This window comes from Populus trichocarpa, chromosome 18 (genome assembly GCF_000002775.5).
Source record: "Populus trichocarpa isolate Nisqually-1 chromosome 18, P.trichocarpa_v4.1, whole genome shotgun sequence".
Classification (NCBI taxonomy): domain Eukaryota; kingdom Viridiplantae; phylum Streptophyta; class Magnoliopsida; order Malpighiales; family Salicaceae; genus Populus; species Populus trichocarpa.
The window spans coordinates 2578193-2709808 of NC_037302.2; the positions used below are offsets into that span (position 1 = coordinate 2578193).

Below are 131616 nucleotides of genomic sequence, written 5' to 3' on the forward strand. Positions count from 1 at the left end.
ACAAGACGCCGCTGCAATAAATTCTGCTTCAGTAGTGGAAAGGGTAACGATGGGTTGCTTCTTCGATGACCAAGATACAGCCCCTGAACTTAGCATAAACAAGAATCCCGACGTGCTCTTTCTATCTTCCAAATCTCCTGCATAATCGCTATCAGTATAGGCAAGAAGTTCTTTATGGCCATTTTGTTTATAAAAAATACCATACGAAATAGTCCCTTTGATGTAGCGAAGGACCCTCTTCACGGCTCCAAGGTGTAACTCTGTGGGATGAGCCAAATGCCTACTGAGTAAACTAACCACAAACATAATGTCAGGCCTGGTTGATGTTAAATACATCAAACAACCTACCATTTGCATGTAGTGAGTATTATTTACTGCCATGCCCGTCGGGTCTGTAATCAACTTAACACCTGGAACAATAGGATTGTGGACAGCATTGCATTCAGCCATGTTAAAACGTTCCAATACCTTTTGAGCATACTTCTTCTGACAAACAAAAATACCATCAGCTCTTTGCACCACTTCCAAGCCCAGAAAATATCTCATCCTTCCCAAATCTGTCATGTCGAACTCCTTCATCATGGAGAGTTTAAATGAACTGAATAATGCTTCATCATTTCCAGTGAAAATGAGATCATCGACATATAGACATACGAGCAACAATGAAGTGCCCTGAGATTTCTTGATGAACAAGGTGTGTTCATACGGACATTTCTCAAATCCTTCTTTGAGAAAATAAGCTTCAATTCGACTGTACCATGCCCGTGGGGCCTGTTTTAATCCATACAAGGCTCTTCGTAACCGATATACCTTGTGTTCTGCACCCTTCATAACATACCCAGGGGGTTGCTCAACATATACTTCTTCATTTAATTCACCATGAAGAAACGCGGATTTTACATCTAGCTGAAATAGGCTCCACCCCTTCTGCGCAGCTAGAGCAAGAACAATCCGAATGGTATCCATACGAGCCACAGGAGCAAAAACCTCCGTATAATCCACCCCATGTTTTTGCGTGTATCCTTTAACTACAAGACGAGCCTTGAATTTATCCACTTCTCCGTGTTCATTCAATTTTGTCTTGTATATCCATTTTACCCCAACTACCGTTGCACCATTAGGAAGATCAGTGAGGTCCCACGTTTTGTTTTTCTTAATTGCTTCAATTTCGGAATCCATAGCACTCCTCCATTTGCTAATGCCAATTGCATCTTTAAAGGACAGAGGATCTGCATCAACAAGCAATGCAAGATTGCCTTGATAATCTTCATCCGAAAAACCTTCACCACTGTCAAAATCACGCAGCCAAACTGATGGGTGTCGAGCACGTTTTATGGCAGCACTGGACCCCTAAGCTCCATGGGAATGGTCAATATTCCCATTAATTTCATCAGCTCCTGTATGGATCAAATTTCCATCACCATCAATCTCGGCAGTAGCTGCTGCATGTGTAGAATTACCATTTGAATTTTCCAATTGATCCAATCCTCCAGTTGCATCAGTTCTATCAATCTCAGAATTGCTTGTGTGCTCGGCAATTTCAACATCTTGATCATTATTTGGCAGCTATTCATCCAAATCTCCCCATTCAATGGATGCTTGAATTGCATCCATATACTCTGCACTCCATGGCCAGCTTTCTTCTTCTTTAAAAACAACATCCCGACTTACAATGATCCTTTGAGTTTCTGGATCATATAGGCGATATGCCTTGGCCCCTTCACTTACTCCCAACAACACACACTTCAAGCTTTTATCATCCAATTTGGTCCTCTTGTTGTCTGGAATATGGGCATACGAGACACACCCAAATACCCTAAAGTGAGCAACTGATGGTTTTGTGCCACTCCATGCCTCCTCTGGTGTCTTATTTCGGACTGCAAATGTGGGGCTCCTGTTAAGAACATGCACTGCCCAATTCACTGCCTCGGGCCAAAAAATTTTGGGGACTTTTCTGCTGTTGAGAAGGCTTCGAACCATGTTCATAATTGTCCGATTTTTTCTCTCTGCCACCCCATTTTGTTGGGGTGTGTAGGCTGCAGTGAGTTGACGTTTAATCCCATGCAGTTCACAAAACTCAGCAAATTCCTTTGATGTGAACTCCCCACCTCTGTCAGTTCGCAGCCCTTTGATGTTGATTCCAGTCTCCTTTTCAACTCTTGTTTTGAAGAGCTTGAATTGCTTAAATGCTTCTGACTTGTCTGTCAAAAAGAACACCCAAAGCTTCCTGCTAAAATCATCAATGACAGTGAATAGATACCTTTTGTGGCTGTTGGAGATGGGAGAAATCGGGCCACACAAGTCTGCATGAAGAAGTTCCAGTGGCTGTGATGCTCTCCATGTTGTTGTTCTTGGAAATGAATTTCGATGGTGCTTTCCCAGTATGCAGTCTTCACATATCATGTTTGAGTATTTCGATTGGGGTAGTCCATGAACCATGCCCTTTTGCAGTAGAGTTTGAAGACCACCAAAGCTTAAATGCCCATATCTACAATGCCAAAGGTACTCCAAATTCTGTGCAGGAGTTATGAAGCAGTGATGATCTGGAAACTGAATCTTTGCAATAACAATGAACATTCTGTTCATGGTCATCTCAGTCTCAATAATGAGTCCTCTGTCAGGGTGGAAAACTTTGCATTTGTTGTTTTTAAACAAGATTGCTAGCCCCTTTTCCTGAAGTTGCCCAATGCTGAGCAAATTGTTCTTTAAATCAGGAATATAGAACACTTCTGAGATCACTTGAGAGCTGTTATTGACTTGGAGATGAATCCTCCCCTTTCCCAACACATCAATACTGGAGTTGTCACCAAGCTTGACTGATCTGTGGAAGTTTTCGTCCAATTCTAGGAAGAAATTCTTGTGCCCGGACATGTGGTTGCTACACCCCGAATCCAAGAACCAAGTTGTTTCATCGTGTGCTTTCTCAATATGAGCCATGAGCAACATTTGCATTGTGTTCTTGGTGATTTTGATCTCATCAAAATCCAGTTTAGCCCCCTTAATGTTGTTCTTCCCTTCATTCAATTCTGTGGAAATTTCGACACCCTCCAGTTTGTGAACCGGTCGACCGCTTGGAAGACAACACTGAACCGGTCGACCGTTTGGTTCTGTCTCATCTGGAATTTCCAGAAATTCCTTCTCATCTGCAATTTCCAGATTTGGTGTGTTGCTGTGCAATTTCGATGCATTTTCACACTCCTCTTCATCTGCACAACTCATCTCAACTGCACCATTTCCTTCATCACAACTCATCTCAACTGCACAATTTCCTTCATCTGCACAATTTTCAACAATTTCATAACTCTTCCCATCTGCACATTTTTCTTCAAAACAATGTGCATCTGTGGGCATGTGATCAGTATTTTCCAGTAAAGAGTCAAAAAACTCTATCTCTTTTGCATCATCAACACATGCCATAAGTAACATGAGTTCATTCTCATCCATGAAATGCCTTGATTTCATTATCTCTTCATCTTCAATGCAAGCCATGAGTAACAGTGGTTCATCTGTTTCAGCATAGTAAGCCTGCGATTGTGACTGCGATCCTCTATTTCTGCTCTTTCTTGGGCATTCATATTGGAAATGACCAAGATTGTGGCAATAATAGCATTCCACAACAGACTTGTCAAAGCCTTGCCTTCCACCAAAGCTCTGCCTCCCACTGTTGCGACCTCTTCCTCTCAAGTAGCTGCTGCTACGACCAGTTTTTACTTGATTATAGTCATGAGTGGTTTTCAATGCTTGATCCTCCACAACATGACTGTGCATCCTCTGCTCATGAACTACTAAACTACTTTGTAACTCATCAATGGACATTGTGTACAAATCTTTGGACTCCTCAATCGAGCACACAACGTAATCAAATTTTGAAATCATAGAACGCAGGATTTTTTCAATAACAGTGATTTCTTTCATTTCTTCTCCAAGGAATCGCAGCTTATTAGTAATTGTAAGTGTACGGGAAAAGTAATCAGAGACATTCTCACCATCCTTCATGTGTAGAATCTCAAATTCTTTGCGCAAAGCTTGCAGCTGTGCACGTTTAACCCGTGTGTTACCTTGAAATTTTTTCTTCATAGAATCCCAGATTCCTTTAGACGTTTCTTTGTCCAGTATAGTTTCCAGAATTGAGCGATCAATTACCTGGAATAGGTAAGTTTTAGCTCGCAAATCCTTCAGCCGTTGATCTGCTAAGGTTTTCTGTTGTTCACTCGTGAGATTTCCTTCATCTGCTGCTGCAGCAATTCCAGATTCCACTACCTGCCAGTATTCCTTGGATCGAAGGAAGTTCTCCATCAACATGCTCCAATGATCATAATGTCCCACAAATCTAGGGATTGATGGTTGAACAAAATTGCTTTCACTTGCCATTTAAGCACAGGTTATGCAGAGAAAGAAAATTTGACAAAGAAGCTCTGATACCAAATGTAAACTCTGGTTTGACAGATTTGAAAAAACTCTCCTTAGTTTTATTAATGAAGGTGACTCAGTATATATAGTCACACAGCCTATTATAGAAAACGATCAATGTGATTCTCATGCGAATCACATGTTACTACCTCTAAACAGAAAGATAACGGAATAACAGAAATGCAACAGAAAACTGAAATGAAACTAATTGTAAATGCCACTAACTAATTAACAGACTTATTGTAACAGAAATTATATGTTTTTCCTTTTTTTCTCTTAATTTTCGAGAAAACTGTAATAGTACTTCATTATAGAACGCCTCCGATGATTCTTGTTTCTGAAGACTATAAGGGAGGTATGTTTATTCATGAGATGAGGGTGAATGCTCAGACTGATTAGAGTGGTTTTTTCCCAGTTTTTTCCGTTTTGGGTTCGATTCAGTTTAGTTTTTTCGGTTTCAGGCTTATAAAACCGAACCGGTCAGTTTTTTCAAAATTTGAATCGGTTTAATCGGTTTTTTTTCACGATTCGGTTATTTCGGTTATTTTTTTCCAGTTTTCTCGGTTTAATCAATTTTTTGATTTTTTTATTCACCCCCACCTTTCAGTGTGGTTTAAGTCATTCTCGGTGTCATACATAAATTGAAGAAGGAAAAAATTGTGTAATGTCATCCAGTGGCGAAGCCACAATGAGGATTAAGGAGGCAATTGCCCCCTTAATCTTTTTTTTTAAATATTTTTTATATTAGAAATTTAATATAATAATTTAATAATTTTAATTTTTTTTAATTAATTACTAATTGATCCAAACTTTTTATTTTGAATTATTATTCCTGCCTCTCTTCCTTCTATAAAATTTCTCTTCAAGTTCTAAACTATTAATTAATTAAGTAAGTAACATTTTATGCTTTTATGTTTTAGGTGAGTTTCCTTTATTTTTTTAATTAAGTAAGTAACCTTTTATGCTTTTATGTTTTAGGTGAGTTTCCTTTATTTTTTCTATTTATTTCATTGTTTAATTTTAGTTTTATTCTTTAATAATTAGTTATTAAAAATGTTAGAGTTTATGATAATTTATAGATTTGTTAAATTAATATGTGTATGGATAATATTATATGCATATGAATATAAATTGAAATGAGTTTTGATGAATTAATATGTATTTTGTTATGAATTTCATATGAAAAATGATGGTGATCAACTTACTAGTGATTAAAAATGAAATACTGAACAACTCAAAAAATTAAGGACACAATAAAAAAATTAAAAAATTATATCAATATTTATATTTAACCCACTTGTATAAAATAACAAGTTAATAAATAATTGTTGCCAATAATTTCACTAGTCCCTGGAAGATTTAGAAATTGATGAATGAAAGTTTAATTGTATATATGGAGAAAGAATATCTTTAATGAAATTAAGAATGAAGTCATTATGAAACAGTTTTAAAATATGAAAACTCGAAAAGAATAATTATAATGTAAGTTTTTTTATTTTAAAAATATTCTTAAATTAATTTTGCTTGACATGAGTTAGTACATGCATTTTAAATTGATTTCTCTATACATAACACATGTTTATATAATATATAATATCAAATATTTGTTAATAATTTGCTCCCTCATTATAAATTTTTTAGCTCCGCCACCGGTGTCATCATATTATGTGAGCACAAGATCTAAAACCTTGCTTACAAGTAATAGATGATAATGAGGGGTTTGCAAAATATTAGTTAACACGAGGTTTTTACTAGTCATGCTAGTTTAATTTTTTTTATTTATTATGAAATTTTACCTTGAATTAAGTTTCGAGTTAATCTATCGAGCCTGGTTTAATAACTTGATATAACCAGGTAGTTATCAAGATTGAATATCAACACATTTTGTTTTCATGATGCAACTTCCTATGAAAATGCAAAACAAAAGCACATTACATGCTTTTCACCACGATATGACTATACCCTTGACACCAATTTTCATTTCAAGGCTTTACATTTTTAGGCAACACCTAGGAAAATTAAATATTTTGTCTAAAAATAAATTTCTTTTTGGTTAATCCCTCTGCAACAAAGTAAGACCTTCATGGGCTAGTGGTAGGCTTCCATGCTATGTGTTTAATTTTCTCAATTGCCTGCTCTGGTAGTCTGGAGTTTTTTGGGAGCCCAGGGCTAACATCTGGTCCAGTCTAACGTCCTTGTTTAATTGTGTTTTTTAAAAAAAATTAATTTTTTTTATATTTTTGAATTGTTTTGATGAGCTGATATTAAAAATAAAGTGAAAAAATAAAAAATTATATTATTTTGATGTATTTTTAAATAAAAATCACTTTAAAAAACAACATCTATCACACTTCTGGATAGATCTTAAAACTTGATTTATCGATTGACTAGTCAACTCATATTAATTTTAAAATGAAATGTAGTTGGTTAAAAAAGTAAAAAATAATTTTTAGAACAAAACAATAAAAAAAAATCTTTAAAATTTTAAAATTGATTAAGTCAAATCCAGTACAATGTCGTCCAAATTACTTATTAACTCTCCATATCACATGAATTTAACTAGATAATATTTAAAATAGTTCCAAAAAAAACTCGGTTTATATTAATAAACCAACTTCAATGGCTTAAAATGAAAATCATTAATATTATGGTTTCTCGATCTGATTGTTTTCCCAAGCACGCATCGAATAAATTATCTATAGATCAAAGAAAAAATTAGTTTTGATTTACAGAAACTTAGAAAATAATTTAATCAAAGTTCACTGTATATCCCCTTCTATTTGCAGTTCACAATAATGCAACTGTGGTCTCACGGTTGTACTGCAAGGACTGAACACTTTTACTCCTTCCCCTGATCTGTCAATGATAGCACACGGAAAGTCACGGAGGCCTGGTTTAGCAACCCCACAAACTAGCCTTGGTGTTCCCAAGACCATTTAAAATAAGAAGCAATATTTTTAAAATTAAAGTATTTGGCATCACAGTAATGGTTTTAAAGTATTTTATATTTATAAATATATTAAAATAATATATTTTTTATTTTTTAAAATTTTTCTTTAACATTAACACATCAAAATAATCTAAAAATATTTAAAAAATAAATTTTTGATGAACAATGTTGTTACTGCAATGCAAAACACGTTGATCCATTTAATAGGCAACAAACAACATTTTCCCCGTCAACCCTAAGTGATGTACCTCAACTAATCAGACTTTGATTTGCTTCAATAAACGGTGTTCTTGCTGCAATGCAAAACACGTCGATCCATTCAATAGGCAACAAACAACTTTTTTCCCGTCAACCCTGAGTGGTATAACTCAACTTATCAAACTCTGGTTTGTTTTTTTAGAAGTCACCAATTCGAGTGTTATAAATCTTATAGTCATTGAAGATTTATATAGTCATTAACTTTAAAATCTTAAAAAATTAGTTGAAATACACGTAAACTGGCTAGAATATTCATGGTTGAAAAACAAAAAAAACTTTTCACCGTGGCAGCACTGGCAGCACTGAATCAGGTCACATCTAGCAAGGAAATTTTTGGAGATTGGCTTTTTCCCTCTGAAAAATGAATTTGAACTTTTGGAATCTGAAGATTTGAAAAACCATGTGGCTAGGGCTTGCAAAATGTATGGCCATAAAGAGGGTTGCTTGAAATCACAGGAAAGTAAAAAGGAAATTCCTGATGTTCCCATGTTTTGAAATGGTGACACGCTACTTTTGAACATTTTGGCCTTTCTCCATGCCATGATAGCTATCTTTCCTCTCTGATCTGTCAAAGTGGAGGAGGAGGAGGAGCTGGTGTTCTTTTTCTTCAAGTATCTATCGCAATGGGGAATCTTTGAGAGAGAGAGAGCATGTCATGTCAAAGGTAGGTGACCATACATTTTAGTTAAAATCTCGAAGGGTCTTTGTTTATGTTTGTCTTTCTCAATTGTGATGGCATTTGTTTCTGTGATTGGTTTATGTTGCAGAGCAAAGAAGATTATTCTTTTTAGGGATACTTCTCTTTCTTTAATATGGAAAAGATATATTTTGCTTTAATTACAATAGTATTTAATTAATCAATATATATCATATTATATTAGAGGTGATTATTTTCGGTTCGGTTCGGTTCGGTTTTTATAAAAAAAAAGTAATCAAACCAAGATTTTTTTTTTAAAAAAAACCGAAATAGGTTCAAACTGACCGGTTTCGGTTCGGTTCGTTTTTTAGGACAAAAACTGGTTCAACCCGGTTTGAATCGGTTTGGCTCGGATTTTTCGGTTTGAGTTCGGTTCGGTTTTTTTGGTTTCAGGCTTATAAAATCGAACCGGACGGTTTTTTTAAAATTTTAATCAGGTTTTTTCACGGTTCAGTTTTTTCGGTTATTTTTTCCCGGTTTTCTTGGTTTAATCGATTTTTCGGTTTTTTTACTCACCTATACATGATATGGATTTTATTTAAAATTCTTTCTTTAAATTACAAATATATATATATAGTTTATAGCTTTTTTCTATCTATTTTTTCGTTTTTAAATCACACAATAAGAACAACTAGCATTATAATTTTATATTGAATGTAAGCTCAAAACACACTCTATGGATGAGGAACAAGCATCACAAGGGTTATATAACCAAAGAGACAATGGGTTTGAATCTCATTCTTTAATTGCTCTATTGTCGAGAGTTTGGAATAGGACAATGTGTCTGCTGCCTTGGACTTGAAGATTGACTCTAAAAAACTGGGTTTGATGATCTTGTGAAGATCTTGCTTGTTGGGATTATAAAATGAGATTCAATTAAAACATTGACTTCTTTAAACAATGAATGTGCCTCCAGCATGCTAATTTTTTGCCCCAAATTCATGCTTGTGTGGATCGACCATTTAGAGTATGTTTGGCAGTGTGGTAGCGGTTGCTTTTCAAATAACTTTTCGTACCGAAATGCATGTCAATGATGTTTTTTCGTTTTTAAAAAATAATTTTTTACATCAGCACATCAAAACGATTCAAAACATACAAATCATATTAAATTTTAATAAAAAAAATTAATTTTTTTAAAAACACGGTTTGCACCGCGTTCCCAAATGATTTTTAAAGCACAACAATGTCTAGTACCAGAACCAAACCGAGAGTTCCATTTTGAAAAAACCTCTCCTATCATTTCCCTGTATCAAAACCTCCTTTGTTCTCGTTGTGAATTATCACTTTCTTTCTGCGATTTGTGTTTTGTTCTAACCATGGATTTTAAATTATTTAGTTAATTAAGATTTTATAGTTTTGCATGCATCCCACTAAAAATTCCATCGAAAAATTTTAGTTATAAAAAAGTTACGATTTATAACTTTTTAAAACCGTAATGCAATCGCAATCATAAAAAGCCACCAACATTTTTATTCGAAATTATGGGCTATTTCTTTTTCTGTTTAAGAAATGTTTCTGAAAAAAATTAAATTTTATAATTTTTTTGTTTTAAATTAATATTTTTTTGATATTTTTAAATTATTTTGATGTGCTAATGTTAAAAATAACTTTTTAAAACTAAAAAAAATATTTTAATATATTTCCAAACTAAAAACAATTTAAAAACCAACTGCTATCGAATTTCCCAACATCTCCCACATAAATTATGGTATAGTTGGTACATAAAGTACGGTGTAGTTGGTATTTTTATTTGGGTTTTTCACTTGGAAGCCAGTAAACCAAATCCATCTCTACTCTCCTAAAATATAAAGAATTGCTTCTTGTAGATGTCAATGTCTCAATCATTTCTTCCTCAACATTTCAGAGCTCATCTGCTCATCCCCTTGTAACTTGCATCCTTTTGCCTTTTTCTTCTTTCTTTTTTGAATCAGATTCTAGATGCCGACATATTTTTCTAGTACAGTGAACAAGAGGAGCCACAGAGGAGCCTCTTGGGCCCAATAATCCATTAAAGTACTAGAAAAATGGCTTTGGACCCACCTATATGCTTTTTAGCTGGGGGTCCACTGTGCAGTTGTTGCGCATGAGCCAGGCGTGGACTTGAAGTTTCCGAAATTCGAATGCGCTCTTGGTCAGTGACTCATTCAGTGAAGTGCTCTCCTTGCCTCTTGGTCGGATAAATTGGGCAATTCGCATGTAAAAAGTAAATAAATGGCAAAACGATAAAGAAACAAAAAGTCCCGGTTAAATAGTATATTTTAGAAATCATGGTTGAGAGCCGCGCGTTATTGATGCCGAGATTCACAATTATAATATTTATTTAAATATAAGATTAATAGGTCAACTGATTTATAAAAAAAAATTATAAAATTGTTAAAACTAAGGATCTGAAATGAGATTTTTAAAATCTAAAAACACGATTATCGGAGTAGAGATTACATAACTATTCTGAGGAAAACAACATTCGAAAACTCGTATAAAAATTTGAATGTGATCCAATGATCAGATCAAAAGTCATGGTTTTTTTGAGTTATCATTCTAGTTTGGCGCGACCATACCTCCTCATGGATCTAGACCTATCGACCGGTCATACAATTGTATTAAACTGGTCAACTGGTTGGTATTTGTAGCGCTTTAAAAATACTACATGTTTAAATTTTATTATTCTAAAACACAACAAGATGAAATGAATTTATTAGGTTTTTAAATATTATAACCATTGTTATTTAACTCAACATGGCTTGATTGGTTAATTAGATGACCCGCTGATCCAGGACTTGATCCAGACCACATTTCATATCGAATCTAATTAGAAAGTGACTTGATTGATCAACTTGCAAACCGGTTTACTTCGTTAAAATTCTAAGTAATATCTAGTTTGACTTTTAAAAAAAATCCTAAACAATTGTGTTTCAACTTTTTAAAAAATAAAATAATATTGTTGTAGATTATTTATCTAATTAGTGATTTAAATTGGATTTTATAGCTAAGGTTCTGTCACTCAATTAATAATAAGAAAATAACATCTTATACTAGGGAATTGAGAGGGTTAAAAAAATATAAAATATATGAGTTTTCTAAATTTGAAATTAAAAGGTAGTAACTTCCTTTCTATCATTAAATCTATTGTTGTAATTTAATAATTGATATTTTTAATTCGTATCCTGCCTTCTCATTTTCTTGCATGTGATATACATTACATTTAAATGCTACAATTCGTTTTCATTGAGGAATAATCTCACTAGGGGTGTTCAAAAAAACCAAAAAACCGATTAAACCGAGAAAACCGAAAAAAAAAATAACTGAAAAAACCGAACCGTGAAAAAAACCGATTAAACCGATTAAAATTTTGAAAAAACCGACCGGTTCGGTTCGGTTTTGGTTTTTTAAGCTTGGAACCGGAAGAACCGAATGGAAAAAAACCGAGCCAAACCGAAAAAACCGAGCCAAACTGGTTGAACCGGTTTTTGCTCTAAAAAAACCGAGCCGAAACCAGTCGGTTTGAACCGGTTTCGGTTTTTTTTAAAAAAAAAAATTCAGTTTGGTTATTTTTTTTGATAAAAACCGAACCGAACCGAACCGAACCGAACCGTAAACACCCCTAAATCTCACCATCTCTTCCTCATCTTCCATCCAAACATATTGTTGATATCCAATATTTTGATTCATCCTCCACATATGCATATAAAAGGTTTTATCTACCTGTTGCCTTCCCATTATAAAAAAAATCCCTAGCTTTATCGGGTATATCCGCATCTCATGTTAGTGGAAATTAAATAAATTAAAAAGTGAATTATTCATAAATCATGGAGACATATTGGGAAGTATGATAAAAGTTGTTTTTTAAAGTTTTTTTGTTTAAAAATATATCAAAATAAATTTTTAAATTTTTTTTTAAATATTAGTACATCAAAACAATAAAAAAAAAACAAAAACAAAATTAATTTCAAGCTAAAAAAAATAAAATTAAAAACACAGTTGGACCGCAATACTAAACGGGACCTTAATTTTAATAATAGTATATTTTTGATAAGATTGGAAAAGATATAGTTGGTATCCATATGTAAATACTAGTGCAACATAGAAAAAATGTAAATTATAATAATTTTTTAAGGTATTAAATAATTATCTATTGAGCACACTTAAAAAAAATATTGAGATTTTGATTAAAAAAAATCCTTCCATATTTAGGAGAAAATTACCTAAAATCATCAAAACTTTCAATTTCAACATCATATTCATCTCGATCAAAAAATTATTTTGTCTACTCATGCATTTGAAACTGGTTCTCGAGATTAGTCATAGATCATTAATCACTCTTCTCAAGATTCTCTAGGCTTTTCATACCTACTAACTAACGGGTTAATTTTGCAATTTATCTTCGGATGTCTTTTATCATCAGTTCCTGAACATATCTTTTTAATTTTGCAATATGTCTTTACATGTCTTCAATCGCTAGTTTATGAGCATCTCGTCCTCAAGAGGGAACCTTCTCCTCCCCTTCTACAAACATGTCTTTTTCTGCTATCTTTTTCAATCGTGGTTATTCTAGCATATAATAAACAAATAACCACTAAGATTGATGAGCTTTTGATACCATCTGAAGAGCTTTTGATACCATCTGACACAAATAGAAACAATACAAGAAAGATAGCAAGTACAAGAACACATAACTATTTTGAAAAAAAGATCAAACAGAAACCCTAGTTCAAAACTTTATTGCTGAATATTTTATGTTTAGATAGCATGCTTCTATACGAGATTTGTAACTCTTTACATAAATTTTAAAAAAAATAACCTAAACAAACTAGAGAACCTAAAAATAAAGGAAAAACAACAAAAATTCTGAACAAACTAGGAAAAATAAGATTATTAAACATAGTATTTAATTTTCTAAACTAGATAGGAAAACATACAAATAACTAAGAAAACAAATAATTTTTCCTAAAAACCCTCTCATGTCTTTCTAAGTTGGGAAGAACTCGTCCTCGAGCCTAAATTGTTCATGTCTTGATCTCGTGGATGTCCAACCAAGAATTTTCAACCCTTTACATACTTAGTCTTTCCATTAGAAATATCATACTTATCAACAATATGCTCAATCTCCCTAACAATAAAATCACTCTTGGTGTTAAGATAAGATTTGAAAATCTGTATCACAACTTTTATTTGAAATGAAATAGCATCAACTTTGATCCTATAAATCCTAAGATTCTCTCCAAGCACACATGGGGCACATCTATTATAAAATGCTTCATACAAAATTACCTCTCAAATCACATATAATTTTATTCCTTTTTCATGGACATCTTAAACAAAAAAAGTTACATCTAAATGTTCTTTTTTAGCATCATCCTCATCAAATTCTAGTGGTTGATTCCAATCCACAAAAAAATTAGAATAATGAAAACTTTTAGTTTTTAATATCACATTCATCCTAATCAAGAAACTGTTTTCTCTGCGCTCGCCTCTAAAATGAGTTCTTAAAATTAGTTATGGATCTATGATTACTTTTCTCATGATTCATTGGGCTTCTCACTTGCACCAACTAATGAGTTAATTTTATATAATGTCTTCGCATAACTTTTATCATAAATTCTTGAATATCTCTTTTTAATTCTGTAATTTTTCTTTTAATGTCTTCTATCATAGTTCCCGAATGTCTCTTTCTTGAGAAGGAACCTCCTCATCTTCTTCTACATGAGCGCATCTTATTCTGTTACTTCTTTCAATCATGTTTATTTAAGCACCCAGCAAGTGACTAACCACCATTCTAATACCAACTAACACAGATGAAAACAACATAAAAAATACAACAAGTACAAGTATACATAATTATGCTAAAAAGAGAATCACACAAAAACTCCAATTTAATATTTTATTATCGAATATTTTTTGTTTAAGTAGTCTATATTTCTAAAAAATTTACAACTTTTTAAACAAAATCCAAAAACTAACTTAAACAAAATAGAAAACTTGAAAGCAAAGAAAATAATAAAAATCATAAACAAACTAGGAAAATAAAATTATTAAATATAATATTTAATTTTGTAAACTAGATAATTGATTGCATGGTTCATATGGATCGTGTATTTCAAAGAATCCAAAAGTCTAGAATCTGTTTTATTTTTTTAAATTGACAATAATTTGTTTCATTTTGAAAACCTATGAAAACCACCTTTTCTGGCTTTTTGAAAGTTTTCAAAACTTTTCTCCATTATTTTAAACCAAAAAAAAAAAACTTTTACTTTTTTTTAGACGAACAAGTTTTCACATCTTGCTTTCGAGAATTTGTAAGGAAAAAAAAACCCTACCAAACAACTCCTTAGTATTTTTTAGAAGCATCATTCTCAAATTCTTCTAATTTCCAGCATATCTCTCATCCGAATTTTTTTTATTTTTCTTATAATTTCGGTCATATAGATATATTTATGCAGCTAAATTACAGCCACAAGTTTTATCACATAACCTACCAAGAATGCAATGAATGCGTTCATGAATGCTCATATAAACACATAATTATGTACAAATTATTACACATTTGTAGGTTATGATGGGATTATTAAAAACAATTTAATTAGTTCTCAATTCATTCATTAAATTATCTTTTGTCTTTGGACTTAACTGCGTCCAACAATTATTTTCCCAACCTTAATTTTTTTTTAAGAAAATTAATTTTCTTTGAAATTTATTACTAACTGAAAAAACACATCAAATCAATCTAAAAATACTAAATTTGTTTTTTTTGATAAACTGTAATACAAAACACGCTGGTCCACTCAATAGGCAACAAACAATTTTTTCCCCGTTACCCCTGAGGGGTGTAGCTCAATCAGTCAGACCCTAAGTTTGCTCCTCAAAAATTACCAGTTCGAGTGCCACAAATCTCAAGGCTACTAGAGATTTACATAATCGTAATTTCAGAGTTTCGAGAGATTAGTCGTTGAAATGTGTTAAAATAATATCTTTTTAATATTTTTATATTATTTTGATATCATTGAAATTTATTATTAACTGAAATAACCCATCATTCACAATTCTTTTCTTCTCTCTATTTCCACTTCTTTATCAAATCTTTTTGCTCACATTGAAAATATTTATTCTCTTATCATTTCATCAACAAATCAATTTCAAGATTTGAAGTGTGCTAGTCAAAGGCAAGATCTTGAGGTTTCCGTCATTGCCTGTTCATCAAATCTCGTTTTTCCGCACCACAAATATTTATTCTTTCATCATTTTACCAAGAAACTAATTTTAGGGCTTGAAGTCTACAAGTAATTAGTTTGGGGTAATTAAATAAATAAATAAATAAATAATACGTTTTACCCTTTCTTATTAATGCATGGTTTTAATTAGCCGTGAAAGAAAATTAAGGCGTTCTTTTTAATTCTTATTATTAAGGATAATTTTCCAATCAAAATCTTTATTGAGGACAGCATATATGATACCAAATCATAATTTATTACTGATTCAAAATTTAATATTCACAATGGTCAGCTTCATGATTAAAAATTGACCCTGTGAGTTAATTATGGATCGTAGCTGTGTTATTCACAAGTAAACTTGATTAGCAATGATGATTGCATGCATAATAATTAATAATTAATTTTGTTTTTCATTTTTTTTAGAGTTTATTTAAAAGTGGGGTAGAAGATGTGTTTTAAAGTTTTTTTTATTAAAAATATATTAAAATAATAATTTTAAATTTATTTTTAATATCAGTACATCAAAACAATATAAAATATTAAAAATTAATTTTAAATTAAAAAACTAAATTTTAAACAAACAACGTTTTTATTGCACTGCTGCCAATCACCCTTTTAATTCGTACTTGGAAAATAAATTATTGCAATCTAATACGAGCCCTTTCCCTATTTATTTTATATTTAATTCATTTAATTTTCTAGTGTAACCATTTCTGGGTCAAGTACAGCTTTAATTTAATTTGTATTTTTGCCAAGTTTTTCTTATATTTAGCATTCTAATCTCGAGATTCATTTTCCTTTTATACTAGGATTTGTTAGGAAAGTGATATAATTTTTTTTTAAGTATTTTTTACTTATAAATATATTAAAATAATATTATTTTTATTTTTAAAAATTTATTTTTTACATTAATATATCAAAATGATCAAACAAAACATTAAAAACATTTAATTTGAATAAAAAACATAATCGGACCGCAATATCAAACAAAATCTAAAATTAATAATTATCATAAAAAATGTGATCAGTAATTCTGAAAAAAAGGTAAGCAGTAAACTTGAAGAAATATATTGGTTAAATACCATCAAGAAGCACCTTTTCCAAGCAAGCCATTTAGTAGCATACAATTTTGAGAAAATGCCACCTGGTTTTTTCTTTCCATTTCATCATATTCATACAATTTTTTTTTTTTATGGGAACCCTCATTTATGGAAAAAACATTTATTGAACCAACTCACACAGTCTCTTTTTTAGCATCTCAAATAAGCTAAAATAGTTTTTAAAAGGATATTATGTGAATAGTTTAGTTTTTCTTTTCTTTTTGTTAGTGTTAGGCAGCAAGTACCAATTGATCAATAAAATAAAATAAATACAGGAAATTAATGATATTAATACTCATTTAAATTCAAATAATTATATAATTAGGTAACGCACAATATTATCGTAGGTGAAATCCATAATAGTATAATTGTTAACCTAATTAAAAGGTTAACTCGGTGTAAGACTCCAGTTATGAATCTAGCGAGTTAACTTTAGATAATAATAAAAAAATTAAAAAAATATTATTTTAATTTTTTTAAAAAATTAAAGAGTGAAATTTAATAAAGAGTATAAAGTAAAATGTATAATTACTTCCTTTTCTCTTTACAAATAAAATAATAAATCAAGATTTGATTTCTTTTTCAAACCACACCACACCGCAACACGACCGCTCGCTTGTTACCTACCTGTCATAAAGTAAGACTACAAATCCTCTCTTAGATCCAAAATGTTAGTGACTATCTTCACTTCAAGATCTGGAAGTAGCAAAAAGGGGTGGAAATAACAAATCTTTTGGGAAGTTTAAACTGTGGCACCGTCCCGCTCGCACAGCCATCACCCTCTCCTTATAATATCATCAACTCAACGACGCAAAGCCTCACTGTCTTTTTTTAAAAAAAGAAGCTCTCTCACTCTCTCTCTTTACAGAGAGAGCTCTCTAGAGACCATCACTTCACTAGTAGGTCTTCTTGGAGCTTCCAAGCACACTGTAAGCTCGCTTCTCCTTCTCCTCTCCCTTTGTTTTTCTTTTTCTTTATTATTATTTTTTTGAGCTCTAGACACCATCGGTGATTGATTTTTGCTTGTGACACGTCGCTGTTGGATCGATAAGAGCTATATATTTTGTTTCTCCGAAATGACAAGTCGTTTCGTTTTTGCTTCTATAGATCTGCGAAGCAGACTCTAATTTTCAGCATTTTCGCGTTTTGTTTTTCGATTTTTCTTATTCAGCGTCGTTTCTAATTCTGTTTTTAAACTTTGTGGATTTATAAAGCGCATTGTCTTTTTTTTTGTCTGTGTGTGCTCCGCGTTTGCGATTTTTGAGCCAGGAATTTGTGTTTAGAGGAGAAGATGATTTGAGGTTTGAAGCATTTGATGATGAAATGGATTAGTAATTTAGCAGGATTAGGGTTTTTGTTTCCTATTTTTTAAGTAATTTGGTTTTAATATCTGCCTTTTGTGCTGTTAATGCTCAGATCTTTTAATTAACGTTAGATCTTAGCTCGATATTTTGGAATGTGCCTGTTTAGTTACTGTCAAAATGCATGAATAAGAAAATTTCTTATTTATTCGGTTCTTACAGCTACAAAATAGAGGTTAAAACCGTAGCAAAACTTCTTACTCCTTCCTGTTCATGAGATAGTGAAAGGTAACTTTTAGGAGATGATGTTAATTTGTTTTTTGAATACGCGTTCTCAATAAGCTTTAGAGTAATGCTATTCATGCTGAAATATTCATCTCGTGTGGCTTTTATAAGTAGATATTTCTATACAAGAACTTTTTTCAACTTGAAAAGAAACTATTTACTGGTTGCACAGTGAGGTTTGCAACAGTAATATTTCCTGTGGACAACGCACCTAAGCCTGAATGTACAATCTGTATAATCTCAAATAAGCATGAATCTGTTCCATACTTGGTGTCTCTGGATATTTCAGTTACCCGGTTGAGCTGAAAGTGATTTGCAAGTGGCCCTGTTCTGTGAACATGAGCATTTACAAGTTCCGCAAGTTTTTTGTTAATAGCTCAAATCATAGTAGATCAACCTGTTTATATTTCATTCTCTTGCATTTACTACAGTGTTGTGTACGCTTGTTTTTTTGTGATGTTGAAGCTTAGGTTTTTTTGAGAAAAAGATTTTTATAACTGGCTATTAAATCTGGTTCCCTCTGCAATGATTTCTTATGTTTGACTTAATATATGGCCTTGCAGCATTATGAAAAAATTGGTGTTATGTTGATCACTGTGCTCTCTTTTATTTTTTACCTGCTTCGGAATTGCTTCTTTTTCCTGATATCTAACATAGAACTGGTATTGAGATTTCAGGTTCAATGAATAGCATTTCAGTTTAAATCATGCATTGCCCTTCCTCGAGGCAAGTAAAGATGAATAAAGAAAATGCAACTGCTGCCAAACATGAAGAGCCCACTACTCGAATTACACGGGCACGTGCTAAAGCTTCGGGGACTTCAGTAGGATTATTTCCTGCCTCAAAACCCTCCTTTAAACAGGATCAGAAGCATCCTCTTAGAGAAAAGACCAAAAGAGCAGCATCAGATGAGAACAAATCTTGTTCAACCTCAGTTGCTGGTCTTAAGCATAAGAGAAGGGCAGTGCTTAAAGATGTGACCAACGTCCTTTGTGAGAATTCTCATCTGAACTGCAACATTGCAACAAAACAACATGTATGCAATTTTCTTGCTTGTATCCCAATCTTCAAAATTTGTAATTATAGCATAAATTACTTTATATTGACATTTGTCTTGGGGATTTACTTTTATCTACATTTACCAGTAGTTATTCACTAGTTGCAATTTTTTTTCTCTTCAAAACTCACTAAATGAGAGATTATTGACAGACTAGCAAACAAGCTAGAAAATGTCCTCGAAATAAGAATGCAGAGGTGGCTGCTCATATCTCTATGGAAATTTCACCGGCTCAGGAGGATGTAAAAGAAATGTTAGCTGAAGAGCTGTCAAAAATAAGAATGGGGGAAGCACAAGATTTTACTTCACCAGCAAAGTTAGAAGGAAAAAAACAAAGCGATTGTCATGGCACAAGAGAAGGTGGTGTAGCAGATCCAAGGCTTCTAGTACCTCTTTCCACAAAAACTTCCGGAGTTGAAAGGCCTCTAAAGAAAGGTCCGTGCTATATCATGATTCGGGTGTAAGCATTGTCCTCAATCATGTACCAAATAAAATCTAACCAGTTCTATGGCATTGATGGTTTAATTAACAACTGAGGGACTTAAGCATTTTGATTTCATTAATATGGATCTGAATTTATTTTTCAGATGCAATTATTGATGTTTAAAGGTGACTGAATAGCTTGAATTTGCATAAATAAAACCACCCGTTATTCATGAAGAACTTCTTTGACATTGCCGTACTAATACTTAGTAGACTACCTATGGTTACAGATTTTTTGTTGAATTTGTGCAGAAGAAAGTGAAATTTCTGAGAAACTGGATGCCTCAGTTGGCGTGAGCGTAGTGGATATTGATTCAAACATAAAAGACCTTCAACTCTGCAGCTTGTACGCCCCTGATATATTTAACAATATACGTGCTAAGGAGGTTTGTGCCGCAACCTCTAGAACCTTTTGCAATCATTTATCATTCCCTTTTAAATCCATAACCTGCTATCTCACATCTCAATCATTGTTGTTATTGTCATTTGATCATCCTAAAGTGAGATTAAAGCTGTTCTTTTCATGAATGAAAACTATCATTGCTATTGACTACAATTTGGCATAATTTGATATAGAATGATTCTTGCAAAATTATTATCCAATGCTAGTGTTCTCTATTTTGGTATTAGGCAACATGAAGTTGTTTCTTTCTTTTATTAGAAGTACTTAATAACAAATAACTGTTGCATTACTCAGAGTTTTCAAATGAGAAATTAACTTTAGCTGGGGCTTAACTTAAGAACAGCAAAATTAGTAACTTGCACTTTCCTTGGTATCATTACCATATTTAGTGCTAACTTTTTTGTATCTCTTGTACCTCAGCTTGACCAAAGGCCTTCGATTGATTACATGGAGAAGTTGCAGCATGATATTAGTCCTAGCATGCGAGGAATTCTGATCGACTGGCTTGTGGAGGTTAGTGCAGTCAGTTATATAGATATAATGGCAGGAGCTGCCTCAGGCATATGTCTCAAGCAAGTTCAACATACTTTTTCAAAAGATATTGAAAAGAAATGCCTCATTCTATCTCTTGAAAAGAAATGCCACCATTCCTAGAAAGTGTAACTATATTAAATTCCAATCATTCTCTTCTACCAAAATAGATTGCTTTTTTATTTTTATTTTTATTTTTTTAACTCTGTTAATTTGGATGGTATCTTGTTAATTTTGATGGTGTCACTTTGCCTTAACAATTTTCCCTTCAACCAATAAAGCAGATCTTAATCTTTGCCTAGAAGATCACCAGTTGCCTTTTTCACTCATTGTTTAAGTTTCCATTTAGTTCATCAACTCCTGCAGCAATCATAAATCAAAACAAAATGGTTTGATGATTACTTTTTTTTTCTTTCTCCACGTTTACCATCTCTATTCAGTCGGTTGTTTCCAAACTTGATGTTTTTTTTCCTAAGAAAGTATAGGACCAAAGACTAAAAAGTTGAATAGGGGATACTGGCTTGTTGCGGGAGAACATCTGAAGTTTTCTCATTTAGGATTTGTTTCTCTACGAACACCTAAGTATTTTTCAGCTTCCATATTCATATGCTATGTGTATTCATTTTGCATTTTTTGTTGTTGGACATAGAGCTCCTAAACAATTACGACAACTTGATTTGTTCAGCTTTTAAACATAAACATAATCCTGATCTTGAGAATTGAACCGAAGTTGAAACTTTATATCCCAGTTGCTGGGATTTTTAAGAACACCTCAATGCTTTAGTAATATTTAGGATCTTTTTATTTCAATCAGATGTTGAACGGGTATGAGATTGATAATCTATATGCACTCTTTCAGGTTTCTGAAGAATATACGTTGGTTCCAGATACACTTTACCTCACTGTCAATCTCATTGATCGATTCCTCTCACAGAACTATATTGAAAAACAAAGACTCCAACTGCTTGGTGTTACTTGCATGTTGATTGCCTCGTAAGTTTAATGATTGTTTGGTATTTAGATAAGATATGCTGGTTTTCAACAAGTGTTGGGCTCAAATTATGAGTAGAACAAGTCTTTATGGTTGAAAGAGTAATGATAGATACTAGATAGCGACTTAATCCTTGAAGCTTAAATAATTAAATTCACATATTATGCCACATAATTCATTAGATTTTTATTCTGACAATTGGGCTCGAATTATGAGTAGAACAAGTCTTTATGATTGCAAGAATGATGATGGACAATCCTTGAAGCTTAAATAAGTAAATTCACATATTATGCCACATAATTCATTATGGTTTTGATTTTATTCTTGCTAACATTTGATGAAATACTACTTGGCTGCTATATGATGATGCTATGTTTGATGCATTAGATATGCTCTCCATCTCCCTTTATTCATATGAGCATATTTGCACATTGCAAGGAAGGAATTACAGCGTTTTGTTTTCTTTGCATGCTCGTCACATGTTTCTTAACACAGAATGTAAACCAAGGTTTATGTATTAGAAACACCTTGAATGTATTTGGCAGTGTGGATAGAATTGCATGTCATGTATATTTTTCCACATTAGTCGTTGACATTATGCACTTCTTTTCATTTATGATGGCAGTAAGTATGAAGAAATTTGTGCGCCAAGAGTGGAAGAGTTTTGCTTCATCACTGACAATACTTACACAAGAGGAGAGGTATGCCCTAGGAATCTTGGCAGCTTTATGTATTAGGCTTCATATTTTTTATGCTTCATCATTCACCTGAACTTGCTGACCTCACCCAAAAACTGAGGTAACAGTTATTTTCTTCATTACTGTAAAGTTAGACATTTTCTTAGAAAAAAAATCATATTGGTGGCTAAATATAAACTACAAGATGGGGTCAATTATTTAATTCACCTAAATTTTTTCATATTCATGGGAAATTTTGTTTATACTTGACTTGAATTCTTCGTATCATTATGGAAGTTATTGATAATTTCCTCCAAAAGCACTTGCCACAAAATTAACCACAACGTGTGCGGTGCAAATATTACTGTTTGAGGTCTTTCTATAAGCCAATTTGTGTCTCCATTCTAATTCTGGAGGCTTTACTTAGCATAAGGTGTGTGTTGCATTCTTAAAACTTTGCTGGATTCTCCCTTGAAATAGTATCTCACTTGATGTGCTGATATACAAGGCTTCTAACACGATACTATGGCAGGTTCTGAAAATGGAGAGTCAAGTCCTGAATTTCTTGCACTTTCATTTATCAGTTCCCACCACGAAATCATTTCTGAGGTGTAATGTTGAACATCTTTTACCTATATGTTGCTGGTATGATGCCATCAATACTGAAGTTACTCTTCTTTTCTATTCCAATTTTTGTTTCTCAGGAGATTCATTCAAGCAGCCCAAGCTTCCTGCAAGGTATTTTAGGATGTTGGCAATTGTCGGTTACATATTTTCTTGGAATTTAACTAAGCAGGAACTTATCTGATCAGAGACCTGTAATTGCTTTAATACAGGTCCCTTGTGTCGAGCTGGAGTTCTTGGCAAATTATCTAGCAGAGTTGACTCTTGTTGAGTACAACTTCCTAAAGTTATTACCTTCCCTCATAGCCGCATCTGTTGTTTTTCTTGCCCGATGGACACTCAATCAATCAGACCACCCATGGGTCTGCTCTTTTCTGTCTCCTTTTTGTTTGATTTGTGTATTATTCTATTTTTTTCTTTTCTTTTCATTCATTATAGAAATATCTGAAGAGGATGCTTCTGTGTACTCATTTCAGAACTCAACACTAGAGCACTACACTAGTTACACAGCATCAGAACTGAAAACTACAGTGCTTGCCCTGGAAGATTTGCAGCTGAACACTGATGGTTGTTGCCTAAATGCTATACGGGACAAATATAGACAACAGAAGGTAAAGAACTCGTACTATTTGGAGAGGTTTTCTTCTTTCGATCTGTTTTAGCTGGACAGTGTGTTCATGCTGTCTAATTTGCATGAGAATACCTCGGAGATATTGTTGCTAGTCCTTTGAATTCTCGCCAGCATATGAATCAAATCAAACTATGAGCTTTACTGTTTCAAATTACACAAGGCTCCTGGTTGTTTCTCTGTACAGTGGCAATTTTAATGATTGATAGACTGTATGCAAGCTTCTGGGCTTCACATTTCCCTTTATGTCATTCTCACAAATGGTTGTCGTTGTGGCAGTTCAAATGCGTAGCAACTTTGACCTCCGTACAACGAGTTTCATCGCTTTTCTGAGGACGAAGGAAAACGGGTCCTGCATTAACAAGCAAACCGCTCCCTCTGAGGGTGATATCGACTCTAATCATAGAATTTAATTCAACTAAAAACTTGCATTTTTTGTTGCTTAACTCCTGTCTATCATTGTTGTAACATCTAATCTTGTTCTGGTGCCTCCAGACCAAAGTCAAATGTAATCAGTGATCAGTAGCGTAACACACTCGAGGAGGTAATTTATATGCCTTAGCGGAATAATTTCAGAACTTCCCAGTCTACAGGAAGTTTTAACCGTGGCTAGGTTATTCGGCAGGTTGCTAATTTAGCAGTGAGAATTGTAGTTATCTGGACATTACCTTTGTATTTAAACCTTGTGAATCATAGGGCAAAAAAGAAATGATAAAATTTTCATTCTGGAGTATCTGTTGTAGCATGATTATTCTTGATTTTAAGTCATGGTAAAACCTGAGGAAAACTTTTGGGTTCCGGAAGACAAGACCACTTTGATCTTTGAAAGCGGTCCTGTCTTTTTTGAATACCGATGTCGATATGTTCCAGTAAAGGGCGATGGCACCTTGGTGGGAGGTAACAGAGAAGCCCTAATGCGAGTCATTGGTTTATTTAAAGTGAGCTTGAAAATGGTGCAGCACGAGTGATTTATTCAATGCTGAGAGAGATTTTTCGTGCTGAAATGTATTAAAATAATATTTATTTATATTTTTAAAATTATTTTTAAAATCAACGCATTAAAAATATCTAAAACATAAAAAAAATTAATTTTTAACAAAAAAAAAATCTAAATTTTTAAAAAATACAAGTTGACTTGCACGTTTTTTAACAGATTTTGATGCCTCTAACTCTATTTAGCTCTTTTGCATTGTTATCCCATTCCTCCACGAAAAATAAAATAAAAAGTTATAAAAATCAACTTGGTGGAGGTCAGCCTGGGTGGTAGAATGGACGAGTTAATTTATGGGTCAACTCAAGCTATAATTTTTGATGTTTTGATGAAAACAAAAGACTGGCTGAAGTAAAATTTGATTAGGGCTAAAAAGCATGTCATCCACCAAATAGTTTTCTTCCTTAAAGTTTTTTTTTAATCAATTTTAGGGTTTTTTTTTTTTTATCAATTTTAGGATGAGTTGAATAAGATGTAATTTAACATTATATTTCTTAAGTATTTTTAAAAAAATTAATTTTTTTTTATATTTTCAGATTATTTTGATATATTAATATCAAAAATAATTTTTAAAAATAAAAAAAATTATTTTGATGTATTTTAAAATAAAAACAACTGCTACCCAAACACACCCATGTGAACTGTAAACTAGCTGACAGAAAATTGTATAATCCACTGCATGGTCCTTCCTTCATAACCTTACACCAAGGAAGCAATAATTAATATTCCATACAGTAGCAACAAGAAATACAGGACCAACCCAAGTTACAATAACTGGCTGTCACAGGACCATCCAAAAAAAATCCTACAACCCAGACTACTAGAGCAGCATTTTCTTTTCCTGGCTTTGGAAACCGACTCCGTCGAAGGAGGGGGACAATAACAGAGGATAACACCATGGGAGTTAACAGGCAATTGAGGTCGCCAAAGGAGTTACCAAAACGGCTGTGTTTCCAGTTATTGGCTTGAGACTGGCAGCATACTCCAGCCGCTGCCATGCTTCCTTCCGCTGCTCAGCCAATACGCTTTGCCTTTCTTCATCCTCCCTGAACTGATCAAGGCAGGCCAGGTACAATGCATCGTCCATCTCTGAGAACATCTTCCTGACGTTTAGAGTTAAATTGAGCACCCCTTGGTTCCAATGGTCATGGGCATTCTTTTCTAATGCTGGAAATATGATGGGCAGAATCACAGGCCTATTGTGAGCAATCAAGTTGACAATTTGGTCATTGTTCCATAAGAAGAGGGCTCTTTCAGCCACCTGAAACAAAATACACGGTGAAGATAAAACTAGTAATTTACTGATGATCATAACTCAAAGAGGTTGTGTTCCATAGGCTCAAAGTCAGATACAAGTCTGCAAAGCTGACAGGCCATTATTATAGGACTATCCCATGGCAGCATAAAAGCACTGAAATAAACCAACGCTATCAAGAGTTCAATCGAAGTGGATTGGATGGGAGTCGACATAATGCTTAGCAGTAATCAAAGTTACGTTCTGCTTTAGAGAAAAAAGGGGTCCAACTACAGATTTTGTATTTCATTGCAAATGTTTGGTGGGATCAAAGAGAGGCGGCTAAAAGTACCAGTTCTCTGGCCTCCAGAAAGACAAGCTAAATCCTCAGAACATGATATTTCCACTTCCCAAGCATCCCCAATCAAAATACAGAGCTTAACTTTATACCTGATGCAATGGCTAATGAACAAGGATAGGAAAACACTGGATGTCCTTGGCCTAAATTCAAATTCCATTTGAGATGTCCCAAAATGCCATATGACTACAGCTCTTTCACAAATAAATGCCTATTTATGGATATTTTCATTTCTAATTAGTTTGAACTCAACTAGAAAACATGAAGATATTCACTCTTGTCTATCTAATAAATGAACCTTTGTCCCCTGCCCTGACCTTAGCCAAACAAACTTCCTCCAAAATAGCTGGATTCTCTCGCCCTTTCAATTATCTATTAAACAGCATTAAAAAAATCCTCACAACTGAAGACATAATATCCTCACAACTGAAGACATAATATCATATTGGAAGAGGATGCATGTTTGTACTTTCTCTTCCCAGAAGTCTGGAGCTCTTGATCAAGCCTTGGTGAGAAATTAAAGCATCAAAGAAGCTAGTTACCAGTCTTATAATGTTTATTGGAGAGTTATATGATACCAATCAAAATAACAGGAGGAATGACTGTTGTACCAACATGAAAAGGCATGTTATGGAATATAGAGGAAGGAATGGCTTTGGCCACTTCAAAACAATCATGCTTTGTATTGGGGAGTTCAAAGGAAATGTTGGGAACGAAAGGAGAGAAAATGAGTGTCCTTCCTTGTCTTTGGGGTGAAAAATGGGAGGAATGAAAAGAGCAAAAATGATTTTTCTTGGTTGAAATGAGGATAAAGGATGTATGGAAAATGTTGGAGGTAAAATTACTATAATGTCCTTCATTTTTCAACACATCAAAGTCTTGGTTCAAATCAAGAGTAAATTTGTCAACTAATTCCCTGAACAAAATTTTCCACTCATCCTAAAGAAATTTTAGAATGCTTAACTACCACCAATATTTACTTCATATATGAGAGATAGACACGGTGAGGAGAAAAACAAGAGAGATAGAAATATAAAAAAAATACTAATTTTGAACCTAGGTGTGAATGTTCTTATTACTTTTGATAGGTCAAATATGATTTTCTCTCTCTTCCTTGTGTTTGTTTCTCTCGTCAAAGTGAGCACATGGGGTAACTATTTGGAGGTTACTCCTTGAGTACTCTAAAATTTCTCCTCATTCTCTCCCTAAATTGGAGGAGCACAGGTTTTATGAGCCTAAAGTGAAAATTTTCTTCTCATTTACATTCTCTCCATTTTCTTCAATCTCCCAAACAAAGGAACAAGACTTTCTCCCCACCCCATTTCTTCGCTCTCAAAACCCAAAAAAAAAGACAATGCGGAGAAGAAAACTACATAAGGAAGGTATTTTCCCTTGTTTCGGGATGAGAGAGACAGTATGGGCGAGTGATTATGAGAAAATTTTCCCTCGCGACGCACAAAACATGTTCTTTCCAGAAGAGAGAAGGTTAATGGAAATTTTGAATTGAAAAGTAAATTAATTACTTCAATCCTGAATACAAATTGCTAGTAGCATTTAACACGATGGACATAATTGTAAATTTACCATCCACAATACGTTGTATTTCTTTGGTTTCCAAAACAAGGGAAAGTTACTTTCCTTCCATTTTACATTCCCTTTTATTTTCACATCATGCAAACAAGAGAGAGAAAACACAATTTTCTTCCTTTTGCTTTCCATCCCCTCACTTTCTTTTCTCCCCTATTCTGCGCCCATACATGGCAAGTCCAAAGTTTGCATTTCTAGAAACTTTTCAATGACAAGGCATTCAAGGAAGACGCAGAATATGTAATTTCTTATAAAGTGAATGACATTGAGGCCCTAAAGGAGATAAAATATTAGCACCCCATCTCTTTACAATAGCACTCCATTGTTTTAGAGAAAGATAGCAATGGATGGAGAGAGAAAATGAGTGCTATTGTAGATAGGAGTGCTAATATCATACCTGAAGTACTGCCTCATCTCACAAAAGAGCCCCAAGGTGTTGAAGCTTATGGTCATTTCAGTGCCATGCTTAGCACATAACCAATTCTAAAGATTCCAAGACTAAGATTTAATCAAATAAATATAAGTTCCATACCAAACACAAAACCATTTAGTAACAGAACTTCAAGGAAATGTTTCACCAAGTAGGGCACCATCTCCTGCTAACATAGAGTCTAACATGAAATGGCATAGTCTATCATAATATGTAAACAATATACGTCGGTTGTTTATAAATAAATGAAATGGAATGGTTAAAAACACCAAACCACCATTCAGACCAGCGAATTCCAAGTGATATATCCATAGGGCTCCAAGCACTCATAAAAACATGATAAATTGCAAATTACATCCAGCATCCTATGAGCAAAACTCCTAATGTAGCATAACAACCATGCACATACATGCTATGACATGAACCAAGGCAATGGTTCCAACTGAATTTAACATAAACAAACGTAATAATTAGTAATCAATGCCAACTCAGAAGACATCTTGTGAAGCTTAGCATTAGTCAACACTTCATGAGTTCTAGTTCAGTTCTAACATATTATGAAAATTCAAAGCCATTCTATCACAGGAAAAAGAACCAATAAACCAAACTAAAACTTAAGACAGTGGTAGGTACCTGGAAGTGGAGACTATTAATGCAGCATCCAATCCGCCAGAACAATGGAACCATGACCTTTTGAAACTCCACCATGCTAATTGCTTCCAAAATCTCTTCCAACTCACCCAGGAACATTACCTCCTTCTGGCTATTAGTTATTGGCCAGTATTTCAGTATCCCCTTTATCACCATGCTCGCCAACCTGGGCTCCTTCTCAATAAATTGTACCACACAATATGACAACTGCTGAAAGTAAACTCCCACAGACTTCGGCTTATGCAGAGGAATCAAAACCCTCCACAAGAAAATCTTGTGCTCCTCTTTCAAAGGCATGGCAAACCCACTGATTATACTCCCAAAAATCTCCAACAACTCTGCAATCCCATTATGCTTCTCAGTCTCAAACACAAATCTATAGAATATATTGCTCAGAGACTTTCGAATAAATGGCCTGTGCACCATAAACTTCCCATAAACCCTGTGCAATATAGCCTTTAAGCACTCCCTTTCTCTTGGATCCTCCGTGTCAAACAAATCAAGCAGCCGCAATATAAACGAATGGTCTATGTACTTCTTAGCAACTTTCGCATCTAAGCACGTAGAATTGATGAATCTAAGCAACAAATCATACACAATTTGCAGATGAGGCCACGCAGGATCGAACATTGGGTCATCATTATCATCATTCTCGCCAATGCTACTCGAATTAGACCTATAATTCGGAGGAAACACCCTAAACAAATTAACAGCGCACATTCTACACATAGCTAAAATGGCAGGTTCACTAAATTTCATAGACCCAGCAGCCACAAAATCAACAAGTTCAAGCAAAGTCTGTCTCTTTACATCCTTTTCAAGTGTATTCTTACTTGAGTCACTGAAATCAAAAGTTACGCAACACAGGCTTACTTTGCTCACAAAGAGATTCATCTTCTCTGCACTAGGCACGTCTTTGAATGGCACAAGTGGCTCAATCCCAGCAACCACACTAGCTGGAAATACAACAGAAGACGTTCTTTTTGGACCATTGGATGACTTCCCCGAACCTGCACTTGAGCCATTGGATATCTGCTGAGTAACTGGAGACTCAAGCCGAGCTGACTCAGCTGAGTCAGTTTTTGAAGATTTTCTTGGAAGCTTACTCAAGATTTGCCTCAACATTATGAGAAAGACTCAAACTTTAAGCCACACAACACAAGAATCTAACAAATTGGCTACCAGAGCATGGCCATTGGAGGGTATGTTTTGTAAATAAGTAGGTTTACAAACAAGGGCTAATATTTCTGCTAGATTTTGGTCACGGATCAAAAGGGTTTTGAGAGAATGTGAGTAGATCCAATTCTAAGGCTTTGAGGGTTGATAATAGGAGGTGAAAAGTTTGAAACTTTAAGGTACATTTTTGGTGAAAGGTCAGATCTTGGCAAATAAAACTAAAAGAAGAAAACTGGGTTTTTTAGTAAATCAAACAATGATAACATCCATTGATAGTCTACCTCAATTTGAGAAAGATTCATGTAATGATGATGACAGAAGACATCAAATGTGAGGTTTAGTGGACGGACAGGGAGAGAGAGAGAGAGAGAGAGAGAGAGAGAGATCTAAAGAAGGAAGGAAGGAAGGAAGGAAGAGCAACCTTGTGTTGGTTGATGATGTTAATGTCTGATCTTTTTTCTCTTTCTGCAAGTGAAAGCAAAACAAAAGCAAGAGGCAATACAATATTGCAATTGTTTTCAATTATTTTGGTGGAAAAAAAGAAATTCTCGGTTGATGAGACAATTACGGCATTTTCTCCGAAAATGCAAGTACTTCGTAGAAATTTAATAATTGGATTTTGATGGATTTTCGGACAAGATGGAGGCTTCATGTGATATTTGGACCGTTTGATTAACTGAAGTTATCAGGACATAGATTTGATTTGATTTTTGTTTCTGTTTCTGTTTCTGTTTTTTGTTTTCCAACTGGAAACCACTAGCTTATAAGTTTTGGTTCAAAAAGCACAAGAATTTGTAGACTTCAGATATGGTTTAAACGATGACGTCTTGGGGTGATTTAGGAAATTCATAAGATTCAATGGCAGCTTGGGAGATTCATTTGAGATCTGAAGAAGTTGAACCGATCTCAACATCAACAAATTTAAGATTCCATAATTCGACATGTTCACCTCATTAAAAAAAAAAACAAAAACCAAGAGGTAAATTCTGTTATTTATTTTGCACCAAGATACACTTTATTATACATTGAAGCATTAAAAATACCATTTTATCCTTATTTAAAGAACTCAAATAATATGGTCTTAGGGGTATATAGTTATTTTCAATGATTTATTTATTATTATTATATTAATTAGGATTAAATAAACATTTTTACATTTCAAATGAATAATGTAATAATAACTCACAAATACTTAAAAGTTTTAAAAAACAAATTATTATATATTTTTTTTCAACCTACATTTAAATGACCATATTGCCCTTGCCTTTTAAAAAATAAAACCGACAGTTAGGGTCAATTGGGTCTTTTCCATACATGCTTCTCGTGCCTAAGCTTAATGGATTGATTACTCCCCCAACAGGGTTCAAGATCAAACCTCCAGCACAATAACAACCATAACTGATTCGAAACAGCAACAATGGCAGAAAAAGAAGCATGACATGCTTCGGCAAGCACAAACATGAAATGGAAAGGAGAAAAAAGAAGAAGAAGAAATCCATGAAAACCAAGATGGTTACAGGGGTAGTGTTCTATAGCAAAAGAGATGCAGCAGACTACAATCTGCAACCGGAGAACGAAAAGAGCCTCCTGAGGTTTGGAAAAGACTATAGACTAAGCGCAAACTTTAAGAAACCCACTGTGTGACTGAAGCCAAAAAACACGCACACTCCATTGCTCCATTCTCGTCTCCCGCTAGCTCTCTATCTGCATCTCAGAGAACATGTTACTTGCATCTAAGTTTAAAAGTGAGTTATATCTCCCTCATACTCGCACTATGGGCAAAGCCAACCTCTACTGGGCATGCAAAGTTTTAACCACAGGCTCGTATTATATCCATCTTTCTAAAAACATGACCTGACAACTCAACAACTGATATATATATATCCCAAGGAGTTGATATATACCAAGATAAATGAAGTAAGCCTGTACAAATGCATGCGAATTTAGCTTGTGAGATAAAGATGCTAGAACTAATATCTTGGTGTGAATTATCAACCAAAATACACTACTTAATCAAGCTGCTGAAGTAATGACGATTGACAGAGACATGCCAATGGCTTGTTTAACTCAGCGGTGCTTCCTTCCAGCAGGCAAAATAAGGTGCCAGGTTTAAAGTCTTTCATCCAAAATAATAAGAGGACGTTGATGTAATAACATTAAAGTATTTTTCTGGCTAAAAACTCAAAGGCAGGCAGTATAAAAGCCATGCTAGCCATGTTTAAGCCTCATGTAACGATCACTCCACACCAGGGTTGAAGATCAAACCTCTAGCACAATAACAAGCACAACTTATCTAACACCAGTACCCAACTATTATCAGACCTTCATACAATTTCTCATTTCCAGTCCTTAAGAATCAGTGCTCGAGATGAATGATTTGACTTCCAATACAAGAGTATCTCACTATTTCTCAAAATCGAGAATAACCCACCTTACTCTGTAATATAAGAATTGTTCCATGAACCATCTAGGTGGTGGCCCAGTGATAAAAGCTTGGGATCAAGAGGTTTGCTTCCTTTGTGGTCTCAGGTTCGAGCCCTGTGGTTGCTTACATGATGGCCACTGGAGGCTTACATGGTCGTTAACTTCAGGGCCCGTGGGATTAGTCGAGGTGCGCGCAAGCTGACCCGGACACCCACATTAAACTAAAAAAAAAAGAATTGTTCCATGGAAGAAACTTACACCCTTTTGTTTTGATCTCGGGAGAGGAAAAGAAAGAATTTACTTTAAGAAGCCAAAAATCTCATCAAATTTCAATTGGAGAAACTCATTGGTTCTTTAATCACTCCTAAAATTATCAAGGAGAATCAAGAACAAGAAGAAAAACTAAAGAATAATTGAATAATTTGATATTTTAAATCGCTCATCACAAATGATGATAATAATGATGATTGTTATTGTTGTAATCAAATCTTTACTTCATTTTATTAACAATTTTTTTAAAAATAAAAAAATAGTGAAAGAACAATAAAAAGTTAAAACATATATTTTTGATGTATTTGTGTCATTTTCAGTATTTTCAATGTTTTTTTTTAAAAATAAAAAATAAAAAATTGTTTTTAACATGTCCAACTATATATTAACATATCTATTTCAAAATTATTATTTATTTTTCTCATTAAGTTGATGTTGATATTGTTTTTTTAAAGAAATTATCAAAATAAAAATAAGGGGACCAAAAATACAAAGGAAAAATAATGAGTAATCAAAATATTTTTTTAGTTTTTTGAGAACCAAATAATTAAAAGAAAAATAACGAATTTGTTTTGTTTATAAATAAATGAATAAAAAAAAAATAAAGCCAACAAGGCGGAATAACCATAAAAGAAAAAAAAAACAGAAAAAGACCCACACAAAACACATTTTTTTATCCTCTCCCACACACACACTAACATCTACCATACACTAAAACATTCTCTGGAAAAGAAAAAAGAAAAGAAAAGAAAAAACACCCCTCCCTCTCTTTTAAAAGACCAAAACAAAGAACCACCATTTTTTATTCCTCCACTGTCCATGGCAGACTAGCACCTCAAGCTTCATTAGACTTCACCAGCGTCTCTCTCACAGCTCATCAGCAAGGCCAGCAGTTGCTGATTCCACCGAGAGTAGCGGCAACAATTCTTCCACAGTCATGCCATTTCACAGTAGCAGCATTGATTTCTGCACCGTGAGCAGTAGTGGAAGATCTTTATCGCCAGCAGCTTCCTCCTTCTCAAGCAGCTCCAACAGTGCACTCCTGAGCACCATCGTGGACCTCTCCATCTAAACTGTGGCTTCCTTTTCTCCATTAAAGCAGTAGTGAAGGATTTTCTAACAGCAGCACAGCCTTCATCCCTTCAGTCCTTGGATACAACCCGTGAGCAGACTTTACCAGTGGCAACAGTGAAGCCTGTGTTGTTTCTCTGTCAAGCAGACCACCAACTGTCAGCCCAGCACGTGAGCAGCGAACCTCTTTGTGTAAAATTAGAGACTCCAAAATTGATTATTCAATGTACAGATACACATACATATATATATCTACAACAAAGTGCTATTCTAGAAAGTAAGTTACTGTTATGCTAGAATTAAGGTTGTACCGTATATGATGGGATTGCAGCAATTACGTTATATATAATTTTTTAAATTATGAAGATTTTATTCTTTAACATTCCTCCTCAAGTTGGAGAGTGAATATTTTGAAGTCCCAACTTGCCACTTAAGAATTTTAGCCGATCTAGTCCCAATGCCTCTGTGAACATGTCGGCAAGTTGTTCATGTGAGCGAACATGAGAAGTAGAGATGATTCCTGCTTGTAGCTTCTCCCCTTACAATGTGGCAGTCTATCTCTATATGTTTAGTACGCTCATGGGACACAGGATTGGCTGCAATGTGCAAAGCAGCTTCATTATCACAATTTAATATTGTGGGTTTTTCCTGAATGACTTTTAAATCATCCAAAATGTAGCGTAGCCATGTTATCTCCAGGCACGCGGTTGCCATGACGCGATATTCTGCTTCTGCTGTTGATTTTGCAACATTTGATTGTTTCTTAGATTTCCAAGAAACAAGAGAACCACCAAGAAATACACAATACCCTGTAGTTGACTTTCGTGTTGTAGGGCATCCTGCGTGGTCAGAATCACAGTAAGCTATCAAGGCAAGGTTATTATTTGATGGAAAGAGCAAACCTTGACCAAGTGTGCCTTTGATAAACCTCAAGACCCGAAGTGCTGCATCTAAGTGTGGTTTTCTAGGTTGTTGCATAAACTAGCTCAATATCTGAACAAAATACACGATGTCAGGGCGAGTAACTGTGAGGTAGATTAATCTCCCTACTAATCGTCGATAACAGGTTGGATCATCGAGGAGAACACCATCCATATGAGTAAGTTTAAGATGTTGTTCCATGGGAAAAAAGTATAGTCGTCCACCCAGTAAGCCTGCATCTTGTAAAATATCTAGGGCATACTTCCGCTGACACATAAAAATCCCTTGTTTTGATTGAGAAAATTCAAGCCCCAAAAAGTATCTTAGATCACCAAGGTCTTTGATGCGGAAGTGTTGAAGCAAGAATGATTTGAGACTGTTGATTTCATCCAAACTATTGTCAGTAACAAGTATATCATCAACATATATAAGAACGGCAGTGAGAGAATTACCATTAACTCTGGTAAAAAGTGAATAATCTGCCTTGGACTGTTGGAAACCAGCTGCTTGAATGGATGTGGAGAACTTAGAAAACCAATTACGGGAGGCTTGTTTTAGACCATATAAAGACTTGTTGAGACGACATACAAGATGCTCCCCCTGTCGATGAAGACTAGGAGGAAGGTCCATATACACGACTTCAGATAAGTCACCATGAAGAAACGTGTTTTGGACATCAAGTTGGTGAATGAACCAACCACGAGCAGAAGCCATAGTGAGGAGGCAACGAAGAGTGGTGAGCTTGGCAGTTGGAGAAAAGGTTTTTTGATAGTCGATGCCTTTAATCTGAGTGTAGCCCTTAGCAACAAGACGGGCTTTATAGCGGTCAAGCATGCCGTCAGATTTATATTTAAGCTTGTAGACCCATTTACAACCAATGGGTTTGTGGCCAGAAGGTAACAACATGAGAGTCCAAGTATTTTATTGTTCCAAAGCATCAAGTTCAGCTTGCATAGCAGCCTGCTAGTGAGGATCTTAGACAGCTTGGGTATAGAAAGTGGGCTTAGTTGTGCCTGAAATGTTAGCTAGGTTTAACTCTATGGGAAGGAGAAAAATGAGAAAGGGATAAAAAATGAGATAAGGGGTGATGAGTACCTGAAGGAAATGACGTCGGATGAGATGAGGAGCATGGGGAAACAACAGCATTGGAGAGGTGATAATATTGATGCCAAGATGGAGGATGTTTTGATCGGGTGGACTGTCGTGTAGGAATAGGGGCAGGTGCTAGGGAGGATGGTGATGAAGGTGTAAGGTCAAATGAGGAGGACCCATGTGGATAAGGTGTGTCAGCTAGGGTATTGGGTTCAGATAAGGATAATGGATTGGAGTGGGAGCTAATGGGAAATGGATCTGGGTGAGGTGGGTCCAATGGTAAGGGGGGGACTGGATGTGTTAAAGGCAGGGAGTGTTTTGCAGCATATGGAAAAATGGTTTCATGAAAGGTGACATCCCTACTAACAAGAAAGTGATGAGAATCAAGGTCGTATAATTTGTAACCTTTTTGAACGGTAGGGTAACCAAGAAAGGCGCAACGACGTACGCGGGAATCAAATTTATGGTGAGGGTGAACTATAGTAGCATAATAGAGGCAACCAAAAACTCAAAGATGAGAGTAAATAGGCGGTTTATTATAGAGCAGTTCAAAAGGGGATTTTTGGTTAAGTAATGGGGTAGGTAATATATTGATAAGGTAAACTGCAGTCAAAACACACTCCCCCAAAAAAATAAGGGTAAATTAGATTGGAAACGCAAAGCACGTGCGATATTGAGAATGTAGCGATGCTTGCGTTCAACAACACCATTTTGTTGTGGTGTGTACACACATGAACGTTGAAACTCAACCCCATTGTTAAGAAAAAAATCTTTCATGGAAAGAAACTCAGATCCATTGTCAGTGCGTATGATTTTAATGTTAACATTGAATTGAGTGCGAACAAAAAGAAAGAAGGATTTAAGCAGAGGTTGGGTGTCAGATTTGCTACTCATGAGAAAAACCCAAGTGCACCTAGTAAAATCATCTACAATGGTGAGAAAATAACGGGCACCAAAATGTGATGAAATTCGGTGTGGTCCCCAAATATCACAATGAAGTAAGGAAAAATGTGCACTAGTAGAAATATTACTTGATGGAAAAGAACTTCAAGTTTGTTTGGCCATTGGACAAACATGACATTTATTATCAAAGGAAACATACATGGAAGGGATAAAGGAAGAAAGCAATTTGAGACGAGCAAGTAAAGGATGCCCAAGTCTTTGATGCCAAAGAGCGGACGAAGGGGTAATATGGCAGGAAATTGGTGCTTGAGAGGCAGATGACATGTAGTAGAGACCTCCATCTTGTTTACCCCACCCAATCATCTTCCCCGTAGCCAAGCCCTGTATGACACAAAAATCAGGGAAGAGAATTATACAACAACGTAGAGATTTTATGAGTTTACTAGCAGACATTAAATTGAGATGAAAAGAAGGCACATGAAGAACATTGTCCAGGGTAATGTTTTTATTAAAGAGAATAGTGCCAGTGGAATCAATGGGCACTGATGAACCTGTAGGCAGATTAACACATGACATGCGAGAGGTATTAGAGTGGACAAGAAGGGACGAATCAGATGAAATATGGTCTGTGGCACCACTATCAAGTATCCAAGAGTGAGGCAAAATTGAATTAGCAGGTGAGGAATTGGGCAGACCTGCAGCGTTGGCAAAAACAACAATATTTTTGGATGTGGGGTTAGATAAGTGTACCAGTGCTGCTGCTAATTGTTTGCATTGATCTTCAGAAAGACCATCCAAAATGTTTTTCAAATTTTGAGTGGATGGATCCACATGAGAACTGGACTGTTCAGTTTGAGCTGCAGTTGTTGCTGGGGTTGTTTGGACCTAATGGGCATATGGAGATGAAGTGCGCCACTTGCTGCGGCTTCTATTGTGTTATGTACTCCTTGTGTTAGCATGTCCAGGAGGATAACCATGCAGCTTGTAACAATGGTCGACTATGTGATGATCTTGATTGCAATAGGTACAGTGTAGTGTGGATTCATTTGAGGTTGGTGTGCCTTTAAAACTGGTTTGATTTCTTCCAAAACAATGGTGAGAAGATCCGGCTCCTTTATGGGTTTTCACAGCAGCAGCGATGGAAACTCCTTCAATGACAGGTGATCCAATTTCCCGTTGTTTTTCCTCCTGAATGATGAGTGATATACCTCCCGAACACTTAGGAGTTCCTTCATGAGTAGGATTTGGCCACGTACAACATTGTATGAATCATTTAACCCCATCAAGAACTGCATAATTTGGTCTTGTTCTTTAAACTTGTTGTATTCTTTCATTCCATTACAAGAGCAAGATGGTGTTCCCCTATAAAAGGTTAGTTTATCCCAATAACCTTTAAGTTTTGTATAATAATTGGATACAGGCATCGAACCTTGGGTGTGGAAGGCAATAGCCTTTTGGATTTGGTAGATTCGTGGGGCATTGCCCTGAGAAAATCGATCTTCAAAATCTTTCCAGATATCACGTGCTGTGTCTGCATAAACAGCCCCTTTTGCCAAATCAGGTTCGACTGCATTGAGTAGCCAAGAAAGCACCATTTTGTCACATCTTTCCCAGAGGGCAAAGTCAGCTGGTTTTGTTGCTTGTGAAGGTGTTTCGATGGAGCCGTTGACAAAGCCAATCTTATTCTTGGCTGTAAGGGCGATGATCATGGAGCGTTTCCATATGGGATAGTTATCACCATTCAGGCGCTTGGTAACAAGCAAGAGCCCTGAGTGATCCAAAGAGTGTATAAAAAGAAAATTAGATGTCTCAGTAATGAGGCTTTGAGAAGACTCATCGTCATTGCCCATGATGAAATAAGTGAAAGAAGAAATATGTTTCAATCAGAGAGAAAGAAAACAAAAGTTACAGCGGAAAAGAAGAGCCACCACGAGGTGCTCTGATACCATGTAAAATTAGAGACTCCAAAATTGATTATTCAATGTACAGATTCACATACATATATAGCTACAACAAAGTGCTATTCTAGGAAATAAGTTGTTGTTATGCTAGAATTAAGGTTGTCCCGTATATGGTGGGATTGCAACAATTACGCTATATACAATTTCCTAAATTATGGAGATTTTATTCTCTAACACTTTGCACCAGCGTTTCAGCCAGCTCCTCCTCTACACCAGCGATAGTACAACAATGCAGCATCGTGAGCCTCCATCAGCAGTCCAGCAATTGCAGAGTCCTCAGCCTCCATCAGCACTTCATCGCTTCTCTTGTTCCAGCTGAACACAGCACTAGCAGCACCAGCCTAGGCAACACCTCCTCTTCACCAGCGACAATCCAATAGTGCAACACCGTGAGCCTCCAGCTTTCAGTCCGGCAACAACCATTTTAACAACCCAGTTACAGGAAAGTTTCTCTTACGGTCTTCATGTTGAAGAATTATATCCAGCAAACGTTTCATTCTTGCCATGGTAATGGATTGGTGTAGATAGGTTTAACCTTGGGCCCTAGCTTGATAAATTTCATGGGTTATTTTTGCTGAAGCCTACTCACTCATTTCTATGGGATTAAATATGTGTGTTATGGGTTTATAAATGTTGTGTGGACTTATATCTTAGTAATTTTTTGGACCACACCTAGGTGCAGCCTAGAAGCCTAGCATTTATGGCCGGGTTAAACCTGAGCTCAGCCAGCGTGCTTGGGTTGTACCTGTCAAATCTAAAGCAATGTTTGGCTTATGCAAATCTTACAAGGAAAAAATAATATTTTTTTTAGTATTTAGAGTGTGTTTGGCAAACACGCCCTAATGATTTTTTAACAGTTTTCTTTGTAAATTTTTATTGTTTTGCCTAATAAACTTTAAATGATTTTCAAAAATTTTGAAAAAAAAATTAGGAACTATTTTAAATTTATTTATTGGTCCCTCACATACTTTTCCAACCATTTAACCTAATATCGGGGGTTGTAGACTTACAATGTAAGTTACTGACCCGATGTTAAATATACTTGCTTTTCTTTGAAATTTCAGAAAAAAATATGTTTTTATTTATGTGCATTTTTCAAATTCTTAAAATTTTCATGCATGTTTATATATATATATATAAAGAATTACATCTTTATTATACTTTGAAAAATGCAAAAATAAAATAAAATTAGTTAATAGGTATCACAACAAGTTTATAATTATCCATTAAGATTTGACTAAAATTTCAAAAATACCACAAAAATCAACCTGTTTATTTTTTATATATGTATTTTACATAATTTTTGGACTTTATAATTGTTAGGTTTTAAGTAGATAAGCACCTCTTTACCAATTTTTCTTGAATCTCAGACAGACCAACAAATATAAACATAAATTAGAACAATCAATCAACAAAGTAACTTACCTTAAGTAGGGTATACTAGGAGTGATGAGTCTTCTCCATGCACAACTAGTTCCCTTAGGTTTTCTAGTGATGAGTCTTTAGTCTTTACCTAGACTCTCATGAAATATTAAGTTTTCTAGTGATCGTAATACTAATTGGCAACTCTTGAACCCTATTAATTATATTTTTATGATTATTTCCAAACACTTTTAAAAACCCCTTTAACCTAGGAGCCATACTTATCGTCTGACCTCGTGCATGACACAAAAATGATAAAGGTATTGAAAAGGACATTGCTTCAATCACAAAGCATTTTCAAAGTTTCATAAGCAATAATCATGGCAAGAAAATATTCTCAAACTACAAGAAAGATTGGAACAATGAACTTTCAAGATGTTATAAATGCAATAAAATGGGTCACACCAAAGTAGGTTATCCACTTCTTCAAAATAAAAATAAAAATCATCACTATAAGAGGACAATGAAAGCTACATGGAGTTATGATATGGACTCAAGTTAAAGCGATGAAGAAGAGTATGTGGTAAACATGTGATTCATGACAATTAAAAATGAAAATGAGGTACAATCTTTGGATGATGAATTCAACCTTACCTATGATGAGTTGTATCATACTCTAGAATCTTTATACGATGAATTTAAAAAGTTAGGTTAAAGATATAGCACATTGAAAAAGAACTATGCATGCTTACTTGTAGAAAAAAAAAGTTTTGGAAAAGAAAACTTGTATTGTAATTGATGATAATCATAAGTTGATTCAACTTGAAAGTGAAAACAAATCCTTAAAAGAAAAGGTAGAAAAGTTGACCACAACATTAACTAAATTCACATAAGGCTCTAAAATCCTAGAAACTATGCTTTCGAGCCAAACATATATGTTTAACAAAATAAGGTTTAGGTTACCAACCTAAAAGGAATTAAAAGTATTTAAAAAATTATTTTGTTAAAGTTAAATAATCTTATAACCCTAATCATAAATGCAATTATCATAGAGCTATAGATCTTTTGATTTATGCATGTCCTGTTAAAAATGATAAAGGTTTATAATATGATTTGGATTCCAAAAGAAACCACCCCTGACAACAAAGAACTCATGAAGGTATAGGTGCAAAAAACCTCATCTTGATCTTTGTGTGTAAGGATCAAGAAAGTATGAAGAAGAGTTTTATAATAGTGATTGCTCTACAAGTAATAGATGGTATCTTCATCAACTAAAGTAAGTGCATCAAAAATCTTCTAAAGATTTGGGATGGAACACAACAAAGTAGCCGATACACCTATAAGAACATCAACGAAAGTTAATATGAACAAAAATGGTAAGAATGTAAATATCAATGTATGATTGGTTCACTCATATACTTAAACTTCAGTAGACACGATATCATGTTTTGTATACGTCTATGTGTATGTTTTCCAACCTTGCAATATAGAATCACATGTTAGTGCCATAAAATGTTTATATATATATATATATATATATATATATATATATATATATATGCGAGTTGAGTTGAATGATCTATTTAGACGCAAACATTGATAAACGAGTTAAGTATGCAAAGCTTTGAAGTAAGAATCACTTTTGTGAAATAAAAAGTATTTTAGGCTTTAATGATACTAAAGATGTTTGGGATGTTCTTTTTACGTGTATACACTAATGAATATAAGTTGGATATATTTTAATGATCTAATGTATACCCCCAAGCATGAAAACCTTGAAATATTTGTTCAACTATAATTTTTATTGACTATCCAGGTCTGAGATGAACTGGTTGACCAATTAAGCTAGAAAAACAAAGAACAATTATTAGATGAACAATAATGTTTTGAGATTTTAGTTGAAGATAGTTTATAAGTTTTACAAAGATGTATATTTTGATTCACAAAACACATTTGGAAGAAAAAAATTAGAAAATTATGGTTTTTATGTGAATTGATCAATTGATTTATACATTTAGATCAATCGGCCAACCGGTTGTGCCAGAGAACTGGTAATGAGACTACTGCCTATATTTTAAGATTTTAACCCCTTGATTTCTTTGCTTTCTAGATAAAATTTTTACTTGTAAAGATTATATTTTGATTGCAATGGATTAAAAAAGAATTTTTGAAATTCTCAACTTGGGTTTCAATTGGCTGACCGGTAGAATTTAACCTATAATAGCCAATCGACTGGTTTCTCGACATTATATATATATATATATATATAACTGTAAGTTTTCAACAGGGACAAAAAAAACTTCCATTGTAAAATCCTAAAACCTAACCCGATTCTCTCTAAAAGAATCAATAAACCCCACCAAATTAATCATATTTTTAGGTAATTTTTTAAGATTAAAGAGACATGACACTTAGAAAACAATAAAGAGAGGTCAAATTAAGGAGCAAAAGACCAACCATCCAACCTCATATCAAAGAGAAAACATTTAAAGGTTTTTAAGCTCTTTCTTTAATAGGTCTTTTGCTATAGAAAGTGGACTAAGAAATGATCTATGTGCTTTTGAGATAGATTCTATTTTTGAGGATATGGAAAGAAACACTTTGTTTTATTTGAAGAAAGCTACCTATCCTAAATTGATTAAAATGTTATTTGCTAATATGGGGATAAATGTTGAACCTAAAACTGTTAGTAGCTTGCAAGATAAACACATTGAATTTGGTTGTCAAACTTTAACTGATATATTAGGTATTTCAAATGAAAGACCTAGAGTTATTGAGATGAAATCAATACCCATTATTGATGGTTTTGTGTATGATAAGACAATAAGCTTACATACTAATAGGCATGACTTTGCTCATGGAGCAAAGATTAGGATCCAAAACTTGCTTATATGACCTAGAATACTTTATAAGATCATTGTACATAATATTTTACCGAAGAAAGGACATTATGATGAGGTCATATTCATGGATAAGTGTATGATTGATTGCATGATTAGAGGTCATCTAATTAATCTTCTCTATATTATGATAAAAAACATGATCCTGACACATGATCAAAAGCAGAAGTCTTTACCCTATGATCAAAGCTTTAACCTCTGTTTTTAGCACTTTAAGATATTTCTAATGTGTACGAAAAGGACACCGCATTCCAAGTTAATGGAGATTATCACACGTACAAGTGCAACATGACTGCCTGCCATGCCTTGTGTGCACGTGAGACAGAGACAGAGACAAATAATAGGACTCTCACAAAGATGAAGTATGTGTTATATAAGGATGGTGCTTAGGTTCTTAAGAACCAAATGGGTGCATATGCTTAGGAAGAACATGATGAGAAAGAAGAACAAAATATGAACAATGACAATGGATTTGAAGCTATGTTTGAGACACCACGGCTTGTTTCCTCGCTTGAAAAGGCTTTAACTAGTACTTGGTTGACTAGGATTGAGAGCCGTCTAGCATGGTTAGAGATGAATGTACATCATATTAGAGAAATACAATCATATATTGTCGACACATTTTTAAGCTTTGCAATTTAATCTATGTTATTATTGTGCTAGGCTAGATCCTCAAGAGAGATGCTTATAGTAGAAAACTTTGGCACCTTTAAAGTTTCTTAAACCTTTTTATTAGTAAGATGGAGTTACAATAAATTAATTAAAAGGATAAGATATAAGAAAGAAATAAAAAATGATGATATATATATATATATATATGTTGCATTTGTTATTCTTGTGAAAAAGATGTTAAGTTGTTTTTCACGTAAGTCATGGTTATGGCTGCATAATCAAACATCTTTAAATTGCCATAGATTTTATTTTTTTGGCAATGCAACAATCTTGAAGGTTATTAAGATTTGAAAGAATTGGTTATAATTTAATTAAAGATGTTGCAATTTGAATTTTGACTAGGTGGATAAGGATTTGAAAGAAATTTACCCCCCTATAATAATAATAAATTGGGCAATTTTAATTGGTTTTTTTAATTAATAAAAATCCCAATAATTATACATAGGTTTTGCCAATTTGATATGAAAACAAACTGAACCACAATTGATCGATTTAAACCGGTTTTGATTTGGTTTGATTCTGAATTAATTTTTTTTCTAGTTTAGTTATCTTTTTTAGTTCAAAATCAATTAAACCGAAAATGATCACCCTTACCCAACCTTTTAAATTTTCAAAGCAGCTCTTCAATTTGTTTCCCTTCAAATTTAGTTTATTTTTTTATTACTATTTGTTTTATTTGAAATAATTTATAAAATTAGATTTTTTCTTAATTTCATTCTCCTTTGATTTTTTCACCTATTAGATTTGGTTCTCATTCTTTTGATTGCTATATGTTTTTTTAATCCTTTTCTTAATTAGATTTATTTTTCAATTTAATCCCTCAACCTTAGATTTCATTTTGTTTATATTCAAATTTTGTTCTTATTTTCTTGATTGCTATTTTTTTTTTGTTTTAGATCCTTTTTTTATTGAGACTTTCCTATTCAATTTCATCCTCAACATTTTATTGATCAAGATTTTAACTTCATGATTTCTTAAGGTTTTTCTTTTATGCAGTAATCTTGACCTTAAGATCTAAGTCACATGTTTGAAAGATTAGTTATGGTTAACTTGAGTTTTTTTTTAGATCTTTTTTTGCAATTGATTCTTATTTGATTTTATCCTTTTGTTGGGGGATTAGGCTTCGTGATTTTTTTTATGGGCTATCCCAATCTTGTGTGCTAGTTCGCGGATATAAAGGTAAAATCTATGATCAATTCCATGAATGCGGTAAGCGCACGAGGGAAATGAAAGAAAGGAACACGAGTGTATCAAAATCCAAAACAAGTGGGTCTAAAAAGCAACAAAATGAAAAGAATAGGGATAAAAGTGTAAAGTAGTATTATACTCCAAATATTATTCGTCAAGAAGGAATAAAACCGTAAAGGATCATGACACGACGCAAAGTTGGACGCTTGGATTTTAAATTGATGTTTGATCAACCATATTTTTAATTTTTTTTTAAAACCTCAAATTAATATATATATTTTTAGTTTTTTTTATCATTTTGTTTTGATGTGCTGATGTTAAAAATAAAAAATATTATTTTAATGTATTTTCAAGTAAAAAAACACTTTAAAAAAACAACACGTATAAAAGGCCAAAAATAACTTTACACCTCATAGCTTGACAAATGTTTCACTTTGAATATTATAATTTAAAAATATCTGAATACCAACCTCATCAATTATTTAAATAAATATTGATGAACATAGAACTTTACTGAATAACAATAAATATCCCTTTATCACATATTTGAATAGTAAAAAAGACCGTGAGTTTTTTTTAATAAATATGCTAGTTTGAATATAGATAATTTACTTAAAAACTAATTAAATAGATTTAATCTTTGAACTTGAAAGGTAGCTAAAAATTATCTTTACTAATAAATTCCTAGAAGATATTTTGTATTTAAGTTTCTTGCTTTTCTTAGAAACCCCATATTATACTTTCATGACACAACATCAATTATTTTAATCTCTCTAAAAAGCTTTTTCTTAATTCATATCCATATTCTTAATAATTAAGAAAAATAACAAAACAAATTTAAACCACAACCATTCAACTATATACACATTATTAGAGGTGATTATTTTCGGTTCGGTTTGGTTTTTATCAAAAAAAGTAACCAGACCGAATTTTTTTAAAAAAAAACCGAAACCGAACTGAAACCGGTTCAAACCGACCGGGTTTGGTTCGGTTTTTTAGGACAAAAACCGGTTTGGCTCGATTTTTTTCGGTTTGGGTTCGGTTCGGTTTGTTTTTTTGGTTTCAGGCTTATAAAACCGAAACTGAATCAAACCGGTCAGTTTTTTCAAAATTTTAATCGGTTTAATCAGTTTTTTTTCACGGTTCGTTTTTTTCGGTTATTTTTTTTCCGGTTTTCTCGATTTAATTGGTTTTTTCCTCACCCCTACACCCCATGACCCAAAAGCATATGATTTATTAATGTAGAAATTAACCATACTAAAATATACAAGATCTCTAATAAACACAAGTACCTTGTAAAATATAGAAAATTAATTATAAAAATGAAGATTTTGCTACCATGTACGTGATATTCCAAGCATATAGACACGCTAATATCCGTCTTCACCGGCTAGAGGACCATTTAGCAATCATTTTTAAAACATAGGGGCCTAAATGAAACACTTGGTAAACTATAAGGGCAAAAGGAATACTTTACTCAATTCGAAGTTTCCCATTTCTTACATCATTGACTAGACAAAATATCCTTTTAAAAAAAGAAAGGAACAAAAGTGAAGAAATTCCTTTGCTCGTAACAAATAATATAAATAAAAATATAAATATTCCCTGACCAGGTAGGGAAGCAATGGAGGTCCAAAGCTGACTCTTCCTTTCTGTTTTTCTCTCCTTTTAAAACAAAAAATAAAATTATCAAAGCGACCAGCTTTCTTGCACTCTCCGCGCCAAAGCGACACCGTTTTCATCTTTCTTCTCCTCTTTAGCTCCAATTCAATCTGGTAAGTTTCGTTCTTCTCTCTCTTCCTCCAAAAAGCGACGCCGTTTCAAATTCACCTGATCACTCCTCGTAGATTAGGGTTCTTCTTGTCTTATTTGGGGAACTCGAGTCATTTGTTTGGGAACGGTGAAATTTGTCTTGTTTTGGAGTAATTAGTGGTTAATGATATTGATTAATTTGTTTGGTTACCGAGAAAATTGTGTGATTACTTGAAAAAACTGAATTGATGGAGTCTTTACGCTTAAGAAAATGATTAAATCTAGCTGAATCTCTTGTTTTGTTAAATGTGGGGTTGATGTTTGTTTTGTGTCCTTGAGTTGATAAGTGATAGAAAGTTTTGATTTTTCATTTCTTGGAAGAGGAGGATCGGCATTACTTTTTTGGTGGTCTAAAGGACAAGTTTTTGATATTTAATATTTTTGGTTTTGAAGAAAGCCCATGAAAATAAAAGTTTAGAATTTTGGGTATTTTTTGTCATTTGATTTTTCATTATTTAAGTTATTCAGCTGAGCCAAGCGGTTTTATTAGTATATTTGGCGGTGGCTTGGATTTTCAGAATGTTGAATGATGAATTACTACACCTTCTCAGCGACAAATTTGTCCTTGTTTTTTGTGCTTTTCTTGTCGAACAGAATTGGGATTGTTCCGCTGCTTGTGGTGTCTAGTAATTTAAGTTTTTGTGGGACGGACATCTCAGAGAAATCTTGGGACGGAGTGGACATTGAAGCTGTGATCTTGTTCCAGTGATTCTATGCTTTCATCATTTTCGGTTGTCTTGTTGGACTTAAATGGATGTTGCCTCAACGGAACTACATTCTGAAAATCAGACTGACACTTTCCCATTGTTAATGGAGCGGCAAGAGAATCCTAACAGTAGTGAGCATATTATTGACATACGTAACGAGGTCTCTGTATCACCATCTCACAATAGAATTTCAACTGGTTTGGAAGCGTCATTGCATGAGGACAGACCTTTGAGTGGCGTGAGAGCACCCACTTCTCCGCCTCCGACATCTTTGTCTAATGGAACAAACTCTCGGAGCTCCTCATTAATAAGGAGAGGGGAAGCTCGTCGACGCAGGAGTCCTTTGAACTCTGGTTTATGGATTTCTGTTGAATTGGTTCTCACGTTGAGCCAGATTATTGCGTCTATTGTTGTTTTGTCTGTGTCGAGGAAGGAACATCCACGTGCACCATTGTTTGCATGGATTGTTGGTTATGCATCAGGATGTGTGGCAACCCTCCCTCTTCTTTACTGGCGTTATAGTCATCGTAACCAGGCTTTGGAGCAAGACTCAGCTCAAAATCATCAGGGTTCTGCACATATTAACGTTCCTGCAGGACCCTTTTCTCTTTCAGTTAGTAGGAATTCAGAAGGGGAGGATCGCCGATCTGCTACTACATCACCTAGAGGTGGCCAAAATGCAGTACTGAATGCAAGGTACGAGTGCATGACTTCTGGTTGTAATTGTCATTTTTCTCTTCCAAACATATATTGTTTAGATATTCTTTATTGTTTTCATCATATAAATGAACGTGTCCTGTCCAATTGCATGTGTGAAGGTCGTCCAATTCATCTGGTTTAATGATATTTTCTTTACTACTTCAAAGTTGAAGCTTCATGAAAATCCAGTATATAGCTGCATTGCAAGGGCTGGGAGTAGATGCTAGGTTCTTTGTTTCTTTGAAGGGGTAGGGGCATTATTTGGTATCAAAGCTAACTTAATGTTTGGATGAATATCTAATGTGCTGGATATGATGAAGCTAGTTTTGATCTCCCATCCCCACTAGCCCACCCCTAGATGATACTTCTAAGATAATGGGAAGAATCTGGTTATGGTCGCACCAAAGTGGGTCCTGGGAAATAGAATATAGAGACAGTGTCATCCTCTAGCATATACCCTTATAAAATGGACACAAGTACATGAAATATTTCCCAAATCTTTTCTTTTCTTGATCTCACTCCAATCCCCCCCCCCCCCCCCCCCCCCCGCGTTTAATGGTGATATTATGCAGCTCATTGGGGTAGCATCTCCTTTTCATTGTTTTTAGATGGTGCCAGGGTTGACTTTTATTTCAAAACTGTTTACACATAGTTTTGAAGTCAATTTTTCAAAAGCAGCTAGTTTGGGGCTGGCACTGGATTCATATTCAGTGTGTGTGTGTTTGGGCCTTGGGGGGGCTCTACTCACAGAGTGTAGATTGGGAGCTCAACTGTGTTGAAATTTTGACTGGGGAGTGTGCATTTCAGCTTCTTTTCTTTCCTTGTCTGATTATCATGTACTTCTTTGATGGCGATCATTGTTTCATGTTCAAAATGATTACCCTCTTCAGGTTGAACTTTAGTTTGTCTTTTATTTAGTGTCACCAACTATTTAAGAAGTGGGTTTTGAATTGCTTGTGTTATTTTATCACATGATATGCTTTAGTGTCTCTTGACATTGGTATTTTTTTTAGCCATTGAAATCTGTCAAATAAAAAGCAAATTCTTTAATTATTTTGAATATATAAATATCTGGTTCCAAAAGTATTGTTTTCACGTGCAGACTCAAGGTTTTGTTGGAATACTTCAAAATGGCTTTGGATTGCTTTTTCGCAGTTTGGTTTGTGGTTGGCAATGTGTGGATATTTGGAAGCCACTCATCTGCGGAGGAGGCTCCAAACTTGTACAGGTATTGCTATGTCGTATATTCACCACAATGTTCCTTTTGGTACCTGCCATTTGAGAGAGCTCACCCTAATTTTATATCCTCTTACATTTCAGGTTATGCATAGTGTTTCTTACATTTAGCTGTATCGGATATGCTATGCCCTTTATTCTGTGTGCAACAATCTGCTGTTGCTTGCCTTGTATAATTTCTATTCTCGGGTTTAGAGAGGATCTGACACAGACAAGGGGAGCCACACCCGAATCAATTGATGCCTTGCCAACGCACAAGTTTAAGCTGATTAAAAATAGAAATGGTGAGGATAGCAGCTCTGGTGCTGCTGATGGTGGGATCGTGGCTGCAGGGACAGAAAAGGAACGTGTGATTTCAGGAGAAGATGCAGTAAGTACCTCCAGATTCTTGGAGGTTCCTTGTCATGATCATTTGAGATATACTTGTCATATTCACGATGCATGGTCTCGAGTCTTGTTATTGGCATTATTACTGATGATCTAATGTTGTAACCGGTACAGGTTTGCTGCATTTGTTTGGCAAAATATGCAAACAATGATGAGCTGAGGGAGCTACCATGTTCTCATTTCTTCCATAAGGATTGTGTAGACAAGTGGCTGAAGATCAATGCATCATGTCCTCTTTGCAAGAGTGAGGTCGGTGAAAGTATTTTAGGTTCACTCCCCGGGTTAAATTCTAGCCAGAGACGGGTTGAAAATGGGGCCGGCAATGGCATGGCCAGCACCATGTTTTGACCCTCTATATCACACAAATAGTAATATCATACATAAATAATTACGATTTTGACTATGCTGTAAAAAGTACTTCATTCTTCTCTTTCTATGAGTCTCATGGACCAAAAATTTAATTAAGAATTGGTGAAGTACTCTTCCAGCTTTCCCTTTTGCTCACCAAAAGAGTTGAAACAATCGTCATCGGGCATACTTCTGCTATCGTTTCGCCTCTTTCTTTTTTCCATTTTCCCTCAATGTCTCATCTCAGACATCTCTTTAATGGCTCTGTTCAATCTTGCAACAAAAAATCCAAGAGACTTAATAATTAAAATACTGAAATCTGAAAGTAGGGTTAACTTGTGAATTTGGAGAGGCAGCTCTCACTTGATCTGTTACTTTGTATTGTGTTTGTATATTATTGAGGTCGGAGATTTCAAGCTAGCACATCACTCTAGATTTCTCAAAACTCACCTCAAGCTCTGAAGAGTTACAAAAGCTAGAAAGAACACTAATGATAACACGTATTTGAGCTTTGCTAGCTTTAGTAAACAACAGATCGTCATTGGCAAAGAAAAGATGAGAGATGCTAGGACCACCTTTGGAGACATGAATAGGATGCCTGGACTTGCCCGAAACCTTCTTGCTAATCAGGCAAGCTAACTTCTCCATGCAAAAAACAAACAAATAAGAATAAAGAGGGTCACCTTGACGCAATCCATGATTATGAGTGAAGGAGGATGACTGTGCGCAGAATATGCTTTCCAAAATTCTTATTCATTCTTTAACCCAAATAAAAATATCTTCACCAAATAGGTCCTTTGTCAATTAGAATTGGGTTGCCAATTTTATACACTTTAGTCCTTCAACTTTTTCACCTGTCATGGTCTTTTACCACAAACTTGGACAATCTTCTATGCTTGTTCTTGTATATCCTTTTGTTTTTTGGATTTATTTTTCTTCTTGATTTTTTGATCAAAAATTGGTAACAACACTTGTTATTAATAAAGATTTTGGGCAACAATCTATTTCCATTCTCATGCTCGATTCGTATTAACTTGTTTTCTATTAGATTCACTTTAGCTATTGTAAGAGGTGGTGCTCTGATCCCCAGAACCTTATACCTGAAAGAGAGTTTTCCATGCAACGTTGAGGATGATGTCCCAAATCTATTAACAATGATATGAGGTTTTGTTGGGATTGAGTCAGTCCCTGCTGCCGCTAAAGAGAACTAGACATTCATAAAGGATCCTAAATATTCAGGTGATGGATCAATGCACTTTATACTAAAAAGTCTTTCTTCATAAAAACCCATAACCAAAAGGAACCAAGATAAAGGAGAAGTCTGACGAAGGTTAGGGCTTAGGATAAAAAGGTCAGGCAAAGAAATCACCCTTCCTTTTTGGTTACATGGCCAAAACACATGTGGGTTTGATGCCTTGCCAGACCTAACACTCTTGGGCTTGAGTACTCATCAGTCCCAAATGTTTGTGGGTATCGCACCTTGCCAAACCCAACCCCCTCTAAGCTAGGTCTTTTTTCAGGAACAAGTGCTCAAAATGGGAGTCTAGGGTCATCATCTCCCTATTTCCTAGCATGTCAAAAAGTATTCTAAGGCCATCCCTGCATCAAATCAATATTGATGTTGATTATAAAAGATGATCTCATTGACATTAATATTGTGTATAGATTGACATAGAACCATCTTCCATAAAACATATGATATTCTCAATATTAAATGTTGTGTAAGGAGACACTGACCATCAATATTAATGTTGATTGTAAGGGTCTTCCTCCTACTTGAATGAAGAAGAAAAGACTTATAACCCCTCGAAGAGAAAAGGAAAAAGGTTATTAATGCACTTTGAACAACTCAAGCAAGGGGTTAACAATATTCACTCCCTTATAATTTATTCACATTTTTTATTATACATAAAGGAAGAACAAACATTATTTTTCTTAGAATTTAATGCTTATTTACTATAAATCTTCATAATAAAGTCATCGACTTAATCATTAAAAGGTCCCTAAAATCCTAAAAAAGACTGTTGTTACAGAAAATCCAGAATTTATCACTAACTCTTGGAATTCTTAGTTATAAAAAATAGAAGATTGACATAAACTTATGACCATCTGTTATCCAAATTGACAAAAAATAATTTTCCTAACATTCTGAATTTGTGGAGCATTATCATCATCTAAAAATGCTAAGAAATTCACTTTGATTTATCATTGCAATATATTTGGCAAAAATTGGTGAAGGTGATTTTTTTTATCAATAAACCACAACTCAAATAGATAATTAAAGCTATAAAGCTTTTAACCACCGTTTAGAATCAAATTTTAATCTAAAAATTTGTAAATATTTTATAGATCTAAGTAAAAAAAAAATTCCAACTAATTAACTAGATAATTACTCTTGGTTTATAAAATGAAAGCATCATGTATAAATGTGTCGTGGAGAGGTGCTTGTGCTCGAGATTGTTAAGCATGCATTTGGAGTGGGATTAATTCTTAGTGTTCGAACAAAAGACAAGTACGAAATCATACACCGACCCTCGCGTTGATTTTTACACTACACGCATTAAAACTTTATCGGTTCATAACAAAAAAATAATTATTATCTTCTTAAAAAATATATTAAATTTTAGCATCAAAGGCACTTTATAATAAGAATATTGTTAAACTGCATTTTCCATATAAAAAAAATCTATTTAAATTTATATTTATACTTTACAAGCTTCATTGCTGGATTCAATTAACGAGAAGAGACGGACTATCCGAGGATAATATTTTGGTTACAGTTATATTATAAGAAAAGATAAAAATAATAGAGATAAAAAAGATAGAATAAGATATGAGGATAAAATTGTGTTTGATAATAATATATAAAATATAGTGATTATCTTTGTATTATGTTTGATTGATGATGGACAAGATATAATAAATTATAAAAATATTTATTCTATCATTAATATGTATTACTGTTAAATTTATCTATTTAAAAAAATTATTAAACACTATTTTTTTAGTTTATATTAAGTGTTGAAATTAATAATATAATAACTCTAGTTATAAAAGTTAGACCAGCTTAACAGGTTGACTTGGAACCTGATCGACGTAGGGTCTGAACTGGTCCAAGTTTAAGGAAAAATAGAAAAAGAATTGACCCGGACTGACTAGGTTAAAAACTCTGGTAAACCTATAACCTGGTCAACCCGAGAAAAAACCTGATCAAAACTCAAGTAAGAAGCATTGTTGATGTTCTTGAAAAACAATATCGTTTGGTCCTTTAAAACAATTTAGGTTAACCCGAGTTGTCCTTTCCAACCCATGACCCAACCCTTACTCCAAATTGAGTTTTAAAATTATGATAATAATAACTTTTATTCTTACTCATCTTAGTTGGATGATTTTAGAATTATAATTTTTTTACAATGATATTTTAAAAATAAAAGATAATAAATATTATATTGGAAAAATGTTTCTACTATACCTTCTATTTTAAAAATATAAAAATTAATTTTAAAATTATCATATTTATAAATTTATTATTATATTTTTTTAACTGAATATATTTTCTGCTTAATTGTTTCTATTTGATAACGCTACCTGTGTAAAATTATTTTTTGATAGATGAGAAAAGTTTTTATTTGATACAAAGAAAAAATAAAATAAAATTAGTTTATTTTATACAAAGAAAAAATGAAATAAAATTGGTGAGTGTATAAATAAATATTACTTTTTGAGTCTGCTTGAGATTGTAGTAGCAATTACGGTTCAAAGTATTTTTTACTTAGAAATATATTAAAATAATTTTTTTTATTTTTTAAAAATTATTTTTGATATCAGCATATCAAAATAATTTAAAAATATAAAAAAATTAATTTTAAATAAAAATTCAAAATTTAAACAAACAGGCCGTTAAATAATGGCTTGCCTGCACCATTAAAAGAAAAAACAATAATTATTATAATTACTAATACAAACCAGTATGGTAACATAATTTACCGAAAAAGTAAACAAACGTGGGTAATTATCACGTGAGTAATATAGAATCATAGATACTGTGATACTGTTATTTTTTTAAATTTATTTTTAATATTAATGCATAAAAACAATTTAAAACCAAACAAAATTTCGAAATTTTATATAACTCGTTTCTACAGCAAAAACATTCGGTAGTAAGGAGGTCCCACATAAAAAATATCTTCCACGTGTCACCCCCAGCTCTATCTATTAAAAACGAAAAAACTCCCTGCCAAACGCATGCCTTCCATACTTATCTTCTTCAGATTAGCTTTCTAGGTTTTCCATTCATCTCTCTCTCGCCAAAAGCTTTCCCTCTCTATTGTCGCCCTTCTCTCTATCTCCATTTGGCTCAGAGGCTGCTCTATTCTCTTCATCAGGTACAACTCACCGCTATATTACTATTACCGAAACTCGATATCCTGTTTGCGTCGTCTTGGGCTTCTCGAGAGTCGAATCGGTGCCTTTTGATGTGAAATTAGGGTTTTGTTTTTACAGTAGAAGTGTATTGTTAGCTTGATTTGAATTTGATTGCATGCTTTTGTGGATGCGTGAATTTAATCAGGGATTACGAATCGGACTTGTTTATGATTACATTCCTTTTATGTGATTTGAAGTTTTCAGACAGTTGATTTCATTTTTTATTAGTTTTTCTGGTTTTGTGAATTTGAATTTTTCTGTATAAGTGTTTAGCTATAGTTGAAATATAGTGTTTTTGAGGGTATTTAGATATGATTAGGTTTTTTGTTGTAGTTTGTATCTCAGAGGCAGATGCTGTGGAGCGGAGCAGAAGAAACTACCTTTTGTTTTATTGTTAGGGATGATTAATAGGTTGGGTATACGGGGCGTTTCCCAATAAAAAGTATTAGAAAAATTTATTAATATTATTGGGGTGCGAGGGCATTCCCAGTGGTACAATAAAGGGTATTAGAAAAAAATTATTAATAATTCTTGGATGGTTAATATTTTTTGAGCGGTTTATATTTACTATAAATATATACATTCGATGTAATTTTATTTTGACATAGTGAAAAATAAAAGCGCCCCACTCCTATAGATGTAGAGAATTTTGTGTATTTGTGTTTTTTCTGGTTTCTTTCCTATTGCAATATTCATCAGTAATTGCGGCAAGTTTTTCAATATAATTTTTGAACATTTTTTCGTTGTAATTTATTGGCAAATCATCCTCGTAGTCTGATTTTCTGGTGCTATGTTTTTTTTTTTTTTAAATGAGACTACTTTTGTAGTGTAACGGAAAAATATGTATTGCAAGCTGTCTTATAACTTGTGGGTGGCATCTCCTTTTAAAAGAAAGTACCCTAAACATGCCCATTATCTGGGATTTTTTTTAATTGGTGAAATGTTGTTTTGTTCCTGTAATGTTTGCATGATATAGGAATCTTTGTGTGGTGCAGTGGTAAAAGCATTGGGATGCCAATTCTAAGTGTGCGCGTTCATGGGTGAAGTCTTGAGAGCAGCCACTTCATGCAAAAGTGCTGAAGTCTGTGACTGTATCAAGAGCACCCTCTTGGAACCCTGCTTAGATGGGATTTGCACTTGGTGATGGCGTCTCATTTTGTATGCCTCCGTCTGTATTTCAAGAATTTTCTTGGGGTTTTTTTCCAGTTTTACCTCTGAATAGATTATTGATTGTAAAAATTTGGAAGCCAACAAACGGGTTTGCGCGTGTGGCTAGATAAGTTTTGATTGTGTCCAATATACCCTGGAATCATCAAACTAGTAATAGATAAGTTACGACAGATTGTCAACTGCTACTCTTCAGGTGTTTGTCCCCATGGGTGGTGATCAAAAGATGAAATGATTTTTTGCCATCTCTTGTTTAAAATTGAATCATATAGCATTGAGTTGCACTTCAGCATTGTGGATAGATTTCTCAAATAAATTAAAAAAGAAGCAGATTAGAGCTGATAAATTCTGTAAACGGAGACTGCATTTAACTTTGATTTCTGGTGCCTTTTTTACTGGTTACAGTGACTCATTATAAGCATCTTAATGCAGCTGATCTATCTTGATTTTTGAACTATTAATTCCTTCAAGCTAGACGGTGCTTTGTGCCATGACAAGAATATACAGTACAAAAAATGGCATGCGTTAAAAATTCATCAGTTATTGATTGCCAATTACCATGGGGACTTCGAAGAAGGAAATCTTATCGTGCCAGCTGACAGGCTTCCTGTGCAACACCTGTTTCGTTTAAGCGTAGTAAAGTGCGAAGGCAAGATAATTTCATCAGATAAAAAGTTGGATGAAGTCAAATTGGGACAATATTTCTTGGTAAATTATGTAAAATTGTCAGCACTGATGGCAATGCCTTTGAGATTAAAAGTTGTTTTTTAAGTGAATACACACATATTTAAAATACTGAACCTGGAATGCACACATAACTCCCATCTATTCACACCATGGATTTCCATCTGATTCTTGGTGTCTTGTGCTCTTCATTGTCGGAGTAATTATCTGTTAATGGTATTCCACCGGCAAGTAATGAAAACAAATTTGAAGATGCATTACAGCTCTTATGGTTGTCACCATAAACAAACCATATGAGTTTTTGTTACTCGTGCCTGTTAGAGCGACATTTTATTTTATTAGAAGATATGGATGTAACTTGGTCATGTGTGAATAATCTAGACATGCATCCTTGACTTTTCAGTCTTGAGTTGAGGAACTGACAAAGAATGTTTTGTTTTGTAGTGGCTTTTGCATTCCTTTCATGTTGATTGCCCAGCATGTCCAACAATCTTGTATCACAGCAATCATCAGTGCAGAGCATCAAATTGGGTCAGTCGGAAGACATTTCAAACAAACTGGACTCGTTGATGCAAATGGGTTTGATGGAACCTGGAATCCATGATCCTGCATTACAACAGTTGTCCATGTCGAACATGCAAATGGGACAGATGGGACCAATTTCAACTGATGCTTTATCACAGCAGATGTCGATATCAAACATCCAAGTACAGTTGTCAGAACCTTTGCCTAATGATCATGTTTTGCAGAACTTCTCGGGATCAAGTATACAAGCAGGACACATGGAACCACGTGCATACAATATGGTTCCAGAGAAATTCTTATCTAGGAGGCAACTGGGAGACATGGAAACTGTGTTTCATAATACTGGATCACAGCAGTCATCACTATTGAACAAGCGAAAGGCCCCAGAGGAACCTTCTTCCAACAATTCTTTGTCACGGAAATTATCAATGTCTCACAACCAGGTTGCGCAAATGGAACTTAGGCCATGGCTACAGCCAACCCTGACACCAAATAAAGTACCTGTACAGATCCAGTCTATTTTAAATTCGTCAGGATCAAATCGTCCACAAGCACCATATAAGAGGTCAGCTGCTAGTAAAACTGGACTGCAGCAATCGTCAGTTCAGAAAAATCAAACTGGACAGATGCATCCATCTTCGAAGGCCAACAGTGAGTCTGATTCTGTGAGGTCCAAGCTAAGACAATCACTGGCAGATGCGCTGACTCTGGTTTCTCAGCAGCACGATAAAACTTCAAGTTCTGGAAAGTACTCTGTAGGTGAGGATGCAAGTGCTCAGGTGCAGAAACACAAACAGACTCAACCTATGGGACAAACTTCTGGTGCAGCTGGTTTTCACCATTTGTCTGAGGAGCCCAAGGAATCCTTGTCCACCAAGGACAATTCTTTTACCCAAAACCATTCTGACAGCCATAAGACATCTCAGGAAACTTCCAACACTCGTGGAAATGCTTATGCAACAGAGACATCAAACAATGACGGGCAGGAATTACCATCCAGCAATATTTTCCGTGATGAGGATATTTCATTTAGTGACAGTTTTTTGGTAAAAGATGAATTGTTGCAGGGCAATGGATTGTCCTGGATACTGGAACCTGATGCAGAGATAGCAGAGAAAAAGGAGATTGAAGCTGCCCAAACACCGCATGGCCAGGAGCATATCGATGAATATGTTGGAAAAGAAGTAGTCAGGGATCCGCGAGTTTTGGCCTCTGAAATTGAAGCAGAACTCTTCAAATTATTTGGAGGGGTAAACAAGAAGTACAAGGAGAAGGGCAGGTCTCTTTTGTTCAATTTGAAAGATCGTAATAATCCTGAACTAAGAGAAAAAGTTATGTCTGGAGAGATTCCCCCAGGGCGACTCTGCTCTATGACTGCAGAGGAACTTGCATCTAAGGAGCTTTCGGAATGGCGGATGGCAAAAGCCGAGGAACTTGCTCAAATGGTGGTTTTGCCTGATTCGGATGTTGATATCAGACGTTTGGTGAAGAAAACTCACAAGGGTGAGTTTCAAGTTGAAGTTGAACAGGATAGTGTAGCAATGGAGGTTGCTGTTGGGCTGAATTCATTCACTACACAACCAAAATCAGATGAGAAGGAAGGTTCTCTGGGTTCTAAACCTGATCAAATGAAAGACAAAGTGAATGCTACTGATGACAAGAGTGATTTAGAAGACAAGGCAGCTTCTTATACGCTTACGATTCCTTCAAGTGAAGGAAATGATTTGATGCAAGGACTCATGGTGGACGATGAATTGAAAGATGCAGAATTTCTTCCTCCAATTGTCTCTCTGGATGAATTCATGGAATCCCTTGATTCAGAACCACCGTTTGAAAATTTACCAGAGGATGCTGGAAAAACAACACCCGCCCTTGACAATGATGATTCACAGCTTCGGCCAGAAGCCAAGTCTCATGTGGTAGCTACAAAAGATGCTGTTGGTAGCATCCCAGAAAAATCTGAAAACGTTGAGGAAACTAGCACATCATCTGAGGCTGATGGGAGATATGCCAGCATTCGTGTAGAATCCAAAACTACACCCTCTACTGGTGCATCCAAGGGTGAACATGTCTGGGAAGGCTTACTTCAGCTGAGTATTTCCACCATGACCTCAGTTGTTGGCATCTTTAAAAGGTATGTGTTTTTTTCACCTTGCATTAAAAGCATATATGTTGTCAAATAGTTTTTTGCACGGGAAACAGATAGTATTGTACTTGTCTTTCATCTGATGTTTTATGGGGTCTCTTGCTTAGAATTAGAACCTTTAGTTGCCTGCCATCCAAGCATACATTACACTGGATGAGCAGTGTTCTATAGTTTCCTAATTTGTTTATGATGAATTAGGTGGTTGTCACTGTGAAACTTGTTACTTTTTGCTGATCTGTTTTTCTTGCTGCAGTGGTGACAAAACGTCTGCAAAAGAGTGGTCTGGCGTTGTTGAGGTCAAAGGGAGAGTCAGACTTGATGCGTTTGAGAAGTTTCTCCAGGAGCTCTTGATGTCCCGAAGTCGTGCTGTTATGGTATCTCAAGTTTATTTCTCTGTACTAAATTTCAGTTATGCTACTTTTGTCCAGAAAGGGGGGATAATTTGCTATCCCTGCTTATTAATCCCACTCTACTGCTGCTGCAGAATTATGGTCTTTTCATTTTTGGTGAATGACATCCTACTAAGGATTTGTGTGAATGAATGGCCTGATAAAGTTCATATAAAGGAAAAACAATATTTGGCCTCCAATGATTTGATTTTTTAGTTGCTGAGGGAAAGTTAGTTACTGAGAGGAATAAAACGTGCAAGGAATTTGTTGCGGAATCTGTGAATCGCCACATGTTGTTGGCTCTCAAGAGCAAACAGTAACTGGTTTTAGTGTATAGGGCGTCCGAGTAAAGATAGTTGCTTTCATTTCTTGCCTGCTGAATGGGAACGAACAGGGATACATTTTCTTTCCCTTTCCAATGGAAAGAGGTGTACAAAGATATACTAAATCAGCCTGGAATATTTATTTAACGGAAGCCATTGTTTGGTTGGGATATCTTCCCAGAAATCTGAGCAGATTCACATTTCTCGCGTACCCAGAATATATTGATGGAAGATAAAATATCTTAGTTTTATATAGCCACAGCGTGGTTGGATCTTGCCAGTTTCTGGCCCTTTTTTCCCATAAAATCTGATGTCATAGGGAGGATCTATACCCTTTTTTCCTTTCAAGCATAACTTGAAGAGGCCCCATTTGCTTTCCATGTTGCTAAAGAAATTGACTTTTGCTTTTGCAGGTAGTGCACTTTGTTTGCAAGGAGGGGTCCACGGAGAGTGAGAGGGCAAGTCTTAGAGGGGTAAGAAACATGAAAAACACTGCTGCTTTTCATCACTCTTTAGGCTTTGTCAGTTTTCTTTGGCAGCTGTGACTGAAATGCCTGCTGCAGGTTGCCGATTCCTATGTTTTGGATGAGAGAGTGGGTTTTGCTGAGCCTGCTCATGGAGTGGAACTTTATTTATGCCCTTCTCATTCAAAGACACGTGAAATGCTCATCAAGGTCCTTCCAACGGACCAACTTGAGGCCCCTAATGCTATTGATAATGGTCTGATTGGTGTTATTGTATGGAGAAGAGCTCAAGTAACGTCAATAATATCACCCACCGCTGCATCACACCATAAACTCAACTCAAAAAAGCAACACCACCTTACTTCTAGGAGACACCATGATAAGGATACTAATATGAATGTGAGTATTGCATCAAAACATCCGTTGCCACCACCTCGTGGTGGAACTTCTGCCCATCCCAACCCCCAACCTGATGAAGACGATGATGATGTGCCTCCCGGGTTTGGCCCACTGGCTGGCCGGGATGAGGATGACTTACCGGAGTTCAATTTTTCTAGCGGCTCTATTGCATCAAGATCAGAGTTTTCGAACCAAAACCCTACTAGGAGACAGGGAATGGCCCCTCACAATTCATATCCCCAAATCCCATCTCATCCTCTAGATTTGAGAGAACTTGTACACAGATATGGACAACCTAAAACCGATGTTCTACCAGTGCAGCCATGGAATGATGATGATGACGACGACGACATGCCAGAGTGGCACCCAGAAGAAACCCCAAAGCAGCGCACTCATCCTCAGCCAATGCACGTGCATGGTGTACGGCAGCCTATTCTAAGAGCCCACATGGTGCAGCAAAGAGTACACCAGACAAGGGCACCATTAGGAAGATCTCCAGCCATGCCTCAAGTGAATCTGATACATGGTCAGCAAAACGGTGCCTCTTCTTGGCAGCAAGGCGCTTGGGCAGCTCCTCAGCCTGGACCCCATGGTTATCCTGCTTATCAATCTGGTGGAGGGCAAGTCAATGGCTCGCCCGGGCTGCAGGGCTTGGCTTGGCGTAGAGATGCTCCTACAAGTAGAGGCTTTTGATTATGTTAGTTTTCTTTCTGTTTTCCATCTTTATGGTTCTGTAACCATGATTATTTTCAATTCATTGTTACTCTAATTAGATTTTCTAGAGCCAATCAAAAGTTAGAATACTAGTCATGCAAAAAATTGGCCGTGAATTAGATCAAGGGAAGAACGATGTATACCGGCTTGTTTTGCACCCTCTAAATGGTCCTCTTTTGGGTGTAATTAAGCTTTTCCAAGCACTAAACTTGCTCTAAAATGAAAAATTAATAAAGGAGGGATGTTTAATGTGATAAGAGGTATCCAGATGCTTCAAGGAGGAGATGGCGGTGCAGAGGCATCACACATGCTTCTGAAAGATTTGGGAAAATAAACGAAGGGGCAACAGTGAAACTGCTAGTCTTCTTGGAAAGCTTAGGAAGATACCACTAGTTTTCCAACATCAAAAATTAAACCATAAAACCAACATACTATAGTAACCACTCTGTCATTCTCCTTGTTGGAAGAGAATCATCCAGACGACACTGCAAAAGAAAGATACACAATGGAGTCGTCCAGCAAAGGAATGCAAGGACAAAAACAATATGATGTATGCAGCCCTGTTTATCCCTCCTCCTATCCTAAAGAAAAAAAATGAATATCAGTCACATGAACCAGCCAGTAATGGCTGTGAGGGTCTATAATAATTACAGTACTTTTCCTATAGGTGTTGGTTTAAAGGGTCTATAAATACAAGGACAGCAAAAGACAACCTTTGCAAATTGAAAGAATGGAAAACAGCATTGGCTTCAGAATTTAGCTCTTATATATGTGTATATATATAACAATTTGATCAATCTTTAACCCCCTAATGCGCGCTTGAGCCCTGCTCGCTGCTCTGGTGTCAATCTTGTTGGGAACTTCACTTCAAATGTGATCCTCATATTGCCCCTATTACCTGGCTCCTTCGCTATTGGCATACCCTCCATGGCCACAACAAGCTCGTAACCAGGGCTCACTATATCATGAACAGGAATTGATAGATTACGGCAGTCAAGTGTGGTGAGATTTACTGTTGTTCCTCCTAGGGCCTCGGCTAGTGTCACCTTGTGGTTGATGATAAGGTCATTTCCATCTCTCTTGTATGTGGTATGGGGCTTCTCATCAATAATAAACACAAGGTCTGCTGGAAGCTGATTCTGCTGCTCATTTCCTTTATCCGGGAATGTAATCTTTGTTCCCTTCTTCCACCCTGGCTTCACATCAATGGTTAATATTTCTGTTTCTTGTATTTGTCGCCTGCACAGTTTCATATTCAATTACAATTAGAAAAGGAACTGTTGCCCTTCTAGCTCTATGAAGGGGATTGATATGTGAAAAAGTCACCCCTGTAATTTAGACATCAGCAGCACATGCAAAGACAAGGTAGCACGAGCATAAAGCAAACTTGAGTGATCAAGAAGTTAGGAATCGACGGAGACATTTAGAAGAATCTGATGAAGCTTGTTCTCATGTATACGAGGAAAATTATGACAGTGTATTTCATGGCACAAGAACTTGCATATAATTGTATGTAAACGATGTTCAAAGGTTTGGCAAGGCTCCTAGCCTAGTAAATAATCGATCGTAAGACCATCTACTGCCATTTAGCACACAAGGAACATGATCCTCCGGGTCCAAGAAATGGTGGCTTTTCTTGCAGCATTGATTTTGAACAACTATATCAAGACACCAAAAAGGGGGGAAACTGAATAAACTTAGTTAGAGAAATAAATAAACATACCCACGGGCATCAACTACAGTTCTCGATATCTTCATTTTCCTTGTTGATCCAGAGTATAGTTCCTCGAGGCTACAAGGCAATTTGCTCTCTACAGGTGGTGGTTTCCTTAGTGTAGTTCCCTCGCTATAAGTTCGGAAAAGATTATCAGTACAGCCAAATGAACCAAACGACCCTCCATCTGATTGGAACCTCGAGGATCTACCAGCTGCTGTTGATCCAAATCCAAAAGGACTGCTCCCAAAGAATTCTGCAAAGATATCCTCTGCATTCCTAGGATTGAAACCATTTGACCCACTACCGTTGCCAAAAGGGGAGCCGCCACTGCCAGACGGTGGTGCTTCTTTTAATCCTTCTTCACCATACTGATCATAAATTGCTCTTTTTTGTGGATCACTCAAGACCTGGATTCACAAAATTGATCAAAATCCCAGGCAATGTAACCACAACAACAATTCACTGTCCTTGACGCGAAGAAGAAAAGTCCTATTATCAGTAGAGAAGAAATTCACTGCGATAAACAAAAACAACTATTTTACCTCCATCTAAAAGAACTCCTGACTTTTCAATGCTATAATTCTCCAAGTAAATGGAACCATAAAGTTCTTCATATATTTCATTGAGCCTAATTTCTTCACCAGAAATTGTAATAAGCAAATGCATATTATACAAAGCTCAAAATCAATATCCATACACATTTAATTCTTCTTCTACATTTAACACATCTAGTGAGTCTAATTTCTTTCCAATATCGTGAAGAATAACAATCAAATGCATAATTATAAATCTCAAAAGATTAGTTTACACACACCTCCATTTCACATTGCATATATTCCAGATTTGTTTTCTTGGGTACAATTGTATATTCCAGATTTTTAAAAAAAATAGAAAGAAAAAAAGCAAAAAGATACCAGAAATGAAAAGGAAAAAAGAAAAAAACCAGCAGAATTAATAGAACATATTGAAATTTTTTAAGGGAAAGCAAAATCGAACATGCCTCATATGCCTCAGAGATCTCCTTGAATTTGGCTTCAGCTTCTTTCTTGTTAGTGGGGTTCTTATCAGGATGCCATTTCATAGCCAATCTTCTATACGACTTCTTTAGATCACCATCTGTTGCATTCCTGTTCACCTTCAATATGTTATAGTAATCAACCCCCATCTTCTTATTTTAATAACCCACCAATCTTTTCTCAAAAGAATCCAAGAATCTACCTATATCTCCTATTAGATCTAATTACCAATCTTTTTGCTCCAAGCCCAGATCATCAAAACCTTTCCTTTTAATCAACTATATATCCAAGTTTCATTAAAAAAAACAAGAAATCTTTCGTCTTTGAGCTATATTAACAACAACATTGGCAAAAGAACCCTGAAATTATTTGCTTGTGAAAAATTGTGTAGCATAATTTTAGATTTGTGTCTTTGTGGATACGAAGAAGAAGGAGCTGAATCTGTTTGAGAATGGTCTAAAAACCATGTCGTGTCTGATGGTTATCGACGATTTTAATACCGAAAGTAACGGAAATATGTGTAATAAAAGACGGTTGTGTTTGGTCTTAGAATTTTCTCCTTTCCTTTTTTTTGTTTTTTTCTTTCCTTTGGTAGACTATATATTCCGATCCTTGTTATTCCATAATATCCCATTCCTCTTCTTTTAGTTTGGATTTTCTTGTATCAATTTTTATTTTTAAGAATTTAATGTGATCCTTTCTTTATTAAATAGATAAAAGATTAAATATATATTTTTTTGCATGTTAGTTTTGGATTTTCAATGTTATTTTATGATATTATTGTATGTGTCATACATAAATAAGAGAGGAGGTCCGGAGTTAAAACTCATATTAAAGAGCTAGGTATTTATTTGGGAATATAGTTAAGATTATTTTTCACTTGAAAATATTAAAATGATATTTTTTTATTTTTTTTTAAATTTATTTTGAATATCAGCAAGTCAAAATGATTCAAAAATATAAAAAATTAAATTTTAAATTTTAAATTTTTTTAAAATCTGTTAAAACTCCAGTACAAACGCAGCCTCAAATGAACACTAAGTTTTCTCGACAAAAAGCTCATTACAAGCATCCTTGAGGTGGTGAAATAGCTTAATGATATATAAATCTTATATATTCTACTTATTATTCTTCTTTAGTCATGGGCTATACTGATATTGATAAAATCTAGATTTTTAGAATATTTAAAATGAGATTAAATGTATTTAAATATGGATAGAAGAAATGATATGACTTAAATATAGTAGATTAACACCAATAAAGTGTTGGTTTAGTGGTTAAGACACTGTTATAATTTTATAAGGATGAGAACAAAAGTTTCTTCCCCGGGAAACGTACTTATTGGGAGGAGTAGTCACGAATTCCGAACAGAACTAGTCTCATTCTTTAAAAGAGTGTAAGGATACCCGGGTAAGAACTAAAAAAAATATATAATGGATTAACTCTAATTCATTATCTAATGAAAGTCTATCTTTTTTACCAATATAAGAAATTATCATGTTAGTAAGAAGTTTTGGTAGGAAATGATAAGAGAAAATAAGAAAATGTTGGAAAAAGAGAACATTCAATTAGCTATCGTAACTATTGAAAGATAAGGGCCAAATTGAAACTTTTACAATTTATAGGGTAAATATTAATAAATTTAAATCTATAAAGAGCCGAAATTGAATATTATTGAGTATACATGAAGTAAAATATAATTTATGAATTTTCTCTTCTCCTCCTGTTTCGAACGGCTTCCACACGTTTACCATTTCTTGCCATACTTTTATTAGGTAGATATTGAAAGCTCCTTTCACCTCTTTTCTTCCAATGCGGTAGTTTTATTTAGAAAAGTATTAAATAGATGAATATTTTTAGTATTTTTTATGATTTTATGTATCAATATTAAAAATTTTAAAAACAATTCTAAAAAATATTTTTATATATTTTTAAAAATATTTTTAAAAACATCATGTTACTAAACACACTTTTCTAACTCTAAGGACATTTAAATCTAAAAATATCTCTCTATTTTTTTTTAATATGGTGACTTATAATTTTTATTTTATTTTAATCATAAAAGTATTTTTAGAACAAACATATTGAAATCAAATAATTTCTATCACTAGGGTTTTTTTTCTTCAATTTATGCCCTAACTTGCCTGTTGAAAGTAATGGATATATAAAAGGAATCAAGAATTAAAATATAGCATCTTATCCGATTTTTGAGAATCTAAAATATTGCACTTGAAAGTTGACATATAAATAAAGGAAAGGGAAGGCTTGATATAAGAAGTATTTTCACAACAATATGATATTTAGAACGAGGAGGAGCCCACCGTTGAATTAATTTAGTTGTGTTGTGTTTGAGAATATAGTTGAAATCGTGTTTTTTAAAAATTTAATTTTTTTTTTAAGATTATTGTTTTATGTTTTCAGATCGTTTTGATGTGTTGATATCAAAAATAATTTTTAAAAAATATTATTTTAATATATTTTAAACAAAATATACTTTGAATGACAACCGTTAACACACTTCTAAACCCGCTAATAATAATCAATAAGACAGCCTTCCAAAGTTGATTTTTCTTCCATTCAATGATGCCCTTTGACACCTCCATTATTCAAATTCAAGAGTCATCCTCTGAAATGAACGCCACTCAGTTGTAAACGACGAAATGCAGCTGAAAATCTCTCCTTCAACAAGCAAATCCTCTCCTTTGCCTTGGAAAATAATTAAAAAAAATTATTTGATGTGTTTTTAAATAAAAAATAGCTTCTATAGACATCATATATAACAATGTCAAACACACTCTTGATAAATTTATTCTAATATGATGTTTTCATCTAATTTCTATTAATTATTGATATTCTATTTGGCATTGCGTTTCAAAAACGCCTTTGAAAAAATTAAAAAAAAAATTGCTTTAAATTAATATGTTTTTTATGTTTTCAAATCATTTTTTTACCTAAAAACCCTTTTTTGACCCAAAACACATAGAAAAGACCCTAAAAACTTTGATAAACATGTTTATGGCCTTATATATATATATATAACATTCTAAAACCTATCTACTAGAATGCAGTAACTTTTTCTCTCTTTTTTCAAACTAGAAACTACAAAATAAGCAAAATGAAGTTTTGGATCAAAATATTTTTTGTTGAAACTTCAAAAATTAGAGGAACCCATTGTTATAATTAGTAAAGAATGAAGACTAAGTTGAACATTTCACAAAAAATTTCAAAACACCAACCATTGTCTTCGTGTGTTTTATTTTAGTCACCTATCTTTCAATTTTATCATTCTTCAACAATTTTGGCTAAATTAACCTCCAATTAGACCTTTAAAAAGCAAAAAAAAAAAGGATGAAAAAAAAACACTCATGAGCATTATGAATCCTCAGTGATAGTGGTGTTCAGAGAAGTGGAAAACCTCTCAAGATATACCAAGTGCCCATTGGATGGTCCATTCTTGTTCTTCCTTGAGTTTGAGTTCCCACTAGGTGAATGATTTCGCTTGGAAGATCTTTTTAATTGGCTCTCCTTATAAAAATAAAGAAGTCGGTTCCATAGTACACTTATCTTTTCTACCCGTATATGATTCTCCATAACTTGTTTCACCTTAAGCAAGCTTCTATTTGGCAAGGTGTAAAGCTCTCTCAAGAGAGCACTCTTTCTTACCCTAATTATTAAGGCCTTTGAGGCCAATGGCTTAAGAAACTCTTTCATCGTTAGCATCTTCTTGTTAAACATCTTCAACTATGTCCACGTGGACTCATCATCTAGTTGGGTAACCTTAAAAAACTCCGTGGAATTTTGTTTGGCGTACTTGTACTGAAACATAACAATAGTTTGGCATAGAGGTCACTGAAACCTCCAATAAATTTTGAGTCCAAATTATTACATTAGACACGCACAGACCCACAGAAGGTTATCGGGAGGATCTTGCACATCGTATCGTTATCCTAGATGACCAGCTCCAAGCTACTCCACATGTTTTGCATGTGTTCTCTTGGGTCGGCGAGACCATCATAGTAGTTTGAGCTTATTTTTATAGAGATTAGTCCCGGAGAATTCGAGTATCCAAAATTCATATGGACAAAAGAAAGCCCCACACTTGGTCGGGGTTATAGATATTTTTCTAGATATACTAAAAGACCATGTCTCTTGGTCTTTTATATATTAGGATTGGGAAGCTTGAGGAGTTTGATGCAGAACAATGTAATTGGTAACTATCATTCATCCTGTGATAATGAGAAAAGGCGTGCTTTGAGTACCCGCTCTATACATGGGTATCAGACAAAGCGAGCTATCCCTCGAGGTACTTGGTGAACACGAGGCAAAACAATTTCCTAATGTTATTTTGTCTAGACCCCTTAAGGTAGTGTAACTGCCTATAGGCATTAGGAGCTATCAGTGATGATGGCGTTAGGGTACCAAGTGGTGCCAAGGGTGTCAAGACTTGTTGGGATGTCAAGACTTGATTTTTTTTCCTTGGGTTGCTAGTACTGCCTAAGAGAAGAGTTGCACTTAATTGATAAGTTGTTGAAAGTCCAGTTGGGTAAAAGTGTCCATGATGGCGGGAACAACCGTCACGTTTCCTAGCCTTAAGGTGTCTTAATTGTCTTCTATGAAGTGGCTTAGAAATGTCAAGAATAAGTTCTCAAAGTAATGAGCATTTTTTATCAGTTTCTCACAGACAACATCAATAGATGATGTTCCAAAATCCATAATGCTTAGGAATAAAGTTTTTTGGTGGTTGGATTATAGGTTAATGAAGAGTTAATTCAATTAAATTCATTCTTTATAGCAAAGGAATGTGATCTTTTAATGTAAGAATCCTAATACCTCTAAAAAAAAGTCATTTTTTGGTTGATTTTAGGACTTTTAAATGTTTAAGTTAGTATTTTTGTTGAGGAAATGTGTAATATGAATGCAAAAGAGCATTAAATTATAAGAACAAGGTTTTTTTGTTCTTCTTTTGGTATAAAATGAATACCATGTGAAAAAAAGGTATGTGTATGTGTGTGTTGAGAATAGAAGCTATGAACCTCTCTTCTGGGTGATTTATGAAGTATTTATACCTCGTAAACCTCGTCTTATTATTTAAAGAAGAGGGTTGGAAAGTCATTTTATCCCTGTAGTATTAATAAGAAATAAATATTCTTAACATAAATATTAATATGGGACAAACATCTTATATATATATTAATGAGATGAAAATGTGGCAGGCCATGCAAGATTCTTATACATCCAGGGATGTAGATAAAAAAAATCTCAATGAACTAGGTGTTGTGTCCAAGCCACAAAATAAAACCTATGAGACACTAGGATGTGCACTAAACTGAGACGTGTGGCCTGAACTCGAGAGGTGCCAGGTGTGCACCTGATGTTTAGGGCCAGGCCTAGTGCATGGGCCCACACGCGATAGGGACACACTAGCCCTGGGTCTACAGGCGCCAGGTGCATGCTTAGGCCCAATGACATCCAAACCCATGTCAATGGTATGGGCCGAGATAATTTTTGAAGATCCTTCGAGGCCTAGGCATCATTAAAATGGACTTTAGACCAACCAAAAATTATTTAGAAAATACTGATAAATTATGTTCTTTCAGGTTTTTTTTTTCTAGTTGGTGGAGGAATGATTATGCAACATATAGTTGAATGTTGATATAGAGATTGTTATCTACTATGTACATATAAAAGTCGGAGACAAAAATAGTAAATTGTAGGTAATTGATCCATCGTCACCTTCAAATAATGATACATCATCAACTTCAACTAATAAAAATAAAAAAAAACATAGTTAAAAAGTAATATCTCATCTGAATAAATAATTGAATTTTGTCTTTTTTAGTATTTCGAAAATTGAAAAATCACCATATAAACATTAGCTGAATTTAATTCTACATTAATTAAATTTAACTTTTCTAAATAGCATTTTATATTAACTTTCACTTTATGATACAATTTATTCAGTGACAAATGAAGTTAATTTTAGCTTCCAAAAAATTGAGAAATATTATTTTTCTTTCATAATTAGTTTATAAAACCTTTAGATTGTATCTGATTTATTGGCTTAACATTTCTCTTTATTGCCCTTCAAATAAATTATTCTTTACGAGTTTTATTTTCTCACTTTTTTTCAAGAGGAATGATTTAAAAAAAAAATGACAGAAATTAAATAGAACTCAAATAAATAGAACATCCGTTCATGTAACGAGGGATAAGAATAAGAAAAAACACCATGGCAGATCATCAAAACGGGGAAAAACCACAACGGTCTCCACAAAGAAGAAGAAGAAGAAGGGAAATTGGCATTTTAGTGCCCCGGAACAACAGCCGTACGCATGCCATTGATGCAAGTCAGTCGCTTCGAGTCAGCCATCCCAAGAACATATCATTCTCAGGAACGATCAGCAATGCAAGTTTAAGTTTTGCTACATTAAATATTACCTTGACCACTCAAAACAGAGATAAGGCTAATGCATCTGCTGATGAGGCTTTTGGAGATTGTTGTGACGACTGAGGCCAAATGCTCTTGGGCACCAGCATAGCATGTATCTGTCATGAATCTCGATCGTGGCTAAATTTGTTTTCATTGATTTTCTATTAACTGTTTAACATATGAACAAGCTCATTCATTTCTGAGCAAAGAATAACGGCATACTCCTACATCTACTTTAGCATCTACCTTCATTTCAATTTGGTTTTCTTTTCAACTACAATCAGCTATATTCAATATCGACAATCTATATGCTACAACATTCACCAATGACAACCCTGCACTCCAGAGAATCGATTCATCTGCTCCAAAGAAAAACAGCAAGCAAAAAATATGACAGTGAATCAATCCTGTGATGTAGCAGAATATTCAAAAAGGAGCCGTTTGGAGGGAGCAGATTGTAGGAGCACTCGCAAACGGCTTGTGAGCTGGTAGATCAAGGTCCATTGCATAGCCATTTCTGAGTCCTTCATCTGCCTTACAATGGAGGCCTGAAAACAGTAGAACGAAAAAAACAAATGCTTTAGCTGACAAATAGATTTTAGATGACCATTAACAAAGGATCATGACAACAGTCTTCAAAACAAGGACCAAGCTGGAGCATCTTGAAACCACATCTAAATGAACAGCTAACCCTTTTCAGCCTCTTTCATTCTCATCATCACTTACATTATCCAGAAGAGACTTAAAAAAAAAGATTATTAGGGGGGTAAGTGAAGGACTGAGATAACCTGAAGACGTTTCCCAAGCTGGACCTCGACCTCCGTACCACATGAAATATTATTTGCCAGAGATTTTAGAGGATCAACTGTAGGATCAACAGAAAGTAAACTAGGAATCTGTGGAGCGTAGACTAGCCTCCATCTAGCATGCAAAAACTCTCCCTTCCCTTCTAATCTTGGCATCAATTGTTCAAGTGTTGCAGTTGCAAGCTTTTTAAATGCAAGCTGGCCATCACCCTCCAATATGGACTCTGCCAATTGACTCTCAAATACTCTAGCAGCCTGCATGAAAGGAAAATTAACATTAGATTGCCTTGAGAAAATATGTTAATCAAATTTAGCAACAGCAAACAAGACCCTGAATCACAAACATGATAAGTGCAGGCGAATGCATGCATGCATAGATAACATAAAAAATGCTTGATATCCTTGATCTCTTTCTACCTTGCTAGATAAAAATACACGAAAAATACAATGGACAGCATGTGCTGTACTGTATACATATCTATTCACAACTACAGTTTCCAGACCTCTCAACCATGAGACATTCTGATACATTAAAGCTCATCTCTAGTAGTTGACAGGGTGGATGAGAAAATTCTCATGTTACCTCAGTTGGTGAGAGGGCATCTTGTTCCACAGAACTTGAGGTTACCACCAGTTTGTCCTGCCAATTGCTGGCACGGCTTTGAATCTTAAATTGCCACTCCGATCCAACCAAAACTAAGTCTAACATGGGATCTAGTCCATGCTCAGGCTCAAATTTTGCTATATTTAAATGCTCCCGCTTAAGCCTCACCTGAATTTGGAAAAATTAAACTTAAATAAAACAAAGAGAACAAGTGCTGCACGAAAAAATATTTAACAAGAAGATAGTTACTCACTTGAGTTGCAACTAGATTCACATCACCATTTTCAAATGTGAGAACACCTTTTGGTTTTATCCGTTTGGGGTGAGCCAAGCCATTGAGCTCAATCTCGCCACTAACAGCAAAATTGAGAATCAAAGGATAAACTACCCTCAACTCTGGTCCTAAAACAAGCTTCAAATCACTAAGGCGTATATCTATTTTTGGTTTGATGTTTACTTGCTCCAAATCCTTTTCAACTTTATTTGATTTAACTGCATGTGCATAAAATAAACATCAGGAAAAAAGTTCAAAGAATTTGCTAACAAAAGAAACCTAAAAATTTGACAGCTTTAAATGTAAGGCATTTTGTCAGTGAGGATCCTTTCATGTCAGCCTGAAGGTTGACCAGGTCCTTCATTTAAAGTTCTAAACAAATATTTCAAAGAGTTAATATTTAATTTCATTTCATTTCTCAGACATATTTAGTACCCCATTATAAGAAACCAACAATTTAACATGTTACCAGCAGGTTGAGGGAACTTGGTCTTTGAAGCAGCAGGTTCTGAACTGAAAAACCGTGAAACATATCTAGATGCAACTGCGTGGTTGACACCCCCAGCTGGAAGCCTGGACTGATTGGATGACAACCTATTGAAAGGAGAAGCTCCACTACCTCTATCATGTGGTAGATATGCTTCTCCGTGGCTCAATTTAATATTCCCTGATATGTTTGGTTGTAATATCGAACCAGTTATTTGCATCTGGGTGTCAACCTGACCACTGATATGGGCAAGACATTAGTACTCTAGAAACTAAGAATGATCATGCATTCAGCAACATAATTATCAATGTATAAAATTTCAAAAGGCATGTACCACATGGAATCAAATTTTAAATGGAAAATATATTCTCAACAAGCCAAGGCGCATATTTTATAAAAAATGCATCTGTTATAAATTGCATGACATACCTCAGTATATTTTTTGCCCGCACTTCCAGAACTTCACATTTCAAATCAATTTTATCACCAAGAGATGCTTCACTTGTTCTGAGAGGCAGATTGCCTTTTATGAGCAGCTTACCCCTTCTGCTTACCCGGCTCTCCAATGAAGTGATGCATAGCCTATTTGATTTTACATGGACAGTACCACCAAAGTTTGTGAGTGGTTTTCGGAGTACTGGAGATAATATAGAAGCCCTGTGGAATGTCGCAAATCCATCAAGCACAGGTTGATCAACAGTGCCTCTGACCTGTTTGATTAGAAAGAAAATTCCAATAAAAAAAATCCCAAATCACGGATTTGGGGATATCAGAAAAAATTTAGATATATAAGATTGAGAGAACCCACAAGTACTATATCTTGACTAGCCTACCTGAAGCATAATGTCAGCATTGCCATGAAGCCAGTTGACATAAGGAGATAAAGCTGTCAATAGCATCATTCCCCCATCCTTGATATCAGCATCAACCCTAACTTCTCCTACATCTAAAAAGTTCCAGTTCAAAACTTTGAGACTTTCAGCTAGTTGATTATTCCTACCATCTTCAACCCTCTCTCTATAAACCTTCTCCCTGGCTTCGTCAGCATACCCTTTATCCCTTTCCTTCTCCCAGCCAGGCACCCATTTTGCTCTACTTTTATCTGTTTCTTGATCTTCTTCCTCCAATGAAGTATTTTGGACAAAATTAATAGGAACACTTCCTTGTATGTGTACATGGCCATTTTGGATGATTGGTTCAAACTTGGCATTAAATAGAAAACGACTGGTCGAGGTTAGGGAAGCAACAACTTCAGCTCGTCCAAGATCAATGCCCCCGATAGCACCATCCAAGAGCCTTACTTGAACGTCACATTCTGGTTTTGCAAGACTTCCTCTAAGATCTCCTTCCATGTGTAATATACCCCGAATTGGGGCTAACAGTTGCCGTAAAGAATGAACAATGTCAGCAGCTGAAGATTCAATGACCTGAACTACCGTCGGAACTAGACTAACAGGAAAATTCAGAACAGCAAAATGAAGATTGGTTTTGGGCCCTAACAAAGTTCCATCGGCATGTATTGTGGCATTATCCTTTTGAATAAAGATCCTCTCAAGCCGCAAACCATCATTGTTGCTGTACGCACCAACTGCTACAACACGCTGAGTTTTGTAGGTGCCCCACTCCCAATCCTCCCCATGAAAGTCAAACTCAGCCTGGAAAAACAAAAGCACAGGGGAAATAAAAAGAGAAACGAGAAAGAGCCATCTAAAGGAAGAGGGCCAGAATTTTTGAGGAATCATGAAAAGATCAAAACTATACCATTGTGTCTCCATTGCCTCCACCACTTGCATCAAGAGAGCCATGCCAGTGGCCTTTAAGTTCAGCTAAACCTGGAAGACTTATGTCTTCAAGAATAACTTCATTTGATGGTGTATAATGCCCTCGCATTACCTGAAATTTTTTAGAGCTGTTAAATCTACCAGACACATGAAATTGGCTGTTTCTATGAACATGAAGCTTTTTAATAAGATATGAAGACATCAAACATGTTGTAGTTTATCAACAAACTACCTCAAGCAAGTCCTGAGAACATTCTGGATACAATCCTACGGACTGCAAACTTTGCATGAAAAGATCCTGCAAAGAAGTGGCACACCTATCAGGGATCTCTAATTGAAAGATCTAAGTACTGTAAACATCTCAAACTGTAAACTAATAAGAAGTGATATGATTCAATCCACAGTAAGATGATTGTCACGATATACATCCATTTCAATTACTTAAGTGATTACAACCTTTGATCTAGATCGAACAGCAGGATCTGTACTTCGAGAAAGAAGCCTTGCTAGCGGAAGCATCTCAGCAACCTCAGCTCGAGGAACTTCAAGTCTCATTCTCCATCTTCCCATAGAAGATATGACACTACCTAGATGTCCAGTCATTGCCATTTTGAACAGGCCACCATTTTCCTTTCCAGCAAGGTTTCTGTCCCGAGTGCCAGGCAACACATATTCACCTTGAAGCTCATAACAGCTATTGATTTGTTCCAAAACAGTTTTTTCGAGAGTGATCTAAACAATAGCATATCATTCAGTAACAAAATCATTAACCATGCAGTAGCAAAAGGGAAAAAAAGAATATCTATCAATCTATCTATCTCTCCACACATGTGAGCATGCATATCCATATGATAATTTCAGGAGATAGCTATTGGAGCATAAGCTATATAAAGAAGTGATAATTGTTGCAATCATGCTACATTAGAACTTGTACTCTTAATCCAAAACAGTTTTTTCAGAAATGATCGGGTCAGAGAACAGCCAGTTAATATTGTAAACATCTCCTCCTTGCCCAAAAAAATTCAGAAGTACCAATGTGATTATGTCATACGGATATTATTTGAGAGATAATAGAAAACTACTCTCATGACATGAATTCACATCAGATGAGTGTAAATTTAGTTGATTTGTTGTTTTTAACTATAATGAGAAACACTAACAGGAAAACACAAGTTCCAGCAATAGAAAACCACTGAAGACATAATTGAGTACATCTCAGCTTTCAAAAGAGAAGAAAAAAAGATTGGGAATCGCATACATGATCCAAACATGAATTTAAAAACAATCCCATTTGACATGAAAAATTACGCTTTACTTTGAGACATAATTAAAAATATACTTTTCATAAGATAGTTTTGACTTTGATTCTAAGATGTTTGGTAAACACACTCTAATTCAACCTGAATGTCAAATACTAAGTTATAAAAGGGCATCAACAGAAGCATGCAAGACATTGCTTGCTTCACTATCCACCCATGGAACCAATCAATCTTTAACACAAAATCAAAGAGGACATGCCAAAGTTAAGATTATTATTTTATTAAAGTTCAATTAGTAGATATAAAGAATTCCCAAGCTATTAGACTGAGCATTTGTACCAACATGGTCAACTTCATGGTACAAAAACTTTAGATCAATTACTCACAACATCGCCACTCCATCTAGCAGCCACATCTAGGGCTTCACCAAGCACACCACTAAATTTTGGATGAAGAACGGATAACACACCATGACCCCTTCTTTTCTGAAGATTGAGCTGAATTTCTGCCTGCACGTAAACAAGCAGCCAAGGACATAAAATTTTCAAGTCCAAAATGATAACTGATACAATCATCATCAAGAAAAGTCTAGTGAATCACAATTCCAATAGCAGGAAATTATTTGAATTGTTTTCGGAAAAAAATAGTAGGAGCATATAGAGTAGATACTTCTATCAGACTTCACAAAAATATTGATAAACTAAATTTCCAGCGAAAGATACATCAAAAGTGATTAAGATGGTTGTCACATTTTCCTCAACTAACTTCCATCAAGATTTAGGATGCTTCCAAAGAGAGAAGATTTTTGCCCCTATACCCAAACAAAATCCACCTCACTTATTATTTGGGATTTCCTTACAAGTTTTTGTCACATTTTTTAACTTTTCTTCATAAGCTTACTGTCTAGAGAAAAGCAGGATCACGTACCTCATTACTGTCAGAAGTTACAATGTGTCCTGATAGTAAATTCAAGTAGCAGATCTTCTCACACAACAATGCCCACTATAAAGAAATTGCATGCACTTCCTAGATTATCACGGTCATGATACGCTGGCCATGAACATTATTATAGGGAGTTGAAAGCTCAAAACACTTTAATATCTTATTGACAGCTTAGAAAGACAGCATCTAGCAGTCAAATGATCTGGTATTTATGGGTATAATTGAAATAAATGAAGGTCCATATCATTTGTTTGTTTAGGAAGACCTGTGAAGGGATTTCTACAGACCATGATCAAGCTCAACATTTAATTGAGACATGTAAAACCGATTGCGGAACATTCCTGCTAAACTTGAAAGCCTGTAACACTCGGTTATATATGTCTATAGAGTTTGATAATTAAGTTTGGGCTCCATACAAAAGACTTAAGCCTTGTGATGGTTGGTCCATTCAACATCCTTTGTATTAGTTTATGTTTATGTATTTAATCAATGTGAGATATAATCACCAACACTCCCACTCACTTGCAACCCATCTTTTGGGGTCTGTCAAGTGGCTTGGTCTCTAAGATCTTTACCGAATCGTTGGGCCTCTTCGAGGCTCTGAGACTATATAGAATTTGATAGTTGAGTTCCATCCAAAAGACTTAGATCTTGGTGTTGTCGAGTGGCTTGGGCTCCAAGACCTTTGCTAGATCATTGTAACAAAATGGCTCCGCCACCATATTAAATTTAATAGTTGAGTTTAGGTTCAATCCAAAAGACTTCAATCTTGTGGTGACTAGCTCATTCTCAATCTTTTATATTGTTTTGATTTCTTTTATTTATTAGATATTGAATAGTTTCATTTAACAAAATAAAAAATTAAGAATGAGTCAACCACCACAAGGCTTAAGTTTTTTTATCGAATCCAAACTTAACTATCAAGTTTTATATGGTATTGGAGCCTCAAAAAGACCCAACAGTCCAGTAAAAATACTGGAGCCCATGCCACTTGACAGGCCCCAAAAGATGGGCTGCAAATAAAGGGGGTTGTTGGTGGACATATCCCACATTGACTAGATACAAAAATATAAACTAAAATAAAACATGTTGAATGACCAAACGGTCATGAGTTCAAGTCTCAACATTCCATTCTCTTAGATTAAAAATGATCATTCTCTGTAATTGAAATAAAAAAACTAAGTACAAGATAGTGGGGGACCTATGCAAATTCACTTGAGAGAGTGTATTAAAGAATATATAGAATCATTATTAGGACCTCACTTAAGAGCTTACAATAGTTCTTTGACATGATACTAGAGTCTAGATGATCAAACGATCATCACGAGTTTTAGTTTCACCACCCCCGCTCTAATTAAAATTAAAAAAAAATAAACTCAAGATATGATGAACTTGTGCAAGTTTCAAACCTAAAAGACTTTCACTTGAGAGAGGGTTTGAGAGAATTTATAAAACCATCCTTGAAGCTTTACCAAACAGCTTATATGTTTAGATTGAGTGAACTTATGCAAGTTTCAAGCTCAAAAGGCTTTCACTTTAAAGAGTGTGTTTAAGAATATATAAAACCATTCTTAAAGTATCGCCTTGCAACTTATACTTTTGGGTTGAAATGGTTCTTTGACAACGTTTATATCTTAGAAACAACTAAATCACAAGAAAATATCAGGTTCAGCCATAAAGGTCGGCATGTAAAATAAAAGAAGCCCGAGTAAGCAGCTGAAATGTTGAAGAAAAACAAAACAAATTCATTCTTATTGATAACTGCAATCCAACTTAACAGGATATACCAACAAGGCTTACCCTTTGTATTGTTCCACGAAGAGAAGCCAACTCCAACTCATCCAGCGGCAAATTTCGTACCTACAACAACCTCATAAAAGGCAGAAAAAATCAATTATCCATGTTCTGCAAAAGAAAATCATTTTCAATATAACACAGAATGAATAAAATTCCAAGTAAAGATGCAAAAATTTTCCTTTTCTTGTCTCTTTTTTTCCCCAAATCATGGGACCTACAGATACCTCCAAAGTAGCAGAATGCTGAGGTTGGAAAGAAACGTTAGCTTTTAGTTGTCCCTTCTGAAGGTTAAAAGACGAGAACTTTCTGTTTGGTGAGCTCTCATCATAACCAGGTTGTAATGGGCCCAAAACCTCCACAGCAAGACTTTCGTCTGGCCTACCCATGGCATCCACCTGCGCCACCAGAAAGAGCTTCAGTTTTCAGAATAGATTGCCATGTAAAACAAGATGAGGTAAAAGGCAAGTGTAGGAAGAAGATATCCACAACCTCTGTTTTCATGTTCGTTTTAACCATATTAAAATAGCAAGTATTCACATAACTCACAGATCAAAATAGGATATCTCATGCAAAAACATTAACTCTGACTCCTACATTAACAAAGCAATCCAGGTCTTACAACTTCCTCGAGGTGAATATAAGCACAAAGAATGGCATATTTAAAAATAAATGCACAATATTAAAACACACACACACAGATAGACACATACATTGAGGTGAAAAAAAGCCACTACCTTGATTCGATCACGTGAAATGCTCAACTGTCCAGCCAACTGAGGTGCAAGCATCAACTGGTTCAGCCTAAGACCTGTGACCGAAACCTCGCCAACAAGACTTTGTGTACCTTGCGCAGTCCCTTCTACTTTCACATGTTGCATGTCCCTCCCAGAAGCAAGATCTTGCTCATTAACAATACTGGAAGGTTTTAGCACCTTTCCCTGAAATTTGATTTTTCCTGTTGCTTTCAAATGTGTGGGTCTTGGAGAATCAAAAGGATAAAAAGATACCAAGCTGAAAAACTCGAAACCACGCATTCGTAGATCCAACTCAACTCCTTCAACAGTAAATGGCAAAATTTTATTTCCATCAAACTCCTTTCTGTCTGGGAAGTATTCATCAGGATAAGACGTTTGAACTTTTGTGTCTAACTCAAAAGCAACAGATGAAGATTTAATTGTAATATAATCATGTGAGATCATGATATCTCCCCGAGCATCACTAAATGACCCCTCAGCTTTTGGCGCAATCCACTTGATGTCAAACCTCCTATGTCCAGAAGGAATTGCCAATCAACCACAGTACAGTACATGCAAACAAAATCATAGAATGAACAACTAATGCGCAATGACAAGGATAAGCTTATGGAGCTCACGGTCTTAAGAGGGATCCAGAAAGTTTTGTTTCTCCAGTTAGGTCCCCTAATTTTAGAGGCATCGACTGTAGGTACTCTGGAATATATCGATGTATAATCTTATCAGAGGAAAAGTTTCCAGAAAAATTAACGTCTATTGCTGCATCATCCACTTCACCCTGTGACAAAGTGTTCCATATCAGAATGGAAATGGAAAAATAAAATAACCTTAGGGTTAAGCATTGCATGCATCAATGTGCAGACTTCAAGAACACCACCGTTTATATTCCTATTCAAACCACTGATCAGGTAACATGGCAAATGAAAGACATCGAAGATGACAGCCTAAATGGTAGAAACTTAATTACATGCTCGATTCAGATCAGAAGTTCGAAGGAATCCATAAAAAGCATGGCATGGTAGGATCATAAAAGACCAAGAGCAACTTGCTAAAATAGAATTGTACTGGCAACAGATGTGGATTTAGAAAATCAAAGGTCTGTTTTCTTCGCTACGCCCTCTAGTGTTAACAAAAATGTTAGCTCTTACATTCACATGTTAAGTTACGAATATGCTCGAGATCAATTGAAAAAAACAAATCAAAACAAAAGAAACTCATGCATGTCGGCGGAAAACAGAAAATATCAATTGTATCCAATCGTCAGCTATGATTTCAAATCCAAGACAAAGTCTAAAAATTATGCTACCCTGGATTTTCTTGTCTTTACTGATAAAAATATGGTTCCAAAGAAATGCTATTTCGGAGTTTTATCAACACTTGTCTAGGCGAAGATCCAACTAGAAAGAAAGTGCATAAGATAATCCAACTGTAATCATATACTCTTCAGAGTGAAATTTGGTATAAAATATGAGACACAAGACACAACAGGAGAATCTAGAAAGCCCAATCCTAGTTCACAATGCAACGAAACATGTCATCTCACCTCCTAGCTGACTGTGTATCTGTGCGTGTCGAGAAAGACAGAGAAGGAAAGAAAGAGAGGTTATAGCACAAGCAGTTTACCTCTGGGCAAATCCATGCATTCCCTGCTCCTCTAATTTCACCACCATCTACAAGGCTAGCTCTAATTCCATACAAGTCAGCAACCTATGTCGTGAAAATATATAGCACAATAATTAAATCTGTACTGAAATTGAAAAAAAGTTGTCATTCTAGCTTAGGACTTGTGTGATCAAATATTCAAAACAAACTTACACAGTTATCAGTGTTAAATGTGAAATTGGCTGATAAATATGAAAAGGGAATGCGATCAAAGGCTGCCACAGCACCAGCCTCTTTGCTTTTTAACATTGCTTCCAGTGCAACAGATGCAGGGACATCTGAAAATGAATGAGATATCTTCCTCGAAACCACTCCACTTCCCACAAATATAGGAGCATCCAGTGGACCTTGACAGTTAAATACAGCAGTTACAGAACCAGCTAACTGAAGCCAATGGAGAAAGAAGATGGAGAAAAAATCAAAGTAGTCAGTATGAACTCATTCTTGCTTTGTTATAAAATATAGTGATTACCCAGATCAATTTGACAATATTATAGGAATTAACCGGCCAGAAAAAAAAAATTGAACTTTCAAGTGCATATTCAATAAAGAATTCAATGAAATACAGACACACTTACCGGGAACAATAAAGGTCTCATCTTAAAAGTTTTCATCAGAGCATTTACTTCGACACAAGGGACCTAAATCAATTGATAATGCACATATTACTGGTTTGATAGGAAATAACACAACAGAATTAAAACAAGTAACAAGCCACTGCAACCTGCCAGTTCGAGGTCAGAAAAATTCCAACCGTAATTGTAACTATAAAAACATTCAGACATATATACAACATACATAATGTCTTCAACAACTCGTTATTAGCAGGATTAAAAAGGTATTAGACTACAGAGTTTAGGTTCTTATTATAAAAGAAAGCAATGACAGAACAAAAACATACTGAATGGGTTGTAACCAAAGTTCTAACAGACTGCAGTTGTTTATATGATCAATGTCAAAAATGAGAATTTCTGTCATTTGAAATCACATTATCTAATGTGAACCATTGTTGAAGGATCACATGCTTGCATTATAACAGATTTCATACCCACCCTCCAAGTGAGGAGCCGCTACTTTGCAGGATAAACATTCTCCTTGATCAATTCCTCATCAGAACACAAGATAAAGAACTCCTCTGTGAGAGATTAAGTAGGACTTCCACATGGATCTCTATTTTATTCTATGACCTTTTTTGCAGTTGAATTTTATGTTCTAAGGAAAATTTTGTAGGCAAGCAACTATATTTTCAATGTCATGACTGAACCATTCTCCATCATGAGAAGAATGTTGCATCAATTCTACCTGGACATCTCTTATTGAATAAGATAACTCCCGCAATAAAACCATCAAAACATTCACTTTAGCACACATAGGAAGTATCAACCTTCCAGTCCCAAGTAAAATGTCATATCACATCTGACAAAATGGAGTGATGCTGAAGTCAAGAAATACATACATCTTCTCAAGTGTGAGGCAGTTGTATATAAGACCATACCTGACACATTAGATGAAATTCACCTTCCTCTGGATGAATGCCAAAATCTCCAGAAGCTTCTAAAGGAACATTGCCAAACCAGCCACTTGCATTATGCAAGAATATTCGTTGGCCACGGAAACATAAACTTGCTGAAATATCCTGTCAAATGCACAGTCAATGTAAGATTTCCAGCCTACTGAAAAGAATTAGTTTCCTTATTTTTTTATTTAAAAAAATGAACAGTAAATGATGATTTCAACTTTTTCAGTATACACCTGAAACACCACATAAGATAAGCGTGAATAAATTTTGCATACACTATTTTGACAAATTACAAGTAGTAACATAAAAATACAATGAGAAGTTTATTAGTTGGGAAAATTCATGCAAAATCAGATTGCTGTTGATATGTAAAATGTCCATGATATATTAAACCAATTCAACACAGCCTTGTTACGGTTATTCTGAAATCAGGTATAGTCCTAAACTACTAATCAGTTTTATAAAGGTTCATCCGGTGGCAGAGGGCGGGTAAATTAACCTCATAACTACTGTGTCCCCCTAGGTTCATCACTCACTAAGATCTGATGCCATCATGCTTTTCTTTCTTTTATTTTCCACATAACTAAATAGTAAATAGGTTCTCTTACATATATCTGAATAATGGCATTTGTTGCAGGAAATAAAATGCAGACCTTGAGAATGCATTTCCCTCGTATCCTTTTCCTCCTTTTTAAATTTTCCAACAAAAGATTTACTTTTCTAATCCATTCCTTTCCTTCCCTCAATACAAAACAATTGCTTTTGTCTCTACTTGTCTCCTCAAATTATTAGAGATAAAGACAAGAAATTTATAAGTACTGGAAGAAAGAAACATTTTGTTTTTGTTTTTCTTCGGCAACTTGACACTCAAAAGGGATTTAACTGGTGACCTCCACCTGACCCATCTCTTGATGGAGAAAGATGTCATCTAGCTCCTCCCTTAACTAAACATACATGACAAGCATCAAAAGAACTTCCAAGGCATCATACCATCTAATAAAAATCACAACATCATCAACAAATAACTCATACTCACCTGGGCATAAAATATACCTATATATAGATCACAAAGAAAGTGACAATAAAGTAAAGAGATCTGTAAATGAGATATGCAGGCCATGAACCATATGCCAGACAAAATTACATGTTTCTGCCAGCTACAACATATCCTAAAATATGAGACATGCTGAAATAAAAATCTCCATAAAGAGGATAAAGAAAGCAAGCATTTAAGAACACATGAAACAAGGACATACAGAAAACCATGATGGAGCATCATTTATCTGAAAGGACAATCCTGTAACATCAAGTTGCCCGTGAAGATTAGGAAATGTTTCCCCTCTAGACATGCACATGTGAACCTGCAAAAGGAGAAGGATGCAAATAAAATTGTCTAGGATATTTATTAAATATAAAAAAAAAATTGTCCTTTTAACAACTTTTGAGAAAACAAACATTTAGAATCAAAAAGATTATCTGTGGAAATGAAACATTTAAATCTTTGTTTAATGGAAGGGCAGAGTCTCAGGAACCTTAAACAACATTACTACTTGTCAAGGCAGACAATTCTGATGCCATACAGCTAAACTAGAAAACATCTGATGGTAGATGCAAACTCAAATAACAAAGTAAATTGAAACAAGCAACTTGATTTAAGTACAGAGCAAAGCCAAATTCACTACCATATGAAATTATGCTTAAAGCAGGAGATAAATATCTGCAGTTCACTCGGAAAAATAAAAGATAAATCTAATCATAAAAGCAGAGCTAAAAAAATATAATTTTTGTAATGATAATAAATCTAAGCACTCAGAAGTATAACCATGCTAGTTTCTGACATCAGACAATTTAATCTGGCATGCTTCACAAATTAATAACATGTGCCCCAACCACCATGCATTTTTACCAGAAAAATCATCAAAAAGAGCTTGGGAGCAGTTAAGAAATTTCTTGTGAAAATAATAAGAAATATTTCCTTTTAATAACTATAACATGAAAATAAAAGATTAAATGGTAATATCAATATGGACATGTCCAGTTGGTCGGAAATTGAGGAACATTCTTATATATTCGAGGAGAAGGATTGGATAAAAATAAAAATTGAATTGGAGTTAGAAAAGCACCTCACCAGTGGCTCTCCCTTTGGACCATGCGATTGGAATTTCTAAAATTCTTTCAAAAAGCTGCAAAGACGAATTGAAACAATTCAGTTACAATTTCTCTCACTCAGATAGCAGATAAAAAGGTTCTTAACAATTTTCCAACATAAATACCAAATTCAGTGTGTACCTTACCGGAGCAAAGAGGTTGATGATTTTTAAATTGGCATGCCATGTCTGCTCAACAACATCAACAAAAACATCTGCAGACAACCAGCCTCCATCTTCAGACACTGCATCAGATCTCCACATCCTACAGTTGCCGCTCAACTGAACATGCACACGACCATAATGATTTTGAAACTTCAGATGTCCATTAACATTTCCCATTTCCCTATACACAGTATAGTAGAAAGCATAAATGGTATGCATAAATCACTTGGTAAAGAAATTAATGTCATGCACAGGAGAATGTGTCTTCATAAAAGAACACTTCTATCCAATGTTTCAGCAGAAACCACTTCATTTTTGGATTAATCCAGGATTAACAAAGAGCAAGAGAAGAAAGAGTTACATAGATGACAAAAATATCCTCTCAAAGGAAGAACAGGAAGTAAACACAATACTAAACAAACACGATGTAACAAGGCAATCCAATCTTTTTGAAGATCCCAGCAAAGACACTGCTGAATCAGTTATCCCTTAATAATAACCGGACAATCTGTAACTTTATCAAAGATTTTATCTTTTAGACACTTCACTTGTTGAGATTAGCACACTGATCAATTTAAAAAAAACAATATGTCAATATTAGAAAGCCAGTTCTTCTAGTTTGATTCAAGGACCATCATTGCTTATTAACATCAGGGGAGCACAAGTACATGTACAAACAAAACACACAAAAATCTTTGCCAAAACGTCTATTAGCCATGAATTAGGACACTAAGCAATAATGAAGAACAGCCAATTTAGACACATGCACTCATATATATGTGTGTGTGAATATAAATGTGTGTGCATGTGTGTGTGTGGAGAGAGAGCGAGAGAGAGAGTTAAGCTTCCGAGTCTATTCTATGATTGATGTTATGAGAAGTTTTCAGTTTTTATGAGTGCAATCACAGACTGGGCAGTTTTTAAGAATGATAGGAATTGGAAAGGTAAGAAATAATCCTTTAACTGAGGAAAGCAGATAGAGCTATGCAATGTTCAATCCCACTCACACTAGCCAGGAGAATAAAGGTGCCTTATTATACAACTATTCAAGCAAAATATAACATGTCAGGGAAATCCATTGCAAGGCCATGCTCTAAATGATATCTGTTTTTTATAGAATCTTGCAACAATGAAAGACTTCTATTAATTTTTCTCATGTCAAAGACCAGAAGAACAGAAAACCTCAAATTTACCTTGAAGGTAGTAACAAGAAAACCTCATTACTTATTGCTCCATGAATAGTAAGAAAAAGACAATTAGAAATCACTATGGCCACTCCACTCCACATAAACAAAGTAATAAATAAAACATGATTTTATACAACTAATAAATAGGTGTAGACTAAAAGTGGCACTCACCTAGGTTCTCTGTCACCATATGCAAGCAGCATCAGTGTTCCACCTTTGAAATGTACAGAATCCAGTGAAACAGGAAGCATTTTCTCAATTCTTTCAGACTGCACGACATCTACCCCATCAACAAGTTCTGCAACAATATCTTCAACTTTAGGACCGACACCTGACTTAATCTCTTGAAATGGCCCAGCAAGGAGATGAGATAGCAGATTGCTGAGCCTTCTTGAAAAAGAGGGTAAGCCAGATGTCAAACTCAAGGACCAACCAGGAACTGGAAGGTATGTTGCAGGACCACTCTCCAGCTTTACAGAACTTAAACTTTGAGATGCATGGTGGCTTTGAGTGCCCGAGTCTCTAGCATCTATTCGTCTATTTACAGCATCGACTGCTAAATCCACATCGTTTATATTGTTTGTTTTAGCATCTCCTGATAGATTTCTGATGGACGGAAAATTTTCAATGACTTTTTGAACTTCAACGAGATGAACAACAGTCGCAAGAAAGGTATCACGTATAATATTAAACTTGTCAATATGACCGTGAACATTTTGACCCGCTGCCAGTGGCTGGTTTACTGAGTCTTTATTCTGGCTTTTAGCTGTTGAGTCTTCATCACCAGTACTTGCATCAATAGATATGTCCAGACTATAATCACCTCCACTTTGAGCTAAAAGGGAGTCAAGGTTCATAACATCATAACCACCAGATGACTGAGAAGGCTCATCAGACTTTTCACTGTATAAACCCTGGAAATATGCAACTGCTGCCGTGGAACTACGCTCAAGGATTCGTCTTTTGGCATTAATGCTGGCTGCTGAGATATCACTCCCATTAGCCTTCTTCTTAAATTTGTGCTTTTTGGGTCCTCTAATCACACTAGACCATAATTTAAGGCCTGAACCAGGAAATTTTACACCAAAAGATTTCTCCAAATGAGCATGCCTCTTATCATAGTCAAGACCTGTGTCCATGCAATGATGGTCCTTCCAATGCATCTTATCATCCATGAATGGGAAAAACTCATAGTTTGTTAGATCTGTCGAATGGGTTGCATCTTTCTTTGGAACATCATATCCAGCTATATCAGGATCTCTTTCAGGAACAGTATAACCCTTCTCTGCAGCCTCCTTAGCACCATCATCCCTTTCTATGTCCCAGCGAGCAGCTGATTCCTCCCGCGCAAGCCTCCTTGTTTTTGTACGATAGTCAATCCCTTCTTCATTGGACAAGTGCCTTTGTAGACCACCTTCAGATGAGGGTATCCCCAACCAAGTATAATCCTTCTTTTGCACAACCATGACACTTGGATGAGACAAAATAGCATCAATCACAATCTTCCCCCTCCTCAAACTTGCAAAAGGACGAAGTTTAAGCTTCATTGTAGGCACCTCCCCACAAGAAAATTCCTCGCCATGAGGCCCAATTGAGCATGACTCCAAAGTAACACTTAAAGGCGACACATTCCTAACCTTACCAAAATCAATTTCCCGCTGAACATAATCACTAAGCACTGAACAAACAGAAGGCAAAAGCTTTGCCTCTATATAACACTTAGCTCTGTTCTGCCCATACCAAACCAACAAACACACCCCAGATATCACAGCCCCAAAAACCGAACATCTCACTATCAACAACCCTTCTTTCCACACAGGAGCCAATGACCTCACAAGAGCCTTACTTTGCACAAACGGCTCTTTCACACATTCCACCCTCAACCCATTTCTTAATCCAATAGCATTCCTTAATAACTCCACATTCTTTCCACAGAAATGCGAGAACCTAATCGCTTGAGCAACCCAATCACTATACTTTTTCACACACACACATTTCCCAAAACCCCTTTTCGATAAGTGCCCTCTTCCCGAACACAGAGAATGGGTCCGGTTTCGACCATTAACCGGAATCCCAAGAAATGGGCTGTTCAGTTTTAAGCTCATTATAGTCCTTTACACAATTTCTTAACACAACTGTAGCTCATTTGATGGGGACCAAGAAACTCCTCTCTTAGTCCCCTAATAAAATTCAAAATAGCGCAGTGTGACCAAGCATCCCAATCCTAAAAATAAACCATAAAATCAAATCCCGCTTCTAGAAAATCAAAAAAACAATTTCGAGCTCTAAGTTATTCTACTGTTTTCACACAGAGATGACTACACAGATCGTAACAGAGAGAAACACGATGACCTGAAGCGTATCAATCCAGCCTTTCGTAAGAGAGATTGATGATTGGCTTCAGTTACGTAGAGAGAAAGATAGAGGGAGATTGTGCCTTTCTTGGCTTTGCTTGCAATTTCTGACTGGTGTTTTTGTCTGTTTTGGCGAGACGAGACGAGAAAGAGCGGAAAGCTTGAGGTAGTAGCGTGACGCAAATGCTACTTGCCTTTAAATACCGATAATAACCTTATCTCCAGACCATGAAATACCTTTTTTTTATTTGTTTTTCTATTTTGGTGCTATTTCAAAACAGTGTCGCCCAGTCGTTATTTAAAAAAAAAAAAAAAAGAGAATGAACTCAGTCTTTTCAATCATCATTCCATTTTTCTTTTTCTTTTTCTTTTTCTTTTTGCTGAGATTTTTTTTTAAATTATGCGTGAGATTTTAATTTTCTTTTGTTGTGAAAGCACAAGCCTTTCAATTATTTTTAGTTGGGAGGAAAACAATTATTTGATGCCAAAGTCAGTTTAGATTTTTGTAGGTAGATATTATTTAAAAGCAATAGGTAAAGAGAGAGTAGTTTTTATTTTCTGTGTTGTATTATTGAGAGAATTATTTTTCTCTCTTACTAGAACCTGGTATTTATAGCTAGAAAGAAAATTAAAAATCTAGATAATTTCTTGAAAAAAATCTTTTAACTTTTTAAGGCGGTAGTAATATTCCTCTGTTATTTTTTCAATGTAGCTTGTAACTATAATTTTAAAACCCGGCCCGGTCCGGTGGGTTGATCCTGGACTCGGCCGACCCGGGGCTGGAACCAGACCGGGTTAAAGAAAAAACAAGGGAAGAAAAAACTCGGCTGACCTGGCGTATTGACTCGGCAAGACCCGGTTAAAACTCGGTTGCAACCCGTTGACTTTTGTTTTTTTACTAAAACGACGTCGTTTTGATTTAAAAAAAAAAAATTGACCCGGGCAACCCAGAACCCGGGCCTTGAACCGAGCCGGGTCTAAAAACTATGCTTGTAACAATAAAAAAATATTAAAAAGAAAAAAAAAATAAGAAGAGAGAGAACTTGATTAGATCCGAGTCAATCAAATTTGACGTGAGACTCGATTGAGCCTCAACCCAACCGAGTTCCTTCCTCTTTTTTTCAACTTCATCGGGTTTGCCTAAGCTACATGAGGGATTTGTATAGAATAGTATTTTTTTATAGTCAATAAAATTGTGATTGATACTTTATTTGTATCGATCAACTTAACAAAGAATTAAACACAAGCTTTTTAGATATCAATGAATCCAAGTATAGATGCAACATAACAAAGAATTCAACATGAATTTTAAAATTAATAGAATCATTGAATGTAAGAAGGGTTTTTTTTTCACTACAGAGCCAATATATATAGTAATTATATAAGATATAAAAGAATTGAGCATTAACTTTTTAAATTAATAGATTCATTATCATGTGTTAAAAGTAGGGGTGTTCACGGTTCGGTTTTTATCAAAAAAAGTAACCAAATCGAATTTTTTTAAAAAAAAAACGAAACCGGTTCAAACCGACCGGTTTCGGTTCGGTTCGGTTCGGTTTTTTAGAGAAAAAACCGGTTCAAACCGGTTTGGCTCGGTTTTTTCCGGTTTGGCTCGGTTTTTTCGGTTTGGCTCGGTTTTTTCATTTTGGCTCGGTTTGGCTCGGTTTTTTCCGGTTTTTTTCCGGTTCGGTTTGGTTCGGTTTTTCCGGTTCCAGACTTAAAAAACCGAAACCGAACCGAACCGGTCGGTTTTTTTAAAATTTTAATTGGTTTTTTTTTACGGTTCATTTTTTTCGGTTATTTTTTTTCCGGTTTTCTCGGTTTAATCGGTTTTTCGGTTTTTTTGAACACCCCTAGTTAAAAGTTTTTTTTTTTTTTGAGTTACAAGACCAGCAGTATAAGATAGGAAGTTTAACGTTTGTGACTTTTCTATAATTTGTTATGTGAAATTTGAAAATGTAGTATGTGTTTGTTAACGTTATTCACGGTGATTTTCAAATAAAAATATATTAATATGATTTTTTTTAATTTTTTATATCAATATATTAAAATCATAAAAAAAAATTATAAGTATTATTTTGATGTATTTTTAAATGAAAAATAATTTTAAAAACACTTTAAAAATTATAAATTAGCATAATATCAACGGGCATGTATTACAATTTTTCTTATCGGTAAGATAACTTAATAGTTTAACTATCATAATTCATTCTGATGAACTCAATGATTGCATAGTGTTCTATGCATGTATTTTGTGTTAGGTTATTGCAAAGTCTTGTATTTGTTGAATTAGCAAAAAGATTGATCTGTAGAGTAAAATAAACAACATGCTCACATTCCAGCTTCTTGCATAAAGAAAAATAGCAAAGAGTAATTAGGAGTGAGCAAAAAAACTGGAAAACCAGTTAAACCGAGAAAATCGAAAAAAATTAACTGAAAAAACCGAACCGCGAAAAAACCGATTAGAATTTTAAAAAAACCGACCGGTTCAGTTTCGGTTTTATAAGTCTGACACTGAAAAAATCAAATCGAACCGAACCGAACCCAAACAAAAAAAACTTATTCAAACTGAAAAGGCCGAGCCAAACCGGTTTTTATTCTAAAATAATCGAACCGAACCCGGTTGGTTTGAACCGGTTTAAATCAAAACCAGTTTGATTATTTTTTTTTATAAAAATCAAACAAAACCAAAAATAATCATCTCTCTAAATCAGTTATATTTAGCTATGATCCAAAAAAAGAATTCGAAGAGGGCAGCAATCTAGACGAGGAGGGACTCGACAGAAAAGCCCACCGGAGGAAAATGACGAAGGCAAAGATGCAAAGGGTATTTGGAATTAATTGTGAAGTTTAGGAAAATGTAAAAGTGAGCTTATTCAAATAATCTCATAAATTCTTGTATATAATGAATTGATGATGTGATCATATTTTAAATTATTCATTGTGAGATGTTACATAAGCACAACGAACACCGTCAATTCCAAATGTTTAATTTTTTTTCTTGATTGATGCTAATTGTTTCAATGATAGCCCACAAGAAATAATAATTGATGTGTTGACTAAGACGTTAAATTAAAGAAAAATATAAAAGTTGTGGCATTTTCCTTGTAGCAAATTGCTATTGAGAATTTACCAAAAAATAACAACAAAAAACATATATCTTAGCTTTTAGTAAGGTGTAGTTTATGCTTTAAGGGGATTATATATCTGTCAAAAAAACTTAATCTCACATCATAATATTTTATTTTCAAACACTCACTTAGCACACTACAGATTTTGACTATGCATTTAATGTTATTTTATTTTTGTCTTTTTTTTTCAATTTAGTTTTTAAGAAAAAAAATCAAAAGCTAATTTAAGTTAAATTATTATGGAATATCAAATTTAAAATATAAAGGGCCAAATTGAAAGCAACAGGGAAAATAGGTGACACCTCAAAGTTTGTAAAATAAGCTCAGATTGGTTCTTTTACTTTCCAGTTTTTTTTCAATCCCTTTGTTTTTTTAGATTTCAATTTAGACCATGAAAAAGGTCAATCTTGGCATCAATAGGTTCCATTCGATAAGGAGAGTTTCACTCAGGTGTCATCTTGCCTTTTCATCTCCTATAATGATAAATATGAGCTCAATAAACTTTTTTATTTTATATTGATTTTAGGTTTATGGACTGATTTTTTAAATTATTTGGAGTTATATATCAGTTTATCAAAATATATAAAAAGTTTTATAGATGTTTTTGGTAAAAACAAATCAATTCAAAATAAGTTTTTAGATCAAGAAAATAAAAACTTTAATTTTCCAATCATCATCTTGCCCAAAATTTGGGAACAAGCAAGTGACACATTGCCAGCCTTTTCTATCAAAAAAATCTTGTTTGCCCCATTTCCAAATAAGAAAAATTAAGGTCCCTAGGCCAAAAAAATCAAGACCCCGAGCACAAGCCGTTTTGAAAATAAGCTAAGCACGCGTGCCTGACTAAACAACGCATGACCTTTTTTTTTTTAATTTTTTTAATTGACACATTTTTATATGTGTTTTTTAAAAGTAATTTACATTTAAAATAACACTCTTTTTCTCTAATTTTTTTAGATTTTTTATTTAGTATTTTTTTAAATAGCGATTGTATTTTTAATTATTTTATATATATTTAATGATTCAAAGAGATTATTCTAACTCATCTATAATTTTTTTTATGTTCTATATAAATAAAATTTATTTTCATTATGTGTTTATAAAAAAAATTATCTGTACTTGGTAAAAAAAAAGTGCATTTTATATAAAAAGAAAAAAAACACGTGCATTAAAGGGAAATTTTTGGGTTAAATATCATACTTATCTATCTTTTACTTTTACATGAATGATTATCTTCTTATTTTAGAAGGTGAGCAAAAAAATCGAAAAACCGAGAAAACAAAAAAAAACCGAACCGTGAAAAATAACCGATTAAACCAATTAAAATTTTGAAAAAACCGGCCGATTCGGTTTCGATTTTATAAGCCTAAAACTGAAAAAACCGAACCGAACCCAAACCGAAAAAAACCCGAGCCAAACCGGTTTTTGTCCTAAAAAACCGAACCGGACCGAAACCGGTCGGTTTGAACCGGTTTCGGTTTTTTTTAAAAAAAAATTCGGTTTGGTTACTTTTTTTTTATAAAAACCAAACGGAACCGAAAATAATCACCCCTAGTTTTATAATATTTTTTTGGTTAAAAAACATGTTGAAAAGGCTTGAATATTTATTTTTATGAAAAAATTATTCCATCCACCATAAATCACTAGTCAAATATGTAAGTCATATCTATATTATAATAGCACCCTAGCGAAAAGAAAAAAGGGGATCATTATTTTGGTTACTCTCTTTGAAATGCGATAGCCTAAAAAGAAGGCGATAACTGAAGAAGGGAATGTGTTTAAGAGAAATAGTTAGACCAAGTTCTACCTTCTTAGAAAATTTGGTTCACCTTACTCACCGGATTGGAGACATCCAAAAGCTCAGGAAGATATCACATGTCCAAATTGTTGCATTAAGATACAGACGTGCAAAATTAGATTTCAACAGATAAGTGACTGATGCTACGCCACGGATCGGGTTGATTTTGTTTTAATATAATTTTTTAAAAAGTTAATTAAGGTTAATTTGACTAACTCACTATTTGAAATATAAAATTAGAATAATTTCATAGAAAGAAAAACATAAAAAAATCATGAGATTCAAGGCCCGATAATCTAACATCGAAGGATAAAATTAAAAAAAAATTAATTTAAAAAAAAACCTAAAAATTAAACTTGAGTTGAATCAAGCTAATCTTCAAAACCCGTAGTGCGAGTCATGAGATCAAGATCACTCTATAAAAGACAAACATGAAAAAACCACGAAGCAAAATTCCTAATCATCTAAAATTAAAAATAATAATAAAAACAATGAGGACCAATCTCATATAAAAACTAAAAACAATGAGGAACTAAATTAAAAAATAAAATAAATCAAGAAATAAATTCTCGTTAAATTATTTTCTGTGGTCCCTTTTCTTTTCAAAACACATTATTATAATTATAAGAAACATTAAATGTTGTGGGAAAAGTACTGTAAACAAAAACGATGGACATGCTCTCATATTTCGTTGTTTTTTTTTTTATTTTAGTCATTGAACTTTTATTTTAGGCAATATTTTCCTTTTATAGCAAATTGAAAGCCAATGCTTCAAATTTATTAAGGAAGGGCAAGATTGAAAGAAAAAGAATCGGAATGAAAAAGACAAAGAAAATAGGTGTTCATTTTGTAATTGGGTCAAAATATTCACTTAAGTCCTCCTACTTTTCAAATTTAAACCTTTAAGTTCCTCAATTTTTTTAAAAAATAATTTTGGTACAAAATTTAAATTTTCTTATTTTTCAGTCTTGAATTGAGAGATGAGGGAGAAAGTTGTTGAATTCTAGTGATGGAAAGAAAAAGCCTCAATTGACATCGATTTTGGCTATGACAAATGTTGATTTTGGTGTAAGTAGATTATATTCGACGACAGAAGTTTATCCTAGGTCTTTTTTTATCCCTCACCTTGCTTGAGATGATAAATTTAAGCTTAGAAAGTGTTTTGGTTTTATGTTGATATCTATTTTTAGTAGTTTTTTGAGTTATTTGGGGTCATGGATAGGTTTGTCAGGATGTGTAAAGTGTTTTTTAGGTGTTTTGGATGAAAAACAGGTTGAAATCGAGTTTATTGGATAAAAAACCCTTAGCTTGAATTTCCGACAACCTTCTAGTCACGTGAAACCAGGTTGTTTGTCACAGTCATGTCGCCTGTTTATTTTTTTTCAAAAAAATTAGGGACAAACCACCCTGTAATAAACAAAAAAATAAACTCAACTCAAGTACGCAAGAGGCTCTTCTAAGCATATATACGCTGGGCCACCCAAGCCAAGCTCGTATAACTAGGTATTTTTGCCATTATTTTTTGGTCTTTTATTTTTTGCCACTAGAAAGAAAACGCAGCAGCACTTCCAATGACATTATAAAAAAGCATTTTTGAACACCGTAAGACATCGCTCAAAGAGCGCAAATACCTCCCAAGCACTCCGAGCATACCAAATTGTCTCTAAATAGACTTAGTAATAATAATAATAATAAAAAAACATTACATAAAGACAAATAAACCCCTTTTAACACTAGTTTTAAAACTTTTGTTTTAAAAAATATTTTAGCTATTTCACTATGTTTTTTTTTTATATTGGATCAAATATCAAACTACATCCAGAAAAATAACCTTCGTGAAATTACCATTGACACAAGTTTTAATACTTTTTTTGCTTATGTGAAAAATCCTATATACTCCAATAGCATTAAGTTCTTTGAATAGAGAAGCAAAACCATAAAATCACTGAACAGTGATTTCACTCACAAGCAGTGAAAATCCTTCATGTTTTAGTGTTTTTTTTTTTTAATTTAATACTCTCTTTCCAACCAACTTCAAATGAGATTAACCACACAGTCCAACACATTTTGGCAGACCTTCCATTGGAAACCTGAATCGAGTCCAGCCTTTTAAGCTTTGACAAATGCATATATACATGATACATACCCCAAAAGAAGGAAGCAAAAATGTGATCACAAAGAGTCACGTTATCTAAAAGTAAACAACAGGACCAAATGCAAATTACAAGAGCTATCAAGTTTGTCTCACCAGCTTAAAACCTTCAATTGCTCTTTCCAGCATATATTTTCAAATAAACTGTAAGAGGTTCACTTAGCGCTCATCCATTAAAAGGAAAAGACTTGAGGTTCAAAGGGCTACATCATTACACAGAATTCAAGTTCAACTACTGTCCTGGGAAGAATTGCAATTAACAAAACTGCCAAAACTATGTTTTCCATGACAACCGACCAAAGATAAGATCCAAAACGCCAAAGGGGAAACTTTTTTTTTTTTTTCAGTCCACAGCAATACAACTAGAACGTCATCTTTCATGAAGCCAGAGCCTAGAGCCCACTGTTTATTCTGCACTGGTATATGAACAACAAGAAACACATGTTCATACATGTGTGCCAAATGAAAAGGGCCTTTTACCGTACTGGCTGCTGATTGTAATGATTCTTCTCTTTCTTCTTGGCTGCGGCAAGCCTTGCACTTCTTGCAGCAGCCTCATGAGCAGCGGCTTTTGCAGCACCATCCATCTCTTTACTAGACTTCTTCTTCTTTGCAGATGCCATCCTCTTTAGTCGTTCTTTCACGTCAACTGCAGAAGCATCCTCCTCTGCCTGTTCCGCTCTAGCAGCTTCTTCTGGCCCATTATCAGCTTCTGAACTGGCAGGCTGATCTTGGGGCTCCTTTGCTGACTTTTCCTTCTTTTTCTTCTTCTTAGCGCTTTTGGACTCCCCAGCGACATTTTCCTTCTTATCTCCCTCTTCATTAGTCTCCCCATCTTTCTTCTCATGTGCAGCCTCTGCAGTCGCAAGTCAAAAAAACTCTGGCTCAGAAGAGATTCACCACGAGAAGCATATCTAAAGCTAAACGCTTGGCTACAAAAATAATAGGGAACAACTGCACTTTACACTTCCACTGTCCTAGCAAAAACTGAATGAAACAAGAAAAATACCCCTTTCTATACCAATAAGGTGCAAAAGAGAAATTATGAAACACTTCGGAGTCAAAGGGACATAGAAACAGGTCGATGCGCGCACACGCACACACATTATCTGCTAATTTGCAACTAACCTGATGGTGCACAAAACAGGTGAATGTGCACACAGATTATCTACTAATTTGCAAATAACCTGATGATGCACAAAATGGTTAGAATATACATTTTGAGTCGCCTATAACAAATATGATCCAATCATCCAAGTTACAATTTCAATATGCATTGTTAAGTAATGAAGATTATCAATGAATGAACAAAGTATAATGCTCAAACAACAAGATAATATTTAAGAAACATTTTTTAGTATGCAAACAATCAGGGACCCTGGATGATGTTTCATTGGCACTAGCGATGTACTCATCCAGGTCATTGTTATTAAAAACTTATCTAAAACAAAGATGATGCATTAACAGATTTTAAACTGTGCTAATTACACCTATCCATAACTTGGGTCAATTTTAAGAAGCAAAAATTAGAAAGCACAGCAGATACACTTTCGAGCTTTTATCATATAACTGGAATTACCACGTGACTCATCTTGGCCATTGCTATCTTTTTGAGCAACTCCAAAATCAGCAAGAAGGGCCTCTAGCTCTTCAAGTTCCTTCTTCTTTCTTTCCTTCTTTGAAAGTTGTCTTTCTGTCTCCTTAGGCAGCACAGGAACTTCCAGGGCCTTCTTCACCACTGGCTCAGGTTGCACCGGAGCCTCTGGTTCATGGTCATTTTCTTCCTCTACATCATCATCACCTTCATCCAAAATATCTTCTTCACTCTCACTTTCCTGCAACCCCACAGAAAAAAGAAAGCAATCAGTGAATGCCAATGAACAATAAAGTCTTTATCAACCATTTCAAAGTTCTATCTGTCTGTATGGGGTAGTGAAAGACAAATAACACAAAAATAGTATATGCATGAAGCAAGTAGGAAACAAATGTGTCATAATAACTATTCATGGTTATAGAAGCACAAAATCAAAATCTTTTATGACAATAATGTGCTGTCACAATAATTGAGCCTTCCTATAATCATCCAGAACTTCTCTTCGGCCTCAGGTTGAGCTTGTATTTAGGATATAATGATGCGCAGCTTATTGTTTTCTCTGTAGATGTACCTTCTCTATTCATTTCAAGGATAAAAATAGTGAAATAGCATACCACCAATTTGGAAAGGCAATCATAACAGCCCATATATATCACTATGTAATCACAGTATATAACAGGACAGCACCAAAAATCCAATTATTAAAAAGATGCAAAAACGAAAACCTAGAGCATTGCACATGAAACTAAAACAGGCAGACACAAACAAGTATGGCAAATCTGATTGGATTAACAAAAAAAATACTTATACCTAACAATATAACACATCAATCAATCACATATAGCATATGCCAGTAATACATCAAACTCCAAAACATAATAAAATCGTCATCCACGCCATAATAATCCGACATCAATTTTGAAGAACTCTTGAATCCGTTTCTATAAACACACACACTTATATATACTCTAATCGTTCAAATCATCCTCTCACCTCTACATGGGCAGATTTCTCCTCACTCTTCTGCTGCTGCGAGGACCCCCAGACAGAAGGAGGCGGAGCCGTCGTTGCATAATAATCATCATCATCTTCATCATCAACATCAGCCCAGGATTTAGCAGTAAGTTTCGCCGGAGCCCAAAAAACTTCCGGCTCGGGCTCCTTCGACTGCTGCTCTTTCCCACTCTTAGAACCCCCTTTTCCACTCTTGGAACCCCCACGGTCCTTATCAGATTTCTTCTTCTTCCTCAACGTCTCAAGCGCAGCAAACACGTTCGTGTTGTTAATCACCAACGATCCCTCATCTCTCCTGCTTCCTCCACCCGCCATGATTACCAACTTAGAGACAAAACTGTAATTTCGAGGAAATCTCAGGGACTAAATTCGGAATTTGTGGAAAATCTTATTGACAAACAACAACAAGAAGTTCCTAGGATTTCAAGAAACGAAGATCAGAGAAATTACGATTAAAAATATGAATTAAAATTCTAGAAAACAAGATTATTAAGTGGTAATTTTGTATTTCTTGACGAATCGATTAAGAATCAAATCGATGAAATTTAACTTCTAGAGTTTCTCGATGATTTCTATACAAAAATGAGGGTTTTTTTGTGGTAATTGAGAGAGATTACGTTCCGGTGAAAGACGGCGATGGTGGGTGATGAGCGGCGGTGACAGGGAAAATTAGGGTTTTAATGGATATTTTTATTTTATTTTCTTTTTTAGCAGATAAAAAGAGAGATAAAGAGGGGGGGGTGGGGGGGGACAGATGGAGAGAGCGAAGCTGGTAAGGCTTGCTTGTTGTTGTGGTGTTATTGGATAACGTGATGAGAGGGTAGAAGAAATGTGAGAGAGAGTGAAATTTATAGGGTTCGTTTTTTTATTGAACGCTTGCCCTTATTAAAATCTTTTATTTACGGCTAGTAGTTGCTCGAAACGGCGTCGTGCTGAGGATTTGCAATTTACGAAAAATATAACAGAATTTTTATGCGTTTTTTTTTATATATATTTTTGTAATTTTTCGTTGATAGTGCTTTATGAGCAATCCGTCAATTATCCCAAAATCATGTCAAAAATAAAAAGGGGGTTGAAGATTGTTCATGATAAGGAGTAGGACTCCGATAATTTCTTAGAAAGGTTAAAACTATGATAGATTTTTAAAAGGGTTAAAATTATAGTTTTTAAACTTGGTCCGGGCTGGGTTTAGAGTTTTGACTGGGTCACCGGGTCGACTGGGTCAATTTCTATTTTTTAAAAAATCAAAACGGCGTCGTTTTAGTAAAAAACAAAAGTCAACGAGTTGCAACCGGGTTTTGCCGGTCAACCGGGTCAACCAGCCGGGTCGGCCGGGTCACACCGGGTCAGGACCTTTTCTATTTTTTCTTCAACTTGACCCAGTTCCAGCTCCGGGTCAACCCGCCGAGCCGGATTTCAAAACTATAATTAAAACTTAAATTTTTTATTTTTTTTAGGGCAACACATGTAAAATATGTATATTATCCTTCAAGATTTTTTTAAAAAATTAGGAGCCAACCCACTTGCCCTTTTATCTTCGCCCCACCATGATAGTTTTTTTACCGATCAATCAAATCTCCTTAATTGGCATCTTTAAACTTTCTTTTTTAGATTACGAAAGGTATTTGTTATGGTGTTTCAATTCTAATTTTAAAAAATTTATAACTTTTTTATTTTAAATTAAATTTTTATATTTTTAAAAATACTTTAAAAAAAAATACCTAGAAATTTTTTATAATATTCATTGAAACAATATAATAATAATTTTGAGTCTCTCCATCCAAAAACTTTAATAGTAGCTTTTAAGAATATTAAAATTTTTTCAAAACCTATTAGTTACTATCAAAGTAACCAGGAGTAAATAAGTTTTTTTTTCATTTTAATTGCCCAGTGAAATAACTAAAATTCCATTGAGAAAAAAATGAAAGTGGCTTCAAGGGGCATTTTGTATTTTCACAATGGTTTTTTGTTTATTATAATGTCACCTGATAAACAATTTGATATTTGACCAGATATAAAAAATAATAACAATTAAAAACATGGTAAAATTACCAAAATACCCTTAAAAGCAAAATTTTATAATTAGAGTCAAAGGGTTTTTTCATCTTTGCTCAATTTTTTTTTTTGTTAAGTCAGCTAACACAATTTGATATTTGGCTAAATAAAAAAAAGGTCAAGTGTGTGTACGACACTGTAAAGCTTGTGGGAGGTGTCCACACACTCTTTTGCGACGCGTGCAAAGTCTCTCGGCGTCGAAAAATGCCCTTCCACCATGTCGTTAGAAACATTGTCATATCCTCTTCCATTTAGAGTAGTGTGTGTCAGCGTTAATGATCCGGTTTGTCACCAATGACCATTTCTTTCTTTCTTTTCTTATTTTCTATCTCCTCCCCTGAAAATTATAATTTGACCCACTTTATTGTTGATATTTCAACTTCAATCCTTATTCTTTATTTTCTAATTTATTTTCTGGGCCTTTTTGTAGAAGTTTTATTGTTTTCAATTGCGTACTTCAATCCCAATTTACCGAATATAATATTTTCTAATTTGATCATTAATTTTTTTATTTTTTATTTTTTTTCTTTATCTTTTTGTAAAAGTTTTATTGGTTTTAAACTTCATCATTCAATCTAAATTGACGGTATTATGCTTTTCAATTTGGTCATCGTTGTTTTGATTTCTATTTTTTTCTTGACTCGTTTTGGAAAAGTTATTATTCTTTTCAATTCCACCCTGCAATCAATTTTTATTTTATTTTTCATGTCAATTTTGATCCCTGTTCTTTTGATTTTTTGGGGTCTTTTTTTCTAAATTGATTTTTCTTTTCAATTTCATCATCGAATCAAATATAAAATTTATTTTATATTTTAATTTTGATCTTCATTCTTTTAATTACCATTTTTTAAATCCTTTTATATGATTGAATTTTTTTTTCCAGTTTTATCCTTCAATATGTGATTGATAAAGAATTGAACTTCATGTTTTTCAAAATAGGGTGCTTCGGATCTAATGACCTGGGTCATGAATTTGAAAAGTTAACATGAGTTTTTTTTTAAAAAAAAAGCCTTATAATTATTTATTTTCTTATCAGGTTATTATAATTTCATGATCTAGGCCACGAGTTTGGTGAAATATCTTGTATTGGCTTGGCCCTTATTACTAGAGTTATAGGTTTGTCATGCTAACTCGAGTTAATCAGGATTGGCTTTTTATGTTGTTTTTTTACCCTGTTTTATTTTTTTTATTTAATAAGTTATGACTTGAGATATATTGTTTGTTCCCTGTTGAAAAAAATATTCATCTACTATCATTTCATATTTTTCTTGTTTAATTAGAATAAAGTTAGAGACCTATGACTCGAGCAACATATTTTTTTTATATAAAAGATATAATTACAACAACTATAAATTATTTTTATACAAAAAAAATAGTATATTATGGACACCGAGGCTAGTTTATCCTCGATCTTCAACCTTTACACCATTGATGACATCTCTCGTATATAATTTATGACCTTTTTAAGAAAGAATTTTGAATCTTCGTTCTCTGACTTTGGCCATGCAAAACCGTAACAATAATATTATATTACATAGTTTAACTTCTAAGTTTCCATAATAGACAACATTAGGGCTAGGTGCCCAAGCTTTATTCTTAGCCAAATCAAAATTCAATTATTACATTAAAAAAATATGCGAGTGCAAATTTTTTTTCATGTGATAAAATATTTAAAATGAAAATAAAAATATGATTAATGTATCATATTAAATTAATCAACTACCATATGTATCAGTAAATACAATAAAAAAGAGTTGGAGTGACTTGTTCGACCTAGCAAACTAAAAGCGAACCGGACACTCTGTTCAACATACTGTCATTTTAACCTCTACCTAGTTTAAGCTTAAATGTGAAATAGCATACTATTAAAGGATCACATGATATAAAAAAAAACACTAGGGAGTGAAATGAAAAGATGGTGAGCTATTGTATTATGTTGACCTAGGTGAACACATGGAATTTTCAATTCAAATATTGGACACAACCATAATAAGTTAACTCGATTAAACTATATGTGTATTTCTTTTTCCTTCCTTTATTTTCTTCCATGTTAGGCTTTCATTAAGTCTTAATTGACCTCAGATTTGATTAAATATGGAACTAAATTGAAAAGTTATAGAAGAAATAAAGATGAAATTTAAGAAATAAATAAATATTAAATGATAAAACAGAAAAAAAATATGAGCATAAATAACAAGAAAGAAACCAAGCAAACCCAAACGGGTCTCTTGAAGTTGGGTTAATTTTCTAAACCTACAACCTATGAAATCCTAGATCCGGGTTCCAACTAAGAAGCTCAATTATCAACCAATTTAAAGTTGAAGAATGAAATAAAAAAAACATATAACAATTAAAAGAATAAGGACAAAATTTATATAAAAATAAAATAAAATAAAACTATTTTTGAGGGATGAAATTGAAAAATAAATTTAATTAAGAAAAGGATTCAATATAAAATAAATAACAATCAAAATAATATGGACCAAATTTGATAGATAAAAAAGTTGAAGGAGGATGAAATTGAAAAAAAACTTTAATTTTATAAATCATTTCAACTAAATTAAATAGTAATAGAAAAAAACATGAACTGAATTTGAAGGTAAAAAAAATTGAAAGGTTGATTAGGAATTTTAGAGGTTTAAAATTGAGGAGGAGAGAGAAAAAAAAAGGAAACAAAAAGAAAATGTCATCAATGCCAAACTAGAGGTCTTTATGCCACACACGTCGCTCAGAGATGGAGGGGCCAATGAGATAATTCGAATACCACCCTAAAAGCCATCATTTGACCACCAAACAGCTCCTTACGCACCGTCTGAATAGCATAGAGGCGTTCTACATGTGCATTGCATACGCCAACCATATTGTTTTTTTTAATAAAATTTTATATTTATTAAGATACCAAATTTCCGTATTCAACTTGATTATATAAAAAAACCATGATGAAAATGCAAGGAAAGCCCTAGCACAGAGATTTTTCTTTTAAGGATAATTAATCATTTTACTATGCTTTGAAACGTGAAAAGTCAAAAAAGCCCTTAGATATTAGTTTTAAACATTTTTGTTTTTAAAGGTATTTTAGTAATTTCAATGTGTTTTAAAAAGTGAAAAATACATATTTCCCCTTATCAAACTAATAATTATTAATAAGTGGTGTGAAAAAACCAAAATTATCTCATAGCAAAGCCATTGATTTTTTTCAAGAAAGGTGAAATAATAATTATATTATTGTAGTGAATAGTGTCTAGGGACAAAGTGAATTTACTTGTGTTTTAGCTTTTTTTTGTTATTTGGAACTATGGAGTTATTGGTTTTGACATTGATATACATGAAAATCTCTACATATCAAAAACATTATTTTCTATTAAAATAAAATACTTGCTTTGCTTTTTTAAAGGTCGTTGAATAAATATCAAGAAGTTAATGGTTTCTCTTGTTAAAAAAATAGAATTTTCACTTCAAAAAATCTATCTCTCAAGTAACATGAATGTTTGCAATGCGATGGTTTTTTATTGTTTGCCTCTTTAAGTTTAGTCATGAGTAACATATAGATGATTTTTGATGAGGTGACATATATCTATTTTAACCGACATATGTGTTTTTAGTGAATATTTGATATTAAGATAGTTTTTGTTGTTATGATTTTTAAAAAGCATGTTTAAAAAAAATTATAAATTGTAATTTTTTTGTAACTAATATTTTAAAAAATAATTTTTAATAGAATCAATTTAAAACTATGGTTTGTGTTATTTAAGTTAACACTTTTATAATTATGATTGAGGCAAAACGTAGTTTCATTACGTTGCCAAATTTACTCTTATACTCTAACTTTGACTTCAATCGATCATTGATATAGTGGCGGGACTAGAATTATTTGTTAGAGGGAGCCAAAATTAATATAATAAGATATAATATTTTTTTATTTGAATATTCAAACCACGGATAACTTTTGACCCAATGAGACTGAAATCGACGAGGATGTTTTTTACCAGTTAGCAAATATTCAGACATTAAAGGTTTATATGATCCCAGATTAATGTATGCCCTTCGAATTTCATCTTATTGATTAACCGGGTATTCCTAAATTTGAGGATGATTACATGAATCTCTAATTAAATGAGCAATGTCAATTCTGGTAAGAGGTTGCTCACTAGTAATCAACGCAGATTCTTTGTAAATTGAAGCATATTGGGGCTGCTCAACCATAACTTCAACATTACATATTGGAGTTGGTTCACTAGGCTGTGAGTTATCAATATTTTTTTTTTTAAAAAAAATCAATTCTTCTTATTTTGTTCACGGTTCAATCTAAGATCAAAACATATATCGTAAGAAAAAATTGATAATTTTGATGACTTTGCTAAAAACAAAATATATAAAAAAAATCCAAGCATAATCAAAACAAACCAATAAAATATATCTAATTAATTAGAAAAAAAATCATTATAACAAGAATTCAAAAAAAAATTGGTAGAACTAGCAGATCTGAGAAATAAAAAGAGCAAAAATGGTAGAATTATAAAAAAAAAACCTCATAAAATTATTAACAAACATCTCAAAACAAAATAAAAATAGATTTTAAATTTAAATTACTTTGTTTTGTTTGATGAAAGATAAATTAATTAATGACTCTGCTTCAATTTTTTTATAGAAAAATTTTGCTCGTAATTTGTATTTTTATTTCTCTGTTTAATCGGTAGCAGGATTTATATTAGGATAAATTGATGTCTACTTGCCTCTGTTCATTTATTTCACAAAGCAATTTTTTTAAATTTTTTTCTTTACACATATGCCAATATGCCAAGAGTAAAATGGAAATCAAAAGGAAAATCACTGTAATAAGGCCACCTTAATCTCTGGGTAATGAAAAAAAAATGTTTTAGGGGGGCCCGGGCCCCTGCTTGCCCCCCTTGCTTCCGCCCCTGCATTGATGGTATTTTTAAATGATATTTTTGTTTCTTAATACTTATATCATGAGCAGTTTTTAGATAGACTTGTTCTATTATCTTGTTTATTTTTATTTTTTAAAAATAACATTATCTTTTTCTATAAAATGAACAACATAAACGTAAGATTTATAAATAAAATTAAATGGGATTTATTCATTATTAAGTAAATTTACTATATTATTAGCTTACATTACATTGCAAGTCAGATCAATTTTTTTAACGTAAAAAGAAAAATCAAAGCGTTGTTAATGTATTTTATAATAATAATAATAAAAAGTTATGAACTTAAACTATGATACATATTGAATGATATTTTTTAAAATATTGATACGGTGATTTATTGGATAACATTTATTTTCAAATATTGAGACGACAATATATTAGATTGATTAAGGTTAACCTCTCAAATTTTTAACTCTGGTCATGAGATTGTGATAACCCTATAAAAAAAATTAAAATAAATTATGAAAGTCAATTTGATAATCAATCTAGTGTTAAAAAGATGGTATTTAAAAGAAAAATATTAAATTAAAAAAGGATAAAAAAACTACTCGGATTAACCTGTCAAACCAATAAAACAGGTTATGAGTTTGAGATAACTTTATAGAAAGCAAATAAAAAAAAATATGAAGCCCAGTTTCCAATAACCTTAATGTTGAAGAATGAAATTAAAAAAAAAAAAAACTCAAGTCAACTTGGCCTAACTCGTTAAACTCATGACTTGGATTTTAAGACTAGGATGACTTCATAAAAAACAAAAAAAAAAAATTAATACAAAGCTCATTTCTAATGTAATATCCCACATCGGCGGGTCAGAGTTTGGTAGCTGGTCTTATTAGTAGTGCTGGTTGCTAATATGTTGTACGTGTTTTGGGGTGTCAGGCTCAGTGATGGACTCACATCACCAGGAACAAAACCGTAAGGGCGAAAGGCCCAAAGCGGACAATATATGACAAGTTGGACCGGGCTATTATATTTGATATCATAACCGACCTCACTGGTTGTCCGGTTGTGCCGACGGTAGGGGTGATCATTTTCGGTTTGGTTCGGTTTTTATCAAAAAAAATAATCAAACCAAAATAAAATAAAAAAAACCAAAACTGGTTCAAACCGACCGGTTTCGGTTCAGTTTTTTTGGACAAGAATTGGTTCAAACTGGTTTGGCTAGGTTTTTTTCCGGTTTGGCTCAGTTTTTTTCAGTTTGGGTTCGGTTCGGTTTTTTCGGTTTCAGGCTTATAAAACCAAAACTAAACCGAACCGGTCGGTTTTTTCAAAATTTTAATCGGTTTTTTTCACGGTTTGGTTTTTTCGATTATTTTTTCCCGTTTTTCTCGGTTTAATCGGTTTTTCAGTTTTTTTACTCACCCCTAGCCAACAAGGTCGTTGGGCTCCTTAAGGGGGGTGAATTGTAATATCCCACATCGGTGGGTGAGGTTTGATAGTTGACCTTATTAGTAGTGCTGGTTGCTAACATATTGTAAGCGTTTTGGGGCGTCAGGCTCAGTGATGGGCTCACGTCACCAGGAACAAAACCGCGAGGGCGAAATGCCCAAAGTGGACAATATACAGCAGGTTGGGCTGCGCTGTTACATCTAACATATCCAATGTTGAAGGTTGAAATCAAGAAAAAAAAAGTAAATCCTTGAGATTGAGATAACTCTATAGAAAGCAAATTGAAAAAAAGTTATGAAGCTCAATTCCTAAACAATATAATATTGAAGGATGAAATTGAAAAAAATAATAAAAAAAAGACTTAGTTGTTTGAGGGTAAAGCTAAAAAAATTAAAAAATCCAATTAAAAAAATACCTAAAAATGAATCAAGTCAACTCGGGTTAACCTACCAAACTCATGACTCAGGTCATGAGATCGGGATAACCCCATAAAAAGAAAATAGTAAAAAAATCTATAAAGCTCAATCAAAGAAATATTCAATTAAATAATGACAAAAAAATAAAGAGAGTCAACTTGGGGTAACGTACCAAAGTCATCACATAGGTCATGACATCGAGATAAACTTATAGAAAAAAAATAAAAAAAAAATATTACAAAACTCAATTTCTAACCAACCAAATATTGAAGAAAACCTAAGTCAACTCGGGTTATCCTATTAAACCCGCGACTTGGGTCATGAAATCATAATAATTTCATAGAAAGCAATAGACAAATCTTATTTCTAATAGATCTACTATTGAAGATTGAAATAGAGAAGAAAAAAAATTAACTCTATGACACCGATAGATAACCTAACAAGAAAAAAAAATGAAGCACAATTCCTAAAACAATATAATATTGAAGGATAAAATTAAAAAAAAAACTAAAAACAAAATTAAGTTGATGAAAGGTGGAATTGAAAAAAAAAGGTTAAAAAGCAATACGAAAACCATTAAAAAACTTGTTTAGACTAAAAAAAAAAAACTCATATGACATCTTTTTTGTAAATATTAAAACATCAACATATTGAATTGATTTAGGTCAACTAACAAACCAATGTCGGGTCATAAACCTGACCGGGTTTAATAATTTTACTTTCTTAAAACTATTCTTTATTTAATTGCATGATAACAAAAATAAGCAATCGTAGTATTTAAGACTATATAAACTTTATAGAATATTGTTACGTGCTCTTTTTATAAATCATATCATAATGAGTTTTTTTTTATATATAAAAAACAGCATTCTGATAATTTCAATGTGAGCATATTAAAAAAAAAAGTATAAGAGCATCACACCACTCGTGCATTGTAGTGAGGATTTTCTTGTAATCCTTTTTTGATATGTGGACTTTTCTGGTATGATGACTAGCCACCTTAGGTTGGCAGAAAGTCGGGTTCTAACCAATCTAACACAAAAAAGCCCATTTTCCAACCCTTTTCTCCCTTGAAAAACTCCTAAAAAAATCCAAAAGACTTTAATAAACTCATTACCTTAAATCAGCCTTCAATCTTTCCAAAAACAAAAAACAAACTCCATTAAAAAAAATTAGAGCTCAAAAAAAAATTAGAGCCCCAATCTACCTTTTTTGTTAAAATGAAGGGTTAAAAACATTATAATAAAACTGTTCTTTCTAAATAAAACTCATTAACATCAAGAATATTTTTTTGGTAGTTGGATCGTGGTCAACCGACCCACTTTTTATCTCATCTCCTGGTTCTTGATGACCTTTCTATTCTCTCTTAAAGTTAGAGGTTGAAACATGAAAAAAAAATAAAAACAAAGTTTTGAACCAAAACATAAAAAACTTCAAGAAAAGGGACAAAAAAAACCAAAAACTTCAGGGATTAGAATAATAAAAAACATGGTTTATGCACATTGAAAAAATAGGCTGAATAGTTTCAAATTTGGTCCATAATATTTTAATTGGTTTGTATCAATACAATTGAATTTTATTTGGTCAAATAAAGCATTAACTTAACATCAAAACTTATTTTTGACATCGTAAGAACCTCACATTAAGCTAACCGAAACAAATCATTAAGTCCAATATTTAATCAACTCAATGTGAAATGAGTAAATTATATAAAAAAATCAAATGACTATCAAACATTGGCATATAACCATGCCACTCTTTTTAGCAAGAAGTTTCATCTCATTCAATCAATGGTTCAAGAAGTTCCATTATTATCAATCATTGAAATATAACCATGTCATTCCTTTCATTGTCAATCTCAAACTTTAAAGAGAATACTAAAACTCATTGCCCATTATTTATCCCATGACTCTTCTTCATCTTTTTATTATCTCAAATATCAATTCAAAAAAAAGGCCAAGGTTCACTGTTAATTATTAGCCTCATCGTTTCCTCTTTTTTTTTTCTTTCATTATCTTTGTAAAAGAATGGCAAATAACCATGCCACACATTTCATTCTCACCTAAAAATTCAATATTCTCTTAACATAGGCCATAAAACAGCTCCAGTTATTCCTTTGATGGAGAACCAATCTAATTATTTGAAGGCACTAAAGGCTTTATCACAAATATCAAAAGACATGTTCATTGTTCAATTTTTTCTTTTTTTTTTCTCTTGCCTCGGCATCAACTTTTAGCATTTGTTGTGCCTTTTCTCAATTAAAATCTCTCTTGCCCTCCTACACTTGATAAACATTTTCCTACCTTGAATCTTTTCATGGCATTTCATTAGTCATCAAAACTTGATTTGCCTTTAAGTACGGACAAATTATACTTTTGCCTTTTTTTGTAGCCTTTCTCAAAGTTTTCATGGATGCATAATAGTCTAAGGATTTTTTCATTTTTAGCCCTTTTTCAATCATTGGTCTTTCATTCTCAACATTCCTTTTAGCATTGATTCTATCATTGTCTTCATCTTTTCAACTAAAAAAATCCTCACTTGTCTCCAATATGGGGTGTGATCTAGGTCAGGGTTTTTTTAGAAAGAAAGATTTAATCGGGCTTAAATTAGGATTTCAAGGGATACATATTTTAAGAATTGTGAAATGAATAAACAAATATAGTCATTTCTCATTTTAAGTAAGGTCGGTTAAAACCGATAAATCTCGACCTCATCCAGTGTAATAATTTAAACTTGTAAAGAACCATGATTCATTATACATATTGTTAAAACTTAGCTCCATTATCTGTGATTTAATTTTGTATGTGGGCTCAAAACTTTTTTAGTCACCTCATATTGTTTGTCATGTTATTTTAACAAACATTGAATCATTTCTACAATCAAAATACTTTTAATCTTTTAGGATTGATTAGCCTTAATTTCACATGTTGGAGCTTGATCAAAATATCATAGTCAATAATAAAATGATAAACATCTCCTGATTTTAGGACAATAAAAAGAAAAAAAAAGCATATTTCATTAAAAAGATGAGATGCGATTCGAAAACAACGTGTAAAATAACAAAATTCCATAATAAAATTGTTGATAATGCAACACCTTGATTAGGCCAGCTTCTCCAACAACATCCATGTCTTGTCCCTTGTTATGCTCATGATGATCCAGTGATAATATGGTATATGGCATTATCCTTCACAACCTTGACTTGCCTCTTGCTTACCAATTTTCAGACTTAATGCTTGAAATTCTTGCAACTATTCACATCTCTCATCTGGATTATATCACTCAGGAAATGATGGTTTGAGGTAATTGTTGTTAAAGGCATGAAAATTCCAATATTGTGTCCAACTGTGCTCCTTTCTTGGCAATAAAACTGGGTCGAAATGGGAAGCATCCATGGAGTAAACCCTTCCCTAATCACAACACATCAATGCTTACAGTCTTGAAGTTGAAAAATGTCAGGTTATGAAAATAAAATAGTCTCTCATCACCATAATGTCAACATTGAAAAACGCTAAAAGACTTACATGGGGTTCTTTCCTTTTTTATAACCTCACCCTAAGAAATTCTCCCCCCCTATTTTTTAGTAGCACACACATTCAATTTATATTGTAATTCTTTTGGCTTGAAGGAGCAAAGAAATATGGACCCTTGGATTCATAAGATTAATTATGGACCATTTGATTAAAAAATAGACTGCTTGGTGAGAGGGTTTTCAATTTTAAAATTGATCATCTCCCTTTCACAATTACTATCAGATCAATAAAATAATAAATGCATTTTTTTAATTTTTTGATTTATGTTTTTGTGTTTTGATTTTTGAAAAAAACAGCATCAACGTCGACTCAATAAGCGCGTTAAAAATTGAACGTGTTGAAAGTATATTTTATTTTAAATTCTTTGGTAAAGACATTGAAAATGACGCAAATACGTCAAGAATATATTTTTGGGTTGTTTTTGCTATTTTTTGATTTGTTTTTTTAAAAATTTGAATAATAATATCAAAATTGAGTAACAACAACAGACCACCTATCACTCACTTTAAAAACAAAATACAAGAGTGGAAAGATGCGTCTTTTGCTCACGAGAAAAGAAACCCAGGCGTGGACCTACGTTCTTTTCTTGAGATCATTCAAGCACGTGGAGCTGGCTTATCAGCCTGGTTTTTTTTTTTTTTTGAAAAACAAATTACTTAATGCCCTCCCGATTTTTACCTTGTGTTAAGTTTTTATTTAAATTTCAATTAATACCATTTCTCATTTCTCATTGATCTTTTTTTTTTTGCTCACTTATTTTCAATAGTAATATTTTTATATGTTTTTTTAATGCTTCAAAGATATTGTTTTAATTTATATTTTAAATTTTACTCTTTTCTATTTGTTATGTATAAAAAATAAAAACCAATCATTCTTGATAAGAAAAAAAAAAAGCTCTAAATAAATAAAAAATGTATAAATTCAAAAGAAAACTCATGGTTAAATATTTGCATACTTATATTGCTTTTGTTTTTAGGAGAAAAGTTGACTTTATATTTTAACTTTTAAGTAGCATTACCAACTCTTTCTTTATTCATCGTTTCATTAATTTTTTTATTTAAATTTAAATTAATGCCCTCTCTCTTTAATTTTTTATTTTTTTAGTTTATATTTTTAAAAACTAGTTATTTTTATGTATTTTTATAATGTTTCAAAGATATTATCATAATTTGTTTCTTTTATATTTGATATAAATATAATTTATTTACATGATGTATTTATAAAAATAAAAAATTATTTGTTTTCTATAAGAAAAAATAACCTTTAAGATGAAAAAAAAAATAAAATCCATAAATTAAAATGAAAATTGAGGGATGCATGGTCTTTTGCTTTTAGGAGAAATAATTAAGTATTTAATCAACATTAATAACTCAGTCAAAACTTATTGATTCATATTATTTTTAATTTATTTTCTTAAATATAAATAATATTTTTGTATTTCTCAATTAAAAAATTATGATATAATAAAACATTTTTGTAACATTGACACATAATATTTCTCGTCTTTGTGTTAAATCTCAGATTACCTGCAGGGTGGATATAGAACCCAATTGACTGAAGATTCAAATCGGTCAAGGATGAAAAAAAATAATTTTTTTTTTTTAGCTCAATCCATGTTAAAAACTTGACTCAACTCCTAATATTATCAAATCAGACATCACTCAATTAAAAACGATGACTTCAACCCTTTAATTATTTTTAAAATATTTTTCTTCATAAAAATAATATCTTTTTATTAAACTAACCCATGTTAACTTTTCTAATTCGTGACCCGAGCTTAACTTAAGTTAAGTTTTACATCTATAATTTTTTAAAAATACGTTTGGCAATGCAACTGACTGTGTATTTGCCAAAAATTTAAATTTTTTGTTTATAATTAATTTTTTTATTTTAAAATTATTTTAATATCAAAAATAAATTTTTAAAATTAAAAAAAAATATTATTTTAATTTATTTAAAGATAAAAAATACTTTAAAACCATCAATACCAAATTCTAATAATCCTATGCGGTTCGCTGTCTCTTCCAGTTTCTACCATTGTTAATCTACTATATCCAATCATCGCTTCAAGCTCACGTGAGCAACACTTCCTCACTCAAATCCACGATTCACGCCATTAAAGCGAGTACATCTCTACCAATTTTCTCCGTCGCGTTAGCTCTTCAGTTTCCCTTTATGGCGCCTCAGAAATTAAAAGCCCGGTGGCATTCTCGATATTGCTTGAATCATCAGGACCAATTATCCAAACGCAAAAAAGAAAAGAAAATCAGTACTTTTAATTTTCCCTTACGAAACACACAAATTTAGCAAAAATCGAGTCGCATAACTACTTTAATCCCACATCTCCACGTGTCACGAAACTCATATGCACCTTAATCGTATTCCTCCATTCTACCAAAATTCTTGATTTTATTTATTAATCTGACGGTGGATAAATAACCCACCCCACAAGTTTAATATCTGACGGTTTATGGTTTTCCACGTAGCATAACCGAAAGCACCGGAAATATTTTCTTTATTTTTATAACTACTTTAATTTTATTTTGTTAATATTTTCGATCAAAACCCTTCTTCTCGTGAAACCAAATGAAACCCTAGCTCCTCTCCGTTTCCCACGTTAAAAAATACATTTCCTCAAATTACCGGAAAATTAGTTACTAAAATCAACAATTGTTGTAGGGTTTTAATTCGCAATCCATAGATTCACATTCTGGTCCATGTTTCATGCACGCGATCTTCATATATCTCTCGAGAAATCGAATGCTCGCGGTATTTCAATCCAGGTACGTTTTGTACTTTGTCTCTTTTGATGTTATTTGGTCAATTCAGGATTTGGTTGTGATGGTTAGTGCTTGATTGCTTTGATTTATGGGTTAATCTGTGAATTTTGGTAATTTAAGGGGGGGTAATTTTGGTGATTTGGTGTCGTTTTGGTGTTTTTCCAGATCTGAAAATGCATGATAGGGATTTGAAAATCAGGGGTTTTGGGTTTTGGTGTTTGGATTGATGGAAAATAGAGTAGGAAAGTCTCATGGAGTGGAGATTCCTAAAAAATCGAGATCTTTGGATCATAAAAGTCTCTATGAATCTAAAAATCCTAAAGGGGATCAAAATAGTAATAATTTGAAGCGGAAGGGTGGTGGTGCAGGTGATGATGAGAAGGGACATGAGAAGAAGAAGAGTAGAAAGGAGGTTTCTATTAGTAGTTTTAAGAATAAGAATGTTAACAGTAGCTATAGTAAGAGTTTAAAGGAAGTGTATAATAGGAGTTTGAGTTCAGGTTTGAAGGAATCGAAGTCTGGGTTGATTCAGAGATTGGCTGATAGTAATGGATTTAGTGGTGTTTCCCTACCTCTGGATGGTGGGGTTTTTAAAATCCCTAGGCGGAAACGGGGTTTTGTGGGGCGAAAGAAAGTGGATAATGGTAGTGAAGGGTCCAAGCTGACAGGAGGGTTTGGCAGGGAAGCAGGCAATGTTGATCAGGCTGATAAGCTAACTGGTGAAGATGAGAGCAAATGGGTTGAGAATGGTGGTCGAGAGTTGAAAGCAGTGGGGATATCTGGTGGTGAAGTGGATGACGTCGATCAGGCTAGTAAGTTAACTGTTGAAGATAAGGGCAAGCAGGTTGAACCTTTGAAGGCTAAACAGAAGAAAGGTTCTGATGACTTGAAAGAAAATAGAAATGATGAACTGAATGCAAGCAGAAATTTGGAGGAGGAGGACGGGCATGAGGGCCATTCAGTTGCAACAAAAAGAGATTCATCATCGAAAAGGCCTCACAATGGCCCTTTGGTTGATAACAATGGTGATTTATCTTTGAAAAAGTCACTTAGGAAGCGGAGCAGGAAAAAGGGCATGGTGTCCGATAAGAAAAGAACCAAGGAGGATGACCCAACAGTTGATACTTCTATGAAGATGAGTGGTGTTTTCCATGATGATGAGGAGGAGAATCTCGAAGAGAATGCAGCAATGATGCTATCATCACGATTCGATCCCAGCTGCACGGGCTTTTCTTCAAACAGCAAAGCCTCAGCCTCGCCATCTAAAAATGATTTCCAAGAATTTGTTGCTCATGGGTCTAGCTATGTCTCTGGATCTGAATCTTCATCTGTTGATACCGATGGTAGAGTATTGCGACCTAGGAAACAAAACAAAGAGAAGGGTAGCACCAGGAAACGACGCCATTATTATGAAGTTTTCTCTGGGGACTTGGATGCTCATTGGGTGTTGAACCGGAGAATCAAGGTCTTTTGGCCTCTGGACCAGAGATGGTATCATGGTCTTGTTGGTGACTATGACAAAGAGAGGAAGCTTCATCACATAAAATATGATGACCGGGATGAGGAATGGATTGATCTCCAAAATGAAAGATTTAAACTCTTGCTGCTCCCTAGTGAAGTTCCAGGTAAGATGCGAAGGAAAAGATCAATAACAAGCAACAAGCGCTCTGATGGGTGGAAAGAAAAACTGACATCCAGAAAAGAAAAGAGGGACTTGATGACAGAGGATGATAGCTATGAAGGGGCATATATGGAGTCGGAGCCTATCATCTCATGGTTGGCTCGATCTACTCATAGAGTCAAATCGTCTCCTCTTCATGCCTTGAAGAAACAGAAAACATCCTATCTATCTTCTACTATGACACCACTGTCTTCCCTAAAAAGAGATAAATGCAAGTTATCTTATAATTCTGCTTCATCAGACAGTGTAGCCACTGATGGAAGGAGTGATTTGCCTGTGATGGAGAGCCCTGTTTTCCCCAAAGATAGCAAGCTCCCTATTGTTTATTACAGGAAGCGGTTTCGCAAGACAAGCAATGTGTTGTGTCATGAATCCAAGGGCATTTGTGTTTCTGCCAGTGTACCAGAAACTGATAGTTCTCTTGTGCCTCTTACTGTTGCTTTTTGGGCTTTGCAAGAGCATTATACTTCTCTTGGAAGATTGGATCGTGACCTGGATTCGAATAGGTTGGATTCTTCTGATCCTTTATGGTCAACTGGTAATGCAGGGTTGTTGAGATTAAATATTTCTGCCACAGAACCAAGATGGTTGAGGTTCAAGTTAAGCTTCCAATTGCCTTCTTTCTTGAATTACTACTCATTTGGCTCTGAAAATGTTTGGTTGATCCATGCTGTGCTACTGCTTCAGTATGGTATGCTTATGACTACATGGCCAAGAATTCATCTGGAGATGCTTTTTGTAGATAATATGGTTGGATTGAGGTTTCTCTTGTTTGAAGGTTGCTTGATGCAGGCTGTAGCTTTTGTATTCCTGGTCTTAACAGTATTTCATCAACCTAGAGAGCAGGAGAAATCTGCTGACTTCCAGTTGCCAATAACTTCAATCAGGTACAGATTCTCTTGCATTCGAGATCTGAGAAAGCACTTCGCCTTTTCATTCTACAACTTCTCTGAAGTGGAGAATTCAAAGTGGAAGTACTTGGACCATAAGCTCAAAAGGCATTGCTTGGCTTATAGGCAACTATCTCTATCCGAATGCACTTATGATAACATTAAGGCATTGCAATGCGGAAAGAATCGACTTTTCAGTCCTTTGGTCTGCAGTGATGCCACCTTAAATAAGGTACTTTCACATTATGTGGTTAAATATGCTTTTGAAGGTGACTTGTAGCTTTTATTTTTGCTTCTAGTTTTTTCCCTAGAAAAGAAATTCCTTTCCATAATGTTCTTCCCTCCTTTCTTTCTCTATTTATCCATACAACTGTCTGCTGGTTTCCATTTCTTAACACATACATTGTGTGGCTTTTATTTGTTTTCTGTTACATTATTTCTTCATTCATGTTTTCATCATTGTAATTATTGAACTGATGAAACCAATAGCTGCAGCATAGTTACCCTTGTTTGGGACAGCTGTGCTGTCCTTTGCTCCATAGTTCTGAATGGCTACAAAATATTTTTTTCATGATTGTTATTAACTACTGTGATTTAATGTTAACCAGGTCCTGCATAGGAGATCTAGGCAGAGTATTAGCCTCATGGGGGTCACCAGAGAATCTACTTGTGTTAATGGCAGCCAGTCTTCTTTTAAGTCTGACAAGAATCACAGATATTTACCTTCATTTGCACTTTCTTTTACTGCTGCTCCTACTTATTTTTTTGGTTTGCATTTAAAGATGCTTGTGGAACATAGTGTGATGCATATTAACACTGAGGATCACAATTCAATAGAACATCCAGAAAAATCCAGTGGTTTAGTGGGTGATAGCTGCACTAGCATAGAGGACTGTTCCAAAGCATGTTTAGATTGCACACCTGGTAATGATTTCAAGGCTTTGACAAGGGGTGCTGACTATGATGGATGCATATCCTGTGCTAAACCAGAGTCACAAAGTGTTGATGTCTCCATTTGCAGTGGTGGGGATTGGAAAAAATCCTTATCAAACCAAAGTGGTGATGTAAACGTTGAAATTTCTGCTAGCTACAGAGATCTTGGAGAATCAGGAAGTGGTGCAATTGTCCCGTTGCAGAATTTGGAATGCAACCATTCAGAGTCACAACCCTGTGACTTGCTGTCAAGGCTGTCAATTAACAAAGATGAGACTGGTGCTGGTTCACATGCTCTTTCAAATGGTATCACGGTTGATATTCCATCAGTTAATCAATTTGACCAGCATGTTAATAAGGAATTACAAGGCGTTCAGCAGTCTTCTGATTTGTCTTGGAATATGAATGGTGGTGTTATTCCAAGTCCAAACCCTACTGCTCGCCGAAGTACCTGGCATCGAAATAGAAGTAGTTTTGCATCTTTTGGATGGTCTGAAGGAAGGGCTGACTTTCTCCAAAACAATTTTGGTAATGGACCTAAGAAGCCACGGACACAGGTTTCTTATGCATTGCCTTTTGGAGGTTTTGATTACAGCCCAAGGAATAAAGGATATCAGCAAAAAGGGTTTCCACATAAACGAATCAGGACAGCCACTGAGAAGAGGACTTCATTCATTTCCAGAGGTTCTGAAAGAAAGTTAGAGTTGTTGTCCTGTGATGCAAATGTTTTGATTACAAATGGTGACAAAGGATGGAGAGAATGTGGAGTGCAGGTTGTACTAGAGCTTTTTGATCATAATGAGTGGAGGCTTGGTGTTAAGCTTTCTGGAACTACAAAGTATTCATACAAGGCACATCAGTTTCTGCAAACTGGGTCAACAAATCGGTTTACACATGCTATGATGTGGAAAGGAGGAAAAGATTGGACACTGGAATTTCCTGATAGGAGTCAGTGGGCTCTTTTTAAAGAGATGCATGAAGAATGCTATAATCGGAATATACGTGCTGCATCAGTTAAAAACATTCCGATTCCTGGGGTTCGCCTGATAGAGGAAAATGATGATAATGGAATAGAAGTACCGTTTTTTCGGGGTTGTAAGTACTTTCGGCAGCTTGAATCAGATGTTGAGATGGCTTTGGATCCATCAAGGGTGCTATATGATATGGACAGTGATGATGAACAGTGGATGCTAAAAAATCAAAGTTCTTCAGAAGTCAATAGCAGTTCATGGCAGATTTCAGAAGAAATGTTTGAGAAGGCAATGGACATGTTTGAGAAGGCTGCATATTCTCAACAGCTGGACCAGTTTACATTCAAAGAAATAGTCGAGTTTATGACTGGAATTGAGCCCACAGAAGCCATCAAAACCATCCATGAATATTGGCAGCATAAGAGGCAGAGGAACAGAATGCCTTTAATCCGTCATCTCCAGGTACCTTCTGATATTTTCTGCTTATTTTACATTATTATATTGTGCTTGAGCTATTTTTGGTCTCCTGCGCAACTTAAGGTTATTGAGATTTGCCATTTTTCTTGGTAGAAATATATGTTTTTGAATTTTGAGATTGTTAACAATAAAGGATTATATTTTAATAAACTGAGTCATGAAGAAAAGTCATGCTTTTAAAGTTTTAAAAGGTAGGAAGCAAGACAACCCTGCTCTAAAATGCTCTAAAAGGAGCCTTTGGAGCTATAGTTGGTTGGTTTAATACTCATTGGAATAGATGGACAAGTTTCTTGATTAAATAATCCTAGTCAAGAAGTCTCAGTATAAGTCAAGGTTAATTGGGGTATATGTAGTAGATGTGACATTTAGGAGTCCTTCAAGAAGTTTAAATTGAGATTGTAATGGACATGATTTTATCCTTCAGTGATTGTACAACTATTTTTGAACACTTCGATTTCAATCTCCAATGTCTCAGGGCATGGCGACACATGGACTTCTTACTCAAAAGGATACTTCAAAAAGATTAGTGCAAACAATGCATCATAGTTAAAGAACCTATGCAAAATTCTCCTCTAGAATATACGAGGATGTATTTTCTGTTTGTTCTGTTGCTGGCCATCACACTGGTAAAAATGTTTGATGGTGGATGCGATGGTCATAATTATGATGTCTGTTGATTCTCAGAAATGCAAACCCCCCTTCCCCCAAACAGAAAAGGAAAATAAACACCCAGCTGATGCCATTCCATTAACATGGAGGTGTTGTCACTGGTTATGAATGTTCTTTTGACTCCCTATCCATCGTGAATATAATAAATTTCTTTTATATCCCTTCAATGTTTTGCAGTCATTTGAGTAACATACATTCTAGTTTTGTTAAACGGAGTACTGTTTCTATAGATTTATGTTGGGATATTTGGTCTGCAAAATCAATGAGTAGGCTGTGGTTTCTGTTGAACCAAAGGGAAGGGTGCAGGGAAACTATGCCACTGTTTTTACTGATGTAACTTTTGTATGATTTTATTCTCTTACAAGTTTTCTGTTGAATTATTCAATTGTCGTCAGTTGCATGACCACTATTCACATCTATATTAATGGAATAAAGGATCTATCATTATGCTTTAATTTGACCAGGCAGTTCTCTAATCTTGTGGTCCAGCATATAACTTCATCAAACTTGGTTTATCTTTATAATATGTTTCGTTTCTGTATATGTCATTTGTATGCTGATTTGTTTTCTCTTAACATAGTTTTTGGTCTAACTTGATGTGCAATTATGGGTTATATGCAGCCGCCACTTTGGGAAAGGTATCAGCAGCAATTGAGGGAGTGGGAGCAAGCAATGACAAGAAGTAACACAGGCATCCCTAATGGATGCCATGAGAAGTTTGCACTTTCTGACAAGCCACCCATGTATGCTTTCTGTTTGAAACCAAGGGGTTTGGAAGTGCCTAACAAGGGATCAAAACAAAGGTCGCATAAAAAATTTTCAGTTGCTGGACAAAGCAACGGCTTAGCAGGAAATCATGACGGCTTGCACCCTTATGGTAATGTTTTTTACCCATTGAGATTTTGACCCTGCTTTTCTTTTCTTTTCTTTCTTTCTTCTTTTCTTTTCCCCCATTTTCCCATCCTTGATATGCTTCTCAACTTTCACCTTAATCATATTACGTTTGTTTTCATAGGAAGAAGAATAAATGGCTTTGCTTCTGGGGATGAAAAGACAATATATTCAGTACATAACAATGAATCTTTTGATGATTCCCCGTTGCCTCAGATATCACCCAGGGTGTTTTCACCACGAGATGCTTATGGCCGTGCATATGTCTCACTGACTGGTGATGGTTATGATAGGAATAATCTCCATAAACTTTGCAGGACCAAGTCAAAGAAACTTGGTACCTTTGTGTCTCCCTATGATGTTCAGATGGCTACTTCATATAATCACAGAATGTTGGATCAGAGAAATGGATTTCGTCATTGGAATTTGGGGTTTTCTGACTGGCCTAGCCAGCGACATCACCAGACAGATGGATATGCGAGGCATGGCCGTGAACAGTTGAATGATTCAGGTCTTGATGAGCTCAGGTTGCGTGAAGCTTCTGGTGCGGCTAAGCATGCACTTAATGTGGCTAAGCTCAAGAGACATAGGGCACAGAGATTGCTTTACAGGGCAGATCTTGCAATTCACAAGGCTGTGGTTGCCCTAATGAATGCTGAAGCAATCAAAGCTTCTTCCGAGGACATAAATGTTGATGGGTAGAATGAGAAAAACTACATATGAGATGATAGGAATTTGCCAGCCCCTTTAGCTTGCATGTCTGCTTCCAAAGAATCCAGTTATAGACTATACATTGTTCTTGCTGGAACAGTCTGGTGTTTCTATCATCCGTGGCATTGGCCTTTTGTCATTAGCCTTTCCAGCAGGTTTCTAACAGGTGCTGTGGCATTTAGAAGGGAGAAGGGTTTTTTTTTTTTTTTTGCCTCTGCCTCATTAATCTGCCATCAATCTGGCAGTTTTGGTTAGGACTTGCCAGGTCTTATACCCACTCGTTTTTTTTGTTCTGGTAACTGGTTCACCTGCACAGATCCTGCTTGTGAAGGGGGTTTGTGGAGTTTTGGCTGCAGATCTTTGTACAGATCTTTGTTTCCTTTTCCTTTTTGTTTTCTCCCTTAACCATGAATATCGAAGTAGCAGTTGGCCGAAATAATATGACACCCCGGGATTCGACTTACAAGTTCCCATCTGATTCAACACTGGAGCATTCACTAGATAGATATGTGCCAACGGAATACATTATCCATGAAAATAGAAGAGAAAAAAATTCTGTAAGTAATCTCTCATAATCTTCCATAGAGACTCGTTAGAGGTTTAGAATGTGTTTCTGGATCCTTGTTTCATATCTTTGTCAATATTTTGTTAGATGCCAGAGAGTTGGAAAGTTTGTGACCTTTGCCACTCTGATATCTTTTCATATTCTTGTTAATATTTAGTTATTTTAAGCAATAATTAATCACGGAGAAGTTCATGGGCTCTTCAGCTTTGCGGTCTCTCACTAATCACATGCTTCCGTTTCACCTCTGGCATATAAAGAAACCAAATCATAACCTAACAGAGAGACCTAAAAATGTAGCTTACAGAAAATGGGTTGCAAATTTGTGATTGAACTGTTAGAACTTGTACAGACCCGTTTCAAGTGAACTTTGATTTTTATAATGTGATGGACAGAGTGTTCTGTCGGGGGAAGTAATGATTGTGAGTTTCTTTGTAGTTGCGTGTTTGTGACATCTGATGGTGATATGGAGTGTTTGTCTGAGTATATGGTGGTCTGTTGGGGTGATGATGCTTGGCAGCTCGGTCACTTACTGCTGCTTTCACATTTTCGAAGTTCTGTCTTCACCAGTCTATGTTTTGATTGTCATTTGTTGTTTTAGATCATGATTTGAACCGTGTCGCAACTTCTAAATCCTCAAGTTCAACAATTCCAGATTCCAGATTTTGTTATTGTCTATGTGGTAAAGGGGAAGGGTGCCTGCAGTGCGATGTAACGTTGGCACGAGTCCGGCCAGGACCCTCCCAGCGGCGGGGGGGCCTCATATGCCTACTAGGGTGAAACTGAAACCAAAACATGCATGGATATTATGGATATGAAGCTTGGGTCAGTTTCATGGAAGTTCTATGCGACCGGTTCAATTCTATGGTCACTTGATGCCAGGATCAGGATGTAATTGATTCAAAATCTTTGACTTCCATAACATCAGTTAGCATTATGTATGCATGCGGTAGTGGCTGCTTTCCTGCTTTTATTCCTCAACTCTGCTTCCATTTTGCCTTTTTCTGATTAGGGGCATTTAGGCTGGCTAGCAAGTCTAATCGTAGTGCCTTCAACCACTGAATTTGGAAAATCATCACAAATATTGTTCGGTAAAGGATTGCGGTTTCTAGTCGTAATGCTTGAAATTTATCTGGAGTTTAATCGTAGTGCCTTCAACCACTGAATTCGGAAAATCATCATAAATATTGTTCGGTAAAGGATTGCGGTTTCTATTCGTAGTGCTTTCAACCAATAAATATTTCAGCTGAAATTTATCTGGAACGGAAGGGACTGAGATTTTAAATAAAATGAAAATTATTTTATTTTTTAAATTGATATGAAATATTTCCACCATTCCGAATGAAATAAAATAAAATTAACAAACTTGATTGAAACTAAGCAAACAAAACCCAAAACCCAGAAAACAAACATAAAGGATTAATACCACTGTAAATCATCACAAATATTGTGTTGAAACCGCACCATCTTTGCCAACCCGGCCAATTTTAGTTTAAAAATCAGATTTGAAGGGCTGCCACGCACCATCATGTGACAAAATGTTTGAGGCAAGCTCAAGATCGTGCTAACAAAAAACAAAAAAAACAAAACAAAACTGAACCCTGAAAAGCTAAAACATCTAAAATAGCAACTGAATTGAATAGCAAAATAGTGGTGGAAAGGGATAAAAAGATGAAGAGCAAGGTGTAACCAATGATGTTAGAATATTCGGAAGCCTGGTTGTCGCACAGGCGGTGGTTAGCACAGGGTGTCGAGTTTTATATATATATATATATATATATATATATATATATATATATATATATATATATATATATATATATATAGTTGAATTACAATTAAATTGAAAAAAATAATAATTTAATAAATTATATCAAATAAAATAAATAATAATTAAAATAACGGAGAATAAATTGGACAGGTAAAAAAAATTAAAAGATAATAAAATTAAAAAAATAATATAATTTTATAAATTATTTCAAATAAAATAAATAGCAATCAAAAGAATAAAGATCAAATTTGATGGATAAAAAAATTCAATTAAGAAAAGGATAGGAGAAAAGCAAATAACAATAAAAAGAATAAGGATCAAAGTTGATATAAAAATCAAATTAAATCAAATTCTAAACGATGAAGTTAAAAAAAAAAACTCAAAACAAAATATATAGCAATTAAAAGATTAAAGATAAAATTTGATATAATCAACAAATTACAAGTTATTTTTTATTTTTTCGCATCTTCTAGAAAAATGTATTTTGCCAAAAATAATAAGAAAACACTCTTTTAATTTATTTTTAAAACAAATATATCAACACAAAGTTGTTTTGTAATTTATTTTTAAATTAACAAATTATATTATCGAGTTTTGATTTGGTTTTACCAATTAACTCGAGTTTCTAATCAATTTAATTTTTTTTTTTAACTTGAATTAATTCAGAATATTCAATCAGCCTGTATTTTTTTGTTTTTTGTTTTTTTTGTTTTTGTTAAGGAGTTAAAAAAACGATTATAAACATATTTTCTGGATCGGGCTAATGCCCATCCATGATAGGGCCACGAAGCCCAAAATATGGTTTTTAAATTTAAATCAGAGAAAAAAACAGCGAACAAAGCGTCTCTCTCGGCTATTTTCCCTCCATGAACCTCGCTCGAGCAAGACATTGTTTTCCACCAAATTCTCCTATGTATTCCTATCCCCGTTTTCAATTTCTAGGGTTTCTCTTCTTCAAATTCGATCTCCAGACCCTCAAGTCCTTACAACGCTGCGGTTTCGATCGATCAATCCTTCTTGTTGCTGCGTCATCACGAGAAAAAAATGACGAAGAAAGACAAAGAAGAGGAGAGAATTGAGAAGATAATTCGCGGTCTTCTTAAACTCCCTGAAAATCGTCGTTGCATTAATTGCAATAGCTTGGTAATTTCCCCCTCTCTTTCTTTTCTGTTTTTCTTTTTTTAATCTCATTTAATTAATTATTTTTTGTTTTTTTGCAGGGACCACAATATGTTTGCACAACCTTCTTCACATTTGTTTGCACAGGCTGTAGTGGAATTCAGTTAGTATTATATTTTTGTTTTTATTTGTTTGTTTTTTAATTGTTGGGCGAAGTTTATTTATTTGTTTTTTGTTGAATTTTCTGTTATTTAAGCATGAGAGATGAATTTAATTTTGGATGAATTTTTCTAGTCGGGAATTTACGCATAGAGTTAAATCGGTTTCGATGGCAAAATTTAACGCGGAAGAAGTTAGTGCTCTCCAAGCAGGAGGGAATGAGGTTGGGCATGAAATTGAATACTACTTTATAGCTAACAATGTCGGTATTTTTATTGGAAATTTTTTAATTTCCTTGTCTAACTTTTTTATTTTTATTTCTCAATAGAGAGCGAGACAGATTTATTTGAAGGATTGGGATCCGCAGCGTAATCAGCTTCCTGATGGCAGGTGGTTTTATATGTTGGTGTGCAATATGTTTATTTTTAAGAGAAATGTGAATCGTGATTGTGCGATTTGCGTTGTGTAAGGGGATCACAAGATTGCACATTCGTGCATGCGACTGTGCTTGGAAATTGGATTTATTTTTTTATTGTGGGAATTTTGAGTAATGTGTTCTGATAGTTTGCTTCTTTTTTTTGGTTCTTCTAGTAATCTACAAAAGCTTCGAGATTTTATCAAGCATGTTTACGTGGATAGAAGATACACTGGAGAGAAAAGTGAAGAGAAACTCTCAAGGCTGAGATTGGTAAATCCCTCCAAAGATAGATATGGTTACATATACATAATTTCTATGTTTCGTTAAATTTTGGGCAACATTTATCAGTATGTAATATTGAAAGTAGTGAATTCAACAATTTGGACCACACGAATTGGAATCCTGGGAATAATGGGAAATCTGTTGAGTGTGCTCCAATTAAAGCTACCAAAATTTTGTTAAAGGTTATTGTGGCTGTTATGCAGACTGACAAGGAGGAGTCTAGTGAGAACAGGAGGGTTGTTTTATATTCTGGTGGATCTAGAACTCTGAACTATGAAGATAGACAAGGGCAGAGTGAAAGATGTGGTTTTAGTGGAAGAACTGATGTCAAGACTTTCAGATATTATGATGATGAAAGAAGAAGTCCTCGTTATTCCCAAGAAAATACAAGATGTGGAGGTTTTAAGAAAAGTCCTGCTCGCTTTGAGGTTGTTGATGACAGGTTTCGAGATGACAAAATACGAAGTGTCAGGCAGACTGATGTCCACCTGTTTTCACCGACAGAGTCCAGGTTTGGGAACAGGTCATCTGACATTCAAAAGAATAATGCCCCTGTGGTACGCCCTCTTAAAGATATTCTGGGGGAGAATCTTCCGCCTCTACAGGTTGTTGAGCATTCTAAAGCACCCAACGGGAAGGATGCATCTGTTCACAGTCAGGTGTGGTAATCTCTAAATTGATGTGGTAACAATAGAATGGCTGAGTACACTTACTTTACGTAATAAAATCTGTATAGAACCATCCCAGTCAATTCTAGTGAGGACTGAGGTAACGTGGCATAGAACATGCAAGCTGCACTGGCAGGACTTGTTGAGATGAAATAGAAGCATTGCAATTGTTGCTAGACTCTCATCATTTTACTTTCGTGGATTCTCTCACCTTCTGTATTGAAGGTTTATTTCCAATGACAAGGAATGCTGGTGGAATGATCTGAAATTCCATATGTCAACTCTAGATACAATTTTGAATAAAAACTCGTGTGTGACTGTGATGTTTTACAAACTTGTATTTTGTAGTTTTCTGCAAATCACAATTTGATATATACAGTCAGTTCTTCTTGTAGACTATTTACTTTCTAGTCCTATGAAATTCTGTGTGTTCCTCACTGCAGACGCCCGCTTCTTCCTGCCCTATGGCATCTGCTGATGGGAATCCTGTGCAACAGAAAAGTCATAATTCAGAAAGCTCAGTTGATTTAAATGCTGATTCCAAGTCCTCCAATGCCGCGGCAGCACCAGTGGCACTGGAGAATCTTCCATCCAGTGAAGAAGGCAACTGCTCATATGAATCCTCTGGAAAGGAGAACATACCTCCGGTCCCAAAACCAAATATGTTGGAATTTTTACTGATGGAGTTGTCAGTTCCCTCAGTTATTCCTTTTGATAATACATCTGAAATACCAACTAATGATAACCCTTCATCAGCTACATCTGAAGAAAATATACTCATGAGTAGTGGTGCTTCAGTAGCTGGGCCCTCAGGGCAGATGTTTGCATTACCAAGCAGTGGTGTTGATTCTGCAACTGATGCTTCTACAACTGCATCTGGAGACAACATGCCTGCTGGCAGTGTTTCACTACCTGTGGAGCAGATGTTAACACTGCCCAGTAGCGCTGGTGCTTCTACAGCCGTGTCTAGAGGCACCATGACTGTGGGAAGTGTTTCACTAGCTGCACCTGTGGTGCAGACAGCAACTGCATCTGGGATCAGCCTGCCTGAAGGTGACCCTGTACCAGCCGTGCCCTTGGAGGAGACATTGACACTAATCGATGCTTTTGATGCATACATAGCCCCTTTAAATACTTCTTTGCCAGTGCAACCTTCTAATGCAGTTCCTCCACAAGCTGCGCTTGATAACAATGGTGACTCAACTTTCAAGGTTTTTGATGGGCAACAGATATCCACCATGCAACAACAGTCTTCTGCACTGCCTGCCAATAAAAGCTCTACTGGACAACAGACTACTAATACACCAGCTGGAGGGGTAAATGACCAGGTTAGTTTTTGGACTTAGTTTGAGCTTCAGGAGTTTAAGGAATATCTAGAACCATGCTATTTCAGAGTCCAAGGTTTTTAATAACTCTATCCACAAGATATAAGACCATGTTCTGGAGCATCCACAGAAGGACTTCCGTGTCTTAAATATGTGAATTGTAATATCACTTTTGTCCCTGCAGGCCACCCCTGATGATTTTTTTCCAGATCCATTGTTTAATGAAATAACAACCCCAAAATTTGGCTCAGATAGAGATACTAAAATGAGTGGATTCGCTATGGTTACCATTTTTTTTTTTAATTTTATAGTTTCAAGTTTGTTATGTTCTCTTGTCTTAAAAAAAATCCTTTGTTATGTCTCGCATGGATCCATGCCTGTGTGGTGATGCTGATATCAGGTAATTTTATTTATAACTTATGTGCTTGTTCTTCAAATTTGCAGATCTGGACTTCATCAAATGTTCCTAATGCTCAGGGACCTCCAGATTTCCTCGGGGAATACCCTTCTCAAGATGTCTCGACACCAGCCCAAGAATCCAATTCTGATGCCAAATCCAAGCCTCTTGCATCAGAAACAAAATCTGGTGGAAGAAGGGAACTTCCAGTGGTGACTGCCTTGCCTAACATGGTGTCAGCTGTTTCTCATATTCTTCTAATGGTATACATTCAATTTTCTGCAGGACCTTTTTACTACAACCATACCCACTCCAGGCCCAATTCCAGGCTGGCAAATTTCTCCACCTTATGGCATGGGATTTAACATGCAATATTATCCTAATGCAACGGTATGTTATTAACCAAATGATAATGGGAAGGAATTCGATTTTTCACCTGTGAAACATATAGATGCCGATGACTGTTTATCGGGTTCTTTTACAGCGTGTGCCAGCATATGCCAACACAACAAAATCAACGAACCCGTTCAATCTTAATGGAGAATCCACTTCGGTACAAGCCCCACCTGTATGTACAACACTCGAACTGATATTATCATGCATTTACCTTTCTCATCCTGCCTATTTTCTTTTCTGGTATGCTGATGTTGAGCTCTTGGCACATCTTTATAAGATCAAACTTTGGTCATGTTGGCCTGTACGAGTTCTTCTTCAATCTACATTACTTGGACATATCATGTGTCTTTGTACACTTTTTTTTATCTGTATACTTGCACCACGGCCAAGTAACGGTGTCTTTGAGTTTTTCTTAGATTGGCATTAAAACAAGTTTTCAGATTAAAAAATATGGTTCAAGAAGCCAACAGAAACTCAAATAAATTCCACAAGACGCATTATATCCTAATATGACTTGTACGATCATGCTGAATTCACCAATAATTAACATATACAAGAAGCAATATGCATATAATAACCTTTATAGCCATTCCAAGGACCTGGATGTGTTTTATCATAAACATGTCAAGATTAGAAAGCATATCTACCGCAAGCAATATTTTTGTTCTTGTTCAGAGCTGTTGCAAGGCTCTTTTGTTTCTCTTGAATAAATTTTTTTAATCTAGGCCTGTTGTGTAAATTTCTAAATATATATACTCTTTTTGATGTAGTTTCCTTCCATGGGAAATATGCACAGTGGTCTCCCAATGCATACTTCCGCATTGCCTCCACAGTCCCCACCCTTTGCATCAGCCATGCCTTATGGTAAATTCACTTCTGCCTATCTTCAATACCTACTGATAAATGATCCCTATCTGGTCCTCATATTCAGTTTTCTATATCTTAGGTGGATACATGGGACAACAAGCATACATGAATTTGCCTAATTCCGGGTAACATTCTTTATCCTCAGTCTCATCATTTGCTTTCAAAGTACTTTTCACCATTTGGTCATCTTTATTACTCAGTTCACTAGATCTCACCATGTCACTTGATTTAATTTGCCTATTGACTCTTAAGGATCTGACTTCCCAATTGACTGGTAGGATAGGAGGGGGAGAGTCAAAGTCGGTGAGAAATAGGATTCACACACTGTTTCAAATTTGCATGGTCTGTATAAACTGCAGTGATGTTCTTCTAAGGATTGTCCTACAAGGTGCTCTCTTCATATGCATTTTCCACACCATGGACATCCAAAACCACATTATGCTGATGTATAGACAACAAGCATAACGCTTTGTCTGCCGTCACCATACTTGCATGACTAGGTTCACCAAGGCACACGATGATAACTCCTCTCACATGGAATAGAAATTATTCATACTTTATTGAATTTCCTTTCAGACCACAAGGACCAGGCGACCTTGGCAGTGAGGGATTTCCTTTTGGGTCATTGGATATGGCTCAACAACCAACCAACGAATACTTGCTCCCAGCCTCCTCAAGTTCTCTTCCTTCAAGGGGAGGCAATCCATTTGGATAGATAAGATTCACTTTTCGTTTGATCTAGAGCATTTCTCGAGCTAAGATAGCTCTTTCTCTCAAATACAAATCCCAAGAAAGAATTACAGTCCCAAAAATTTTCAGGACAAAAATCTACCTTCCTTGCTGTCAAACAGGAACAAGCTGGCTGAATGAGGTCTTGTCTTCTGTACCAATGGCCAAGAGGATGATCATAAACGGCTTCAAAAGAGCATAGATCTGACCATTTTGGACAAAGTTATATTGCCCGAATCACGGTACTTATCCGTAGTCATCATTTAATGACCTATTATTTTGTTTCTTTTTTGCTCATCTGGTGAATTCTGCCATCTCTCATAGTTTGATGGTATGGTTTATGTACTCCACTGGAAGAGTTCCTTTCAGATGTTTTCGTTAATTATGAAATATAATGAAGATAAAACTTGAAATCGTAATCTAATAAGAGAATGTCGTTTCAGTGATCTATAACACATGGAGTTAGAAGCCTCTTTCAGCTTGTGCTTGTCCTCTGGATCCTGTCGAAGACAAATGTTGAGCAGCCACCAATCACATTTTAGCTATAACGGCAAGGATCTAACAAATGTGAACAAGAATGTCTCAGCGAATCATTTGTCTATGTTCTAACAAATATCTGATGCAGAACATCTTGTATTATTTGAAGTTAGAAAATATAAATTACATACAAGAAAGTAAAAAGGTGTTACTGATATTGTGTTTCTTGATTCGCAACCGAAAATGTTCTGCCATAGGGATATTGGAAACACATAGCGAGAAAGATCTAACACTCCAATTAACAACAACAAAGCCTTGATCCAAAACTAGTTGTTGGAACCCTAAGAGGTGTAGATCAACTAGTTAGGTTCTAGGTTTGTTTCATAAATATCACTAGTTCGAGTCTCATAAACCTCAGGGTTATTAGAGGCTTATATAATCGTTAATTTCAGGGCCCGTGGGATTAGTCAAGGTACACACAAGCTGGTCTAGATATCCACGCTAATAAAAAAAAAACTAGTTGTTGGGGATCTAATACTCCAATACACTTCTAATTATTCATAGAACTCACTCATGGATCTTGAGGTTTCCATGGAATTCTATGAAGCTAAAATGTTAAGCATGGCCAATCTTTCTCTTTTTTTGTTCAAGAGGCGTGAACACAGCAATCCCACATAAAAGTCAATTGTTGCACTTGAGCCTGTGAGTGAAACCGCAGTTCATATAAGCATCACAAAGGAATCATCCTTTGTCTTCATGTCTTTGATACATGCCTTTCCGTTTTATGTTATGGATACAGACTGGCCATTGCAATGCTCCTTCTATAATTTCAATGATAACAAATCAACATTTTTATTTGATCAAACAAACACATATATCCATTCATTTAGAATCAATTAAACCCAAATATTTAAACACATAATTTCCATACGCATTCATACAAAATCCATTTTAAATATTTAATAAGTAAAAAATCAATTCATAATTATTTACATTTATAATTATCATAGTAATTCATATTCATGGACTTTCAGATTATCATAACAACCCTAATTTCTAACACGCTAGGGTTGTCATAATAGCTCTTATTTTTCACTTGTTAGGGCTACCATAACAGCCCTAAATCTTTCTTATTTGAGCTGTCATAACAGCACAAACTCTCATGAATATAGGTTACATAACAATCTTTTTATATATATATTAGGGCTTTCACAACAATTTTTTTTAGGACTGTCATAACAGCTTTAAATCCTAATCATTTGTTGTGTTATGACAACCTAAATTTCCAAATTTTCATATTCCATAAATTCATGATAGCCCTCATTATACATGCTTGAATTGTCATAATAATCCTTGTTTTATGCATACACACAGCTATTATAACAACTCTTTTGCACTCAAAAAATCCCTACAACACATATCTAAAATCTAACCAAATTCCTTGCCACCTTTATTCTAAATCTTTGCCAACACACCCGACTCAACAAACATACACACATTTGGATTTAGATTTGGATTTTAAACGCAACCTAGATCAAATTCAAGTTTCTAATTTTTTTCCCTCACCTTCACAATTTACCATCTTACCAAACTAGCCATAACACACACTCAACTAAATTATAAGTTTCAAACTCAATGTCATACTGAAGTTATCATTACCTTATATAGGATTTAGCAAAAGGTGAATGTTGAGACTCAGACAATAAAATGTTAGGAGCAAATTCAGCTAATAATTATACACAGGCAAATGAAATAACAAGTGCAGGCCACTCTGTGTTTCATATGTCCTCAACATTATTGTTTCTCACTGTATTGTGTTCCTTAGCTAAATACATTTTTTTTTTTTATCATAGCATGGTTTCTTCTTTGGCTTTTTTCATTGCTCATAAACTCATCCTTAAGAGCATAAAACCAATTTGTAAGCTTATATTTGCTTTAAAAATGTGTCAAGTGAAATCAATAACACTTAACTTTTTATAAATTTCCATGCATTATTTCTTGAATGAAAACTCGAAAGCATTATAAATAAAGCAAAACAATGTGTTTCAAGCTAAAGTTATTTCTTAGGAGTTTCACAAATTTGAAAGTCTATTTGGAAATGTGGTTGTGGTTGTGGTTGTTTTTCAAAGTACTTTTCACTCGAAATATATCAAAATAATATTTTTTTTATTTTTAAAAAATTATTTTTAATATCAGCGCATCAAAATGATCTAAAAATACCAAAAAAATATTAATTTGAAACAAGAAAAAAAAATTTAATTTTTTCAAAAATACTTTTAAAACACAAAAATAAACAG

At 34.5% G+C, this 131616-nt stretch overlaps 9 protein-coding genes across 17 annotated transcripts; 5 read left to right on the forward strand and 4 right to left on the reverse strand.

Annotated features, from left to right (window-relative positions):
• The first annotated feature begins 17274 nt into the window (after positions 1 to 17274).
• On the forward strand, positions 17275 to 24333 carry LOC7458999 (cyclin-A2-2). Its single transcript, XM_006371664.3, has 12 exons — positions 17275 to 17549; positions 18884 to 19242; positions 19416 to 19698; positions 19999 to 20132; positions 20570 to 20662; positions 21540 to 21673; positions 22297 to 22372; positions 22881 to 22957; positions 23053 to 23086; positions 23185 to 23334; positions 23449 to 23583; positions 23880 to 24333. The coding sequence occupies exons 2-12, from the start codon at positions 18913 to 18915 to the stop codon at positions 23931 to 23933; spliced, it is 1500 nt and encodes a 499-aa protein (XP_006371726.3). The 5' UTR covers positions 17275 to 17549; positions 18884 to 18912; the 3' UTR covers positions 23934 to 24333.
• An 895-nt stretch (positions 24334 to 25228) lies between these two features.
• Positions 25229 to 30771, reverse strand: LOC18107495 (serine/threonine protein phosphatase 2A 57 kDa regulatory subunit B' kappa isoform). Its single transcript, XM_006371662.3, has 2 exons — positions 28834 to 30771; positions 25229 to 25852 (listed from the first exon to the last, which is right to left on the reverse strand). The coding sequence occupies exons 1-2, from the start codon at positions 29974 to 29976 to the stop codon at positions 25496 to 25498; spliced, it is 1500 nt and encodes a 499-aa protein (XP_006371724.2). The 5' UTR covers positions 29977 to 30771; the 3' UTR covers positions 25229 to 25495.
• Positions 30772 to 46376: 15605 nt separating this feature from the next.
• Positions 46377 to 50119, forward strand: LOC7462961 (E3 ubiquitin-protein ligase At1g63170). Its single transcript, XM_024589646.2, has 5 exons — positions 46377 to 46566; positions 47198 to 48006; positions 49112 to 49237; positions 49330 to 49615; positions 49747 to 50119. The coding sequence occupies exons 2-5, from the start codon at positions 47354 to 47356 to the stop codon at positions 49978 to 49980; spliced, it is 1299 nt and encodes a 432-aa protein (XP_024445414.1). The 5' UTR covers positions 46377 to 46566; positions 47198 to 47353; the 3' UTR covers positions 49981 to 50119.
• A 4084-nt stretch (positions 50120 to 54203) lies between these two features.
• LOC7458998 (uncharacterized) lies at positions 54204 to 61473 on the forward strand. 4 transcript variants are annotated; one of them, XM_024590624.2, is made up of 6 exons: positions 54204 to 54365; positions 55401 to 56280; positions 56701 to 58915; positions 59181 to 59301; positions 60053 to 60112; positions 60203 to 61473. In XM_024590624.2, exons 3-6 carry the CDS (start codon positions 56736 to 56738, stop codon positions 61193 to 61195), a joined length of 3354 nt encoding a protein of 1117 aa, XP_024446392.2. In that variant the 5' UTR covers positions 54204 to 54365; positions 55401 to 56280; positions 56701 to 56735; the 3' UTR covers positions 61196 to 61473. The 4 variants fall into 4 exon arrangements, with proteins under 4 accessions (XP_024446392.2, XP_024446393.2, XP_024446394.2 ...); XM_024590625.2 differs by having other exon boundaries at positions 55401 to 55563; XM_024590626.2 differs by having other exon boundaries at positions 54206 to 54365; positions 55382 to 56280.
• Positions 61474 to 61722: 249 nt separating this feature from the next.
• LOC18107492 (uncharacterized) lies at positions 61723 to 64491 on the reverse strand. Its single transcript, XM_006371659.3, has 3 exons — positions 63934 to 64491; positions 62940 to 63340; positions 61723 to 62455 (listed from the first exon to the last, which is right to left on the reverse strand). The coding sequence occupies exons 1-3, from the start codon at positions 64096 to 64098 to the stop codon at positions 62017 to 62019; spliced, it is 1005 nt and encodes a 334-aa protein (XP_006371721.1). The 5' UTR covers positions 64099 to 64491; the 3' UTR covers positions 61723 to 62016.
• Positions 64492 to 70514: 6023 nt separating this feature from the next.
• Positions 70515 to 88259, reverse strand: LOC7458992 (protein TIC236, chloroplastic). The gene is made up of 24 exons (XM_024590569.2): positions 88114 to 88259; positions 85933 to 87985; positions 84557 to 84755; positions 84386 to 84445; positions 83519 to 83623; positions 82239 to 82379; positions 81322 to 81384; positions 80897 to 81127; positions 80705 to 80788; positions 79702 to 79859; positions 79064 to 79595; positions 78554 to 78724; positions 78333 to 78392; positions 75977 to 76099; positions 74788 to 75063; positions 74564 to 74629; positions 74312 to 74443; positions 73384 to 74205; positions 72980 to 73260; positions 72533 to 72789; positions 72043 to 72281; positions 71769 to 71957; positions 71168 to 71440; positions 70515 to 70927 (listed from the first exon to the last, which is right to left on the reverse strand). The coding sequence occupies exons 2-24, from the start codon at positions 87864 to 87866 to the stop codon at positions 70781 to 70783; spliced, it is 6543 nt and encodes a 2180-aa protein (XP_024446337.1). The 5' UTR covers positions 87867 to 87985; positions 88114 to 88259; the 3' UTR covers positions 70515 to 70780.
• Positions 88260 to 95296: 7037 nt separating this feature from the next.
• Positions 95297 to 98610, reverse strand: LOC7462960 (uncharacterized). Its single transcript, XM_002324224.4, has 3 exons — positions 97784 to 98610; positions 96776 to 97031; positions 95297 to 96052 (listed from the first exon to the last, which is right to left on the reverse strand). Exons 1-3 carry the CDS (start codon positions 98117 to 98119, stop codon positions 95673 to 95675), a joined length of 972 nt encoding a protein of 323 aa, XP_002324260.1. The 5' UTR covers positions 98120 to 98610; the 3' UTR covers positions 95297 to 95672.
• Positions 98611 to 112586: 13976 nt separating this feature from the next.
• On the forward strand, positions 112587 to 121692 carry LOC7462958 (uncharacterized). Of its 5 annotated transcripts, none has more exons than XR_002979145.2 (5): positions 112587 to 115729; positions 116106 to 117863; positions 119169 to 119424; positions 119563 to 120706; positions 121313 to 121692. XR_002979145.2 is itself a non-coding variant. In XM_024590725.2 (5 exons), exons 2-5 carry the CDS (start codon positions 113153 to 113155, stop codon positions 120138 to 120140), a joined length of 5169 nt encoding a protein of 1722 aa, XP_024446493.2. In that variant the 5' UTR covers positions 112587 to 112929; positions 113047 to 113152; the 3' UTR covers positions 120141 to 120912. The 5 variants fall into 5 exon arrangements, 3 of the variants coding, with proteins under 3 accessions (XP_024446493.2, XP_024446492.2, XP_024446491.2); XR_002979146.2 differs by having other exon boundaries at positions 121367 to 121692; XM_024590725.2 differs by lacking the exon at positions 121313 to 121692 and having other exon boundaries at positions 112587 to 112929; positions 113047 to 115729; positions 119563 to 120912.
• Positions 121693 to 123304: 1612 nt separating this feature from the next.
• Positions 123305 to 129549, forward strand: LOC7458991 (probable ADP-ribosylation factor GTPase-activating protein AGD14). Of its 2 annotated transcripts, XR_008058115.1 has the most exons (14): positions 123305 to 123625; positions 123703 to 123764; positions 123896 to 123983; positions 124089 to 124150; positions 124352 to 124448; positions 124664 to 125119; positions 125572 to 126456; positions 126898 to 127062; positions 127136 to 127240; positions 127335 to 127418; positions 128017 to 128110; positions 128193 to 128238; positions 128690 to 129084; positions 129286 to 129549. XR_008058115.1 is itself a non-coding variant. In XM_052449140.1 (13 exons), exons 1-13 carry the CDS (start codon positions 123527 to 123529, stop codon positions 128826 to 128828), a joined length of 2382 nt encoding a protein of 793 aa, XP_052305100.1. In that variant the 5' UTR covers positions 123305 to 123526; the 3' UTR covers positions 128829 to 129261. The 2 variants fall into 2 exon arrangements, 1 of the variants encoding a protein (XP_052305100.1); XM_052449140.1 differs by lacking the exon at positions 129286 to 129549 and having other exon boundaries at positions 128690 to 129261.
• Positions 129550 to 131616: the final 2067 nt, after the last annotated feature.

What these genes read in the sequence shown, in the direction of transcription:
- LOC7462960 (XM_002324224.4), bottom strand. Translation starts at nt 98,119, where the DNA reads ATGGCGGGTGGAGGAAGCAGGAGAGATGAGGGATCGTTGGTGATTAAC. An exon ending in AGAAATCTGCCCATGTAGAG is followed by an intron (nt 97,032 to 97,783) that starts GTGAGAGGATGA and finishes GTGGGGTTGCAG; the next exon opens with GAAAGTGAGAGTGAAGAAGA. An exon ending in TGGCCAAGATGAGTCACGTG is followed by an intron (nt 96,053 to 96,775) that starts GTAATTCCAGTT and finishes TTGCGACTGCAG; the next exon opens with AGGCTGCACATGAGAAGAAA.
- LOC7462958 (XM_024590723.2), top strand. Translation starts at nt 113,153, where the DNA reads ATGGAAAATAGAGTAGGAAAGTCTCATGGAGTGGAGATTCCTAAAAAA. An exon ending in GTGATGCCACCTTAAATAAG is followed by an intron (nt 115,730 to 116,105) that starts GTACTTTCACAT and finishes AATGTTAACCAG; the next exon opens with GTCCTGCATAGGAGATCTAG. An exon ending in CTTTAATCCGTCATCTCCAG is followed by an intron (nt 117,864 to 119,168) that starts GTACCTTCTGAT and finishes GGTTATATGCAG; the next exon opens with CCGCCACTTTGGGAAAGGTA.
- LOC7458998 (XM_024590624.2), top strand. Translation starts at nt 56,736, where the DNA reads ATGTCCAACAATCTTGTATCACAGCAATCATCAGTGCAGAGCATCAAA. An exon ending in GTTGTTGGCATCTTTAAAAG is followed by an intron (nt 58,916 to 59,180) that starts GTATGTGTTTTT and finishes TTCTTGCTGCAG; the next exon opens with TGGTGACAAAACGTCTGCAA. An exon ending in AGAGGGCAAGTCTTAGAGGG is followed by an intron (nt 60,113 to 60,202) that starts GTAAGAAACATG and finishes TGCCTGCTGCAG; the next exon opens with GTTGCCGATTCCTATGTTTT.
- LOC7458991 (XM_052449140.1), top strand. Translation starts at nt 123,527, where the DNA reads ATGACGAAGAAAGACAAAGAAGAGGAGAGAATTGAGAAGATAATTCGC. An exon ending in AATCAGCTTCCTGATGGCAG is followed by an intron (nt 124,151 to 124,351) that starts GTGGTTTTATAT and finishes TGGTTCTTCTAG; the next exon opens with TAATCTACAAAAGCTTCGAG. An exon ending in AATATTATCCTAATGCAACG is followed by an intron (nt 127,241 to 127,334) that starts GTATGTTATTAA and finishes GTTCTTTTACAG; the next exon opens with CGTGTGCCAGCATATGCCAA.
- LOC18107492 (XM_006371659.3), bottom strand. Translation starts at nt 64,098, where the DNA reads ATGGGGGTTGATTACTATAACATATTGAAGGTGAACAGGAATGCAACA. An exon ending in AGATCTCTGAGGCATATGAG is followed by an intron (nt 63,341 to 63,933) that starts GCATGTTCGATT and finishes TTGTGAATCCAG; the next exon opens with GTCTTGAGTGATCCACAAAA. An exon ending in ACTGTAGTTGATGCCCGTGG is followed by an intron (nt 62,456 to 62,939) that starts GTATGTTTATTT and finishes GAAACTGTGCAG; the next exon opens with GCGACAAATACAAGAAACAG.
- LOC7462961 (XM_024589646.2), top strand. Translation starts at nt 47,354, where the DNA reads ATGGATGTTGCCTCAACGGAACTACATTCTGAAAATCAGACTGACACT. An exon ending in AATGCAGTACTGAATGCAAG is followed by an intron (nt 48,007 to 49,111) that starts GTACGAGTGCAT and finishes TTTCACGTGCAG; the next exon opens with ACTCAAGGTTTTGTTGGAAT. An exon ending in GAGGCTCCAAACTTGTACAG is followed by an intron (nt 49,238 to 49,329) that starts GTATTGCTATGT and finishes CTTACATTTCAG; the next exon opens with GTTATGCATAGTGTTTCTTA.
- LOC7458999 (XM_006371664.3), top strand. Translation starts at nt 18,913, where the DNA reads ATGCATTGCCCTTCCTCGAGGCAAGTAAAGATGAATAAAGAAAATGCA. An exon ending in ACATTGCAACAAAACAACAT is followed by an intron (nt 19,243 to 19,415) that starts GTATGCAATTTT and finishes GATTATTGACAG; the next exon opens with ACTAGCAAACAAGCTAGAAA. An exon ending in ATCAATCAGACCACCCATGG is followed by an intron (nt 23,335 to 23,448) that starts GTCTGCTCTTTT and finishes TACTCATTTCAG; the next exon opens with AACTCAACACTAGAGCACTA.
- LOC18107495 (XM_006371662.3), bottom strand. Translation starts at nt 29,976, where the DNA reads ATGTTGAGGCAAATCTTGAGTAAGCTTCCAAGAAAATCTTCAAAAACT. An exon ending in TTAATAGTCTCCACTTCCAG is followed by an intron (nt 25,853 to 28,833) that starts GTACCTACCACT and finishes ATTTTGTTTCAG; the next exon opens with GTGGCTGAAAGAGCCCTCTT.
- LOC7458992 (XM_024590569.2), bottom strand. Translation starts at nt 87,866, where the DNA reads ATGAGCTTAAAACTGAACAGCCCATTTCTTGGGATTCCGGTTAATGGT. An exon ending in CGGGCAAAAAATATACTGAG is followed by an intron (nt 72,790 to 72,979) that starts GTATGTCATGCA and finishes TGCCCATATCAG; the next exon opens with TGGTCAGGTTGACACCCAGA. An exon ending in ATGCCCTCTCACCAACTGAG is followed by an intron (nt 71,441 to 71,768) that starts GTAACATGAGAA and finishes CCTTTCATGCAG; the next exon opens with GCTGCTAGAGTATTTGAGAG.